The sequence below is a fragment of the Lampris incognitus genome, chromosome 2 (assembly GCF_029633865.1).
Source record: "Lampris incognitus isolate fLamInc1 chromosome 2, fLamInc1.hap2, whole genome shotgun sequence".
Classification (NCBI taxonomy): domain Eukaryota; kingdom Metazoa; phylum Chordata; class Actinopteri; order Lampriformes; family Lampridae; genus Lampris; species Lampris incognitus.
Window position 1 is genome coordinate 12,110,194 of NC_079212.1, and position 142,472 is coordinate 12,252,665.

A 142,472-nucleotide genomic window follows, 5' to 3' on the forward strand; every position below is an offset into this window, starting at 1 on the left:
CTTTTGTGACCTCTTGGATGAGTCGTCGCTGCGCTCTTGGGGTAATTTTGGTCAGCTGGCCACTCCTGGGAAGGTTCACCACTGTCCCATGTTTTCGCCATTTGTGGATAATGGCTCTCACTGTGGTTCGCTGGAGTCCCAAAGCTTTAGAAATGGCTTTATAACCTTTTCCAGACTGATAGATTTCAATTACTTTGTTTCTCATTTGTTCCTGAATTTCTTTGGATCGCAGCATGATATCTAGCTTTTGAGGATCTTTTGGTCTACTTCACTTTGTCAGGCAGGTCCTATTTAAGTGGTTTCTTGATTGAGAAGAGGTGTGGCAGTAATCAGGCCTGGGAATGGCTAGAGAAATTGAACTCAGCTTTCCAAAGATGTGATAAACCACACTTAATTTATGTTTTAACAGGGAGGGGGGGCAATCACTTTTTCACACAGGGCCATGTAGGTTTGGATTTTTCTTTTCCCTTAATAATAAAAACCTTCATTAAAAAACTGCATTTTGTGTTTACTTGTGTTATCTTTGTCTAATATTAAAATTTGTTTGATGATCTGAATCATTTAAATTTGACAAACATGCAAAAAAATAAGAAATCAGGAAGGGGGCAAACACTTTTTCACACCACTGTACATGTTTGAGTGAAAATGGTTTTGTACAGAATCCCGCTGATCACTATGTGTATACAAGAGAAAAATATAATGGAAAGGTAATCTTGGAATACTGTCCTACAGAGCAAATGATTGCTGATGTAATGACAAAGCCAGCCACCAAGCTAAAGCTAAAGAGGTTTGGTCAAGACATACATGTTTGGCACTTCGAAGTGCAAAGAGTGTGTTCTCATTGTCAAGGTAAAGAAGAAGCCTTATTTTGTTGTTTTGTTTTTCGCAGACACAGGAAGACACAGGGAGAACGCGCAAACTCCACACAGAGGATGACCCGGGACGACCCACCAAGGTTGGACTACCCCGGGGCTCGAACCCAGGACCTTCTTGCTGTGAGGCGACTGTGCTAACCACTGCGGCACCGTGCCACCCAATTTACAGAATACAACTTTGAAAGAGGGTAACAGAAATAAGATATATGAAGAATATGATGAGGACAATGCCAAGGGAACAGCCTAGGACCTGAGCCACGTAACCACCATCACCATGTAGACCTGACAGGAGGACAGATTACACATGCACACAGGGGACACTCATATCACACCATTCACATATGCGGGAGAAGAGACAAGAAAAAACATTATTCACATATCGGCGTGAGAGGATATAACATTGAAACAGGATATGGATTTATATATTTTAAAAAATGTCATGAGGAGGATGCCAAACAGTGTCCCGGTGGTGACCACTGTTACCATGGAGACCTGGGAGGAGGACAGACTACATGTGCACACAGGGGAGACTTACATCACACCATTCACATACACAGGAGAAGAGAGAGGAGAAGACATCATTCAGAGACAGAAAAGATGTGAGAGAAGAGAAGAGTTTGCAATAGTCAATCATCTATACTCTATAATCTTGTCGGCAGTACAGTGTTTTGTAAATTCAGTGAGACAGAAACCGACTTGCCATGCAGTACAGGTCATGATGTACTCAATTTAAAGGTAAGTAATTGTAGGTTAAGGCATAAAGATGATTTTTAGGTTTGGCTTTAAAGGACTGAACAGACTCTGATTGTCTGATGGCAGCAGGCAGGTTATTCCACAAGTACAGGGCCCAATAGGAAAAGGCCCTGCCACCAGCTGACTTCTTTTTAACTTTGGGTACACACAGGAGCACTGTATTTTGAAAATGGAGAGCTCGAGATGGAATGTCAGGTTTAAATAGATCAGACAGGTATGATGGGGCAAGCCCATTTAGGAATTATAAGTCAGCAGAAACACTTTGAAGTCTGATCTAACATGGATAGGAAGCCAATGAAGGGAGGCAAGAATTGGTGTAATATGGTCAAATTTTTTAGTTTTAGTTAGGATTCTAGCTGCAGCATTCTGAACCATCTGAAGACGAAGTACTAGCATGTGGCAGACCTGAAAACAGATCATTACAGTAGTCAAGTCTTGATAAAACAAATGCCTATATTAGAGTCGCTGTGTCAGCTATGGACAGGAAAGAGTGAATTTTAGCTATGTGATTTCTTTAATGTGCTTATCAAAGGAAAGGCTGGGATCAAATGTAACACCAAGATTTTTGGCTGTCACACTTTGTGAAATCACAGAGTTGTCAATTATTACTGTTACTTGATCAAATTGGTGTCTGTGTCTAGCAGGGCCAATGACCAGCATCTCGGTTTTATCTGAATTTAAAAGCAGGAAATTTAGTGACATCCAATTTTTCACAGCAGCCAAGCAGGCCTCTAAATTAGTCATTTGAGTATGATCATCAGCCCTTATAGGCACACACAGCTGAGTATCATCTGCATAGCAATGGAAATTTATTCCACGACTGCATATAATTTGGCCAAGAGATGAAATATAAAAAGAGAAAACTAGAGGGCCAAGAACCGAGCCGTGAGGTACACCATGTTTAACGTCAGCGAATTTCGACGTAATATTATTGTAGTAGACACAATTTGTTCTTCCAGATAAGTAGGACTTAAGCCAAGAGAGAGCTAAGCCAGAGAAACCAAAATTACAATTTATTCTGTCTAATAGTGCCCAGTGACTGCTGGGATAGGCTCCAGCATCCTCGCGACCCTGAGAGCAGGATATGCAGTTTGAATAATGGATGGATGGATAATACACTGCTCAAAAAAATATAGGGAACACATAAGCAATGCAATGTAGCTCCAAGTCAATCACACTTTTGAGATATCAACCTGTCCAGTTAGGAAGCAACACTGATTTGTGAATCAATTTCACCTAATTTCCACCAGGTGGAAATTAGACAATTTGCAAGACAACCCCTATAAAAGGAATGGATTTGCAGGTGGTGGCCACAGACCATTTGCCTGTCCTCATCTTTTCTGGCCGATCTTTGGTTAGTTTTTCATTTTGCTAGTGCCCTCACCACTAGAGGTGGCATGAGGCGGTATCTGCAACCTACAGAAGTTGCTCAGGTAGTGCAGCTCATCCAGGATGGCACATCAATGCGTGCTGTGGCAAGAAGATTTGATGTGTCTCCCAGCACAGTGTCCAGAGCATGGAGGAGGTACCAGGAGACAGGCCAGTACACCACGAGACATGGAGGGGGCCGCAGGAGGACAACAACCCCGCAGCAGGACCGCTATCTGGTCCTTTGTGCAAGGAGGAACAGGAGGAGCACTGCCGGAGCCCTACAAAACGACCTTCAACAGGCCACTAATGTGCAGGTTTCTGCTCAAACAGTGAGAAACAGAATGCATGAGGATGGTATGAGGGCCCGACGTCCACAATTGGGGCCTGTGCTCACAGCCCAACACCGTGCAGCCCAATTGACCTTTGCCAGAGAACATCTTGGTTGGCAAGATCGTTCACCACTCTAGTCAGAGCAGTTTCAGTGGAGTGACAGGCCCTAAAAGCCAATTGAAAGGGGTCATATAGATAAGTTTTTTTCTATATGGGTCGAAAGTTGTTGATACACAACTCTTTAGTGCTTAAGAAAAGACTGGAAGATTAGAGGCTGTTCAAGTTCAAGAATCAGATTATTTATTAATAAAGCTCTGGTAGACAGTGATCTGATATTTATGAAACCAAATTTAAGCATCTTGTTAAAGTGATCAGTCGTAGACAGAACTTAAAAGCTACCAAAAGATGAAATATTAATTGGAATTAGACACCTTGTGTTATTAGTTGACCATTTTGAAGACCTACGCTTTGAACGATGTGAGGTCACACTTTTGATAACATTAGATTTTTGGTTCCGTAGATTAGGTGCTTCGTTGCACATTTCCCCACCACCAGCGGTAGGAATGATAATTAGATTATTGTGTTGCACACGTTTAGGAGGGGAGGGTTTGGGAGCAATATAGCAGGGTAGGGAGACAGTCTCAATGTATAGACCAAGCGGTCAGTCTGATAATCTTTACCAGTGTTTCTCAACCGGGGGTCCGCGGACCCGTAGTGGTCAGTGGTGTAATTGCAAGGGGTCCGTGAAAATAAAATATCTTTAAAAAAAAGATCCTATGACATTTATAGAAATAGGATTATTTTACTCAAATGTGACTGAGACCTTTATCTACCTAAACTATAAAGGGCAACAGGACTTTTTTCTCTAATTACATCTGCTTCACAAGTGTAATTTATTGTATTTTAATAAGAGATCTCGCTCCCGTTTGCACTGTTAAAAGTTACCGCATAAAAATTCTGTTTTGTTACATATATCTGAAAGTTACTGAATACATATTCTGTTTTGTTAACTATATCTAAGTTACAACTGAAAGCTCTTATTTTTGCCCCAAAGAGTGAATAAATGCTATAATGCAATTTAAAATGCAGTTTCTACGCTTTCTATCAAATTGCAACCCCCCTCCCCCAAGATCAGGTGGAGGGGTCCTCAGGGTAGATCAAAAATACGCAGGGGGTCCAGGACCCCAAAAAGGTTGCGAACCACTGAGACAAATTGCCTTGACTAAACGTATTAACTAAACTAGTTGACGTCACATCCGCACTAGGTTTAAACCCAAGCAGGCTCTCTAATCACCCGCAACCTGCTCAACGATAAGTCCTGAGTGTCAAACTACACGCAGACGTCCGCTTTCAGCAGGCAAGGAAAGAAAGCGGGCGTGTTGTTTTTAACCCTGCCACACTGTGACGCCATTGCACCCAAACGAGGCGCAGACGGACCGCCACGCCTGTAGGCGGACCAGAAAAGTCGTAGCCAACATCATCATCGTCGTCGTCAGACGAGACATCGGATACGGACACAACAACACTGACAGATCCAGTCCGCGATTCTGTTCGCAGTCAGCTATGGATGTAGTCTGAAAAGGTGGATACAATAGCGCATCATAATATACCTCCAAGTTTTATCCTCATGAAGGAGCTCCGTCCTGGCTGAGTTTGGGAGATGGGAGTCCTCAACATTGCAGACCAGGTGGGATGAAAGAACGCGCTCCGTGTATATGTGTTGTGGCGTAGTCTATTTTCTGGGTAATAATCGCTCCTGTGCGCAGCGTACGCATCGCTCAACGGCTGCTATTAAACCTGCAAAAGCTCGTAGTCAGACGTAGTTCACCTCTGAGCGAGTGTGCACGAAGTGGTTCCACGGAACATCTATTTGCCGTCGACGATGTCGGCGTTGTGTACCCTGCAACAGGCCCTGGCCTGGCTCGGGTCGCAGGCGGCTCGACATTAGTCAGCTAGCGGCGAGGCAGGGGCCCCAACGTAGGCCGCAGCTGGGGCTCCGTCTATTTGCCGGACATAAACAAGGACCGTATTTATAATCGATAAGGGTACAAAATGTGAATTTGCTTCGGCATTATTTGGCGCGTATTCTTAATTTAACAGCCAGCCGTCGTTGAAAACTTAGAATTGTCGGGGTTTTTTTTTTTTGGTCAATGCAATGTAACCTTAGCCCAGGCCACAGCTAAGCTAGCGTTTCACGTAACATTAGCCTAGCGCTAAAAGACGTTTCCATCCCTGCAGCCTCCTCTGGTCCAGGCCATCTTCAATCGTAACGCTGAAGAAGTCCAATTATTATTGCACAAAAAAGAGGATGTCAATGCACTGGTATGTATTTGAACAGTTCCATTTGCTTACGTCTCTTGGCTAAAGTCGTCTGCTAGAGGAACTTGTCATTTTGGTTGAACATCGACATTGAAAGTTGCCTCTCGGTGATCCAGTATGTCTTCATACCATAGGACCAAGAGCGCCGTACGCCGCTTCATGCTGCTGCCTGTGTGGGTGACGTCCATATAATGGACCTCCTTATTGAATCAGGTGAGTGAGTTGCAAGCATTTTAACAGCTGGGTGTGAAAGATTCTGCCTCCAACGATTGATTTTAAAAAAAGAAAAAAAAGAGAGTAATGAACTGTATTTCTGTCGCCACCGCAACATTTTTCCCCCATCGGCAGTTCACTGTACAACAATAAGCACTAACGCTTGACGAGGCATCCCTTTATGATGCCACTTATCATGCATGATTTCTTTATCCGACAGGTGCCAGTGTCAATGCTAAAGACCATGTGTGGTTGACCCCATTGCACAGGGCGGCTGCCTCCCGGAATGAAGTAAGCTGTAAACATGGTTATGTTACTTGCAAGCCTAGTGTTTGCTCAACTAGATTATTTTACTGTGACAATTGTGTATTCATACCCAGTGGGTTATTGGCTCTATTTGGAATGATATGAAAAGGTGCACCAGAGGAAATGCTGCAACACCGCAGGTGTTAAGAACATTTCTTTAAACCTCATTCAATTGCATCTATCTCTCCAGAGAGCAGTGGGTCTGCTGCTGCGGCGTGGAGCAGAAGCAAATGCACGAGACAAGTTCTGGCAGACGCCACTACATGTGGCTGCTGCCAACCGTGCCTCGCGTTGTGCAGAGGCCCTGTTGACCCAACTGAGCAACCTGAACATGGCAGACCGCACTGGCAGGACTGCCTTGCACCATGCTGCTCAGAGTGGATTCCATGAGGTAATAAAGACGTGAATTCAATTTTCAAGTAAAACTTGCCTCACAATCTGTTTTGTATATGATTAACACTTCTTTAAAAAATGTTGTAGATGGTGAAGCTACTGCTGAACAAAGGGGCCAATCTGAGTGCCATCGATAAGAAGGAGAGGCAACCTATTCATTGTGCAGCATATTTAGGTAAGTAGTTTAAAGTATCAGCCAATTTTATATACCAAAAGATTGTTGTTTAAAGAAGATAGGGCTTTAAAGGCTTGGACATACTTTGGACATTCACAAACAGCTGCGAACTTATACCGGTTGTGCTGATGCGCTTCCTTTCGTACTACAATTGAGGGTCCACGTCAGTCTGGCATTCCATGCATGCGCATTTCCCAATCCACACTCCATTCCAGTTGGTGGCAGTAATGCACCATAACGTTTGCCAACCGCCACAAAAATTGAGAAAGAAGAAGCACATGTATTAGGAAAGAAAATGGCGACAGCAAGCATTTTCATCTCTCCAAAGCGTTTGCACACTTTCTCGCCATGCCATTTGGCTGTCTTTATATTCTTTCAAAGACGAATTATATAGATGTGGGTAAGGGCGGATCTCTTCGCACAACCTCTCCAAAACAAGCCTCCATTTTGTTATCTGGAGCGTGCGCATTCGGCGTGCTTGCTATGCATACAGTCCGTGCAGCCAAATTTTGGGCTGTGCGGGGATATCCGCATAGGGGTCTGCATGGACCCTCGCGTAAAATGGAGGATGACAACATTTTTGTCATGTGGAACCTTGCGAATGCGAAAGGTATGAATTGGCCTTTAGTGATTACAACGTAGGTCTTCTTTGGAGTGATGTTCTCATATAGGTAACACCCATCCTCTGTACTCTTTGCACAAGAGGTTTTAGATCCTTTGTGTGAATTGCCTTTTGGTCTGGAGTTTGACACTACCAGCAGTGGCTTTTCATGTACTAAGCTCTCTTTCTGTGCCATGATCCCTCAAACCCTTTTCTGCTCTCCCTCTGTTTAATTATAGATGAAATTGACACAGGGGGCTTAAATATGTTTTATGTTTTCAAGAAGAGATGCTTTCTAATGCCGTTAATACCAGTGTACTATCTCTTATCTTTCCTGTAGGGCATGTGGAGGTAGTGAAGTTGCTGGTGTCTCGCAGTGCTGACAAGAGCTGCAAGGACAAGCAAGGCTACACGCCTCTTCATGCTGCTGCTTCAAGTGGTCACATAGAAATTGTTAAGTACTTACTGAGGCTGGGGACAGAGGTGAGTGCTCACATAGTTGTTAAGAAAGGGGCATTGATATTTTGGAAGTTGAAGTAGGTTCCCTTGTTGTCTTTTTTTTTGTGTCTTCAAACAGTCGAGCTTGTGAATGATTTTAATTAATGATTCTTAACCATGAGCAAGGTACATAAGTTACAAGTTGCCACATTTCAATCTCTGTGCTCCGTATGATCTTGTATCTCATAATGTGCTTTTTGGATGTGCGCGTATTTGTCAGATCGATGAGCCAAATGGCTTTGGGAACACTGCGCTCCATGTGGCTTGTTACATGGGGCAAGAAGCTGTGGCTACTGAGCTGGTGAATCACGGGGCTAACGTCAACCAGCCCAACCGGAATGGCTTCACCCCTCTGCACCTGGCAGCTGTCTCCACCAATGGTGCCCTCTGTCTGGAGCTGCTGGTCAACAATGGGGCTGATGTCAACCAGCAGGTAATGGATAGACTGAACTGTCCCAAATGGATCTCATAAGAATCAGAGTTATGCTGGAGACTTGCTACTCTTCATGCAGGAAAAGTCAAATTTTTGCACTTGCCCATTTGATTCTGATTGTGATAATATGCTGTAGCTTTTGGTAAAAGGTTTGAATACAAACCTGTTGAAGTCTAAGGTCATTCTATTTCTCTTTTACCATCACAGTTCAAGACTATTCAGATATTTTTTTATTTGTAACCTTCCTACAGAGTAAAGAAGGGAAGAGCCCCCTGCACATGGCAGCCATTCATGGACGTTTCACACGCTCACAGATCCTTATCCAAAATGGTAACCATGAGTGCTTGTTCAACTGACCTGCAGTAATAATTATTACAGGCTTCTCTCTCTACTTAATTGCTTCTTGATTCACTTCCCCTTCCATATTTTATATCAGGTGGGGAGATTGATTGTGTGGATAAGTATGGCAATACCCCTCTCCACGTTGCTGCTAAGTACGGCCATGAGCTGCTGATCAGCACTCTGATGACCAACGGAGCAGACACGGCCAGGTAGAGGAAACAAGACCCAGAGTGCTGTAATTTATGAAACAAGTGGGGCAGCAAATAATTTAGAAATTTGAAATCTTATGCGTATTTTGCTTGATAGCAGTACAATTTATATTGATAAATATTTATTTGCTTTGAAAATATACATGGTTTTAGTAGAAATGCACCGATTGATCGATCAGTGACCAGAATCGTCAGATTTTAAGTTTGATCGGCTGTGACCGGACGGTCTGTCTGATACATCCGATTCTGTGCCAGTCAGATCTACACTCATGCGCCGCATGATGGTTCACGTAGCGCACCAAGCGGCACAGACAGTAAAGTCACAGTCATACACAACACATGTTAAAGCATGTCATCAAAAACTGTCGTTTACTTTGGTAAAGTTAAACACTCCAGAAAAAGTGGGATATACTGCAATTCATTTTCAATTAGATTTTATTTGTACAAAAAGGCACTGCTTTTTTTTTTAGGTTTGTGTGAGTGAGCGTGAGAGGGTCCTGTAACCTGGGATGTGTTCAGCCCTGGCAAAATGAGCAAGGCAAAACATTTATTTAAACAGAAACGGTGGTGCGTTGAACACCTTGTTGTGTTATGCAAGCGTTGCAACAATGGCAGCTGAGAAGACCATTCTTTGCATTCTTTTTGAAGAATTTTTCAGAGCTTGATGAAATCTGTTTAAATGGATGTTTACTGCTACAAAATACTTGCAACAAATATGTCTAATAATGTCTTCAATAGTTGCATACACCTAACTGCAGTGGACACATTAGTAAAGGACTTTAGTTGGATCCATTGTGCGCTCTGCCTTTTTAATACGGCAGGGTTTATATACACGTCGTTCCTAATTGGGTAACATCTCTGATACGCCCACCAAATGAGAAAATGTACCTCGAAGCCCATTGCACACATACGTATGTTGCACACCGTTTCGAGAAAACATGTTCAATCCGGAGACGCAGCAAAACGGTGCACACCGTTTTCAAATTTAACATCCCTAGTGCAGTTTTGGAGAAAACGTAAAAGTAAATGTCATTGTTTTATTATGAACATTTGAAATTTCCATTAAAGAAAAGTTACAAAAATGTTTGTTTGTGTATGCTGTCAATTATAGTTCTTGAAAAAAAAAGATTCGGCCAAAATCGGAATGGACAGGTCAGACTTTCAAAAAAATCGTAAATCAGACTCAGCCAAGAAAATTGCAATTGGTTCATCTCTAGCTTTTAGGTATTTACCTGGTTTCTAACATTTGGTTCACGCGATTTCTCTTTCCAGACGTGGGATCCATGGAATGTTCCCCTTGCACTTAGCTGTGCTCTACGGGTTTTCAGACTGTTGTCGCAAGTTACTCTCCTCAGGTATGTGTGACTGTGCACTGGATTTGTGCAAACACTTGAGTTCTTTAATCTCCAGTCTCTCGGATTATGTAGCTCTCAAAAATGGCCTTGTCACCAATCCGCTCCCCAAAAACAATCTCCCACAGGTCAGCTGTACAGTATAGTTTCATCGATGAGTAAGGAGCACATACTATCAGCTGGGTTTGACATAAACACCCCTGACAACTTTGGAAGGACCTGTCTACACGCTGCTGCCTCTGGAGGGTAAGTTCAAGAATCTTCTCTGGGACTGGACAACCAAACTGTTAAACAAGTGCCCAAGTACCTCATATAATCTCTGTGTCCTGGAACTGCCATTTGTTCTAACTCAAGGTTTCATTTCCCTTTTTATCTTTCTTTTACAGAAATGTTGAATGTCTGAACTTGCTCTTAAGTAGTGGTACCGACTTGAATAAGAGGGACAAAATGGGAAGGTGAGTTACGTCCTTCTCTATAGATGCAGACCAACAAATAACACTATCGTCTTTATTTTTCATTTGTCTGCTGTAGACCTACTGATGCTGTCGAGATGGCTAATCTGACCTGTTTTAAAATCCACTCCACCGTCGCTTGATAGTAATTGTCTGGAATTGAATTTGCATATGAAAGTGAATTTCCTCCCTCATTGCCCCCCCCCCCCAACGTAGGACGCCATTGCACTATGCGGCTGCTAATGGGAGGTACCAGTGCACTGTGACCCTGGTGAGCGCTGGCGCTGAGGTCAACGAGCCTGACCAGACAGGCTGTACTCCCTTGCACTACTCTGCCGCCTCACAAGCCTTCTGCAGGTTAGAGCATTTCATTTAACCCATCCTCTGTTCTCTCACTCTCAGGTGAACGCAAATACATACTTGCATACAAACAAGCAGATGCACCAAGTGTGGAAAATTAACAGCCACCACCACCTGGTACATTTTGTGTGCTGCGACTGGTAAAAACGAAAAGGATATTGTCAAACATCATGTGGTTTTTGCTGTCTCTTCTAAAAATCTTTTTGGCCAGGATAACAGTGAAACTGGATAGGGAATTTTTCAGATTCCTTGGCTAACACATCTGGGGAACAAAAGTTAATTTCTCACCCTTCTCTGTAATTTTTTGTAAATCCTTCTTTCCAGTTCTGTCTCTGTTGTGCATACACATACACACACTCTTAAACTAAACCTGTACACAATAACTTAATGAGTATACTTTACTCTGTTACTATTACAAAGCTGTCGGTTTTGCTGTCCTGAAAATAATATTATATTAATGTTTTAAAAAACTGGTAATGTAGAGGGGTAGTGCTCCTCTTGTGAGTCAGTTGGCCTCAACTATATATGATACATCACAGACAGTTGAATCAGTTCATCTGGACATAATATTTACTGTTCAACTGTTTGTGATTTTCTTACCTGGGTTATTGAGCATGCATAAATATATATATATATATATATATGATACAAGCATTACTAAGTACCCCCCCCCCCCGGTAAATGAGGATAGTTTTCAAGCTAGTTAAGAGAACTGAATTTGATCAAGTTAAAGACCAGGTGTAAATAAAGATAGCAATGATGGGCATACCGAACTTCACATGTTAGGTTTATCAAAGTGAAATGCTTCAGTATAGGGGGTTAATCTAGATGGGCATGCTTGGCTTGTAGTGTAAATGTGAACGTTACTACATGAAGGTGGGTATCATATAGCCATGTTTGAACCAGCAGACTACAACCTCAATCACATTCATGAAGATAGATTTAGTTATGTAAATTACCACTTATTTTATATTTGCCTTGATTTAATAGAGCACTCTGTTTAAAAAAAAAAAGGTAAGTGTAGTGCTTTCCGTGTAAAAGCAGTGTACTACCACTGTGAAACTGAGGTAAAGAGCGTGCAGTCAATTTTTCCCAAGCTGCTGCAAGTGCGAACTAACTAGCCGCCAATTTCGGTGATATAACTTTGCAGCATCATTTGCATTTGGCTGGTATACGGTGGCCGTGTTAACAGTAGTGGCACTTAGCATATCAAATTTAATCAGTGATTGATATCAAATACTGAGTGACCGCTGTGAAGAGTTTCAAACAAAAGTACTTTGCATGTTGGAAAAGGGGGACGTACTTAGCATTAGGGGATTTCTCCTTATTTTTTATGGAAGATTTTCTCTCATGGAGAGTAACAGTTGTAAATCTTAGTCTGAAATGTTAGTCGTCAGATGACGAGAAGTATTTGTTTCTTTTCCTCAGAGCTGATCGTCATTTTTCTGGAAGCCATCAGAATGATGAGGATGAGGCAAAGGAGTCTTACTTGTGAGTTTTTTTTTTTTTTTTTTTTTTACCCTTCTGATGCTGATCTATGTGATTCATGCATTAAAATTTTGGGTTGCAGGTATGCCTTGTTTTGCGTACGATGTACTTTGTAATGGATGTTTTGCAAATAGTACTATTATATGCGAAATAATACTATTTTTTAACAGCTGCTTGGAGCATCTATTGGACAATGGTGCTGACCCATCGATGGTCAACTCAAGGGGTTACAGTGCAGTCCACTATGCAGCTTACCATGGCAACAAACAGAACCTGGAGCTGGTATGTCGTCATTAATTATTTAAAAATCTTGTATTTCTTTTAACTTCAAGGCTGGCTTTTTAACAGTTAGCTGTCAATTTACACGGCTCTGCTTTTTTTGTGTTTCCTCAGCTCCTGGAGATGTCCTTCAATGCACTAGGAGACATAGAAAGTAGTATTCCAGTCAGTCCACTACACCTTGCTGTAAGTTCCTTATATTTATTCCTCAAGTTTCATGTGCAATGTGTGTCTTTTCTAGGGTTGGGTATTGTTAAGATTTTAATGGTACTACTACTCTCACCAATACTGCTTATCGATCCTGTATTTTAATTGTACTCTTGTCTGTTCTTTTTGTTATCTTTTTAAGAGAAAAAATAAAACAAATGAAGACCAGAATTAACATTTTATTTTCTCATATCTGAACAGAGCGTTACTTTTAATCATTAACCCATGTTTGTATAATTTAGTTAGCTCTGTGGGCTCCAGGCTGCTAGCATACATAACATAGCTGAGGTGGATGGGGCAACGAGAGAAGAACTATGAGCTAGGCAGTCAAAAACTGTATTTCACCGCCTGTATTTTATGCACTTTCGCCAGATGCTTTGAAATATTGCTTGTGTTTCTGCTCTTACATGCAAAAGACTTGTTGCACTTGTGGCAACGAGCATTGTCAGCATCGACTCTAGTGAAGTTTAACCAGTCTTTTGACCATTTAGTTCTCTCCGCCATTGTCACTAAGAGCAGGCTCTCAGTGGATGTACTAGTAGCAGAACCGTTAATGTCGGAGCTTATCAATACTATGGTCTTTAATAATTTAGCAGCAGTGCCCTTTTAATATCGGGTTTCGGTACCCATCTCTAATCTTCTCGTTTTTCTGCAATTCTGAACTATGGCCAGGATAGTGACTGCTACCCTCTGTTTCTTCCTAGGCCGATAAAGGCCACTGGCAGGCACTGCGTGTGCTGACGGAAACCGCAGCCTATGTGGATGTGCAGGATGCTGCAGGGCGCTCTGTGCTCTACTTGGCTGCCCAGAGAGGCTATGTCCGTTGTGTGGAGGTCCTTCTGGCTCAGGGGGCCTCATGTCTCCTCAATGATAACCGCCTCATGTGGACCCCTATTCATGTTGCAGGTATCCTGTTGTCTGTCATATGTCTCAAAGCATAACGTTGCTTTCAGAATATCAACCACTTGAATAATAGCCATTGTATAATTTGGCCAATGAAAACGTAAATCATCTGTATGGTATGAGATTGTGTTGAATTTATTTTTTTCTTCTTTTTCTTTAATCTCTTACTAGCTGCCAATGGTCACACAGACTGCCTGCTCATGATGATTGAGAATGGGGAGGATGGAGATCTCACCAATGTCACAGACACATTTGGACAGTAAGTGGTTCTCTTCATGTCAATGCATGGGATTTGCTCTCAAAAAAGCAATTTTTTACATTTGAATAACTTTTTATTTCCTGAAAATTTTCACTTTCGAGAAAAAAACATGGATTTTTTTTAAGTGCTTACACTCCTGGATCCCCTTAGGACTCCTCTGATGCTAGCTGTTTTGGGTGGTCATACTGACTGTGTCCACCTACTGCTGGAGAAGGGTGCCTTGCCAGATTCCAAGGACAAGAGGGGCAGCACAGCTCTGCACAGAGGGGTGAGCCACTCCCTTTTACAATGGAGGCACCCTCAGGATTTTTCTGGCTGGGCCACAAAAGAGCTTCGCATAAATCTTTTACAAATTCCTTTGTATAAGATATTCTTTTTATATGAAGTGATTTATTATTATGACGTTGGCTTAAAAGGGCAGTCTCATACCCGTTGCAGTCCAGGAGCAGAATAAGCTTATATTCTTCAATCATAAATATTTCAAGCAACTAATAGTAATGAGTGCAAAGCTCAAATTAGCATTTCCTGCCCTAAACTTCAATTCAGGCAAAATATTCCTGTGTTCCTTGAATGTTAATTTATATCAAAATGTAAAGGAATGACTCATAAATATAAACTTGAACAATAACTGATTACATCAACGCCACCACCATAATTTAGTGTCATAATTAGTAGCCGAGTTTGGCATGAAGGAAGACGTCTGCTTTTTTTAATCACACTGTTTTGTCTTTTTTTTTTTTAGGCGGTGTTTGGCCGCACAGACTGTGTGTCTGTCCTGCTGGAGCACAAAGCTTCTGCACTGTGTCGGGACACCCAGGGTAGCACACCGCTCCATTACGCTGCATCCAGAGGTCATGCTGAGATACTAGCCAGTCTGGTCCAGGCCGCCATGGCCAGTGACCCCTTAGATAAACTGCTGGACAACAAACAATACACCCCATTACACTGGGCCGCTTACAAAGGTTTGCTCATACTTTGCCTTAAAACCAGTAGCTCTTCCCGAATAAAGTGTATGCTGCATTTGATTAATGCGAAGTTGCTGTCTGTTCTCAGGGCATGAAGACTGTTTGGAGGTTTTACTTGAACATAAAACATTTCCCCACGAAGAGGGAAACCCTTTCACCCCACTGCACTGTGCTCTGTGAGTAGCCTGAGATCACCACAGGTTCTCATTTTTTGACCCTTTGTGTTAAAAGAGCAACTTGCATCACAATGGTACTCTCAAAAGCATTTTGTACAAAGTGGAAATATCAGACCTTTGTCTTTAACAAGCTCAAACCTCCTTATTGTAGGATAAATGGTCATAGCGGTGCTGCAGAGAGGCTGCTGGAATCGGCAGGGGTCCATATGATTAACACCAGAGATGCCAAAGGAAGGTGAGCTTACAGTACACAGGCAGTTCTTCACTCTATTCACCAACAGCCCCATATTTCCTTGAAATCTTACATAATTAGACAGCTTTAGACATAGCAAGATGTCATTTTTGCTCATAACCCTCAGCTATTATCTACTCTTTTTGGCAGGAAGATTCAATTTAGTTTTAGTCTTAATCCTCCCCTGAAATTAGTTTTAGTCTTGTTTTAGTCATTAATTTTACCACAGTTTTAGTCAGTGGAACTCAGTTTTAGTCTAGTTTTAGTCACAGATATTTTAATAACAATTTAGTTAGAAGGCACAACTTTTCTTCCACATTGAGAGACAGACGAGCACTAACAATTGTCAATAGTACTGTCAATGCTGGTTCTTTGCAAGAGGGCAGTGGCTGATATTAACTAACTAGCTTATAAAACCTGGCTAAACTGAGAGATGAAGTTAGCACTTCCAAAGCAAGAGCAGTCACTATGACATGTAATTCTACATTTTCCCACTGTTGTCAAATCAGTCAACATACACTTGACATTGGACATTTTCCTTGGCAGACACTTCAGGATGGTGTGTCTTCAGTTGACTTTTCAAATTGGTTCGTTTTTTTTTTTACACTTGACATTGGACATTTCCCTTGGCAGACACTTCAGGATGGTGTGTCTTCAGGTGTCTTTTCAAATTGTTTGTTTTTGGTTTGTTTTTTTTGTTGCCCATCTTGAATCCATAAGGCACTCCATCCTCATTGGGAACTATACATTCACTCTTTCTTTCGATTTGAATGTAAGAGAAATGTGTCCACAGATCATCTCTCCTCTTTCTTCCCACCTGACTGGCCGCTGGTGAAGATGAGGCGCTCATTATTTGAGAGACCAGCTAATAGTTTCATTCAGCTTTTTAAGCTAGCTGGATTTATTAGGAGGCTCTGACAAGGTTAGCTTGTTCACATTGGTTATACTGGAACCTGTCATTTACGCAGACATGCAGCGAAGCTGAGCAGGGGGGGGGATCATCAAATGACAACGATGCATGGAGGCAGTGAGAATTTGTACTTGCACTTGCAGATTTATGCATTTAAATGATTGGTTGAAAAGGAAAACAACCAATGCTCTGAGATGGCTATTGTGATCTAGGTTGTCTGCCCGAGCAGAGCCAGCTATTTCGTCTCATCTCAACTCTTCAGGCATAATGAATACAGTTCTCTTTCATAGCATTCGTTTCGATGTCTCACTATGGGATACGCCCCCTCGCGTATTCACAGAAGCACTTGTACCATTACGCCAGCCCTAATTGGCTGGCAGTCATGTCGTCTGCGTCAGGGCCCTGCGCCTTATATATATGACTGAGGCAGCGTCACTTGTCATTCAGTCACCTCTTCTCGCTTCAGAAGCAGGCTACTCTCACCCGTATCTAAGCTGACTAGCTAAACTGTCCTCTAAGATACCAGTACAACTGCTTTCACCATAGGTAGGTTTTTTACTCTGGCCTGTCCCCAAACAGTGGAGTATTTCTACTTCTACAAGCTAGCTAACACATTAACTTGGCTACTCCGAGCAAGCTAACGATACCGGGAACCTGCGGTCACCTCACTGCTTGCCCACCGTTGGAGCTAGCTAACGAGATTATCACTCCAGATAATTATTTTCCCTTTAGCACGCCAGCTAAATGGATACAGCTGCCAACCTGCTTCCCACCTTAGAGCAAGGTGATTCCACCTGCCTGTGCACCTGCGGAAACAAAATTTTGAGTAAAGACAGGCAACAGGTCTTCTCCACATGTCTTGAGCTGGAACACACCCGAGCCGCTGTCAACAACCCCGGCTCGTGTGCTCACTGTACTCGCTTCGTGGCTAAGAGCCTCTGCCAAAGACTATCCTGCCAGGCTAGCCTCTCAGATAAGGACCCTCACCAGTCCCACCCCCAAGGAACCCCAGCTCAGTGTGGTTGAGGAGGATACTGCCAAACCGGAGGTTCAATGCTGGGGCTCGACGCTTGACTTACTGAACCCACTAGCTGAGCCGAGCTCCTGCCCAGTGTTTGCCAAACCCAGCAGCGGGATCCGTCACCACCCGTCTGTACACCCCATCTCCAGCAGGGTTGCGGTTTTCAGGTCCACCCAGCCTGTTCAGCTGGGCTCGGCGACATGAGGCAAGAGAATCAGAGAGCAAAGATTTTCTGGTGTCGGAAGAGGACAACGAGGCTAGTTCTTCCTTCGTTCCCCCGGCACAGACTCCCAGTTCTCCATGCCTGTCCACTGCTAAAGGTGAGGGTGAGGCTGCACAGTCTCCGCGTAGCACTGACATGCACGACGTATGTAAACGCGCAGTGGAGAGACTGGGAATCCCGTGGCCCGCTGTTGTTGCGGAGGCTCCCCGGCCCCGCTACGAAGGGAAGAAATTACCCCAGGCCAAGCAGACTGCGAGACAGCTTTTCCCAGTGTTCCCCAAGGTCCTGAAAGAAGTCACCGTTTCATGGAAAGAAAATCCATACTCCAGCAAGACCCTCATTCAAGGGGTGTCTTCCTTGGATTTTGAAGGGATGGGTAAGCATGCCATGGCCCGCATGCCGCCCATGGAGCTGCTGGTGGCAGCCCACCTCCACCCACAGTTGTCAGTTATATCATCCAGACCACCCACCCTCCCCGCCAAAGCAGACCGCTTCCAGTCCACCATGACTGAGCGAGCTTACAAGGCAGCAGCCCTGATAGTGAGAGCACTCAATATCACCTCCATGTTGTCTGCCTACCAAGCGGAGTTTCGACAACATGACCGAGGTACCCAACGCTACTGCATGGGATGAGATTACCACGATTGCGGATATCTGTCTGTTTGTCCAGCACTGGGCTGTCCAGCCCGCAGGGAAGTGTATGTCGATGTTGGTGCTGCAGGAGAGGGCAAGATGGCGCAATCTGACAAACTTGTTGGATAAAGAGAAGGACGACATCTTGGACGTCCCAGTTGTTCCTGATGGCATATTTGGCTCCGCTCTCGCTTCCATGCAAACGGGATGCGAGGCAAAGAAAAAAGAAGACGAAGCCTTACAGTTTTGTCTCCCGCGGAAAGCTCCAGCAGCGGTGCAGCCACTCTCCAGGCAGACTTTCGCCCAGGTGGCCTTCAGAAGTGGCCCCCCTGCTTTCTCCATCCCTAAACAACCCAAGGGTCGGGTACCTGTTTCAGCCCCCGTCGGACCCCCCGATGCCAAAACTACTTGGACTAAGAAGCCCTTCAACCCCACCCAGACTGGTCAGCCAGCCCCGGCTCCTACTCAGCAGGCCAGGCAGAGGAAGAAGGCGTCTTAGCAGTCTACCCCACTGCTACCGGATGTGCCAGCCATCCCCTGTTCCCTGGCAGTCCAGCGTTCCAGTGTGTCCAGGGAGGAATCCCCCAGTGCCAACCCTGTCTCTCGGCGGTGTGCGAGCCCAGAGCTGAGTTCGTGCATCCCAGCCAAGAGGAGACGAGACTCAGTTTAAATGTGGGATTGTTCAAAGCCACATTCAAGTCTCATAAGCACTCCCACACACACTGTGAGAATAAATGTTTGTTCACTGACACATCCAGGCACACAGCCGAGGGCACAGTATTGCATTTTTTCAACGGAGGAAAAAAAAAAGAAAACACAAAGTTGCAAAACATAGTGTTTCCTCCTATAATACCACCAGAGGGAGCCCATGCCCTTCCTGGGGTGAAACAGCCCAGGGCAGCTATCCCTAGTCTATCAATCGCACATGTGCAATAGCACCCGGGTGTACCAACTACTGTTAGCCGCTAAGGGGCAGCATTGTACAGTTTTTTTGTTTTTTGTTTTGTTTTTGAAAATCCCCCCCCCCCCTTTTCTCCCAATTGTACTTGGCCAATTACCCCACTCTTCTGAGCAGTCCCAGTCGTTGCTCCACTCCCTCTGCCGATGCAGGGAGGGATGCGGACTACCACATGCTTCCTCCGATACATGTGGCGTCGCCAGCTGCTTCTTTTCAGGAAGGCGTTTCACCAGAGGGACGTAGCGTGTGGGAGGATCACGCTATTCCCCCCCAGTTCCCCCCTCTCCCTGAATAGGTGCCCCGACAGACCAGAGGAAGCGCTAGTGCACCAGGACATATACCGACATCCACCTTCCCACCCGCATACACAGCCGATTGTGTCTGTAGGGACGCCCAACCGAGCTGGAGGTAACACGGGGATTTGAACCGGCGATCCTCGTGTTGGTAGGCAACGGAATAGACCGCTATGCTACCCGCACGCCTAGCAACGTCGTACAGTTAAAAGAGGTGCTCAGAGATTGTGTAGAACAGACAGTGCTTCACTCTCTTCTATTTTCACAGTTAGAGTTGGAAAATATGCATGGCGTCACAATGGGTGTTGAAGACACTAGCCAGGGGCTACAGACTTCAGCAGGAGGCTGTTACGCGCATGGGCATTTGTGAATTGTGTTGGCACACCTGGCCGAGCTGGGATTTGTGGTGAACAGGGAAAAGTGTGTTAACACCAGACAGGACATAGGTTTTTCTGGGTCTTGCGTCAAATTTGCTCACCCACACCGCCCTTGTCAGCTGAGAGAGTGGACACGTTCAGGTCCACTCTGGCACATTTTGTCATAATGAAACCGTTCACATACGGTCTGTGTCTCAGGTTATTGGGACTGATGGCATCAGTGCTCTTGGTGTTAAGGCTGGGTAGGCTGTACATGAGAGATTTCCAGCATTGGGTGGCTTCTCTCAGACTGGACCCCGTGCGCCACAGACCCCGCAGGGTTACCGTGTCTGCGTCATGCGCTTCGCCCTTGGAAACAGCTGTCTCTCCTGACGGAGGGTGTGCGTATGGGTACGATATTTGCCAGAAAAGTAGTGACAACGGATGCCAGCCTGTCGGGCTTGGGCGGTGTTTTCGAAGGCAGTGCAATAAATGGGGTATAGAGCACACATCTCCAGCACACCCATATAAGCTACTTGGAGCTTCTAGCAGTGTTTCTAATGCTAAAACATTTTCTGCTGTTTCTCGAGGAATATCATGTGCTGGTGAGGATGGACAGTACGACCACAGTGGCCTATATCAACCGCCAGGGAGTTCTGCACTCCCAACAGCTGCACATAGTGGCATGCAAATTGATATTGTGGAGCGATGCGCATCTCCTCTCTGTAAGAGTGACGCACGTTCCCGGGATTCAGAATTTGGGTGCAGACCTCTTGTCGAGAGGAAATCCTCTTTACGCAGAATGGAAACTGCATCCGGCTGTAGTGGATCAGATTTGGACACGGTTCGGCCACGCAGCAATGGACCTGTTTGCATCGGGGGAGAACTCGCAGTGCCCACTGTTTTTCTCCCTGCACGACCAGAGTGCACCGCTGGGAGTGGATGCGTTCGCTCACCAGTGGCCGCGCATTCCACTTTATGCGTTTTCCCAACTGGCCTTGATTCCCCGACATTGTTCAGGGTGCGGTAGAATCGTCATTCCCTGATTTTGATCGCTCCTCACTGGCCGTCCATGCATTGGCTGGCGGAAGTGAAGCAGCTCCTCTGTGGTTGCCCATGGCCCCTCCCGCTGCACAGAGACCTCCTCTCTCAGGCACATGGGCAGATCTCCCCCCCCCCCCCACTCAGAGCAGAGTGGTTTAATTTAAGACATACTGGACTATCACAGTGTGATTAATATGATTCAGAATGCCAGCGCATCATCCATCAGGTCCCGTTATGACTAAGTGGAGAGTGTTTGAGGAATGGTGTGCTAGTGCACAGGAAATTCCCTTTCAATGTTCGGTTGGTGCAATTTTGTCCTTTCTACAGGACCTGATTGACAAGAAGAGGGCATTTTCTACTGTCAAGGTTTACTTTGCTGCTATTTCTGCTTGCCATGTTGGTTTTGATGGTAAACCGGCAGGCCAGCATCCCCTTGTTTCTCGGTTTATGAAGGGTGCACGGAGACAGTTACCCAGCTCTAATCCTATGACACCCTACTGGGATTTGACTGTAGTTCTGGAGGCCCTCACCAGTCATCCCTTTGAGCCACTGAAACACATAGACATAGAAATGTCTCTTAAGGTGGCTTTGTTGTTGGCTATGGCTAAGCATATGAGTGATATTCACGCTCTGTCTGTGCATCCTGCTTGTATGCGGTTCACCCCTGGGAACCTTGGGGGTGACCTTGATACCTAATCCTGCTTTTATCCCTAAAGTGGTCAATCCATGCTTGCCAGGGGACCTGACAGCTTTTCAGCCGCCTCCTCACATCCCTGCGGAGCAGCAGTGGCTGCATATGTTGTGCCCAGTTTGCGCTTTACACACTTATGTGGCGAGAACAAGGGCCTTCAGGAAAGGGGATCAGTTGTTTGTGTCCTGGGCTAAGCCCCACAGGGGCAAGCCCATCACCAAACAAAGACTTTCTTACTGGATAGTGGATGCTATCGCGCTGGCTTACTCCAGCTCAGGCCTTCAGGTTCCAGCTGGGTTGCGGGCACACTATCGGGTTGCGGGTACACACACTAGAGGTCTCACAACCTCTGGGGTCCTGTTTAGGGGGGTCTCTAGCCAGGATATCTCTGCTGCAGCTAGCTGGTCATCGCTCCTCACATTTGCAAGGTTTTATAAGTTGAATGTTACATCTTCAGGCCTTGTTCGTGCTGTCCTGAGTGTGGGTTTGTCAGTGGACCTACCTCATTCATCTACACACTTCTTTGTGTGTGTGTGTGTGTGTGGGGGGGGGGGTTAGTCATTGAGATAAGATTGTCTGCAATACGGGAGTCTCCATATCCCATTGTGAGACATCAAAATTAATGCTATGAAAGAATAGCATGAGTGAGACCTATCACCAGACCGCCCTTCTTGCTGCTGGGGTAAAGCGAGAAGAGGTGTGCTTGTTTTGAATGACGAGTGACGCTGCATCAGTCATATAAAAGGCGCAGGGCCCTGACACAGACATCATGACTGCCAGCCAGTCAGGGCTGGCATAATGGTACAAGTGCTTCTGTGAATACGCGAGAGAGGATATCCCATAGTGAGACATCTCACTCATGCTACTCAGAGAACTGGTGTTATGGAAGTAACCTAAAGATTTAGTTGTTTAGTTGTCAATATTTTTCATTTACGCTGTCGTTACAATTTAGTTATGAAATAAAAGGTTGTCCATGAATACTTAGTCAAAATTTTTGTTGACAAAATTAACACTGCTCTGTAAGGCCATTTTTTTGATCCAGGTGTAGTGCCTAACATGCATCATTTACCACGTGCTATTTTTTTCAGTGCATTTGCTGCTGAACAATTACATTCCCCTATAGGGATGAATAGAGTTTCTTATCTAGCTATTGCCTGTGAAGCTTAAGTCCTGTCCTCATAAGTTGCTGGACTGTCTTCCTGTGCCTGTAGGACCCCGCTTCATGCTGCTGCATTTGCCGAGGATGTGGCTGGGCTTCAGCTGGTGCTTCGCCACGGAGCAGAGATCAATGCAGTGGACAAAACTGGATGCTCTGCACTGATGGTTGCTGCTGACAAGGGACAGAGCGGCACTGTGGGTATGTGCAAGATGATATGTTGTGTACCTCTTTAAACGATAAATTGGTGACAGTTGCTGTGGTTACCCTCGTCATGTCAATGCAACCCTGAGGCTGTTTCTAAAGTCTAGACTTTAAATTAACACATCGCCACATGTCCTTACTTTGCATCCTAACATGGCCTGAAAATTGCATTTTTATATGTTCTGTGGTTGTGTTCATTTCATTCAGTGTCTACAATATGTTTTTCCACTTTCCCTCTCTACTTTGTTTAAATGTGGACTGCCCAATTTCTGTCCCTGCTACATTCATTTCTAATTACATTGGAAGCCCGATAACATCCATATTTGATTTCAAAAGCAATGTGAGCAAAATTAAAGTTTTGCATGTCTGAATTTATCTACATTTGTATTCTAGCATAATGGGAAGGTAAAGGTGCATTGAAATAATGTCAGGGTGGCTAACCATGTGCCACAGAGAGCCATGTGTATGCAGGTTTTCATTTCAGCTGGACTCCACACCAGGTGATTTCACTGATTAGCAACTCTTCAACCAAAGAGGAAGAATGTATCAGTGAAATCACCTGGTGTGGAGTCGGGTTGGAATGAAAACCTGCATACACATGGCTCTCCATGGCACATGGTTAGCCACCACTGTACTATTACTTTCGGCTGCTCCCGTTAGGGGTCGCCACAGCGGATCATCTGTTTCCATTTCTTCCTGTCTTCTGCGTCTTCCTCTGTCACACCAGCCACCTGCATGTCTTCCCTCACCACATCCATAAACCTCCTCTTTGGCCTTCCTCTTCTCTTCTTCCCTGGCAGCTCCATATTCAGCATCCTTCTCCCAATATACTCAGCATCTCTCCTCCACACATGTCCAAGCCATCTCAATCTTGCTTCTCTTGCTTTGTCTCCAAACCGTCCAACCTGAGCGGTCCCTCTAATGTAATCGTTCCTAATCCTGTCCTTCTTCGTTACTCCCAGTGAAAACCTTAGCATCTTCAACTCTGCCACCTCCAGCTCCGCCTCCTGTCTTTTCGTCAGTGCCACTGTCTCCAAACCATATAGCATAGCTGGTCTCACAACCATCTTGTAAACTTTCCCTTTAACTCTTGCTGGTACCCTTCTGTCACAAATCACTCCTGACACACTTCTCCACCCACTCCAACCTGCCTGCACTCTCTTTTTCACCTCTCTACTGCACTCCCCGTTACTTTGGACAGTTGACCCCAAGTATTTAAACTCAAATGCCTGTGTCACCTCCACTCCTTGCATCCTGAACATTCCACTGTCCTCTCTCTCATTCACGCATAGGTATTCCGTCTTGCTCCTACTGACTTTCATTCCTTTTCTCTCCAGTGCATACCTCCACCTCTCCAGGCTCTCCTCAACCTGCACCCTACTCTCACTACAGATTACAATGTCATCCGCGAACATCATCGTCCATGGAGACTCCTGCCTGATCTTGTCCGTCAACCTGTCCATCACCATTGCAAACAAGAAAGGGCTCAGAGCCGATCCTTGATGTAATCCCACCTCCACCTTGAACCCATCTGTCATTCCAACCGCACACCTCACCATTGTCACACTTCCCTCATACGCATCCTGCACCACTCCTACATACTTCTCTGCAGCTCCTGACCTCCTCATACAATACCACACCTCCTCTCTCGGCACTCTGTCATAAGCTTTCTCTAAATCTACAAAGACACAATGCAACTCTTTCTGGGCTTCTCTATACTTCTCAATCAACATTCTCAAAGCAAACATCGCATCTGTGGTGCTCTTTCGTGGCATGAACCCATACTGCTGCTCGCTGATCGTCACCTCTCCTCTTAACCTAGCTTCTATTACTCTTTCCCAAATCTTCATGCTGTGGCTGATCAACTTTATACCTCTGTAGTTGTTACAGTTCTGCACATCGCCCTTGTTCTTGAAAATCGGTACCAGTATGCTTCTTCTCCACTCCTCAGGCATCCTCTCACTTTCCAGGATTGTGTTAAACAATCTAGTTAAAAACTCTACTGCCATCTCTCCTAAACATCTCTATGCCTCCACAGGTATGTCATCAGGACCAACTGCCTTTCCACTCTTCATCCTCTTCATAGCTGCCCTCACTTCCTCCTTGCTAATCCGCTGAACTTCTTGATTCACTATCCCTACATCATCCAACCTTCTCTCTCTCTCATTTTCTTCATTCATCAGCCCCTCAAAGTATTCCTTCCACCTTCTTAGCACACTCTCCTCGCTTGTCAGCACATTTCCATCTCTATCCTTGATCGCCCTAACTTGCTGCACATCCTTTGCAGCTTGGTCCCTCTGTCTAGCCAATCGGTACAAGTCCTTTTCTCCTTCCTTAGTGTCTAATCTGTCATACAACTCACCATGCGCCTTTTCCTTTGCCTTTGCCACCTCTCTCTTTGCTTTACGCTGCATCTCCTTGTACTCCTGTCTACTTTCTTCATCTCTCTTACTATCCCACTTCTTCTTTGCCAACCTTTTCCTCTGTATAATTTGCTGTACTTCCTCATTCCACCACCAAGTCTCCTTGTCTTCCTTCCTCTGTCCTGATGACACACCAAGTACCTTCCTAGCTGTCTCCCTCACTATTTCTGCAGTGGTTGTCCAGCCATCTGGCAACTCTTCACTACCACCCAGTGCCTGTCTTAACTCCTGCCTGAACTGCACACAACAGTCTTCCTTCTTCAACTTCCACCATTTGATCTTCGGCTTTGTCTTCACTCGCTTCCTCTTCTTGGTCTCCAAAGTCATCCTACAGACCACCATCCGATGCTGCCTAGCTACGTTCCCCCCTGTCACCACCTTGCAGTCTCCAATCCCTTTTAGATGGCGCCTTCTACATAAGATATAGTCCACCTGTGTGCACTTTCCTCCACTCTTGTATGTCACCGTGTTCCTCCCTCTTCTTGAAATATGTATTCACCACAGCCATTTCCATCCTTTTCACAAAATCAACCACCATCTGTCCTTCCACATTTCTCTTCTTGACTCCATACCTTCCCATCACCTCCTCATCACCTCTGTTCCCTTCACCAACATGTCCATTGAAGTCCTCTCCAATCACCCCTCTCTCCTCCTTGGGTACCCTCTCCACCATGTCGTCCAACTCACTCCAGAATTCTTCTTTTTCATCCATCTCACACCCAACTTGTGGGGCATATGCACTGATAACATTCAGCAATAAACCTTCAATTTCCAGCTTCATACTCATCACTCTGTCTGACATTCTCTTCACCTCCAGCATGCTCTTGACATACTCTTCCTTCAGAATTACCCCTACCCCATTACTCCTCCCATTCGCACCATGGTAGAAGAGTTTGAACCCACCTCCGATACTCCTGGCCTTACTCCCCTTCCACCTGGTCTCTTGCACACACAGTATGCCTACCTTTCTTCTTTCCATCATGTCAGCCAGCTCTCTCCCTTTACCAGTCATAGTGCCAACATTCAAAGTTCCAACTCTCACCTCCACATGCCTACCCTTCCTCTTCTCTAGCTGCCTCTGGACAGGCTTTCCCCCTCTCCTTCTCCTTCGCCCAACAGTAGCATAGTTTCCACCGGCACCCTGCTGGTTAACAGTACCGGTGGCGGTCGTTGGTAACCCGGGCCTCGACCGATCCAGTATGTAAGTCATATTTATGATCCGCATATTTGATTTGGCAAAGATTTTACGCCGGATGCCCTTCCTGACGCAACCCTCCCCATTTGTCCGGGCTTGGGACCGGCACTAAGGATGCACTAGCTTGTGCATCCTCAGTGGCTGGGTTGTTAGCCACCACTGTAATAAGTGTAATTATAGCATATGACAGAACCAGACGTATTTTAGGAACAAGTGCCCTTAAGTTGAAAATTTTAAGGGCACAGTCAAATCATACTTTTGTGTGTTGTAATGTCATCGCAACACCGTGACATTAAATTCAGATACTCACAAACATGTTCTCATGACATTTCAAGATAAACAACAATAGACTAGTGGAAAGGGACATTAGACAATTAAATGCATAAAAAATATTCCCAGTTTATTTTAGATAGATCAGAAACAACAAATGTTTTTATATGGCCCAACCAATAAGCTTTTTCAGTGCAGACTATTTTGGTGGGCCATCATTTGTAAAGTGATGTTGAATGTTTGGATTAAGATAAGTTCCCAGCATCCGCTGAGGTCTTTCCAAAGGAAGGCCCTTTGGTATTGATTCTGATCAAGTCCTCTGTAGTGCAAATCTGTGCTTAGGAATCCCCCCTCTATGTGTGGCAGTTATGAAAAGAATCAGAATAATCTCAACAAGGTGCAGTGTATGCTGGAAAATGGTAATCTAAGACTATTAGAACAATTCCACCTGGGTAAACAGAGGGTTGCAAAAAGAGATAAAATCTCACCTTATAATCACGACAGTATGGCTCTTTGGTAAGCAGTGTCTGCAACAAGCTGCTGTATGACTTGTCATGGAATATTTCTTACAAAGGCCTTAAAGGACCACAGTGCAGGATTTAGTTACATCTAGTGGTGATGTTGCAGATTGCAACCAACTGAATACCCCTACACTCGCCCCTCCCTTCCAAGCGTGTAGGAGAACATAGAGTGGCCTTCAGGTGCTGGTAGCTACTTCCAAAATGATGTCACCGCCTACGACCACATCGAGTAGCCATAATATGTCAAGTGATAAGGTTCCTTTAGATAGATTTAGAAATTGTTCTTCATTTCCAGCTGGTATGTTTGCGACAGCGCCGCTAAATTCAAGCTGTTACTTTCACTGTAAAAATGTGAAAGGCCTTCTCTGAAGACAGTGTTTGGTTTGTCCATTCTGGGCTACTGTAGAAACATGGTAGTGCAACATGGCAGGCTCCATGGAGAGGACCCACTCCCTATGTAGATACGAAGGGCTCATGCTGAAATAACGAAAACACAAAGATTTGTAGTTTCAAGTGATTTACGCCAATGAAAACATAGTTATGAATATTATATTGCATTTCTGCCAATAGATCCCCCTAAATCCTACACACATTTACCATTTATCCTACACTTTGGTCCTTTAAGACTGTCACTCTTCCCAAACCACTTCTGTCTGGCATCCTTATCGAGAAGTGCATGCATAATGTGGAGGATTTACTTACACGTGACGCTATAGAAGTATCTGCTGTCCTGCAGGGCAAGTCACTGGTTTTCCATCCCCCATGAAGGGCACACAAACAATTTCACATTCTTTGTTGGAGACATTTTGTATCTCCATGGATTGGAATAGACGGTGTGCAGCTTGAACTTTGTCAGCTGATGTGTCCCTGGTGCTTTTGGCAATTTACCCAATCATTTCTACTCATCTTGTGTCATTTTCATAAGTCAGGTTGGTGTCAGCACTATTTTTCTGGTGATGAGTGGTCCAAATTTAGTATAATGTATCTCTTACTTGGTGACCAGACAAGCAGTGTTGAATTTAAATTTTCAGCTGTTGGTGTGCTGCTCCATTTGTAAGCCTCATCTGTCTGTTGACAGTGGACTGTAAGGTTCTGGGATGAGAAGGCTGCGATTTATTGATGAAATCAAGACATCTCTTCAGTTGCAGGTTGCCGGCCACAAACTGTGTGGCCTACAGCTTCTTTCTCTGCCTGCTTGAAATATTTGCACATTATTTTTTTCCTAATTATATTCTAGCTACGCGGAGTCCTTCAGCCACATGTTGCTGAATTCGCATTTTTTGACAGTAACTTTTGCTGTATCATCAGCTTCTCTACCTGCCCCTGTCTCCTCTGTCGGAATCCTAGACTGACTACTGAGCTTGCTGATTTACTTGCCAGAGAGTCTTGGGTGAAGGGGTCTCATCTATCCCGTCTCTCTTTTCACTTTTATTTGATTTTTCTGGTGTGTTGCGGTGAAAAATATTCTTTTAAAGCTGCAGTAGGTAACATTGACTGTTCCAATCCAAATCATTCCACCTCTCTCTCTGCTGCCTGGTATCACTGTACTAAGTCCCTCCCACCAAATGACCTCCGCGTCGCTCTTCAGCCTCTTAAACTCCTGTACAACCAGGAAATTTTAAAGCGATACTCGTGAAATTTGTATCTATCCATGTAAAAAAAAAAATTTTTTTTTTTAGCAAATCTCTTAGTTACACTAATATTGTTCATGTGAAGCAGCCATTTTGAGTTGGTCTTGTTGATTTTTAGGGCTACAACCACAGGCGGTGCAGGAATTGATCGCATATACATGCATCTGCATTTGTTGAACAGTCAATAGGAGTGCTCTCTCTCTGAAATGACCCGCAATTGGCTAAAATCTTCCATCCCGGTCTAGATTTTTTTAAAATCCTGAATACAGAGCCAAAAGGAGGTGAAGAAGTCAGGTTTTCTCTCAGACCACTTGGAATTAAGATATGCTGAAAGGTTATTATGGAATTTTTGCCCAATGACGCCATTTAAAAAAATACAACTACGTACCCCAGCTTTAAGTTTTTCATTAGAAAATTAGTGCACTGGCAACAAAACAAAACAGTAACTAGAGTCAAGAGTCATGTCATCAGGCAACACAGGTACATGCGTGGTATGAATTGTGCAGCCAGGCAATTCCGGTGAAGCCGTGGTTAATTTGTGTGTCTGTGTGTGTGTGTGTGACAGAAAGAGAGACATGGTTAATCTTTAATTAAACTAAGTTCGGGGTGTCCGGGTGGTGTGGCAGTCTATTCCGTTGCCTACCAACACGGGGATTGTCGGTTTGAATCCCCGTGTTACCGCCAGCTTGGTCGGGCACCCCTACAGACACAATCGGCCGTGTCTGCGGGTGGGAAGCCGGATGTGGATGTGTGCAGGGCTCGAAATTAACTTTTTTCCTCAGTGTCCCACAACTGTCCCGAATTCTACTTTGTATTGTCCCAGATATAACCAACAGTGTCCCAAATTTTAATTCTTGTCGTCGTCCCCCAATTATGCAGAATACATATAATTTGATCCTTTTTTGTCACTTAATCATCACACCATGGACTCTGGTCCACCATATAAGTTTAAAATACTTATTCTTTTATTAAACATATGAATATTAGTTTTGGGAGTTTCGGGAGTCGGCAGTCGTTTCGGGAGTCGGCAGTATTGGGGCTTGCATCAGGGGGCTGTTTATTCAACCACCTCAGCATTTCTTTCTTCTTCTTCTTTTAACTGTCGTTGATGATGGTCTATCGCTCTGGCTCTATGAATGTTGCATTGGCGTGTGTCAAGCAGCAGCCACTGGCAGAGTGGATGACGTAGATGCATTCTATGATTTGCACGAACAGGCGATTGACTGCCCTGTCGTGAGGTGCCACAAGAATGTAAGCCTTCTGTAGTTTCGCCATTCACACGTTTTTATTAAATTATTCAAACGACAAAGTAACGCCTAGATACTCATAATTAATGACTTTGCAAATAACACCTATTTTGAAGTTTACTTTGACATTTTTTTTCACTGTCCCGGAATTGTCCCAGACAAAATATATTTTGTGTCCCAGTAGGATTTTTTATGGTCCCCGGGACATCAGGACATCATTAATTTCGAGCCCTGGGTGTGTGTCCTGGTCACTGCATTAGCGCCTCCTCTGTTTTGTCAGGGCGCCCCGTTCGGGGGGGGGGGGGTTGGGGGAATGGCGTGATCCTCCCGCACACTGCTTCCCCCCGGCGAAACTCCTCACTGTCAGGTGAAAAGAAGCGGCTGGCGACTCCATGTGTATCAGAAGAAGCATGTGGTAGTCTGCAGCCCTACCCAGCTCGGAGCAGCTGTGGTGTGTACTAGTTGAACTAAATTTATGGAGTTGGTGATAAATCTAGACTTGCAGATAAATTTATTCTTGAGCTACATGTAGTTGTGTCTGATCTTTTACAGCCATACTTCTTCATCGGGCCAAGGCTGACCTGACACTGCTGGATGACAACAGGAACACTGCCCTGCACTTGGCCTGCAGCAAGGTAAACAGGAGCTTGCCTTGCAAGATCCAGTGGAATGCACTGAACAATACCATAATACTGACTTAGAGGGTTTGTATTCATGTTGCCGTGTTCTTTCACTGTCCCTCAGGCCCATGAGATGTGTGCCCTGCTGATCTTGGGGGAGATCCATAATCCAACTCTCATAAATGCCACCAACAGTGCACTGCAAATGTGAGAACTTAAAATCATATTTGACTTGCTGCCAAAGAAAGGAAAAGTTTTATTTCTTCAACATCTTTCATGTATTTACCCAGATAAAGGAATATCAGAATTGCAGATTTGCTGGTGAAGTTATTTTTCCATCTCTGATGTCAAATTACCCTTCTATCTTCCAGGCCCCTCCATCTTGCAGCACGTAATGGCTTGGCCACAGTGGTGCAGGCTCTGCTGAGTAGAGGAGCCACTGTGCTGGCTGTGGATGAGGAAGGTGAGGCACGTTTAAGAGCTCTCTGCTGTGTTAGTCTACCCAGGGAAGGGAGTATGGTACAGTGGTGGAATGCAGAATTTGTGAAGGTTTATGATGTCAATTTTCATTGACATATTGAGCTCAAGCTGGTTTTTGTTTTTCTTAAGGCCACACCCCAGCCCTGGCCTGCGCCCCCAACAAGGATGTGGCTGACTGCCTGGCTCTGATCCTGTCTACCATGAAGCCTTTCCCCATGGACCCTTCTTCCTGCTCCTGCTCCTCCCCTACTGTCTCCCCCTCCCCGGGTCTCAACCTGTTGAAGCACTGCGGCATCACTGCTGCCTGCACCTCCCTTCCCAACGGCGGCCTCCACAATGGCTACGTCAAAGACCGCCACGGCGCAGCTGTCGGCCTGGACAGCTGTCTGTCTGAGTGAGGCCTTCTGCCCCACTCAGTCAGCTGCTATCATCTTCATCACCACCAGGGGCGACTCCCTTTAACATGGCCCCAGAGGACCAGGAGAGCACCCACCCACATGTCTGTTCTCCATGTATGTATGTATGTATGTATGTATGTATGTATGTATGTATGTATGTGTTTGCGTGTCAGTTTGTGTGTGTGTGTGTGTGCGTGCGTGAGTGTATTTGGTCTTCTCTTGAGGTGCAGTCAAACCTAATATGCAATTAGATCCCATCCCTCCATCTCCTAGTAGTGTTCAGTACTAATAGACTGATTTGCTCTACAAGGTCACTTGAATGAAGTATGGCTTCCAAGATGGATGCTGGCAATCTGGCCATCCCTAACTCATTGAACCCTTTAAAATCATGTTGACGTAACCATATAACTGACAGCTAATAGCATGGAGACCTCTGTATCCTCGTCCATCTTTCTGCCCATATCATCCAGTATTTAAAGTCATATCATGTTTGATCAGTTGTGGTGACCTTGTAGAGGAATGCACAGCCTTCCCAAAAGAATGATCAAAGAAGTTTTTTTTTTTTTTTTAGTCCTTTTAGCCTAGATTTTTATGAAGGAACCATACAAGGGAAAAATCTAAATTTTGCTTAAGAGTGCAATGCTAATGTACTACAGTACAATCCTAAATTTGGAAAAGGGTCACAAAGATATTATTTCCGTAGTGTACTTTACCTGTACAGCTTAGAATGGTTTTGGCATTTTCACGAAAAAAAAAAAAATTGGCAATGCTGCTGAATATGTTTAAGCGCGTCTCCTTGCGAAGGAGGGCCACGTTTCCGTTGGCGTTTCAACATCAATTGTTCTCAATGCCAACTTGATGTTTTAAAGATAAGTGTTTTGTTAAGCTAGAATGTTTCTAAGGATATAAGTTTTGACCAAAGTTGATCAACACTACTATGGCTATAAATTATTTATTTGAGATGAACTGTACTGTATAGAGAAAGACAATAGATCTCGATATACCTCGTCGACTCGTTTAGCAGCTGCTTCATCTTCACCCAGGGTCCGTAGGCCTAATGTTCTCTCTCTCTCTCTCGGCAGAGCTAGAGAACCATTGTAGGGTAGTGACTGACTGAGGCCTTGTTTATTTCTAGATGAAGGCTTTACTAGTAATATCTGCCAACAACACCTCATTAAAGCATCATATATCTGAGCACATAAATGAACAAGCCATTTCAATTTATTTCCCATCTCTTTACTTAACAGTGTTTTTGCTAAAAGTTTTCATGATTGGAATGGCCTCAACATTAAAAGAGAGCAATCAGGTTTTTTTTCTTTTTCTTTTTTCCCCCCATTGCTTTTAATACCTAAATTTGCTCGGTTCTTTGTGTTTTTGGTGTTTTACCGGCCATCAGCATTCTGGGTATAACAAGCTCTTAATTAGAAAGTATTTGTCGGAGCTGGTAAATTAGTCTTAACCCTCTAGTAATTTGTATCTCGACTTATCGGCTATCCGGTCAGCTCTGCGAAGTTTGAAACTATAGAGCTTTTTTTTCTCTCTCGTTTGTTTTGCTTTCGGTAATTTTCAAGCTTTTTTTGGGGGGGGGGCTTTTTCCAACGCTATTAAATAGACAATCACTGTCACAAGGGCTTTTGTTTCCCTGGAATGTTTTAGTTTTTTTTTTTTTTTAACTCGTCCTTATTTCATGAAAAATTAACTAAAGACTAAAAGAATGGCTCTGTGTGTGCTGGGCATTTTACTGTCAGTGTCAACACAAATGCACTGGATTGCCTTTCTCGGCATCTCATGAAATGCCTTCTGACCCATGCCTTCTGTAACACATCATTTCAGTTGTAATTCTTCACGGCAGAGCATCACAAGCCCTGAGACTGATTATCTTCCCACTCATCTGATAGCTTAGCGACAGCATCAAACACAGTTAAACCAGAGTATCTGATGACAAGGAAAAAAAAATTTTTTTTGACCGGCAAACTACCCTCTGTCCTGGCATCGTGAATGTCCAGGGACAATTTTACTACCCTTTTAGAAACAAATAGGGCTAAGAGGAAATGTAGAAGGAACTTTGCTTTGGCCAATAGCTGTTGTTTAGATTTCAGGAATAGCAAAAATCCAAATAATCGTGCTTTTTGCGTTCCTTTTGTCGTCTCTACATCCTATGTCTGGTACTAAGCATACTAAAGATGATTGTATTGGACCACTAAAGCTTTTTATTATGTGACTTAAAACTAGACATTACTATGCCATTCTGTTTTTTTTCTCTTTTTTTTTCCCATCTACTGTTGGTTAAATTACACTGATACAGATCATGTTCCATTTACATAACTTCATATCGTCTTGGAAAGAAATGGCACAATTATTATTAGCATTAGTTGAAATTTGACTGGATGAGAGAGGAGGACCTAGACTAGGCTATGCCATTATATACCCTTGCATGCTCTTGTATTTCAATGGATGTTCTTAACATTAACTTCATTTCAGAGCAGTGAATTCGCTGATTGTTTCGTATGTAGAGAAGTTCAAAATCAACCTCCGTCACTGACTGAAATGAAATAGAACCAACTGATTCCCCCCAAACCTTTGTTCACTTGGTTAAAATGAACCGAGGGACAACGGGAGATAGTGGTTTTTTTTTTTTCTTCTTCTGTTTATTAAGAAGTACATTTTTGGTAGCCTCAGGATCTATGTTGAAGCAGCGTGCAAAGCTCAATCAAATTTTAAATGGGAAAATTACACTTACACTCGTTTTTGATGGGTTGGTCCACGTTTTATAGTTTTGTTCATTTTTTTTTTTTTTTCCCCCGACCCAAATCCCACAGCACTTAATTAGATAGTCAAGGACGCACTTTAGTACATTCAGGTTCTAAGTGTGCAAAATTGAGCAAAAGCAATGTATGTACATATGTTTACATGCATGTGTTCTGCTGCCATATATAGGAAAGGAGGGTTGCGTGAGATAAGCAAAGGCTGCCACAAAATTGTATTCGGACAATACATCATCGACGAGAAAAAAAAAGTTATGGAAGCACTTGAAAACAGTGTCCAGCGCCCGGACTTTTTGCATTAACAATTTCTGGGTAGCCGATCCAATTAAGTCACCTCTCATTACCTGAGAACCAAGTTATTTCACCAGTCACGCAAAACCTCAGGCGCTTCTCAAAAATACGGTCTGCATACTCCCTCTGCCATGTGTAGGTGCTATTGTGAGACCAGTCAGTTTGGGCGCGGTTCTTTCTCTTGTTCATGCCCTTACTTGATCGCCGGTGGAGCCGTTACCCCCCTGCAAATATACAAATTGTAACTAAACCTTTTGTTTTTCACAGTATTCTTGTACATGCTTTATCTGTGGGTATGTGAGTGAATGAGTGTGCGTTTGTCTACCAGTAGTAGACAGGATTTGTGCATGGAGCCAGATCACAATTTTGATGTAAAAACGGATCAAACAAATGGAGCATATACAGTATATCTGGAGTCAGAAGTTAAAGCAATGAAAGGTCCAATTGTAGCAATAGAGAATGTGTGTAATAGTGTGCAGCACAAATATTGCACTGCCATCCATTTAGGCCATTTCAGTAAATCATAGCAAAGATGCCAATGGAAGATTTAAATGCGGGTTAGATGTGTGAATCTTTGGTCACAAATAAGGCCTAAATTGCCAAAATTTGTTAAGGGGGAAACCCCCTTAGTAAAGCAGCAATGGATCTTATGCATTTGTTCAAGCAGTTTACAGTCTGACCTTCAAATCTGAGCCATGAATTTACTGACTGAAATGAATGTAGGGTCAATTTAGAGCAGGACAATTTGCTTTCTCCTGACTTTTAACTATTGCTCTTCATTTGTATTGCGTAGTTGTAACTATACAGGTAGCATGAAATAACTACATATTAGTTGTGTATTAGTCTTCCTGCGATGAGGGTCCTGGTAGGTTTTTGGCATTTTTGTTGGAGTATAGGCCTACTATTGTGTAGTAATAACCCCCCCCCCCCCGGTCTGTGTGGAACGTAGCCTACAAGGTAAAATGAAGACAAAAGGTCAGAATCTTTATAACGCTCATGTTCATCCATTCCACTAAGATTGCCTTACAGTGCGTGAAACAAGACAATAAAAGGACTACAGTAGATAACATCACACATAATCGTAAATAGCCTATATTTGACAAAAATGCACCTAAGCTACACCCATTTAGTGCCATAGAAACCTTTATTTGCCTTTAGACATAATTCATATTAAGTTGGTTAGTAACCTTTTCAAATAGGATTATCTTTTTGTTAAAGGCTGCATGTCTTCGCCAGTAATAGTCTAAAAATGTGTCTTTAAAAAAAAATCGAATATGTAGAAAATGTTTGCATGAAGTAGTTGTCAATAAATGCAAGAATTTAGTTCAAATTTGGTGTTGGTACAAATCTCTTTTGTAATTGGATAATTGGACACTTGAATATATTCAGTCCTTTTGGTATTGGCAAATCCCTAGGTTGTGTGTTTATATAACAAGTTTATTATGTGTGTTTTAGCGGGGGGAGGGAAACGTTTTAGATGTCCACGAGCATGGTGTATGTGGAATTGATTTGCCTCAATGGATGTCTTGGTTTTTACTTGAAGTAATGCTCATATATGGCAAATTTCAATTCAACTCTTTGATCCACTGTTGAGCCTTTTGCCTTAAAAGCTGAAAAGGAAATGATATCTGGCAGTACCTGATAAGTTGCATCACCGACAGAGTCATGCTACTTAGTGTGGATTGCTTAACTTTTGGCTGATCTTACTCTCGCAGACATCCGTGGGTGTCAGGAAGCACACAAATCAATTGAGGTAGCACACAACTGAAGGTTGCCACGGTGCAGAGATTGTTCTGAGCGGTTAGGATATTGCCATATTTGCCACTGTGAATGAATTATTCAGAATTTACTGATAATCAGCTTTGGCTCTTCTATTACCGGGAGCCAAATAACACTGGGATACGAGTGGTGTACCTCAAAAGTATAACGAGAGAGAGAGAGAGAGAGAGAGGGAATGGTTTGGAGGATATTTGTACGGCCACGCTAACAGCTTAAGATTCAGAATCTGTTGATCTGTTTCATCATGGGTAGTGTAAAACTCTGCTTAAACCAGCCTAAACCAGAAATGTATCTAACACAGAAGTGGTAGATTAGTGTGGGCAGATGTCTAATGTTTCCTACCTTACAAAGGAGCAGCAAAATGCACCTTGTACTTTTATTGGACCTGCGCTTTTACCTCATCAGTGATCTTTTGTGTGATGACGCTGACATTGATCCTCTGTGATATTATTTTTTGTTTTTTTTTTGTTTTTTTTCTGATGTAGTTGAGATTACTATCATCTAATTTGTGTCTGTGTGCGAGATAGTGGATTTTGTTACGTACATGCATGTCGATCCTATACATGCACCCCCTTGTGTAGTGCAGAAAAGCATAGTCATCCTATTTCCACATTGGAGTGTTTGTCTATGATACACAGCAAACGAGTGCGTAATCCGGTGCGAGTTGTGTGATTTAGGGTACAGTACGATCTAAGGTGGGAGTCGACAGTAGCTGTGTAACTTTGTAACAATGTGACCTCTACAAGTTAAATCAATACGCTACACTGTACGACTTAAAGCTAGTTTGAAACGCCTCCCCCCCAACTGGAACCTTAATTGTCAAACCCATCCCCAACCCCACCCCACCAATAGGACCTGTGTTATTACCCAGCACAGTGGTGGCATGGTGCCTTTAACTTGTTATTACCGAAAGGTACGGTCTTCCATTTGTACTCCCCGGAAGCCTTATAATGGTTAAAAAACAAAAAAACAACAAAAAAAATATATGTAATAAGCGTACAGAAGGCTCTCACACTCCCCAAGTGATATCGAACAGAAAAACCTAAATAATTCCCCTGTGTCGTCGTATGCATTTCTGACGTGTTTCTAGCGGTTGTGTTTCCCCTCGGGCAAGCGCAACCGACGGAAAAACAACTCCTGATGCGACTCCGGGCACACCAAACATTTCGACGGGTGGGGGAACGGTAGAGTCTGAAAGCACAATTCCAAAGATGGCACCTCGAGGCTAAGACAGCTCGCCCAACGTAGGAGAACAGAGGGAGAAAATGGAAGGCACACGTGCACGGGAGAAACACCGGACTCAAGAGTGCAAAAAACAAAACAAAAAAAAACAAAACAAAACAAAAAAAAACATTAAAAAAAGTTTGGTAGTCAGTAACACATTAACTGTAGAAAGACAGTTGTCTCCATTTGCAGAGTGTAGAAAATCTGATTGTTCCTCAACTTTTTCGGTAGTCGTCAACCGTAGGTTATTTCACAATGCGGTCCTTAATTGTGAAACGGTATGGTACAATGCATACAAGACGAAGTGATTACATTTAGGCAACTTGTCTGTCGTGATTGTGATGCAAGTTGATTGTTGAGATTGTTTTGTGTTCTTAGGGTAGAATGATTTAAAATAGGATTGCAGTAGTAGCTGTGTGCAGTGTTAATAACAGTGTGATAATACTTTAGAAGTGGTGTAACATTTGTCGTCTTATTATGGCATTAGGGCATGAATCATCTTCTCTCACGCTGACCTCGTTTTGAAATAGAGAATAGATAAAAAGATAAACGTGCAATAACCTTTTGTTTATCATTGCTTCCTCAATTGAAAACATTTACCCTTTTTTGTTAACACCAAAAGTCACTCTTCTATGGCAAGTGGGGGATTTGAAAATGGCCTTCTTGTTTTTATTTAGAGAAGGGGCATTTGATCGCGGAGTGTGTGATATTACATTCTTAAAACTGTGATTAATATACGACTTTAAACGCTGCCTGCTCAGAGAATGGACCGTGCACACGTTAACTGATAGATTTAGATAGGTGTGGTTTTTTTTTTCACCCCTTTTGTTGTGGGCTTTGTTTTTGGGGGGGCTTTTTTCCCCCCTCATGGATGGGCTTTGATGATATTGTATTTTGGACTTAGACCTAATTCCTTGAATCTGGTTTATAGTTAGACATGTTCATTTGCATGAGTAGACGTATATGCACCCTCTTCTTCCTTGAATGAAACGTTTTCTCCGAACAATATCTAGACCTGCTGTCAGTGAAGTATGCGGATAAAAGGAATTATGAAATGCCTTATATATTTTTTTTTCTTCAATGTTAAGCATTAAGGGTTCCAACGTGTCCCTCCCTTTTCAGCGTGTAGCCTAAAGCGTGTACAGCTAAATCTCATCAGATTTCTATCTACTGTATAGCCTGTGTTCTCAGAATTTACTTGGAGGTCCTGTGATTGTGGTTTTAGAGTAACATTCCCCTTGAAAGTGCCGTTTGTTTTCACCAGCAGAGGATGTGTCTGGGGAGGGGGGGGGGGGTATTTACAAGAAGTTACAAAAAAACAAAAAACCCCAAAAAAAACCAAAACATGTAAACTCCCCAATATGGTAAATCCATTGACCTGAATGACACGAGGTCCTTGTGAAGGTGAACTAAGGCAGCAATCTTCTGGTAGCGCACCTTATCGACTTGCTCTTTCTGTGAGCCCACAATGGAAGTAGTCTCTCGCGAAGCTTGATTACTCTAATAAAGCAGAGCCATATCAGAGAAAGTATTCCCATTAGGAGCCCCCTTGAATGTGCTATATAGGAAACGCCTACTGTAGGAAAGGATGTATACTGCATGTTATGTGACTTTTTTTTTTTTTGCCGTGTCAGTCCCCCTTCCTCCCTTTTGTTTTTTTTTTTTTGTTTTTTTTTTTTTGTTACTATAACATTCACTCAGCTTTACTGTAGATGTTGCCCCCTTATTGCGACTCAATAGCTATTAACAATCCTATTATGACTGGACTGAATCAGGCATCGATCTGCCGCTGAGGCAGCCTTACTTAATTGCAGATTTGAGAGAAAATGTTTAAAAAATATATATATATAAATATATATTGAAAAAAAAGGAACTGATTAACGGTCACTTGTTTTCCTTGGGGTGACTTATCGGGGGAAATAAAAAGGAGCCCTTGTCATGACTGGAAGGGCTCTGGATCAGGGCATGTGGTGAGTTACAATCAAATAGTTTTACAGTGCACCTTCACACACACACACACACACACACACACACACACACACACACACACACACACACACACAAAAAAGAAGTTCGGCTCGTCCACCCAACATTCCAGAGTTGTCGTCGTTGCTGTTTTGTTTTTCTTTCCTATCCTGGCCTGTTGGTTAAAGAAGTCTCTTATGCTTTGCTGGTGAATGGAGTGGGCATGTGTGTGTCAATGACAGGGTTCCCTATTTAGCCTAACGCCGATTACCTCACTTACAAATCTGCAAATGTACTATTCTACTGTGTGTAAAGGAGTCAATGCCATCACCAGCATCATGATTTCTAGACCTGGAAAGACAACAGAACTAATGATCTTGCTCCATTATTAAGACTAGCCAATTGAAAACACAACCAGTGTAGGATTACAGACTAAAGACAGGATTCAAAATTTTGTGAGGCCGCACGCGCCCTTGTGAGATTTCTTCAACATATAATATGCACCAAAGTAACCATTCCAGTCAACTTATTAGGATCAGAATTTTTACTAAAAACTTTTGCAGAACGGCATAATTTGGTTCAATCCCCCTCGTATCTCAGAGTAGGCCAAAACGATCTAATTTCCAAATTGAACTAATATATTTCTTATGGGCTATTGCTTTGTGAGAACTCCAAACCTATAGAAAGTGACTGGGATAGCAACTCTGGTGCTTCCATAGTTTCAGAAGTCCAAGTCAAACCTGATGCACAACGGAATTATTTAAGTGAACGATCATGTCGGCATCACTTGCTGTTTTCAGTAGCATTTCTCCTACCTCCTTGTTTTGCATCCTTGAGTATTGTCTCCACCTGTTTTAACATAGATCTATCCACCGTACAATGATACAGATTTATCATAAGCAATGGTAGTAATACAAGTGTGCTTGATTGTGCGGTATGTGTATATGTCTGTTTGACGTGGAAAATAAAAAATATTTATGAGAAGCATTTATACAACAAAATACCACTGGAATGTGAAGCCAGACAATGTTACGATGCAGATTATGATCGTCTATCCCCCTTTAACATTCAATTGTGCATTGCCAGAAGAAACATCCTCTCAAAATTAATAACCACATATTGGCTTTCTAACAGTCATCTCTATTATTTTTTTCTTATGCACACATATATACACACACACATGCGTGTGTGTGTGTATGTCACACATACACATTTCCCTGTAAAGCCCTATAGTATATTTCAATGTTTACAGCTTCATGTTTTCTGGGTCAGCCATTGCCCCCATAGCTGGACTCACTACTACAGGTTGTCATGAGGAAGATGTGAGGTAGATGTGTCATTCAACACGGGGGAGTTTTGAGCCCCTCAAGCCGTATGCCTTCAAATTCATCTGTTCAGTCCAAACCAAATTCTGCTACAAAGGTGTCTGTCTCTCTCCACACTGCCCCATTACTCTACAGCCGATTTAATTACAAGGGGGTACAGGACAAGGTGAAAGGTTTGAGGTTTTCTGACCAGGGGGCCCCATGCCTACTCTAGGACAGGACCAGCCCACTCCCCTTCACCCACTATCTCACTTAAACCTCAAGCCATTCATTTCTTTTTTTTCGACAATGCAATCCTGAAAGCACTTTGCCTTGTTATTCCTTTTGTGTGAACATGTGAATGATGATTTGTTACAAAATGTTAAATATGTATAAGATCATTCACTGTTTTGGAAAAACCTGCATCTGTCTTTCTGACGTTAAAAGAAAAAAAAGAATTTAGTGACATTAAACCTGAATCTATTTTATAAAATGTTTGCTGCAGCCAATTGGTCTTGTCATTCAGTATTGTGGCTTAGGGTTGTTTGTGTTCAATAAAGTGCTATTGCTAAATATTCACTGTGTTTTGAGTCTTTTCTTGCCATCTCCTCGTTACACCCTTAGATTTCTCTTATTCCAATTACATTTTAATTATTTTTATTCTGTATTGCACTAATTGTAGGGTAGTTGAGAAAAATGTCAAGTACTATGGTTGGACTTTGACCAATAAAACAATAATTTAAATATTTCAGCTTCAGAAAGCAATTTACATCTTCTGTCTGGTTAAGTCCTTATCTCAGGAGATGCATGTGGAAACACTACATTCACCCTTTGAGAAGAACCACTGGGCACTTGGCAACCCAACGATTAGTTTGGATCTGGCTAAGCAAACTCTTGCATCATGGGACCTGCTTGGCTGGTAGGGCAGTTGTTTGCTGACATTCAGTGTTGATGAATTACAATTTTCCGACTTACGTATTTGAAGCCTGTTACTAAGCATGATATCTCTGATGATAACTCTAATAGTGACCGCAGCTTGTGAAGTATCTGATTCCTTTGTTTGCCCCCCCCCCTTTTCCTTCCCAATTGTACCTCGCCAATTACCCCACTCTTCCAAGCTGTCCCGGTCGCTGCTCCACCCCCTCTGCCGATCCGGGGAGGGCTGCAGACTACCTACCACATGCCTCCTCCAATACATGTGGAGTCACCAGCCGCTTCTTTTCACCTGACAGTGAGGAGTTTCACCGGGGGGGGGGGGGGGGTAGCGCGTGGGAGGATCACGCTATTCCCCCCCAGTTCCCCTCCTCCCCGAACAGGTGCCCTGACCGACCAGAGGAGGCGCTAGTGCAGCGACCAGGACACATACCCACACCCGGCTTCCCACCCGCAGACACGGGCCAATTGTGTCCGTAGGGGACGCCCGACCAAGCCGGAGGTAACAGGGATTCGAACCAGCGAGCTCCATGTTGGCAGGCAACGGAATAGACTGCCGCACTATCCGGACCCCTGTGTGCTGTTTTAATATACCAAGGGTGTGACCTGGTGAGTCACTCATTTCAGACACTATAACGTAACATGAAATTGTTAAAGGCGATATTAATGTTTAGAATTCTACGAATGTGAACTTGGTGCAAATAATAGATAATTTCACTGAACGTGTAAAGTAATATAAGGTTCATATCTGAAATAGTGGGTCCTTATGCTATTCATACCATTAGTATTCACATTGAAGCATAATGCGCTGAAAAATATCCTCAACTTTTAATTTGGGTACAGAAACACAATACACAAATATGCAACTGTTTGGTCATAATACACACCAGCCGATCCTCAAGTGTGACGCGGTCCACTAAAAGCGGCAGTTATGAGAGAATATGTTGAACGCTGCAAACGAGGCGTCATAACGTCTTTATACGTTATGATTCATTCAAAGAGGAAGAAAATGCAGAGCCAACGCGCTTAGTGGGTTACCCTTGCACGCACCACAACCAACAGCAACACAATAAAAGCGTGGACACCATCAACATGCAAGTTTCCTGTGCCCTTGTCAGGGCAGCCGTGGCGGAAGTGCTGTGCAGGTGGGGGCGCTCCCTCAGCTCCCTGGGCCGGAGGAGCAGAGGCGACATGAGAAACATCGCTGCACAGATCCAATACAACCAACATGGCTCGTAGCGACGGATTCGCCCTGCACTGCTCCGTGACATTACTCTTACGATGCTGCCACTTGTTATTCAGCCAGTGGTGATGGATACCTCGTCATGTGTATTCAAGCGTCCCTCCTGTTAGGCCGTATTGCTGCTGCTCACTTCCTGGATCTTGGCCAAGTACGTCTTTTCCTTCCCCTTCACCTGCTGTTGACACATTGCGCAACGCAGCAGCGCAGTTCCGGTCCGAGAAACACATTTCACACAACTAACCTGGACTTCCACGTTCGTTTAAATGGTCAAACGTGTCATGGTAAAAAGACGCGTCTTTATAATATTTGCTGGCAATGCTACCATGTGTGTCAGTGTTGTAGTCGAGTCACTAAACCTCGAGTCCGAGTCGAGTCGAGTCCTGCAACACTGGTGAAGGGTTGACTTACCACTGTTGTAGTCGAGTCGAGTCCCGAGTCCGAGTCCTGGACTCGAGTACTGCAACACGGGTGAAGGGTTGACTTACCACTGTTGTAGTCGAGTCCCGAGTCCTGGACTCGAGTACTAAAACACGGGTGAAGGGTTGACTTACCAGTGTTGTAGTCGAGTCACTAAACCTCGAGTCCGACTCGAGTCGAGTACTGCAACACTGGTGAAGGGTTGACTTACCACTGTTGTAGTCGAGTCCGAGTCCTGGACTCGAGTACTAAAACACGGGTGAAGGGTTGACTTACCAGTGTTGTAGTCGAGTCACTAAACCTCGAGTCCGAGTCGAGTCGAGTCCTGCAACACTGGTGAAGGGTTGACTTACCAGTGTTGTAGTCGAGTCGAGTCTCGAGTCCCGAGTCCTGGACTCGAGTACTAAAACACGGGTGAAGGGTTGACTTACCAGTGTTGTAGTCGAGTCACTAAACCTCGAGTCCGAGTCGAGTCGAGTCCTGCAACACTGGTGAAGGGTTGACTTACCACTGTTGTAGTCGAGTCGAGTCCCGAGTCCGAGTCCTGGACTCGTACTAAAACACGGGTGAAGGGTTGACTTACCAGTGTTGTAGTCGAGTCACTAAACCTCGAGTCCGAGTCGAGTCGAGTCCTGCAACACTGGTGAAGGGTTGACTTACCAGTGTTGTAGTCGAGTCTCGAGTCCCGAGTCCCGAGTCCTGGACTCGAGTACTAAAACACGGGTGAAGGGTTGACTTACCAGTGTTGTAGTCGAGTCACTAAACCTCGAGTCCGAGTCGAGTCGAGTACTGCAACACTGGTGAAGGGTTGACTTACCACTGTTGTAGTCGAGTTGAGTCTCGAGTCCCGAGTCCTGGACTCGAGTACTAAACCACGTTGACTTGCCAGTGTTGTAGTCGAGTCACTAAACCTCGAGTCCGAGTCGAGTCGAGTACTGCAACACTGTTGAAGGGTTGACTTACCACTGTTGTAGTCGATTCGAGTCCGAGTCCTGGACTCGAGTACTAAAACACTGGTAAGTCAACCCTTGAAAGCTTTTCCTCATGAAAAGGTCTTTTCTACCAGACTTGGGCCAGCTATGGTGGAGATTTATAGACAGCAACATTTGCACTGTAACATCCCAAGTGACCAATGGGCATACTCTTTATTTTTTTCCAAATACCTCGAATGGAAATCCGGAACGCTGCCCCTCTGTTTGAAGGGGATACGGTACTTCCTGACAGACCCGGCGCCAGACGCAAATTCACGGGCGGGCATTACATTTTTTTTCAGGTACAAATGAAATCAATCTCATGGCATAACATTAATTATCATTCAAATGACCACGTGTTAAGATTTGATTTGTTATTGGATCAGATAAAGCCGAAACGGAGCCTATGGACAACAGCCATTGCGCAGAACCGGAGGATAAAACAACGAGGAAAAAATGGGTTAACGTAGGCCGACCCCTTGAGCCATATGAAAGCATCCTAGAAGCAGCCTAAGCATGGATTTTATAGGCCCCTATGTATTTAAACAATTTAATCGTCATTATAGCCTATAGCTATAGGCTTACCTTTTTAATGCATTTTAGAAGTTTTTGGCATGTATTATTTTAAGAGTCTCTCACATTTTTTTCCTTTCCACAATGCTTATACAAAGGCCTAGCCTGCATAAAAGACAAGCCTACTCACCATTAGTAGAGCGGTAGGCGACCAAGTGCTGCAGAATGAAATCTACTCAAAACGCTGTCCTTCCACTCCTCCCTGAATTTTTTTGGTTAGGTCCTTTTCAAATGCCAACTTAATTAAATTGGCCTTTCGTCGATGAAGCATGCTGGTCTGTAAGAAGGTTCCTAAGTGTGGGAAAAGAGTTCTCACAGAGTGCCGTGCTTGCACCAAAAGTCAAGGCTTTTTTTTTGCGCCGTCATCACGCTTGGCATCGCTTCGAGAGGGTTCTGGAAGTGTTTTAGAACTTTTTTCATTGTCCATTTAACCCCTGTCAGTTGGAAATGAGTTCTTCATTTGCACACTTAGGAATTGGCGAGCCAGTGCATATTCTGAATCAACAATGGGTGTATTAGTTAGGTCCAGTAAAGCTTTCACCTTGGACACATCCAAGGAAGTAGAATCCTCCGGGTCCAGAGATTTGAGCGCATCCATCAGCATACAGTTGCCTTCCCCAAAACGCTCCTTCATTTCCCCATAAACTGCATCAGTACAACTGAAATATATCATGCGCAGCTCAGTTTCGTTGTTGGGATCTTCGTGTATCATTCCTTCCTCAACTACATACATAGCAAAGGATGTGTTTAGTGTCTTATCTGTTGCATCCCTGCAGCTGGAAGTGTCACAAATTCCGTCTCAGAGCCAGGCGCGGATCTACGGGGTGGCAAGGGGTGGCAGCTGCCATAGTCTTGCCACCCCTGTTGCCACCCCATCTATAAATCAGATAATATGTTTTTAAAGTATATTTTATGTACATGCATGGTGAAGGTCAATGAGACCCGCACCAAACTCATCTCAAACAGTAGAGAACAAAATACATTCGATGAAATCCGAGTTTTTAATAATAATACGTTTAGAATAATGTCCATTGCCCCCCTCCTTGAACCTCATGCCACCCCTTTGCCACCCCAGGAAAAAATCTCTAGATCCGCCACTGCTCAGAGCGCAGGTTTTCAATACACGTACATGCTGAATTTACAAGTCGCATTCCTGTTAACAGATCCATATCCTCTGCCTGTAGCATTGTGTTAGGGAGGGGGGTCGAGATATGACAGGATTTTGGGCACCATCTCAGCGATGAACCTAAAGCTGGGTTCAGACATGGCCTGTAGTAAACCTGCTGCTTCAACTCGCACATCTGCTCCATAGGCTGTCGTGCCGTTGAGTTCTTGGAACAGTGTGGCTAGGTCATCAAATGACCTTAAAATAACAGGGACCGTGCCAAAATGACCAGTCCAGCGTTGATCTAAGAGGCGCTTCAATGTCTCTCCCTTATAGAGAATGGCAACTGAAGGTTTTCTGCAGAATTCGTAGAGCATGTTACACATAGTGAAAAAGTCCACCAAGGCTTACTCTGCTGCCAAAGCATGGGTGACCACCAAATGCAGTTGGTGATTGAAACAGTGGACATATGGTATGTCTCGGGGCAGTTTTTGTTGGAGAAGTTTTTGCACCCCTCCATGTTTACCGGACATCAGGGAGGCGCCGTCATACACCTGACTGATGATTTTTCCGGGACTCAGTCCTGCTTTTGTTACCTCTTCAATGATCGTGTCAGTCAGTGTAGCTGCACCCCCCTGGTCAGCTGTGGCAACTGTCTAAAGACGTTCAGTTGGCTCATACCGTTCATTCACAAAAAGCACAATTATCGAAATATCCCCTCTTCCTGTAGGGTCTCGAGTTCCCTCCACTTTTATCGTATAAAACGACTCGCCCGCCTCTTTCACAATGTGTTCCGTGACCAAAGTACTCATAATTTCTATTAAACTGTTCTGAATGTCATGGCTAGTGTATCTACCGTTGTGTGGAACGGACTGTGCTATCCTGGCAAACACAGGCTCTTTCCTTAGAATTGTAGCAAATTCGAGGGGCAGCCACAGGAACTGCCGCGGCCGAGACACGAACCCGTATCGCCCGCACCGCGGGAGACATCGCTAACCGCTCGACTAAAGGGTCAGACCCGTCAGCTAGCGGCCAACGTGTCTACTTATGAATGCACGTTACAGGGTATATGCAAATAAGGACAAGAATAAGCCACAGCCATCTTCAGACATACTGTCAAAAGCGTCACTGACTGTCACCTCTAAAAGGTAGCTGGTTTACTGCAAGGAACTTGACGACATCGACTACAGATGACAAGTAGTATCTGTTGCGTTGCAACTGTTATGCATTAACTAAAGTTGTAATTTCTGCACCGGTCCGAATCTCCTTGTCCCTCCACATAGCTTCACAAAGCTGGTGTTCTTCTGACGCTGAATGTTTATTGAGTCCTTCCCCAGTCTCCACTGTGTGCTTCCAGTCGCAAAATCCACTCATGGTAAACGTGGAGAGTACAGCAGAGGAGGGTGCTTGAAATTTCCTGCATGGGTAGCAGAATGCAGCGTCTGCCTGAACAGAGTATTCCAGCCAGTCTCTGCTTCCATACCAGGCGTTGCTGAACGACCTTCTCGTGCCTGAGAAAAGACGTGCAGGAAGGTTTTTCCAAGACCACTTGACTGGGTTTCTCAACGCCGAGATCCCCTGGTTCGACCGCCTGTGAAGACCCTTGCCTGGCATAATGGTCTCGGCTAGCATCGCTGAGGGGGCAGTGTGGTTCAACCTCTTCCGAACTACACCCCGGGGCTTTCGCCTACGTTGCCCCCCTCTTCTACTAACCTTGGTGGTCGTTGATTAACGAAACGCCGTACATCCATATCATTCGCACTACATGTTTACAAATGACCTAAGCAGCTAAGATTTGTCGACCAAAGTCTTCCCGCCCATTTGATGTCCGACTCTTAGCGCAACACGATCATTTCCGTTTAAACCGGATCATGTCTGACCAACCAATCAAATCCATTTAAAAAAAATTTTTTATTCATGAGTTATGTATATTCAAAACGATGACTTTTAATTATAGTAGCCTATGGATAAAAAAAAGTGTACAAACTACATAAGACTAGCGGTCGGTAGGAAGTGGGACTGGTGACAGGCTCGTCCGCCCAGGGTGGGCACTACTGGATCCGAGGGCGGACCCGGCCCCCTAAAGCCCGCCCATAACGCCGGCACTGCTTCCCGACCGATCATCGCCTCATACGTCATAAATTAAGTGGTGAACATTTACCGTGCCATCACATGCCGGGACATACTGAATTGAAAGTCTCAGTCAGCCTCGTCCAGCAATTACGGGACCACCCTGCAGAGCAGCCTCACTGTCACGGCTGCGATGCCTATGAAAGCCAGCCAAGGGCACAATAATGAGTGGGAGAGGGGACCTGCTCCCAGCTGGTGAGGCACAATGATCCAAACCAGTACCAGGAAGCTCCCGGTCGCAGAGCTGGACGCGAAACAGCTCCCAAAGTAGTTTTTTTTTTAAATAGATGTATTCACTTTGTTTGGATTCTACCCAACTTTGAGTTAAACACACTCTAAAGAGTTATTCTTTATATTACTTAAAACTGATGTCTTGAAACTATATAACCATGGAAGACTCGTGTACTCTTGTCCCACATTCCCAGTGCATGGAATATCTACATATTTCAGTAGCGCATCTGGCGGAGAACTCGGGATGACGCACTGAACTGGCCGAGCTTCACCCCCCTCCGATGTTTGGAGAGGAAACGGTCGCGTTATCCGGTTTTACTGGGTCGACGCCGTATGAGGGACAGTTTTCTGGCCCAATTAAAAGCTCCTGCTCGTCGCGGTGCCGCCCCCCCCCTCCGTGCTGACCGCGTAGCACCCAGACGGCGAAGCGTAGGATGTAGCCCGGCCGAGACGTGGCTAGCAAGCTACTTGCGTTTACGCACCTGAAAAGAGGGGGGGAAATCGTGACTGGGGTCTCTTTAGCTATAAATCTGGGTAAGTCCGCCAATCAGTTAAGACGCCGTGCTCCAACTTTAGCGTTTGGAAACAGGTGATTAGTGGTTTAACAAAGCCAGACTGAACTCTGTCTGGTTAGCTTAATTGCTAACACCCTCTGAAAATCATATGTGGACGGTGTTAGCTCAGAGGGTTAGCCACTTAGCTAGCTAGCTTAGGTTAACCAACGTTGGCCATGTTAGATGGTTTGGTAGTTTAAACATATATATATACCTTTGGAAATTGAACAAAAAAAATGTACCTGCGTAAAATGACTACGGGGTTGCGTTCGGTTTCCCGAACACAAGCCCCCCGAGTTAGTGCGGATGATAACGTTTAGACGATGTGGTGAGAGTGTATGTTGCATGTTAGTTTAGGTTGCCTGCATACCACGCTGAGTGCGATGAGAGAGAGAAAAATGATGTCGAGGGTCGGAGTGACCACCTCCACACTGATGTGTGCTGCTTCCCGTGGAAATAGGTCATCTAGCAGTCAGCTGGGACCACATGCAAACCATGCTGCCACACCTCACAACACATTATTATTATTAGTATTAACACCTTATTACGAATTCAGTATCTGTCCAATGAAGCTGGGACGTTGCTTTGACATTTTAGATGCTTGCGTCAGATCTGCTGCCAATGAGTAAAGCTTGCGTCGTTTATGGCACTTTTTTTTTTTTTACTATGGACTAGCATTGATTAGATTTAATTTTTAACAGAGGTAAGAAGTGATCGCTACAAATTGTCTTTCTGTTTTCTGCTTGGGTGGGTTATTCTAAAAATTATTCTGTATTAGTGGTAATGAGGGTACTCTGAATAATTTAGTCCTCCTGGGTTAGATATTTCTAATCTGGTTTATAAAACATAGGCTGCACTCTGACAGGATAGGAGTACCATGTCAATCTTACATGTTCTGTGATGATAAGCTTTTTACTTAAATGCTAACCTCTGTCAACGCAACGTGTCTTTATAATTCGTTATTGTTTCTGGGCTATAGTAATAGTGAAATCTAGTACACTTCTACACTTACTAATCTGTGTCAATACTAATTTCATTTCAGTCATTTTTAGCGGGGATTACCTGCATATTGGCACTGTCTGGTTGTCGGCCACATGTAACCTGTCGGCATCAAGTCTGAATGGAAGCATTGACGGCCATTTGTGAGTGAAATAGCATCATCAAAGTTTGTGTGAAAGCTTGTTTTCATAGCTACATGAAAGTGACTGAAAACTTACCTTGCCATGTATTCCTCAGATTGCGGGTCCCAGTAATGTACCATGGGGTACGACGTCACCAGGTTCCAAGGAGAGGTGGATGAAGACTTGCTGTGCCCCATTTGTAGTGGGGTGCTAGAAGAACCAGTACAGGTAAGTCTCTTCCTGAGACATCATTGATGCTTTATGTAACACTATCCTTAGACCTATGTAACCGAATTTTCTTGAGTGTTTACTTTGTTTCATTTGTCTCTTTTCTTTCATTTGCATTTCACCCACAGGCTCCACACTGTGAACATGCTTTCTGCAATGCCTGCATCACACAGTGGTTTGCTCAGCAGCAGATTTGCCCTGTGGACCGCACAGTGGTGACGCTTGCCCATCTTCGGCCTGTGCCCCGCATCATGCGCAACATGCTCTCCAAGCTGCAAATCAGCTGTGACAATGCAGGTTTTGGTTGTACAGCTACACTGCGACTTGACCAACTACAGTCACACCTGAAGGACTGTGAGCACAATCCCAAAAGGCCTGTGAACTGTGAGGAGGGTTGTGGGTGAGTGACTTTCGCATCTCCCCAAGGGCAAGCCAGGGACAGCATAGTTTATATGGATACTGTCGGGCTCCATTGACGATGAGCGTTGATGTTAAGTTACAGCCAGAGAATGCCAAAGATCAGGAAAACCTGGAAAAGTCTGTGCATTTGATATCCAAGCTTATGAAAGAGGAAATATTTTTAAACGTTTTAGAAATCTAAAATTAATTCCCCATGTCACCTTTCAACATGAGAAAAATATGAAACAATTTAAATATTCTCTGACAAATATTGATTCCACAAAGTGCACGTTATTATAGAATATCCATGAAATTTCATTAGCAAACAGCATGTAGCCTGTACTCATACAGTAACATTTAACTGTAAAACAAATCATTATTTGAGAATTATATTGCCCTTTAATTATATTGTAATATGTATCCCCCTCTATTTTGTCCTTTTCGAAATAAGGGTCTACGATTATAAATTGTCAATAAAAATTATTTGTCCCCCTTTTCACTTATCCTTTTTCTCCATTCTTTCCCTTTTTGGCAGGCTAGAGATGCCCAAAGATGAGATGCCCAACCACAACTGCATCAAGCACTTGCGTAGTGTGGTACAGCAGCAGCAAAGCAGGATTTCAGAGCTCGAAAAAAATGTAGCGGAGCATAAGCACCAATTGGGAGAACAAGTGAGACATATTAAACGTATCAGCAGCATATTATTTGACAGACTTAAGGCGAGCATGCACTTCTTGACAGGCTAGCTGGGTTCGGTGTGTGCTGGATTTTACTTGTAGAAATCTTAAAAAAAAAAATCTTGTTTGCAAAGAACAAAATATAGGTGGACTATGTGTGCAGCGACAGTCAAGACCACATCTCTCTGCCACAAAACACACCTTTAGATACTGACTAGTGAATTTTCTATCAATAATGATATATTACATTAAATGATACACACAGTATTGTGTGAGGTATTTGACACCTGAGGTATTTGGGCCAATAAACTTCAGTGTCTCAGAAAACGTATGCAATGAACTGCAGTATTATCAAATGTCACAGAGCAGATATGACGTGATTGTATGATTCAGTATTTGTTGAAAATCCAAGAAAACTGAGCCATGTACAATGCTAGATCCAAAGAAATAGTCATAATATGTTCTAACATCTAAAATCAGGGGTGAAGTATTCCTGAATTGTAGATTCTACTTGTAGACACAAGTCAGGGCTAACTCTTAAAGATACAATCTGTAATGGCCTGTGATGCCAAAGCTATGAGGAGTGCTGCGACAACACAAGGACTCTACTGACAAGAAAAATGACATATTACCATTGGGCCTACATTGTAAATTTGAGGAATTGAAAGTTATGCAAAGTGATGCTGTTTTTCTCGTTCTCAAAAGGAATGAAGTAAGCAATGTTTACGAAGTCAGCAGAAGTGGGGCCAACAGTCGCTGTGTGCATCATTTGTAGATTGTACTTTTGAGCCTTAAAAGGCAATGTGTATACAGCTCCTGATGTTTGTCCTTTTTCTCTCACAGAAACGGGATATCCAGCTGCTAAAAGCCTACATGAGAGCGATCCGCAGTGCTAACCCCAACCTGCAGAACCTTGAAGAAAGCATCGAGTACAATGAGATCCTGGAGTAAGTTCGTGTTTTTCTTCCCTCCCATATTCATGACCGATCAAAGGTACCCCTCCTTCTCTCTTTTTTTGTTTTATTCATTTATTTTGTTGTATTAATCATATAGCTGGTAATGTTTGGGATTTCAGATATCTTGTGGTATCCACCTGCTCCCTCCCCCCATACTTTGTTAACAGGTGGGTCAACTCAATGCAGCCTGCCAGAGTGACACGCTGGGGCGGCATGATCTCCACTCCGGACGCCGTTCTCCAGGCAGTCATCAAGCGCTCCCTCATCGACAGCGGCTGTCCTCTGTCGATCGTCAACGACCTGATCGAGAATGCCCACGAGCGAAATTGGCCGCAGGGCCTGGCCACACTGGAGACCCGGCAGATGAACAGGCGCTACTATGAGAACTACGTTGCTAAGCGCATCCCAGGCAAGCAGGCGGTGGTGGTGATGGCATGTGAGAATCAGCACATGGGAGAGGACATGATCCTGGAGCCGGGTCTGGTTATGATTTTCGCACACGGCGTAGAAGAGATCTTATAACCTTACAGCTGGTCGAACTGTATCAGAGACAAATGGGGACGTTTTGCTCAGAGGGGTGTGATGAATGGTTATCTATTCATAATGAAACCTCGCTATAAATCTGGCTCAATAAAAATGAGACCCTAGTCTTATAACAAGTGGTCACTCACATACTTGTTACTTATGCCTTAAAGTAAGGACATATACTAAATGAACCTGGCAAATGGGAAGTCAGTTTGACTGATGATATCAAAGAAATATGGTGAGATGAAATGTTTACAAGGCTTATAGCTTGATATATAGTGCTTTACACGATCTGCAATCTGATTGTTCTGCTTCATGTACTTTATATAGTAACACCCTTGACCCTCAATTTAATGTCCTCAATTGTACAAATGCTTGTAAATAGAAATATTATATTGAATTTTAAACATATTATCCTTATTCTTATGTAATTTGACTGTGATTTCTTTTCTTGGCTTTTTGTTTCCCTTTTTATTTCGTCGACTTGTCACTGTCTCAATTGATGTTCACTTTTTTTATTTGCTTGCTCGCTTTAGTTTGTTTCTTGTGAATATTTAATGAGACGTCTCACTTCAGACAGTCCAAACTTATGTGCCATTTGTTTTATTTATTGTGTTGCCTTTTACATGAACAGGCTTGAAAGATGTCATCATGTTGTTGTATCTAAATGTTCTTTCTCAGTGCGTTCGAAGGTCCTTGTAGAAGAAAAAATTGATTTTGTGGAGGGTTAAGTTTTTTTGTATTTTGGTTGCCTCGGTTGTATATAGTCAGAATGTAGGGTCCCGTTGAAAGTGTTAAAATGAAGTTTAACATTTCGACTTTCACAAAGTGAGATACATTTTATTTCACATATCACAATTGTTCACATCTGTGCTTCCTTGATCCTTTCTTGATCTTTTTTGTGAGAATTTAAATAGATTCATTTTCTGATTCGGTAAACATCTGCTCACTGACATGTCTCTCCAAACATAAGTGTGATGTTGTTGAGATATTGGGAGTGTCCGTTGGCGCTTTCAGGATCAGAAAGAGTTAAATTATCAGGCGCACACACACACACACACACAACACTTGCAAGGCAGACAGTACTTAAGAAGTCCATTTCAGTGTCCTCATGGAGCGTAAACAGACTGGGTTTGGATTGAGGCCTCTGGTTTCCCCCCTTGTCGGTGTTTTTGTTTTATGTCCGTTATCTTATGTGCTGTGCTGTACAGAAGAAGTAATAAAATCTTGAATCTTATTCCACAAGGGTGTACTTCCCTGGTTAATTACAAAATGACTTGCTTTTGGAGAAATGTGTAGTTCCTTGTTTTTGCCACATCATGTCACTAGTGATCTGCAGGGCGTTTCATGTCTGAGGGCCACAGCGGCCAAACACATAATGCAAAGCTTTCAGTGGTGAGGAAAGGCACGTCTCTTTTTTTCTATTTCTTTTCCAGGACCAGATCAGCAGCAGCACTTATGATTAAGTGGATTACAATATCGACCCCGAAATGAGCTCTGAATTACAAAGAGAGCAAGTTCCACCACTTATTCATAGGTCTCTCTCTCTCTCTCTCTCCCTCTCCCACTATACCCCAGACTCCCAATGTTTTCATAGTTCTGGTATCCGCCCTATTGTGGAGCCTAAACCCCAACCATTGTGCTTAGTGGAATGCAAAACCACTGCTGCACCAAACGGCACGTCTGACGTTGTTGATCGAGTGTGTCTCTGTGTGGCTGTGGCTCTTCAGCGAGTCTCTTGTTTTGGTTTCCTTCCACGCCGCTTCTGTTACCTTTATAAACCTGGCGCTCGCCGGCGTCATTGGCCTCTTAAGATACGTCGCACGTTTACAGTTAAAATCCATGTTTTCTGATACTTCATCAACCATTATTATGATGATGATGAGGAGGAGGAGGAGACGAGGTCGTATCATCCCCACTGCTTGCATACCCGTTGTACGTAGCACCCACATGTGGAAAAGGTCATTCAAAGTGGCTTAGCACCTTTTTTTCCTCCTTGCAAACGGCCTGTCTGTCTGCCTGTCTGTCTGTCGGCCTGTCTGTCGGTCTGTCTGTCTGTCGGCCTGTCTGTCGGCCTGTCTGTCGGTCTGTCTGTCTGCCTGTCTGTCTGTCTGTCGGCCTGTCTGTCGGTCTGCATGTGTACGTACTCAAATGCATGTTATACTTCCTGTTGTTTCTCTGCTTTTATGTGTGTGTGTGTGTGTGTGTGTGTGTGTGTGTGTGTGTGTGTGTGTGTGTGTGTGTGTGCGTGTGTGTGCGTGTGTGTGCGTGTGTGTGTTTTGATTAATTTAAAAGAAGAAGAAGAAGAAGAAAAACGAGTAAACACAGAGACAGTCGCGCTAACGCGGGAAACCCTACTAGCGAGGGCTGCGCTATCACGTCGGTCAAAGTGCACGCAGAGATGCCTGAGTTAGGCGGCGCTTTCACGGTGCGGGAGCGACAGTCCGACTGAGTCGGGCGTGGGAGTAAGTCAGCCTCGCCTTCGCTGATACGGGGGGGTTTGTTTTTTTTTCGTTTTTCTTTTTTTCTTCTTCTCTTTTCTTTCCTCGCAGTTCGTCCGCAGACTGGGTCGGGCTGCGGGATTTGTTGTAAAGTGACAGTCCCGTCCCCCCCCCCCACTCCCTCCTCTCCCTCCCTCCCTCCCCTCCGCCGGCGCGGAAAACACGGGAATTGTTCCAGTTGTTGGTCGGCACCGTGACTACTTGGAGGAGACCGGACGGAGCCGCGCCGTGAAAGGTAACGACCCTCAGGCCGGGCGGAGCCGCGCTGTGAAGGTAACGACCCTCAGACCGGGCGGCCCCGCTGCGCTCGCGCCGGTCCAACTTTAGCGCCCGTTGCCGTTGTCGCATATCAGCCGTCGAACGGCGGTGTAACCATAACGATAATAACGGTGAGCAGCCTGTTGTTTCGGCAGTTTGACATCTGGGGGGGGGGGGGGGTTTCCGAGAAGACTCGTCCCGATCGCCGTTTATAGCGCTTTAACTGTGCGAGCCAGGGAGAGGGGGGGGGGTTTGCTTGCGCGGAGGATCCTGCGGACTTACACCTGACGCTGACGCCGGAGTAACTCGCCAAGACACGCGGGGGGGGGGGGGGTGCGTGCCGCTTTTAATTAGCTAACGCTGGGCACTTTTGACGGATCATCTCGTGTTTTTCGTCCGGCGTCGAGTCGTGTAACGTCAGCTTCCCCTCGTCGTCCGATCTCTGTTTTTACGCGTTCGTGTGCCTTGTTTTAAGGCAAAGCTGCGGTTCGCGTGGTGAGGGAAGCCGGCCGGCCCTCTTGCGGGTCATTCGGGCGGCTCAGGACGGCACACGGGTCACGGTGCTGGGGAGCAGCGCCGGGGGGGGGGGGGGTTCGCCTGCAGCGGAGCAGCTTCGGGATGGCGAATAGCCAAGGACTTGGCTGCGAGACGACACGAGGATGTCGTGGCGAATTCGGGGGACAACTCAAGGGTCAGACCCGCGAGCCAGCGGCCAGCGTGTCCGCTAATCCGTGCACGTTACAATATCGTTATGCTGCAGCGTCACTGCCCGTTCACGTGCACACGTCCCAACGACAGTAGGAACAAATCACGCCAAGTATGACAACTTGCACACACACGCATATTTTATCTTATCTGACAATGCATTTTTGGAAAGGTGTTGATGCATGTTACCGGTCCATTAACCAAGCAAGTAAATTGTAAAATAAATGCTTTTGTTAATTTCTCTCATTTGAGAAGTGCTACCAACAATATTTTCTTTTGCACTCGTCAAACAGTAAATAGTAGTAAGATCTCCACATTGGGAGCGAGCTGATAGTGGGCACAGGCAGGCATTGCCGAGACTGTCAGTGTTTTCTCATAGATAACCCCATTACTGTGATTTCACCACAGTCCACATAATCAACGCTTAAAAGAAAAATAATAACCACAAAAAGCCTTGATGCTTATCTATGAATGAATTGTCACTATCAGAACCACTGTACGTCCTGATGAATGCATACCTCTGCAAACCAAAGCGGTGGCCCAGGGGTCAGCACTGTTGCCTCACAGCAAGAAGGTCCTGGGTGCGAACCCCAGGCCCTCCCGGGTCCTTTCTGTGTGGAGTTTGCATATTCTCCCCGGGTCTGCGTGGGTTTCCTCCCACCATGAAATACATGCACGTTAGAGTTCATATTCCTGTCTGTGCCGCTGCCCGAGGCACGGCAAGAAGAACTGGAGTTGGTCCCTGGGTGCTGCACAGCGGCTGCCCACTGCTTCTAGCTACAGTGTCTGCTGGGATGGGGCAAATGCAGAGGATGAATTTCGTTGTATGCTTGTTTACAATGACAAATAAAGCGTCTTTCTTTCTGTCTTTCTTCTGATAAGGTGACTATCTCTGGTGGAAGAGGCTCAAAGCTGGGAAGTCTCAGCACCATGGCCACTGTGTCTCTTGATGCGAGTGGGCTTTCAGCCACAGGCGATCGGTGCTGATGTGGGGGTCAAATGGTCCGTTGTTGATGTTTACCTCTTGGTATAGTAGAGGCTGCAGCTGAACTATCTAACCCATTCAGTGGTCCGAGTAATGTAGCAGAATTTAAAGCCTGTCTTCAGTTGGTATGGCGGAGGTTAAATGCACCCAAATTCAGTTCACCCACCTTTTCATGTGCACACTATTTACCCAAGTTTTTTTCCACGCCGACATATATCTTCATCGTATAAGTTCCCCATTTACTTCAAAGCAAATAGCATCAAATTAACGTATGTTATAGAGAATAGTGCATTTCGATGGGACAATACACAAATTGATGATTTTCTGACAATATTGCCGATATTGGTAAGTCGGCTGCCTTGAGACGATCACTGACTGAAGATCATGATCGTCTCTACACACCTTTGCATTTATCACTACATCGCTGGCTCTGTGCCATATATGGCGTGGTAGAATAGAGAGTGGGTGTCTGACTTGTAATGTCTCATATACTTGTTTTTTTTCCTGTCTCTCATCGGAGGATATGTAGAACATGGCGTTACATCAAACTGTGCACTTGGCGCCTTAGTAATGAGTATGTAGCTAAGCTCTGTGTTTTCCTTTTGTGGTTGATAAACCGACTTAGGATACGTGTGGGTTGATTGTAGATGCCGCACCCCGTTGCCATGTCGGTAGAGTTGTGTGCAATTTGCTTAAGTGCAGCTCAACTTTAAACCGACTTTGCCATACCATATCATAAAAACCCACTACCCCACACACACACACACACACACACTAAGAGGATTAGCATCACATACATCAAACATAATGGCACACCTTGTGCCTTGGTATTCCTGGCACTGAAGGTACCGCCTGTAGTAATGACTTAATAATTGTCACTTGTGTCCTTTTGCGCTATTTGATGGATTTATTCACATTATTCTGCGCCGTTATCAGTTTCAGTTGTGCACTGGATGAGCGGTGATGTGCAAAACGACCACCCTGATGTGTGGAGACGTGGCTGTCGAACGAGAATTCGTTCCCGGCACAAGTCTAGGCCAGTTTGAGGCGTCGTGTTTGATGCAGCGCCGAATTCGTCAGGGCTGCCTCCACACAAACACGGTTACGTAAGTCACATTCAAGTCAGAACTTAGAGTGATGACGGGCAGTGCTGACTTTCAAGCCAGAAAACAAGCAAAGCTGTCCCCCCCCATGAATACCGCCACTCACGCTGTTGTGGCTCTCCCCCAGTTCCTCCCGTTACAGCCGCGACTGACGGACTTCCCTCGCGCCTCTCACGTTCCCCTGCGGCGACACCTCGCCCTGAGACCCGCGCGACAGTTGCTCGCTCACTTACACGGATTGGTCTTCGGGGGGGATTACCTGACACTGAATTTCAGGAGAAGACGTCGACGCGGCGTGGAGGATCCCTCCTGGTTTTGGAGCTTCCAGCTCGGCCCGAGAAGTGACCCCGGCTGCAAACGTTCCATTTATAGCGAGGGAGTCTTCCCTCGTTCATGCGATGAGTCACGGTAGCGTCTGCATGTAGAATGCAATTTGGAGCGCGGCCTCTGGCTTAGAAGGCCGAATTATGTGGCTCACACTGTGCGGTAGGAGGCGGACGTGCAAGGGGGAAGACTCACTCACAGACACCAGCCCCGGGCTCCCACCTTCCCCCGAGCTGCCTCCCCCACACACCACCACCGCTGCCGCCACCATCATCACCCCTCCTCCTACCTGTTAGTCACCCGTGGCACCACGGCTCTGAGAGAGAGCAGCTGATGGAGGGGAAACACTTTCCATAGCAACCATCGTGCGTGTCCTTCCCCTTCGCCTCAGCTAGCCTGATGTAATCAGCACAGAATTCAGTGAGGGTGATCGGTGTGGTTTCGTTTGGGGGAGAGAAACCCCCCCCAAAAAAAACAAAAAAAAACCAAAGCCAACTCTACACACAACATAGCGTCAGACGTAGGCTACTCACCCTTTGCTTAAAGAACCTTACCCATGTTTTCCAACCACAACGGGAAGGAGTCGAAAGGCTTGCACCCTTGCAAGTGTTACAAAACAGCAGATTTCCTTGACACGAGGCGTGGGCGCTGTGACAGATTGCGCAAACATCGGCCTGCATGGAAAAGGTCATCCCCAACTATACCTTGAGACAACTCGTGTACAGCAAAGTGCCTCGTGGCTTAGGATCAGTTGGTGATTTGGAACAATGACATTTTGCAGAAATTACTACAGGCGTGCTACTTGTTGATTGTAGATGATGTCAGGCAGAGCCTTAAGTAAAGCCTTTAAGTCGCCGCTATAAACTTTCTCAAGAAATCGTGCCTGTGAAGCATTCAGCTGGCTTTGGGTTTATCAATTGCACATCTGTTTCTGGTCTACGTGCGGGGAGAAATTTCTCATTTGCTTCAATCAGATGATTCCTCAGCTATTTATTCGGGGGTGGATTTTGACGATTGTGCCATGGCTCGAAATTGTAAACTCTTCTTCTCATTGTTTTGAATGACGTACTTGTCTGCTTCCTACGGAAATCTGAAAAGCCTCGTACTAAACGAAACCACTCTAAATAACAGGGCAGTTTTCTGAACATAATGCGGCCCCACCTTCGCCTGCATTCAAATTCCACTTGTCCTTGCACAACCCCAACGAAACAACAAAGGTTTGAGTAATGATTAAAAAAAAAACCAGGCCGTTACATAGGAAAACAAAGTACCACATCATGTTAAGATGTCTCCTTGTATTGCAAAAAAAAAAAAAAAAAAAAATCACCGTTATGATGAGGAAGAGCACCTCTTTGTGCTTCATACCTTTTTCCCTGCAGTGCGTTGGCAGAAGTCACCTGAAAACTAATCACATCAAACCACATATCTTGCATAACTCTATGTGCACGTAATGTCACTGGGACCGTAGCCAGCAGCAGTTTGTCTCGTGGCCTGCTTAAGTTTAAGTAACCACACAGACGTCCCACAATCAGATTACGAGCCTCTCGAGATGCTTTCTTCAGTTGCCTGAACTGGCCATTTTAACCTGCGGCCTGTTTTGTTGTCGACAAACCCTGCGTGTGAAGAGCAGAGACGGCCGTGATAGCTGCAGAGGTGTACATACATCCTTTTCCTTTTCTCCATCTAGTCCACCCTGCCGTGAAGGCCTCTCTGCTGCACCGGGTCATCTCACGGGTCGTGATGCCTGCTCTGCATGTGAACATTAAGCATGCAAATAATTATCTTATCAGGAAGTGAAGAATCAGATTACTCGGATAGGCTTGAGAACGCAGACCAGACAATAGTGATGGTGCTCGGTCGGCGGGAAGAAAGAGGACATCCCACATAGGTTAGCGTGCTGCTTTTTTTGGGGAGGGGGGGGATAAAACGGCGAGACAAACGACACGAGGCGGTAACCTAGAAAGGTTTTCAAAAATGTGGATTCGGTGCAAACGGGCCTTTCGTAAGCCATCGTGTGTTTATTTATAGTGCGCCATGTCCGGAGCCGGTTGAGCTATTTTGGGTTTAAAACGGGCGTAGAACAGTTGGAGATTAGCGGTGGATTCCTTTTGGAGGACCGTGTTGCGATCGTGTCGGTCGCTCCCTCATAAGTGTCATTTTGCCGTGGACTCTCCCCCGTTTCCACATGAGGCACCTGCATAAACAACACTGCTAGGCAACGCTGCTGAGCTTTTTGAGGGAATTAAATGGGGGGGGGCAGCGTGACCCTTTCAGAGCCCAGACGCAGCATGTGGAGCCAAGAGCGGCTGTTATGTCGGATTATTTTATCGCTTTTGTCGCCGCTAACTTCTCTCCTTGAGACCCTTTGATTTGGATTTGGATTTTTGTTCCGTCACAGCTAGTGTGGTATACCGTCACTGGACCGGGAGACGTCATAAAACCAGTGGACTGCAATGATCAGTACCACGGAAGTAGATGGAAGTTATCGTTTCCATTTGGAAAATTTAAATTATTGTGAATTTAAAATTTTTTTTTCTTTTAATTCTCATTAAATTTCTCATGTTTTTGTGGCACAGTGCTTAGCGCGGTCGCCTCACAGCAAGAAGGTTCTGGGTTCGGGCCCCGGGGTCGTCCAACCTTGGGGGTCATCCCGGGTCGTCCTCTGTGTGGAGTTTGCATGTTCTCCCCGTGTCTGTGTGGGTTTCCTCCGGGGGCTCCGGTTTCCTCCCACACTCCAAAGACAAGTAGGTCAGGGGAATCGACCGTACTAAATTGTCCTTGTGTGTGTATATGTGTGTGTGTGTATGTGTGTGTTGGTCCTGTGATGGACTGGCGGCCTGTCCAGGGTGTCTCCCCGCCTGCTGCCCAGTGACTGCTGGGATAGGCTCCAGCATCCCCATGACCCTGAGTAAGGATAAGCGGTTTGGATAATGACTGAATGAATGAATGAAATGTGTGTGTTGTATTTGTACAAGGAATTCAACTACAAGTCGCCATGCCAAGCTCGAGGCAATACCCTAGTACTGTAACTTAGTTTTATTGCTACTGCTTTACAAACGCTCCCCTTCACTAATTCCCCTCCGTCAAATGTAACGTTACACAAACACGTCATAAATCCTGCTCTCAACAAGACAACCTGCGCTTAATAAAACCGATCTGGGTTAACAGCTTGGAACTAATGTTCGCCGAAAAGGATTTCTGGGTACAGCATCTCTGGAGACCAAAGTATTTTGGGTGTCGTTGGCCTGACATCAATTTTACTTGACTTTGCACCAGGCCCCAGTTTTGAGTCGCCAGTGAACTTATTGCCACCAGCGATGAGAAGGAGCGTGAAACAGCACACGAAAATGTTCACGTTTTACATTTGCATTTTACAGCACGAGACATTTATCCATACCGTCATTAGTCCACACCACCGGTTTCTAAAAGAGGACTGTGAGATTCTTAAAATGGGCCCCTGGAGGGCGTCCGGGTGGCGTGGCGGGCCATTCCGTTGCCTACCAACATGGGGATCAGCAGTTCGAATCCCCCCGTCCGGCTGGGTCGGGTGTCCCTAGAGACACAATTGGCCGTGTCTGCGGGTGGGAAGCCGGATGTGGGTATGTGGTCCTGGTTGCTGCACTAGCGCCTCCTCTGATTGGTTGGTCGTGGCGCCTGTTCGTTGGGGGGGGAAGGGGAACTGAGGGGAATAGCATGACTCTCCCATGTGCTACGTCCCCCTGGTGAAACTCCTCACTGTCAGGTGAAAAGAAGCGACTGGTGACTCCACATGTATCGGAGGAGGCATGTGGTAGTACACAACATCCATTGCACGTTGTCCGTCTTGGGAGAGAGATGCCTCCTCTGTTGCTCTCCCTGAGGTTTCTTCCTATTTTTTCTCCCTGTTCACTGCTTCTTCTTTTTTTTAAGGGAGTTGTTCCTTATCCGATGAGAGGGTCTAAGGACAGGATGTTGTCTTGCTGTAAAGCCCCCTGAGGCAAATTTGTAATTTGTGGTATTGGGCTATACAAATAAAATGGACTTGACTAGTCTGCAGCCCTCCCCAAGTCGGCAGAGGGGGTGGAGCAGCGACCCGGACGGCTCAGAAGAGTGGGGTAATTGCCCGGATACAATTGGGGAGTATAAAAAAAAAGGGGGGGGCTCCGATATTGGGCTACACAAATAAAATGGGCTTGACTCGATACTACACGGAACAACGTAGCGATAATCTGCCTAGTTACCTCTCGTAAAGGCAACGCTCATCACTGAGGTCACGTGAAGGTCAGTGTTATTTTTAGGCAAACGTGTGAAGAAAGTCGGCAGCCTCGGTTTTTTGGGAGGCTTTCGCCCCGTAGTTGTTGACTTGCTGCTGTTTTGACAGATGCAAGGAAGCAAAACACTGCGATTCTCCGTATTTCTTACATCCGAGCGTGTTCGCTTGTAGCCATGTTTTTTTGTTTTGTTTTGTGCGTGTGTGTGTGTGTGTGTGTGTGTGTTTCTAAAGCAGCAGAGTAATCCGCCTCCCCTTCTCTCTCTCTCCCTTTGCTCCCATTTCTATCTCACTCTTCGTCCCGCCTGCTCGCAGGCAGGCTGTTAGTGCAGAAGCAGGCACCATGTCCACCCCCACAGACCCAGAGGTTAAGGAGCTGAACCCCGTCGACTTCATCCAGCTGCAGCAGTACATTGAATGTGAGTACAGACAGGCAGGCAGGCATGCGGGCGGGCGGTTTCTCTGCGCTTTTAGCCCCCCCCCCGCTCTCTCTCTCCACTTCCACCCACACACACACTCATTTACCCTCGCTCGTATCTAGAGGAGTCAGTAGTCTCACATTTTATGTAAACCGTAGTTTTCCCGTAGTTGTTTCTGCCAGACCTACAGCTATAGTGTCTTGATAAGTGTAGCAGAAATTTTGTCCTTGAATCAAAATATAAAATACTAGTGATTTAACTGTGCATAGATTAAGTATACATTTGTCGCAAATCCTAATTTGCCTGTTCTAGTTTGTGTGTGTGTGAGAGCACACATGTTATGTCTTTAAAAGTAAAGTGCATGCAAACTGGAGCTGATGCCATGGTGTGCACAAATGAACACATATTCCTGTGTGACCCCCTGTGTCTGTCCTCCCAGACTGTAGCGTGAAGGTGAAGGATGTGCTGAGGGAGTTTAATGCAGATGGCAGTCTGGCCCAACACAGACACGGAGAGGTGAGGGGACATTTTGTCCACACGATGCTTTCCAAATTCACCCGGGACATGTGATCAAAATGGTGCATAACATAGCGAATTGCAACCCGCAGTGGAGCGCGGTAGGGGGACACGAAGATGTGACGTTGGGGAGTCATTCGTTTTTATCCAAGTGATCACGTCGATTAAAGAAAATTACTAACGAATGAGATTATTAACCTGTCAAAGGGGAATTTTCTTCTTCGCATCCGTGTGAAGCTGCAAATGCAAATTTCTCCTTTAATTTTGCCCACACAGCAAGGCCCTCCGGAGCAGGGTGCTGGCTGCCCTCGTGCCGAGTAAGCACAAATGTGGACGAGATAAGATAGTCTTTCCAATACTGTAGATCAGCAGCCGACATCGCCCTGTCGTTTGTGCAGGAGCCAGTCATAGGAGTAATTTACAGATATGGTCATTTGGATGTGCGATTTTGTGCTGCAGATGGAAGGAAGTAGTAATACTTGTGACTGGGAAAATGATGAAGGTGGGATTCCCCATCTGCAACTGTTATTAATATTCAATCTGGGCTTCCGAGTCGTATATTAGCTGTAACTACAGTAGGTGATAATGTGTGCATACTAATTCCACGACACTCTTGTTTTTCCTTCCCCTTTTCCTTTTCTCCAGTCTTTTTTTTTTTTCCACATTGCCTTGAGGTCTGACCATTTTGCAGCAACATTATTTATTACTGGAGCAGCTTAGTAGGTTACTGGGCAGGGAAATGGAATAATGTCAACAAGAAATGGGTTTGTGGTTCACCATTATCAAGGGAATAATGCCTGTTAGCCCCAAGAAATGGAAATATGAAGTCATAAGCGATCGACTCAATTATTTAGGGAGTAGCTTGCTTTCTGTCGCACACTGAACGTTTGTCATCTTACGTAAGCCTTTAATGAGCACATTTGCGAGCCGCGGAGGGCGAATTGACACGACAGCGCACACAAACAGTAATTGTAAACAGCTCGCTTTTCCGCTTCGCTCATCCTTTCCAGTGCATCAATGAAGAGGGCTTCCGTCTCTTCCTGAAGACCTATTTAGAAGTGGAAGACTTCCCTGTGGATCTCTGCCAGCGGCTATTTCGCTCCTTCCAGAACTCCGAGCTGGCCCAAGAGGACACTGCCAGTGAGCTAAACAAGACTGACTCTTTCTTAGTCATCAGTATGCCCTGTGTCGAGTCACAGCTTAGCTTATTTGCCTTATATTCCTCCATCACTGCTCACAAACTTACTAACTAGCATGTACAGTACTTTGTACACAGATGTAGTAAACGCAGTATTCACAACCCCGTCACACACACGTCTCCCTTTGCAGAAGAGGTCTTTCTGAAGGATGTTTCGTGTTACTTCTCTCTGCTGGAGGATGGCCAACCCAGGGACAAGTTGGAGTGTGAGTCCTGGTTGTGTTCTCTTTTTTTTCCTCCCTTTCTGCCACAGTTATTCCCCCTGAAGTAATTTTGAAGTGATGACTTTGTCTCCTCGTCTTTGTCTCCCTCCCTTTCAGTCGCTTTCAAGCTCTATGACAGGGACGGCAATGGAGTCCTTGACAGCTCCGTAAGTCACTGAATCATCCTTCCACCCGCTACAGCCAAACATCACTTGTGACATGAAGCAGTAGATAGACTTGCCATAGAGGTTCACCTAAAGCTATATTTTCCAACACATTTCCCTTGCATCTTCACAAGCTATGCACAGGACGTTGGTTACACTAACCATGCCACTAAAGTAAGTGCTTCTCGACTTTTCTGAACGAATAGGAGGTGGACAGGATTATCGCTCAAATGATGCATGCTGCAGATTACCTCGGCTGGGACGTGTCAGAACTCAGACCGGTAAGATCCAGGATACTGTGTACCTAAATGCAAGCTTCTTTGAAACAAACACAAACCTATAGATGTTGCACTCTCAACTGAGGGGAAATACTAAATGTAGATTTAGAGGTAACCTGCCACAGCCTGCCTCTGACGTAACGCCATCTGTTTGGCATAATGCACCCTGCAAGTATAACTTGCACGCTGCAAGCATAACTTGCAGAGTGCAAGTTATACTTGCAGCGTGCAATGAGATTACCTAACAGGCCATGTCTGTTTGGCAAAGGTACGCGATGTTTATGTCCTCTGGGAGGCTCTAAAGCTTCGTTACTCATTTTCTATTGATAGTAGAAATGATAAGCATCTGCATACAAGCCGAATCCCATATATATTCCCAGGCATGAGTAGTGTCTGAAAAGTTGGAATCCTATCGGGAGCCAGAATGTTGTGTGATATTTGGATGCTAGTTGCTGTCATTTCATCAGGTACTGAAGGACATGATGACAGCAATTGATGCTGACAGCAGCGGCACGGTATCTCTGGAGGAGTGGGTGGAGGGTGGCATGAACAACGTTCCTTTGCTGGTTTTACTGGGACTGAAGGTACAATCAAGTGCAAATTCTTCAGTCAGTTGTTTTTGTTTTTTGTTTTTTTAATGTAGTGTTGGCCCAACAAGTACAGTTCAGATACGTGGTTATTTCAGAGTAAGAATCAGAATCAGAATCTGTTTCATATGCCAAGCAAGTTTTCACATACCAGGAATTTCATTTGATGCTTTACTTGGACATGTTTTTTTTTCCAAAAGTAGTATAAAGATGCATGAAAGTTTTGTTTTCTCTATATTTCATATAAATAGATGATCAAGTGAATGTCTCTCATGCATATAAGTGGTAATAAAACAGGTTTGATGTAGTAAAATTTTATTTGTTTCTGTGTACAGCACATAGGCGCAGGTATGCCATGTTTACAAAAGCAGACACACTTCTAACTTTAGTATTTTTTTAAGAGGCGGCAGAAATAACTTGAACCACGCCAGTGAAACCCGGCCTTTGCATAGCTCTGTCCATTGCCTCCCTCTCTTAAAGGTCTTTTTGCAGACTCAGTGTTACAGGGGTGAGGTAATATCATCTTTCCTTTCATGCAAGCCCTGCACCATCAGAGTGGTTTGCTGTTTTCCATTAGCTCTGCATAATCTGCGTGCACATTTACAGTCATTACAGTCCCTCCCTTGCACGACACGGCACCCCGTAGGCTGATGCACTGATTATTTCATACGGTAAAGAACAATCAATAATCACAGATGCAATCAAGGGTTGACTCAAAATGGCTTTCCTGGCCGGCGTCTAGTAGTTGCAGGATGAGTTTTCGAATATTAGGAGAAAATTGAAACGTGTTCATGGGGTCTTATGGAAACTGTTTCACTTGTTCCCAAGACTGTGAAGTACAACTAGTTGTCTGTGGGACTGGCAGTGAGCTGGGTGGATCTGAAAACTATGAACCAGGCTCTGTGCCTGTGTCTCTCGCCTCTAGAACAATGTTAGGGACTTCCCCCTCAGGCTATTTTCAGCCACCAACGACCATCCGAGGTCCAGGGCTCATGCATTCAGCCCCCTCACAGTTGCTACGTGTTGAACTGGGGGCTACGCTCCATGACTCGTGCCATGACTAACAGGTCTGGTGCATCATGCTTCAAACCAGGGTCCGGGGGGGAAAAAAAAGAAGTAATTCCTGCCTGTAATCTGGATAAACGCACCGGACAGTATATGATCAGATTTAAGTAACCTTATAGTGAATGCTGCCATACAGTGCATCTGGAGAGCTATATATCCTCAGAAATCTCATTAAGCCAGTATTAGCGGAGAGTGGGTGTTAAAACCAGGCCTTTGTCGCAGCGTCTGTATGAGAGGGTTCATGAAATGAGATGCAAATTTTAAGAACTATGGTAAAAGAGAGGCGTTATTGACCTCCCGCAAGCCTTGTTAGAAGCGCAGAAGTACACCACAGTCTATTACGGTGACTTCATAGGCGATGATCTGTTACCAGTGCAAAGAATGCCTACAAAAACTCGTAACGCTCATCTGTCTTGATACAACTCACAAACGTGCGTCAGTAGCAAAGCCCCTAAACCATTAACCGCCTATCATGCTCGGTGTCGCCTCCTTCGGCGATGCATCAACATCTTACTTCTCATCTGCCTACAGATGACGCAGAAAGATGGGCAGCACCTTTGGAGGATGAAGCATTTCAACAAGCCCGTTTACTGCAATGTGTGTCAGTGCATGCTGCTGGGGCTGAGGAAGCAGGGGCTGTGCTGTACTTGTGAGTACGCGTTTGCACCAGAAGAGGGCAATACAACCATCACATTTGTCATCAGGCTGGCTGGAAAATGAATTTATTCAAAGTAATGATTAAAAATGAAATGAAAGTAATCTCCCCAGTAATATTATGTGAACTCATACCTTAATATTGCCGGATTATTTTTCCTTTTTAAAATGACCCTGCAATGTTAAGCAGGATTGTATGTATGTATATATAGATATAGATGTTGATAGACAGACAGACAGACAGACAGACAGACATATACATACATACATACATACATACATACATACATACATACATACATACATACATACATACATACATACATACATACATACATACATACACATACATACATACATACATACATACATACACACACACATACATACATACATACATACATACATACATACATACATACATACATACATACATACATACATACATTTATATAGATAGATAGATAGATAGATAGATAGATAGATAGATAGATAGATAGACAGACAGACAGACAGACAGACAGACAGGCAGGCAGGCAGGCAGGCAGGCAGACAGACAGACAGACAGACAGACAGATAGATAGACCTGCAAGCCTCAACATTGACACAGCAATTTGACATTCACATTCAGTTCAACATCACATGACAGCTGCTTTATGTGTGCTGTCTCTCAGGTTGTAAATACACAGTTCACGGCCGCTGTGCAAACAGGAACCCTGACCCCTGCACCAAGACCTATGTCAAGTCCAGGAAAGAAACAGGGGTATGGCGGCAACACCCTGGCAAATTTGCTGTTCACAGCCAACTCAGTTGGAGTTCACTTTAAAGCATGTGCGCCATTAGGTGGACTTTGTAATGTAAAATATGTCTCGTATATTTCAGGTTCCAGCACATGACTGGGTGAGTGGGAACTGTGACTCTAAGTGTGATAAGTGCCAGAAGAAGATTAAGAGCTACCAGGGCTTAACCGGCAAACACTGCGTATGGTGCCACAGTATGGTAGGGAGGAACTTCACTTCGTTTGGCAGAACTTTAGGAAATGTGATTTTCTGTACTTTCTGTACAGGACCACCATTCTGTCTATGTATGTGCCTTTGTTGTCGTTCATGTTTTATTTTCATTCACTGAAATCGGTGGTTGAGCCGTAAATTCACCTGCATGTGATGTGTCTCTCTGCCACCGGGCTGTAGTGTCATGATGAGTGTGCAGCCCAGGAGCCAACAGAGTGTACCTGCGGACCCCTCAGAGACCACATCCTCCCTCCATGGGCAATATACCCTGTGATAAAAGTAGGGGATGAAGACTCGTTTCAGCGTCTGGAAGTTTTACTGAGTTTGCGCTTCTGAACTCGGTGATGTGAAAGATTTCTGTTTTGCTCCCCGAAGGAGAGGCCAAACCACATGAAGGACGGGGGCGCCGGCCCGACAGAGGACAGCGAGCTCAATACCACACCTGACGGCCAGGTGCTTCAGGTACTGTCCAGTCCAATTAAAGACGGTTAGTTCGGGTCATCTGTTATTAATGATAAGCTGACGTATTGCAGCAGGCTGTATGGGGGCAGCTGGTTGGTCGGGGAGAATGTGACCATATTTAGGTTTGCTTTGATACGACGGTATTTGTCAAGAGGGAGAAAAAAAACACCTGTTTATTGTTCGACAGATTTGCCCTGTGCCAAACACGCATCCTCTTCTGGTGTTTGTCAACCCTAAAAGTGGGGGAAAACAGGGAGAAAGGTGAGTTAAAAGATGAACGCACTGATGGGAAAATAGACGTGCGATATAGGAACTTTTTTTTTTCGGTCTAATTTTGTCATCTTGTTTATTTCAGAGTCCTGCGCAAATTTCAGTATTTGCTGAATCCACGGCAGGTATACAACCTTCTGAATGGCGGACCAGGGCCAGGGTATTTAAAACTTTAATTATTATGTATTTAATCCCCCCCCCAAACAGCAACGAGCATATTAATAGTATAACACCCTTAAACACCACCTGTTATGTCCCTATCATAACGAAGTCATAATTTCCATCTCTGTTTCCAACGCGAACGTCTTGGGTCCAGATTGAGTTTCTTCAGAAACCTACAGGATTACAGGATTTTGGTGTGCGGGGGCGATGGCACGGTGGGGTGGATTCTTGATGCAATAGGTGAGTAAGATGGAGTAAATGTGATGAAAGACACACAAGTATCCTTGCCATGTGTTAAGAAAATAAAAAGAAGAATCCCCTGTGACGCATTTCCTTTATCCTTGCCCGCCTTCCTTGTCTTACAATCAGACAAAGCCAACCTTGTGGTGCGGCCACCTGTAGCTGTGCTTCCTCTAGGCACAGGAAATGATCTTGCACGATGTCTCCGATGGGGAGGAGGTGAGAAAAGAATGCAAGTTGCAGTTTTCTCGGTTTTATGTCTTTGACAGTGGAACTTTTTTTCTTTTTCTTTTTTTTTGTCCTTTCTGTCTGTTTTCAGTACCGTCGTGTGGAAATATGCGCATATGGCCTAGTGATATATGGCTCTAACGGACGGAGCAGGGTCCCTAAGAAAACTGGTGCCAGCTCAACTATTTGGCCTCGCATATTAACCACACGCCAATCACAATTCCCCCTGCTAAAGGAAACGGTGTTTCGCTGGAGGAAATCAGTTCGTGCTGTTTGTCAATGCCTGTGCTGCAGCTGCTGCATTGATTGCTTAGCTGCTGCACACCAACATCCACCCCACCTGCCACCTGTCTGGATCCGCCTCTGCTTAACTGCATGGGGGGATTATAGCGCCACGTTCTTGAAAAATGTATGCACTTAAGATGCAATCTGCACACACAGGGCAATGCATTATCCATTCAATGTCAGATGATAGTCATGTTGCCATCCTAATTTGATAAAATACACTTTTTCAAATATGGGAACGACCCTGACTGAACCTATCAGGCCTCGATAGCGAAGCCATAATACGCAGAGCTCTAACCATAACTCAGGATCCCACTCACCCCCCCCAACCCATTCTTCACAATGGTCACAAGTACAGATCCCTCACCTGCAGACGGGCCGCTTTAAAAGGAGCTGTACCTTCTGCCGTTGAAGTTCTGAACTCACTGAACCTCTGAACCCTTGTGTTAATGGATTGTTGTCTCCCTGTCCTCTATGTGTGTCATGTGGTATATATAGTATGTGTACATGTAGTCACTGTATGTCAGGCTCTGTATCTCTTTACCAGTCTGTCTAGTTTTGGCAGCAGCAGAACACAAGTGATCAGTCTGACTTGGATCTGTTCTGATCATCGTAACTAAAGTCTGTGTTTTGTTCTTCTTCTATATAGGATATGATGGTATGGATCTGAGTCGTATCCTTAAAGATTTGGAGGGGAGCTCCCAGGTGCTCATGGACCGCTGGAGTATTCAGGTTATCACAGATGAGAATCAGGAGAAGGGCGACCTTGTGCCATATGAGATCATCAACAACTACTTCTCAATTGGAGTTGTGAGTTCATATGAATTAAGGTTGAACAGAATAAAACATCCCCTTTCATTTAAACTCCAGTTTTACCTAAATAACAGTTTAAAAAAAACCCCACCAGTTTTATCTTACCTACACTTTTTGGATACTGCCGTGTGTTGACAGGATGCCTCCATTGCCCACCGATTTCACACGATGAGGGAGAAACATCCCCAGAAATTCAATAGCAGGTAAGAGCATATGTTTTGGGCCGGGGGGGGGGGGGTTGGGATTTTCTGGGATCTTGCAGAAATGTGACTCTTAAAAGTGCCATCTCACTTTTTCCCCATTTTAGAGCACATGCTCCCTCTGTAGGAATTTTCATGAATGTTCAGCCAATGACAGTAACTGCTCTGAAAACCTGTAGTCACTGTGACTCTGGTTATTTTTAGCTGGCACAGTCTAGTGACCATGCTTTCAGTGTGTATGTACAGGACTTTATGAACAAAAGCAAGTAGACTCAGGTAATGCTATTTCATTTTGGACTCTATCGTCATGCTTTGCGAGATGTATTTCTGCCTGTTTGCAACCACAGATATTCAGAGCTCACAAACGGCCTGACACCAGGTAGTTTGGTTAGAGACCCATGGCAGTTAACGTCGGAGGCTGACTGCCCCTGAACCTTTGTAGAAAGAGCACTAAGTGCTGCAATGGCAGACAGTTTTCTGGAAGTGAAACTTTGCCCTAAACATAAAAGAACCGTTTCTTGACTCCAGAATGAAGAACAAGCTGTGGTATTTTGAATTTGCAACTTCGGAAACCATCTCTGCTTCCTGCAAGAAACTGAACGAGTTCTTAACAATTGAGGTGAGAGCGCAGCCCCCACAATTTCAAGGAATCGTAACCATTCGCTTTGCATTCCTTCTTCGACTGGAAATAACAGATTTGTTCCAGTTTAATGTGGTGTTTCCCTCTCTTGGCCTGTTGCTCTGCTCTTCTTAGTGCTGCGGCACTCCTCTAGATTTGAGTGGCCTGTCTCTGGAGGGGGTTGCTGTCCTAAACATTCCCAGCATGCATGGCGGCTCCAACCTATGGGGGGAGACCAAAAAATGCGACACAAAGGGCTTGATGGGTCAAGAAGAGCCTGACGTGATTGTGGACTCTGAAATTCTGAAAGTTACCTCTCAAGGTATCTTGTTTTGACTTTAACTAAACTGCAGTGTAAAGTTAGAGAAAGGTATATGTGAGATCACTGAACTGGTCTATCTTTAGTTGGTGATTTGCTTAAATCAAACATCATATAATCTCAAACATGTTTATTATCCCCATAAAGTAAAATACCATGAAGTACTCAGCTATATAAGCTGAGTACTTCATGCAATGTATAAACTGGAAATATTGGTATAATAGCAATATTTCCAGTTTATACATTGCATGATTCATCTGCTTCTGCATCGATAGTCCCCCTTGAGTCTTGATGCAGACTATGAAAAACTGTCAGATGTTGATTTTAGTACTCATTTTGGTCTTGGTTGGGAAAACAGAATTTCTATGCCTGATATTCAGTATCTCCATGGATTCTTGCCAGATCTCAGTGACCGTCGGTTAGAGGTGGTCGGCCTTGAAGGGGCCATGGAGATGGGACAGATATATACAGGCCTCAAGAGTGCAGTCAGGCTAGCAAAAACATCCCAGATTACCATCAGGTGAGGAATACTCCCCATGGGCCTGTACCTACTTGTCATTGTCCTGTGTATGAGATGTAAAAGCTTGCCAGTTGCTCACTGTTGACTTTGAGCACCAGCTAATGATGATCCTTAGCAAGTCTTAACATAACAATAATCATGTAATTATGTATGCTAGTACTTCTGTTGACATTCTAATTGCACAAGGGTACATTCGCAATGTGAATGACTTTTGAATCCGTTGTCTTCTTCTTCTTTTTTTTTAACTTTCCTTCCTTCTACAACTTTTTCAGGACAAAAAAAGCTTTACCAATGCAGATAGATGGAGAGCCTTGGATGCAGCCACCCTGCACGGTAAATCCGACACCAACACAAATTAAGACTCAGATATTTCCATTTGCGTGACCAGATCTTTATTGTAGGACAGACTGTCACCGGTAAAATTCATTATGATATCTGTTCTTGTGTTTATTTGACATTTTGCTCTTGATTTTTTTTTTATCTCCTCAGATTCACATTACACACAAGAATCAGGCCAGTATGCTGATGGCTCCACAGGCCAAGTCATCTGGTTTTTTCAACTACAAATAAAACTCAGCAGGAGTTACAACGGTGACTGGCATACACTTGCTTATTGTATATTTGATTAAGGACTGAAACACTTTTGGTCTGTAAAATTCTGTTTGAATGTGTATGTTGCAAAGGAAAAAAAAGAAGCAAACTGCATTGCAGCATAGCCCGAGCATGCACAAGTGAGTTCTGAAGATGCATCACAAACCATTGAAGCATGGCGTTCTATTTATGAATACAGAGTTCACTGTAGGTGTGGCCTTTAGAGGACACACTTGTGTTTGCATTGTGGCATGAATGGTTTTGAGCAAATTTACTCGACGCTATCATCAACGCTGAACACATGTTGCTCCATCTGCCCCGGTGCACGACAGTTTATGAAGCATTGCCAGTTGTTACTATCACTCTGTGAATGTAATGCGACGAGGAGAACCTTCAGTGAGCTTTGTGTGCCTTTGTGTGTCTCCTACTGTTGGGACATAGTCACCAGGAACCGGTTAGTAGGATCCCAATGTCCGAACGGGTGACTTACCTTGTAGTATTAAGGTATTCATGTGGCTATAAAGCTTTAAGTCTGCGAGGCCAACTGTATGTACTTGTGAATTTATAAATTTGAACAAACTAGAAAACTTTTGAGTTTCAGTCATGATTTTCTGTAGATAAGAATTCCATTTTACGACTGTAGTTGAGACGACCTTATTTTCGATCTTTGTTTTCAGATATTTCAGACTATACTTGAAAAGGTGCCAGGGAACAGTAAAAAGGCAAGGTTATTATAGCCTTGCAGATGATGCTGGATGTTAACGCGTAGGCTCGCTGTACACTGCCGTGCGGGTGCACGTGTTTAGAGAGGCCTCTCAGTGCTGCTGCTGTTCTTAAATTGTCATATCTGGAAAAGTGACACGGTCTCACATCGTATTTATAATTTGTGGTCGTTTGGGTTTGAAATAATGGATTTCAAGTAGTTTACAAAATGCTTTGGTCCTTATTTATATGTTTTTAGCGGTCATATCATTTCAATAGATCTTGAATGTTAGAGTAATGCTTCAAAACTACATATGGTGTAAAGACTTAAATAAACTATCAGCGTTTGGCATGCTTGTCTCTGCATACTGTAAAGGACATAAATCATAAATAGGTGATATTCTTTGAATTTCACTTGCTGACTAACCAATGTTCTAATTAATTTGTGGCTTTATGCAATGACATATATATATATATATATATATATATATATATATATATATATATATAAACAATTATATATATAAAAACAATTATATATATATATACACACTCACTGGCCACTTTATTAGGCACACCTGTCCAACTGCTCGTTAACGCAAATTTCTAATCAGCCAATCACATGGCAGCAACTCAATGCATTTAGGCATGTAGACATGGTCAAGACGATCTGCTGCAGTTCAAACCGAGCATCAGAATGGGGAAGAAAGGTGATTTAAGTGACTTTGAACGTGGCATGGTTGTTGGTGCCAGACGGGCTGGTCTGAGTATTTCAGAAACTGCTGATCTACTGGGATTTTCACGCACAACCATCTCTAGGGTTTACAGAGAACGGTCCGAAAAAGAGAAAATATCCAGTGAGCGGCAGTTCTGTGGGCGAAAATACCTTGTTGATGCCAGAGGTCAGAGGAGAATGGCCAGACTGGTTCGAGCTGACAGAAAGGCAACAGTAACTCAAATAACCACTCATTACAACCGAGGTATGCAGAAGAGCATCTCTGAACGCACAACACGTCGAACCTTGAGGCAGATGGGCTACAGCAGCAGAAGACCACACCGGGTGCCACTCCTGTCAGCTAAGAACAGGAAACTGAGGCTACAATTCGCACAGGCTCACCAAAATTGGACAACAGAAGATTGGAAAAACGTTGCCTGGTCTGATGAGTCTCGATTTCTGCTGCGACATTCGGATGGTAGGGTCAGAATTTGGCGTCAACAACATGAAAGCATGGATCCATCCTGCCTTGTATCAATGGTTCAGGCTGGTGGTGGTGGTGTAATGGTGTAGGGGATATTTTCTTGGCACACTTTGGGCCCCTTAGTACCAATTGAGCATCATGTCAACGCCACAGCCTACCTGAGTATTGTTGCTGACCATGTCCATCCCTTTATGACCACAGTGTTCCCATCTTCTGATGGCTACTTCCAGCAGGATAACGCGCCATGTCATAAAGCTCGAATCATCTCAGACTGGTTTCTTGAACATGACAATGAGTTCACTGTACTCAAATGGCCTCCACAGTCACCAGATCTCAATCCAATAGAGCACCTTTGGGATGTGGTGGACCGGGAGATTCGCATCATGGATGTGCAGCCGACAAATCTGCAGCAACTGGGTGATGCTATCATGTCAATATGGACCAAACTCTCTGAGGAATGTTTCCAGTACCTTGTTGAATCTATGCCATGAAGGATTAAGGCAGTTCTGAAGGCAAAAGGGGGTCCAACCCGGTACTAGCAAGGTGTACCTAATAAAGTGGCCAGTGAGTGTATATAAACAATTATATATAAACAATTATATATATATAATCTTACGAAGAGAAGTGACATTCCTCATATTGCCGTCCATGTTTTGTGTTTTAAAAGCGCATGGAGTTCTGGGGGGCTACTTTTTAAGAAGTCTACAGGTATTTTTTCCCTATATAGAGAGGATGTCAATTCTTTCATCCTCTTACTGATAGTTGGTTTTTCCAGGCCTTTCCAAAGTACAATAATTGTGTGTTTGACTTGAAGACAACAGAAATAAATCAGATTTCTTTTTTTTTTCACCTAGTAAACATTATGTAGGACACAGAGGGAGCTCATAAGAAACAATATGTGAAACCCTTTCTTTCACAAATGTGTGATAACAAAACATTCCCATTTACGATATGCCCTTATTTTTTCCTTATCTTTCATTTCACTTAACGCCCTGATTTGGGATACACGGACTGAAATTATATAGCTGAGAAGGTGTCACATAATTTCTCATTCATTTGTAGAGGCTGAATCTTCGTTAGCCGTAGGAGTTGACGTTTCAGACTCCGCAGCTAATTACCACTCTCGACCACAAGAGGGCGCCGTTCGCCTGTTCGACGCCACAGATGGCCGCGAAACGATCCGAGCCCCAAACTTTTCCTAGCGGCTTTCACTTCGCTCGGGCTCGTATTTATTTTTTTTTTGTGACCCGTCTCAAAAGGCTATCCACCATACATCTCATTAACACAATTAGCGAAATTATTTCTCCGCACCAAATTTCGTGGCATTATCGGAAGCACGTGAACCCCCCCCCCTGCCCTCCAAGTCTATAATTGTCTGAATATCGGCTGGAGAATTGATCCGAATGACGAGTCGTGTTGTCGTGTGATCGTCGGGACAGACGGCGGGGTCGTCCGCGCACACGTCAAACTGTATAATGGCTTTCAAATGTGGCTCGCTCCTCCGAGTCCCCGCCCCCGCCCCGCGCTCTTTATTCACAAGAAGTCACATTGTAGCCGGCAGCACGCTGGCGACCACAAGCCTTGGGAGCATCTCCGCCGCGCACGTATCCGGGCGCAGGGTTTGTGTTTTTATATATATATATAAACTGTTGCTTATTCTCTCCAGCAACGTCCGAGGCAAACATGACATTCAGGAGACTCAAAAAGGTCAATTCAGACGACCCGGGGAGCGGACCGTCAACACGGGACGGGGACATTTATCATTTTCCTTCATCCAAATCGGACAGTTGCAGGACTGCGGAGTCGCCGTCAAACGCCTCGGACGTGTACAACTACAAGACGCTGGCTTACTCCGGCGGGACGTTGCCCAGAAACTTCAAAAGGGTAAGGATGGGGGGAGAGGATGGGGGTAAAGGGGGGGGTAAAGCAGTTTTCACCTCTTTGTTGTATGAAACCAGAAAGTCGAATTTTAAAGTTTTGAGCTTACGTTCCGCGTCGGGTTGCGCGCGCGCTGCATCGTGCTGCGGGATGCGGAGGTCGTCTCAGCCGCGGCTGCCGTGAGGTCACAAGGTGGGGAGAACTGGCCCGGCTTTACTCACCCATCAGTCCGGAGAGTTGGGCTCGGTGCCGTCACACAGGGTATCGCCATCAGAGAGGCTCGATTTAAGTCGACTTGAATTGGAACACGTACTTTTCCGAACCAGTATCTGAGCACACCGCGGTGGCTACTCCTCTCCCAATCGATCGTTGTATCGGTTCATCAGACTTCATGTATACGGCACGTGCAGTGCACTGCTTTATATGAAAAGGGGGGGGGGGAGAAGGTAATGATAAATCAAGGAAACAGACGGGCAAAATGAAGAAGTGTCCCGTTAGTTCCGCCAGGGTACTCGGGGCTGTCTCACTACAGGTCGCGCAAAAAAATGTTTTCACCTCTTACTTGACATGTCTCGTGCCCTCCGGGTGACCACCAGTAGCCCAAAGAGGGTGAATGTGGGACCACCCACCCAGTGTGCGATGCACTGACGTGCCCTTACCGAGAAAATAGCAAATGTTACAACTATCCTCCGGTGTTGTTGCAGAGGGCTGTCTGAAGTTTGCGTGGCTAAGTCCTGTTTATTATTTCTACGACTACGTCCCCTCTTGGAGTAGATGGCCAGTCTTGGTTCTGGACCAACTATAAACACACAAAACAGCTCACCTGTTTTGCACCACTGATGTATACAGAAACAGATAAACTACAGGTATTCCCTTCTGCAGTGTGTCCTGTAACAGTGCATTGTACACAGGAGCAGGAACCCTCCCCCCATCCATACACAAACACACACACACACACACACACACACACACACACACACACACACACACACACACACACACACACACACACGTGTCACACACACACACACACACACACACACACACACACACACACACACACCCCACTGCTGGTCTCTCGGGGCATTAAAGAATAAATGCACTCATTGAGAAGGGCTTGGGACAATTCTGTAAGTGTTGGGGAAAATAAAGAAAGCAACATTTTACTACCAGTGGAAACTGTGGCACAAAGCCGGCTTTCATAGGGCCAACATTAAAGAGCGTGGCGGTAGAACAGAGGTGAATTGATTGTAGGTGGTTTTAGTGCAGCCTAACGGATGCGATATGGTTTTTATTTACTTTGTGAAAGCAGGGCGTGGATCCAGACCCAACTGTGGGCTCGGGTTTTCCCTCAATGCGATAATTGTGGCAGAAGGCCAAATATTGACCCAGTCTGGTCCGTTTATGGGGTGACATGTAACACGCACAGTGTCTGAAACGGATCATCTGAAATAGCAGAAAAGCAGCGCTTTTGTGTTTGACTGCGTCAGCAGTGTCCCGAGCCAGCCAGCTTGGCGTTAAGGTGAGGCTAAATATAGTAGATGCTTCGAAACTCCTCTCTCGTGTTGTGACGGTGCATTGGGTAAACACAGAGCAGCCACACATGCATAACTGGTTTTAACACTTGTGTTTCCGTGCCACAATTGTGGCTTGGAGGCTTGAAAAGACACGCGCGCACGCTGGCTACAAGAGTTGAAGGACTGGAAGTAGTCCAAACGTAGGTGGAGTGGAGGTTAAAGGGGAAACCCCTCATGTGGCTGTGGCACAAATCCCAACCGGTTGTATACATCATGTCTTGTTTTGTTTTCTTTGTACAGGGCAGCGGACTGCAGAAATGGAAACCACTGACTCAATCACCAGAACCAGAGAGGTACATCCCCCACCTCCACACACATTTACCCCATCTCCAGGTTCTTCCCTTTTTCGTCTTTTTTTTTCTTTTTGGCGTTGTCTTCCCCTAACCAGAAGATCCAAATGGTCTTTATTCAAATTCGTAGTTCGGTCTCAAAATCGGCTCTCTTGTTTCAGAAGGACAGTAAATGGTGACGGCCATGAAAAGGTTCTTTCATGTAACCTTTTGTGGACAACAATGCGCCGGTCCCTTTTTCAAGTTGCTGAATTTTTTTTTTTTAATCTTAAGTCTTGCTATGTCGGATATCCACGAAGTTGTTCATTAATTTGCATTCGCTGACATTTTTAGTCAGATGCCAATCTTGGTATCCCTTAATTCAGTCCAAAAAGACCCTTGTCCAGTTGTGCGTTTTGTTATGACGTACACGCCGGCTCGGGCCCAAGTAGAGCACTTGTCCAGTCCCAAGTCAATGGAGATGCCTTGCTGTGTGATTTACATAAGGCCACAGATTGGAGAAAGGTTTACATTGTGTCCTTAAAGTGCAGCTTTTCCATCTCTTCCTTCGAGGTCTTGCACTGTGGATTTTATACATTTTATTTTGTTTTTCTGTTTTTTGTATTTGAAGAGCCTGATTGAAACAATCTGAGCATCTCTTTAAATGATCCTCACCAGGCTAAATGATGGACCCACTGTTTCATTCCACATATTTTACGCTGTTGTGACCGTAAGCGTCCAGACTTCAAGGCTATTTCATACATACAGCGAATCCCAGAGCAGATAACCCTGAAGGGTTTATCGTTCCAGAGAATTTGCAGAGAACCTCGTCATTGTTTTGTGCCATTTAAACCGTACGATGATCAGTTTTCATCCATCGAGACCCAGACAGCCTGGTTGGGGTCGGGGGGGGGGGGGGGACAAGGCAGAGCATAGTTTTTTTTTACACCACAAACAAACTCTTTAATATATTTTTTCTTGTTTTTAATTTCAGGAAGGCGGTCATCCTGGAGAAGCAGGATGGGGAAGCGTTTGGCTTTGAGATCCAGGTAAGAGGATAGCGATGAGGGGGCGAGTGGGGTTGTTGAGGGCTTCTCGGTGCCATTGGCCAAGGATTCCCCCCCGTCTACTACATTAAGTTTACCGGAGATTACAGTCGGTGATCAAAACATGTCAACCCCGTCCCGATACTCTACTTCCTAATCTAAGCACGTGCCCGCTCCACTTGTGTCAGAGGTCGAGTATTTGGTCGACGGTTAATCCCATGATTTCAGAGAAGAGAGGATGGTTTTCTCCCAGTTTCTATTTCAGAAGCGGTGTGGTTTTCTCACACGCTCTCCATGGAATTACCTGCTTTACTCCCGACCCCTCAAGGGGGAGTCTCAGCAGACGGAAGTTTTGCACATTTGAACTCAATATCTCTCCCATCTCTCACATTACTCGTGTCTCCCCGAAGCAGTGCCTCACAATGTCTGCAGTGTTGTGCAGCTGTTGGTGCATGCCATTCCTCAGATATTCTTTGATATTCAGACTGGATTGCGCGCAGCTGATTATGTTTGATTTATCGGCGGTTTATAGTGAAGAATTTGCCTTTTTCAACCGCTGTCTAATAATTAGAGCAATGGGGCTCAGCTGTATGCCATGGCAGGCCAAGAGTATGCAGCTTTTCTTTCCAATCCACAACAGGCGACTTCCCTGTTTTCCTAATGAAGGTGTGCTAATCATCGAGATCAGCTGGGGTGGAGTCCAGATGGAAAGAAAACCTACATACCCTCGGCCCTCCATGGCACATGGTTGAGTACTTCTGAATTAGAAGGACGTTATGATGGTTGGGTCAGTCAGTGTTATCATAAAGAATGATTCTCCTGGATGGGGTCCCTCCATCTTTCTACCCTGCTGGTTCCTTCAGGAAGTGACATCACAAGGCCAAAGTCTGGTAGTCTAGCAGTGGTCACCAACCCCCCCCCCTGGAAGAGCTACCGTCCCGCTGGTTTTCACTCCAACTCTAACTTAACACATCTGATTCATGTCTGTGAATGTTCTCATTCATCCAGGTCATGGTTATCCAAAGGAGTCGAATCGAGTGCAACTGGACTTGGTATATATCCGTGAAACTTGGTATATATCCGTTTCATGGATATATACCAAGTCCAGTTGCACTCGATTCAATTCCTTTGGACACATCTGATTCAATTAATCAAAGGTAAGAGGGTAATTAGTAGAATCAGGTTTGTTAAATCAGAGTTGGAGTGAAAACCGGCAGGGTGGTGGCTGTCCAGGAGAAGGGTTGGTGACCGCTGGGAGATAGCTAGCTAGCTAAAGAATCCCGTGTTTCAGACTCACAGGCTTTATACATATAATAGTGTTGAAAAATCACATGAAAACTTGAAGAAAAAAAAAACCACACACTCATGCATAAAAACAGAACGCTCTACAGGCACATATGTTAAAGTGCTATGAACTATCGGGAGCTTTTCCCTCTTTCAGTTTGTCTTCCCTAATATGAATGGCCCTGTCTAAATTTCTCTGGTGTCACTTCTGTTCTGTCAGCACTGACATGGAGATAATGTGAGGATCCAATATGTAAATACCAAACCTGCAGTTCAAGTGTAATTTGCATGTTGTGTTACTCTGAGAGCCCCGAGCGGGAAGGTTACATTGAAACGGTGGTTAAGTACAGATGGATCTGAATTCTATTAAATTGCCCTGAACAATTTAAGATATTCAGTTTTACTAACTGAATGATCACTTCAAGACATCCAGGGAATGAGAAGTAGGCCTTGTGTGCGTGTGTGTGTGTGTGTGTGTGTACACACAGACATGGATATTCCCACCGTTTTGTCACAGTCCTTTGGGTTGTTTTGCGGGAGACATTTTAACCCGTAAGTCAAACACCTCTCACGGATGTTCTGACAATGTTGGCTGATGTATTTGTGGTAACAGAAGGAAGTCTTATCTATAATTTGCATTGACCAAGCCTTCCTCGGAGAGACAGTGTCATCAGAAAAGGAAGTGCTTGCAAATCATAGTTGCGTAGCAACTGTAAAGACAGCACAAATGGCCAGGAAAGCACCACAACTTTGACCTTTACATTTACAGTTAAATGCCAAATATGTTCCCTAAACTCACTGTCTCTCTGTCATTTTGCAATATGTGTCTGTCCTCATGGGATGGGGTCGAGCCTGAACTTTTTTAATGGGTGGGGGGAATGACGCGTGTTATAGGCAAATGGCTTTTTGATCTCCCTGTCACCTTTTTTGGGTGGTCAGGAATTAGGAACACTTTGTCATTTCATTTCATGTACTTGCATACATGAAATGAAATGAAATATCGCCCCCCCCCCCCCCAGTCCACAGCAGTGCAACACAAAGACAAAAACACATATCTAAAAACTACAAGAACACATATCAAACTATAAAAAAAAAAATCACTCTCTGCGAGAACGGATGCCAGGACGACTGTTGGAACTGCCGGTCTGCGTGGGCTAGCAGTTAGCTTAGCCTGCCTCGCTTCCGCGTCCTGTCAAACCGCCCTCGGTGTTTCCTCTTTGGGCGCAGCTCCGGGCAGGGCCGTGGTCCCTGGGCCCACAGGACGCAGCAGACCGAGCTCTCCCAGCTGATCCAACGCCAGCTCTCCCAGCTATCAAATGAAGACGTGGACAGACGTGGACAAAGACACTGCATGGATGGTACTGGGTGAGGCCGGCGAAAACGTGAATTCGCGCCGGCATCTTCCCATCAGGTGTGTGTCTTCCTCAAGTTCGGGTCCTCTACCAGAGGCCTGGGAGTTTGAGGGTTCTGTGCAGTATCTCAGCTGTTCCTAGGACCTCACTCTTCTGGACAGAGACCTCAGATGTTGTTCCTGGAATCTGCTGGAGCCACTCTCCCAGTTTGGGGGTCACAGCTCCTAGTGCTCCTATTACCACTGGGACTACTGTGGAGTTCACCTTCCACATCCGATCTAGTTCGTCCTTCAGCCCTTGGTATCTCTCTACCTTCTCATGCTCTTTCTTCCCGATGTTTCTGTCGCTCGGGACTGCTACATCCATCACTACTGCTGTCTTCTGCTCCTTGTTGACCACCACAACATCTGGTTGGTTAGCCAGCCCCTGCTTGTCAGACTGGAACTTGGAAGTCCCACAGGATCTTTTTGAACCTATTTAGGATTTTAGGCAAGATCGAAAGAAAAATCTCACATAATTCACATTCAAAAATCCTTATTAACATAAGGATTCTTATGAGCGTTCCCATTAACATAGGGACTTTCGCAAAGGCTGCTATTTAGTTTTTCAGTAGAAATGCTCTGCATGTTTGTGGTAACTATTTGAATATCAACTTCTGCCTTCCTTCCACCGATATTCGTTATAAACTAAAGTCGTTGCATTGTATGTCATCATGACTTCCTCTGTTTATCAGTGTACGTCAGTTCAGGGGTTTATCAAGGCCGTATTGTATTGCTACAAATTTCTTCGGCTGCTATTCATTAGGAACTGGGAAGTGCGACTAATTATTTTTCAGTTTCTATTCTTACATAAACTAAGCTTCTGGTCAATGTGCTTTATCTCCTCCAGACATATGGGTTGCATCACCAGGACCAGAACTCAGTGGAGATGTGCACATTTGTGTATAAGGTGCACGATGACAGCCCGGCCCAGCTCGCGGGCCTCAAAGTTGGTAAGTGGTAAAACTATCTACTTATTCAGTATTGCTTGACCTGCTTTTTGTTTATCTCTCTTTCAACTGTATCTGAGACTGAAATAACCAAGACACGCCTGGAAAAAGAGGAAATGCAGATGATGGTTTTGCCGTAGTCTCTTTTGCGCAGAACAACAGGGGTGTTGACCGCAAATGGGGCCCCGACTTTCAGCCTGCTTTCTAGAAAAGTAAAAAAAAAAACGAAACACGTTGTGTCTATTAATTTTGGAGTCAACAAACGCGTCACGAAAGGGCAGTTTCAGCCAACACGTGCGTGTCAACCTCCCCCTTACCAGTAGGTGAGTCATGGGATGTGTAATACAACAACAGTCTCAAATGTCATATTCGACAGCATCAATGTGTTTTGTTGGCAAACGTGGTTCCATTTGCATTTCCTCTTCTGCTTCAGAAAAAGCCCAGGGGGGTGTCCAGGTGGCGCGGCTGTCTATTCCGTTGCCTACCAACAGGGGGATCGCCGGTTCAAATCCCCGTGTTACCTTCGGCTTCAGGCGTCCCAACAGACACAATTGGCCGTGTCTGCGGGTGGGAAGCCAGGTGTGGGTGTGTGTCCTGGTCGCTGCACTAGCGCCTCCTCTGGTCGGTCGGGGTGCCCGTTCAAGGGGGAGGGGGAACTGGGGGGGAATAGCCTGATCCTCCCACACGCTATGTCCCCCTGGTGAAACTCCTCACTGTCAGGTGAAAAGAAGCGGCTGGTGACTCCACATGTATGGGAGGAGGCATGTGGTAGTCTGCAGCCCTCCCTGGCTCGGCAGAGGAGGCGCAGCGACCAGGACGGCTCGGAAGAGCGGGGTAACTGGCCAAATAAAATTGACAATAGGGGAGAAGAAGAGGGAAAAATTAAAAAAAAGAAAAAACCTCAGGTAAAAGTAGCTTGTGTTTACACCGGTAGGTCCAGTCATACTTCTTCACGTCAAGTCAGTGTTGAAAGTCATTATCCCAGAAGTAATAGTGACCATGAATTGGGAGAAAATGTAAAAAAGTTTGCGATATTTTTTACTTTATTGGACAACGTAGGTGAAATGAAAAGGCTTTGTTATGGTGGAGGAACTTTTCCCCCGCTACAACAACTCCATACAAGGGGCTGTGACGTAGGGCCAGTGTTACGGTTGTGGGTTAAATTTCTTGTTGAAGGGCCGTTGGACAATGGCGTCTTGACCTAGCTGGTCTTTCAGTGGGGATTCACGCACATGATCCTGGTCACAAGCTACTCCCCGTGAACAATCTCCGCGCTTACGTGTCGAAATGGGAGGGCGCTTTGGAGTCAAGGCCACCGCCTCCTTCCTCCATCTAGCCTGCATATGTCACTTCAGTTTCACTTCCTACATTCCTCACATGCCCGGTTTATTGTTCCCTCTGTGTTGTCGCTTAGAATTGGATGACCTCACCATACAAAGGAGATTATGTGGTGCTTGAAAGAGAAAGGCATTGTGTTTGAGAATCACAATACATCAGCCCTCAACACACCCTAAAGCGTATGTGTGTATGTGTGTGTATGTGTGTGTATGTATATATATCGATATAATGCTGTAATAACAGTTAAAGGCTCTCTAAAGCTCTTCTTCTAGAGGGGGATATGGAGTGTACAATAGGGCTTTCAGAGCTCAAAGTTGGCTTGCTTATATGCCACGACTGCACATGACTTAAAACATTTGTACCCCATATGGGCTCAGGAATCGACAATTGGTCGGCCCGCGATGTGCTTGGAATCAAACCAATTGCAGTTGGCCGCAGCTAAAATAACGCTACAATGGAATGACCTTCATCTTGATGAACACACATGTTTCGTGTGCACAGGGGACACCATTGCAAGCGTGAACGAGACCACGGTCGACGGATTTCAGCACAAAGATATTGTGCAGCTCATCAGGGCCTGTGGTAACACAATTCGGTAAGCAGATTCCCAGGAAAATGTGCTTGTTTGTTTTTTTTTTCTAATTAATGAAAACAACATTGAAAGAGGCTTATCGAGTTGATTTACAATCAACCAAGAGCCTCTGCCTTTCGCCCTCACTGCACAAAAGCTCGATATTTCAGCTGTGGATGTGGTGACGGCACAGGTTGTTAGAAATGATGATGAATGTTGGTGCAAGTCATCAGGGCCAACAGCCAGCTTACCGAGCAATGATTTGAAGCAATCCAAGAGAAGCTTACTTTTTAAAATGAGATGGGGAAACTTTACTTTTTCTAGTTAGAAAGTTGTTTTTTTTTTTTTAGTGACACTTCCACTGCTAAACTTATACCACAAAGTAATTAGGCTTGCTTCCAATACCTCGATAACAAAATACCAATTGGATGAGGCGCCCGGGTAGCGTAGCGGTCTGCTCCGTTGCCTACCAACACGGGGATCGCCGGTTCGAATCCCCGTGTTACCTCCGGCTTGGTCGGGCATCCCTACAGACACAATCGGTCGTGTCTGCGGGTTGGAAGCCGGATGTGGGTATGTGTCCTGGTCGCTGCACGAGCGCCTCCACTGGTCGGTCGGAGCACCTGTTCGGGGAGGGGAGGGGGAACTGGGGGAGAATAGCGGGATCCTCCCACGTGCTACATCCCCCTGGTGAAACTCCTCACTGTCAGGTGAAAAGAAGCGGCTGGCGACTCCACATGTATCGGAGGAGGTGTGTGGTAGTCTGCAGCCCTCCCCGGATCGGCAGAGGGGGTGGAGCAGCGGCCAGGACAGCTTGGAAGAGTGGGGTAATTGGCCGGATACAATTGGGGGGCCCCCCCCCCAAAAAAAACTCCCGGCTACTTTACAATTAAGATGTCCCATAGAAGACTAACTGAGATCTACCTATGGGACACTTAGAGCAGTGTTTCCCAACCCAGTCCTCAAGTTCCCCCTATCCTGCAGATTTTCATTGTAACCCTGCATAGGTAGCCCTGCTTGTACTTATTCAACCAATCATCCCATAGCACTTAATTATGCAAGGTGTGCAAAAATCTGACATAATTCATTGCTGAATGGTTGAATAACTACAAACAGGTACCTATTCAGGGTTGCAAAGAAAATCTGCAGGATAGGGGGTCCTTAACACAGTACAAAACCTGAGTGTTAATTTAACTCTGAGAGTGTACAAATGGATCCTTTTGGGTCCACTTTTACACTCTCAGAGTTAAATTAACACTCAGGAAGTTAAATTTACACTCTCAGAGTTAAATTAACACTCAGGAAGTTAAATTAACACTCAGGATTTTACTGTGTAGGACTGGGTTGGGAAACACTGACTTAGAGTAATAGCTCTTACCATGACACGCGTTCTTGACTATGATTGCTATTTCAAAAACACACTCTTGTAAGTCGCTTTGAATAAAAGCGTCGGCTAAATGAGAAAATGTAAAATTTTGTGAGTTATTAATGAGCCCATCATTTTAAGAAATGCATGACTCAAACATTGAATTGCTTTATTTAGGTTGCTTGATATATGTTCACCAACCGTCAGAGGGGTATCTTGCACACTTCGGTTAGAGGTAGGCGGCCGGCAGATTTAGTTTGCTGAGTGGGTGTTCAATTGGCCCCAGATTTCTTTCCTCGCGCTCACTCTCTGATTGTAGAAGATGAAAAGGACAATTTGCGAGGCCCCGTTTGCGAGCTTTGAATGCCTCCGCACGAAACTGTGAGGTTATCCACATCAAAGTAGTGGTGTATGCATAGACTGTATTGCCCCACATCATCAAATTATATTTGCCACCTGCAAAATTAAAACCCGGGCTTATTAACAAACTGTTCAAGTGAAACCCGGCTCCATAAAGTAGTCAACCCGCTACTCCTGTGATAGAAAAGACTCGCCGCACTCGAGGGGGGAAATTGTATATGTTCTTTATCTGTTTCCCCACTCGTAAAATGTTGAGACTAGACCCGTTTCCCTTGGGGTCTTGTGAAAAGACCCCGTCATATGGGGACACTTGTTTCCTTTGCTCTTTAACTGGCTGCCTTTGGTGTTCCCTCTTATAGTTTTTATTAGTGCCTCGTTGTGACGCTTATTAATTCAATTACTCTCTGGTTTTCCACTTCAGGCTAGAGACGGTTTACAGCGACTCCATCCGAAAAGCGGAGCTTGAAGCCCGGCTGCAGTATCTCAAGGTAATTTCCCCTCTTTTTACAGACAGAAATTATACCTTGGTGCCGCTGCAGAGGTTTCAGCTGTAATTAGTTTATTGCCGCCACTCTTGAGCGGGCCTAAATGTGCTCCCAACAGCACTTCAACCTCAGACAGGAAAAAAAGAAAGAAAAAAAAGAGCTCTCCCACCATGTTTCATGCTAGATATAGACACCAATCCCACTCCCCACCTGTTTGTCCCAACTGCCCCACCTGTCACACCAGTAATGGCTGCAGTTCCCCCAGCTTGCATGCTGATCGCTGCGTGTGCATGGAGAATAAGAGCAGACATAGCCACATTCTTACACATGGCTGTTTAAACGCTTCTAGGGGAAGTGTCTCAAGTGAGCTCGCTTTCCTCAAGATTACAACAGCTGTCCCCAGTATAATCCTCCAATACCAAATGTCCTGCAGCTTTTGGTGCCTATGTGTTTATTTGTACTAGTGAACATGTAGACAATTAAATACAGGGAATTAAACCGCCGTTGATCACACCACATTTGACACAGTTGAGATTTTTTTTAAAAAAAGGTTCCTGGTGTAATCTGTTCAATAGTATTACAGCTCTGTAAGCAATTAACAAATACAACTTTAATATATATGATTTATTCATGTTAATGGGTCATGCTGTGCTTTTCTTCCTGCAAGCATTTAAAACGCCTGTTGCATTTCTTTCCTAGCAAACCCTGCATGAAAAGTGGGATGAATATAGATCGTTGATGATGCAGGAACAGAGGCTTGTTCATGGTAGGTCTTTTATGGTCTCATTTGAATTTATAAGGGCTAATCTTTCAAAGTTAGCATCTGCACACAGACAGATGCCGCCATGAAAAGGCCATTCTTGAGGCTAATCATGCATATTCATGGCACCCGTCTCTGCTCATCCATTTTGTAAACTATCACGCATGTGATCTTAATGTGGACAGTTATGTTTTTGTTTTTTTAAGGGGAAACAATCACGATTTATTGACATTATCTCTATGTTGTAGGGATAAACCACTCCACTGGCAGCCAAAATACTGAGCAGTCTTTTGTGTGTTTCTGAAACACCATCAAAACTGTGTCTGCCAGTGACACCACTAGTGGACCATATGTGAATGTGAAAACTTACTTCCTGGTTTGCCAGTGCATTTTCCAGTACAACTGTATGTAGCGCTGATATTGACATTTCCTTATACAACGCAGCCTATTGGCAAACCAGGACATATCCCGATCTAGGAAGCTAAGCAGGGTCTGGTTAATACTTGGATGGGAGACCGCTGGGAATACCAGGTGCTGTAAGATTTAACCTGTGACGGTATCTCCCCGCCTGCCGCCCAATGACTGCTGGGATAGGCTCCAGCATCCCTGAGGGCAGGATAAGCGGTTCGGATGATGGATGGATGGATGAATAGCCCGCTAGTGACGTCACTGGTGTACAAGTTTCCATACAATTTTTGGCAACGTTTCAGAGATGCACAGAAGACCGCTCAGTATTACGGCTGCTAGTGAAATGTTGTCCCTGCGACATGTTCAGAGAGATAATGTTGAAAATAAATCCACGCTAGGCCACCTTTCTAACACAGCCTGTTTGTTTGCTTGTTTGTTATAGGCATAGTAATGAGTGACGCTGCGGTGTACGAGTCCCTGGAGTCAGCGGGAGTGTATGGGAGTCTGGGTGCTCCCAGCCCCGCCGCCCTGAGAGCCCTCCACTGCACCGGCAGCACCAGCAGCAGCGCCAGCTATCTCAGCACAGCCACCGAGGACGACCCGCTCTACCAGACCTGCCTCTACCAGGCGGACCGCAACATCGAATCGGATGGCGCTGAGAAAAACCAGCAGAGAGAAGAGCAGCTATCGCAGAGGCCGCACCGCCTTCGTCCAGCAAGCGAGTTCTTTACAAGTGCCAAGACCCACTTGACCCGCAGCGCCAGCACACGCAGCTACTTGAGGGGCTCTTCCTCGTCCTCATCGACGACGGCTGCGGGAGAGAAGCAAGGAGGATTCAACTCGCTCCAGCGAAAGCCCAAACAGAAGAGCTTCCGCAGGCGCCTCCTCAAATTCATCCCTGGCTTGAACCGACCGCTGGAAGAGGAGGAGAGTAAGCTCTGAGAGCCGGACTAGAGTTGCGCACCCAAAAATAAAGTGAAAAAGACCCAAAGACTGAGATTAACGGGGGACGTCCTAGCGGGCTGGCCAAAGAATACAGTGTAAACGGCACCAAAGAGTGAATTGAATGAGACCAAAGCGAAATAGCCCTACAGTTGCACCTCTCCGTATTTAAATGTCTAAACACGCCCCTTTGGCTAGTGATTTGTTTAGCATCTGTACAGGACTTTTTTTTTTTTTTTTTTTTGCTGTTTAAATTATTTATTTATTTTTTCTGATTTATGTACAGTATGAAGGATATTTCAGTTTTTACTGCATGTACCAAGTTTGATTCTGTTCAACAAATGACCCCCTTAGGATAATGATTGTACAAGACAACATTTTGTATGGCACAAATTTGTTCCCTTTGTACTTTTGGGTGTCTGTTTGATCCAGTTTTGTCTTGCCAAAGTTACAGAGCCTAAAAATAAATATGTGGCTTTTCAACATGATTTGCTGATTATTTTATGCAGCGTTTGCAAGAATGGCCGTCTTGTTCCACAAACCACAGCTGTTTGTCGGACTTTTTGCCAACAACTTAGCACACAGAGACTGAGGTTGTACACAATCTGTTTGTAATTTCCACAGTGGAGAAGTCTCCCGTTCCATGTGATATTCTTAAATATAGTGTCCTTTTATTTACATCCATAACTCTTAATCTCCTCCAAAACCCTTTGTCCCTGGGGCTGGAGGGTAGCGGGGAGGCTGTGGATGTTTTAAGGCCTCTATGGTTTGAGGCGTCCAGAATGGAGGCTGTTGTATTGAGTCTGACAGTTTATTGTTGAGAGAATGCTCAGGAATGTGCTGGAGAAAGGCATGACCCGAAATTCCAAAAACAGGCCGCCTTTCAGTTCTTCTTGCTGATCCCTCCAGTTCCTCACTCCCATATTCCCATGGTGGACTCAGCTAGCCAAAGGGGTAAATGGGGGTTGGCGGAGGAGTGTGTGTGTGTGTGTGTGTGGGGAGGGGGGGGGGTTTGCTTCAGTCTCTTTTCATTCCAGGGTCACAGCTGACCCATGAGGTCAGGGTGGTCACGCTCTCCACTCCCGTTCTGCGCCAAGATCCCTTCTGTTCCCTGCCACTCACTCGCAGTTGCGTCAGGAGCGTTGTCGGTGGTACGCGGTGGTATTTGCGCCGTTCGGGCCGTGCCCACTTCAGCCTTACTTCTGCCGTTGTGGGCAGATTAGGAGGAGGCGCGGGATGGGAATGGAAGCTGACGTGAGGGATTATTATGCTAGTTTGCTGGCACTCAAGACACGGCTTTAGAGCGAGCAGGCCTCTTCTAAAGTCTGAATGGGTAAGGATGGGGTTTACACAAGAGGACAGTGACCCAAAAACAATGCGTGAAAGAGCTATTTAGTGGACGGTCAAAACAAAAGAGTTGGCAGTCGGTAATTAACACAGTAGGAGGGCCGAGTCTGGGTTTGCTCGCTGAGCTGAACTGCAAATGTTTGGTCATGGCTACTGTTAAAACACTGCTGTTGATTTAAAGCCTAAGTGGTGAATTTGTTCTGTCTGCTCGCCACAAGCTTCGATCCAGACACACTTGGCCCGCAATGAACTGCAAATGGAGGTCAGTTTCTGCCTCATGACACGTTCATCAAATGTTATTTTAATTTTTAAGATGTTAAATTTACCCATTACAATCGCTGCATTGTACCACGCCGAATGAAAAAAAAAAAGAGAGAGAAAGATCTGTGCCGAGTTTAAAAGGGTCTGTGTTTTACCGCTGGGACCGGTTTCACAAAGACAGACCTTGACTGTGGCTTATAACAAATAGTCAGACTTTCAGATAGACATCTAAAGTCATCCGCTGCACAAAGCAGTTTAGTTATCGCCGGTCTTAAACAGGACTATAGTACAATGAATTCTGGGCAAATTAAGGCTTTTTTCAAACTTAAAGAAAAAAGAAGAAGGCCGACTGACCGGGTGACCACATCCAGCCACTCGGCTCCGTTTACCCCAGCAGAAATGTTGTCTTTTGGAAGAATTCAACAATTACGAGGACATTTTACTGGGAAAATTCAGCAAAGAGTGTAACAATGAAAAAACAAAAAAAGTGATGTGGAAAAGAAATTGCTGCGACAGTAAACAGTGGTAACCCCAGCGTTGACTGGAGCATCAGAGACGTTCAAATATGATTTTAAAAAAAGAACAACAACATGGTACAAGATGCGAAGAAATGAATGTTTAAACCCAGACAGCAAAATTGCTGTGGCTCGGACCCGTCCCACACTGACACTTTCCTCATACCGCGTGGAATGATGGCAAGTGGGCGGTCTGCTCCTGTTTACCAGATCTGGGCCAGAACCAAGCCATAGCAATGCCGCATGTGCCACATATTTGCCAAAGGTGGCCCATATTTGTTTTGTGATGTCTGGGCCATATTCACCATTTACCACACGGGCCACTTCAGGGTCACATCCAGATCACATGTTGCCGAGAGCAACGCATCTTTGCCAAAAAAAGGCCCACATTTGATTTGCCATGTTTGGGCCACATTTGCTATTATACATGTGGGCCACTTCAGGCTCACATCCATTTTGTCAGGGCCAGAAGAAGGCCGTCAGTGCCGCATCACTGCCTGAAGTGGCCCACATCCGGATGCTATGTGGGGAAGAAAAAAATCCTAAAATGAGGAGGAGGACCACAGGGAAAGCGTACAGAAGTGGCGATGAAGATGAAGGTGGGCAGTTGCCTCTTTTTTGGAGGATACACAGTGGATGGAAAAGTGGAGCATGTGGGGTTAACAGCGGTGCAGCCCCCCCCCCACACACACACACACATACACATACACCGCCCAGTGCTGATACTGGCAGAAGCCCACCTGCTCTCTCCATAACAACGTTAGCAAACCGAAAATTATGAGCCATGTTTTCCTCTTTTTTGTTGTTGTTGGGTGCCACTAGTTGGCAGGTGTCACTGCTTGTTACCATGGTAACATGGGTCTTAGACTTAAGTTAGCCTGAGGGTAAGGTGACTGATTTTTTTGGCTTAAAATTAATCAGTCTTTATTTTTGTGAAATGGGCTAACCTGCACAGTGGCGCAGTTGTTAGCGCGGTTGCCTCACAGCAAGAAGGCTCTGGGTTCGAGCTCCTGGGTAGTCCAACCTTGGGGGGTCGTTCCCGGGTCGTCCTTTGCGTGGAGTTTGCATGTTCTCCTCGTGTCTGTGTGGGTGTTCCAGTTTCCTCCCACAGTCCAAAGACATGTAGGTCAGGTGAATCGGCCGTACTACATTGCCCCTAGGTATGAATGTGTGCGTGTGTGTGTGTGTGTGTGTGTGTGTGTGTGTGTGTGTGTGTGTGTGTGTGTCGGCCCTGTGTGATGGCCTGGCGGCCTGTCCAGGGTGTCTCCCCACCTACCACCCAATGACTGCTGGGATAGACTCCAGCATCCCCGCGACCCTGAGAGCAGGATAAACGGTTCGGATAATGGATGGACGGCTAATGGATGGATAGTGGATGGATGGCTAATGGATGGATGGATGGATAGTGGATAGCGGACGGGTCTAACCTGGGTCAGACTAATCTACGAGCAACATTTAAGACTGGCTTAACACTACAGACCAGTCTAAAACATCATTGTAAAACCGGGCCCCCGATGCTGAGTCCACCAGATGGAGGAGGATTTGCGGCCGCTGAGCTTGTCCTTTTCACAGGCTGTCGATAACAAGAAGTGGGCAGAGAAAGAGGAAGTGGAAGAGGACGCGGTGCTCCGTCTGCGCTGCGGCTGCTGAGACTCGGCTGCTTCCTCAAGCCGGGTTACAGTTAGGCGTGTCACGCTTCGTGCCGAACTGTAGGTGCCTCCGCTCGGAGAGGGCGGATGCGCGCTCAGACACCGGGCAGATGTTTCTCGAGACAGCAGGCCGGTTGGCTCGGGCCCTCAGCGCTGCTCTCGCGCGGTGACGCGCTTGGGCGAGTTCACGTTGCGCTTTCCGAGTCGAGCAGGATCTCGCGCTCAGTACGTATAGTTGGTCCCGTTTCGACCGAGAGTAAAACAACGCGAAACCAAAGAGTAACCGCGCAGTTTGGTGTGGGCGGCTGGCATCGTGTGCTGTCGCTTTCTCATAGTGTGTCTTGAGAGATTACGCGGTCCACAGAGGCGCCGGATGCGGGTGCAGAATGTACCGGAAATCCACGACAAAGATAAAATAAATGAAACTGAAAACTCGCTAAAAAGTTAGGATCGCGCGCGCGGCGCGTGAGAGAGGGAGAGAGGGGGAGAGAGAGAGAGATAAAGGGAGAGAGAGAGATAGAGGGAGAGAGAGATAGAGGGGGGGAGAGAGAGAGGGAGAGATAGAGATAGAGGGAGAGAGAGAGATAGAGGGAGAGATAGAGGGAGAGAGAGAGATAGAGGGAGAGATAGAGGGAGAGAGAGAGAGAGATAGAGATAGAGGGAGAGATAGAGGGAGAGAGAGAGATAGAGGGGGAGATAGAGGGAGAGGGATAGAGGGAGAGGGAGAAAGAGAGAGAGGGAGGGAGAGAGAGGGGGAGATAGAGGGAGAGATAGAGAGAGAGATTAAAAGGAAAAAAAGAATGCAAGTCACAGAATACAACACAAGTGTAGCAATAGAAAGGACACCTGTCCCGAGATGTAACAGGTGGGCATGGAAAGAAGGGTGTGTGTGTGTGTGTGTGTGTGTGTGTGTGTGTGTGTGTGTGTATATCTTGGGGTTGGCGTCATAAATTGCAAATGGAAACTTTGTGTGGCTGAAAGTGCCGAAGCTCAGATAGTCTCATAATAATTTGTATTTATAGTTTGGTTAAAAAACAAAAACAACAAGTCACAGTTTAGTACGTGGCCACCAAGAAGAAACGGAAGCAGCCGACACACACGAGCGAGCCGCGAGCCAGACGGAAGAGGCGCGGCTGCGTCGTCCTCCTCCTCGGTGATCTCACGCTTGACCGAATGCAACGTGATGGACTCCATCCCTGTGATGGACGGGTGACGCGTGTTTCGCCACGGGGGAGCAGGCCAATGAAACAGTACATGCGGGATAAAATAAAGCCTTTCTCTGAGCAGAAACTGCTGCCCTTCATAAACTCCTTCATTATAATTTACACCCCCCCCCGTGTCTCACTCTCTCCCCCTCTCTCTCTTTCTCGTGCTCAAACACGCGCACGCGCACGCGCGCGCCCTGCTAAAAGGAGTGACAGGTGTGAGCGTGTGTCTGTTAATGAATATTCTCCTATTTCCTTATGCTGGCCCGACAGCTGCAACAGACTAATCTCTGTAATTGCTGGTGTATGACTGAACTCATTCTTTTGCTTTTTCTCCGGTATCAAGACGTGTCAGAGGACATCGCGCAGAGAGGCGCTCCCGTCTGCTGGGCTGGTGTGGAAGCCTGCATACGGGCTTCTTGTGACTCGACGGTTTGCAAACCTCTGCTCTCTCCCCGCATTTACCCGCTCGACCGTCTAACAAAGCAAACACTGAAGCGGTACAGGCGATGACGTCACATCTTGAAAAACAATATCATTAAACCGAAGTTTGTGTTTGCCCCTTATTGCTTTATTTGGTGAGACTGAGGTCATCTCTTAGGACGGGTTGAGACGCACGTGCGCAGCGGGTTGATGGCGTCCCTCTCGCACAGCGCGGCTTTATGGCCTTTGCACACTGATGGGGATCCGGGGGCCAACGTCCGAAACAGTCGACAACAACAGGTCGGTGGCGTGTTCTATGACACAGCAGGCATTCGTTTAAGGACTCATCGCGTTTTCTTTTTATATCTCTTATAAATCCATATAAATTGTTACCCTGTTGTAATGTTATAGCCTTCTCTCACTGAGATGTGCGGCTATTTTTTTTAACATGGCGATGCTGGTCACGTGGCTCGGGTCCTGCGCTGTTCGGGTGGGGTCCGGGCACAGCTTGGCATCCTGCTCATCATATTCTTCATACATTTTTATAATTCCACTGTGATTCTGTTATCCTCTTTCAATGTTGTATTGTGTAAGTTGTGTACACACATCTATTGCACGTTGTGCGTCTTGCGAGAGAGACCCCTCCTTGTCGCTCTCCCTGAGGTTTCTTCCTCTTTTTTCTCCCTGTTTAAGGGTTTTTGTTTTTTTTGGGGGGGGGGGTTGTTCCTTATCCGATGAGAGGGTCTAAGGACAGGATGTTGTGTTGCTGTTAAGCCCACTGAGGCAAATGTGTAATGTGTGATATTGTGTGATATTGGGCTGTGCAGATAGACTTGACTTGACTCGACTTGATATTAGGCCTGAGAGGTCAGCTACCGGACATGTGATCAGCTGCTGTTGAGGGACTGTTATATAATACCCACCCAGCAGTTGACTAAGGCCGGAAATGACGCGGGGGGGGTTCTATCTTTGACTGGACACAATTTGAAAACCTTCTCACATAAACTGCCACAACCAGATGGCCTCGTGTGCTTTATTCCAGGAAGCCGTCTTAAATCCCCCAAATGTGTCAGAAATGTCGGGTGTTTTACGCCACCGGCGTCAACTACAGCGTGGAAACAAACAAGTACGCTGGGATCTAATCTGACAGCCATGCAAGAGCGGAAAAAGACAAAAAAGGGAAGGGCGACTTCCTGCTGTCCCCCCCAAGAAAGGAAGTGGTGGTTGTGTGTGTGTGTGTGTGTGGGGGGGGGGGGTCACGCTGTTCACTGTGACGTTAGACGATTTTTTCCCCGGAATAAACAGAAGAAGAAGAAAAAACACACCGTCGTGCCGAACGAGGACGCTCGAGCGAACCACGCTGCGTCGCTCTCCCGCCATTTTCAGCCCCAAACCCGCGAATATGGCGTGGAAACAGGCGCGTCTGGCTGGGCCCAGAAGTATGCTCCCAGTTGCAGCCAGCCCCGGTGTTTATCCGCCAGGAGAAAGGATGTTGACTCACCGGGGGTTTTCAAGAGCCAGCACCCGGAGAGGAAAGAGGATGAAGCCCAGAGATATTGTGCTGCGTTCCTGAAAAACATTTTCGATGAACTGAAACTCCCGAGTGTTCTCGACTGAGCGTGCTTGAATATAAACTGTATACGTGAGACGGCCGCAGGTAGAAAACTGCCGCCATTCGCTTTTTTAAAAGATGTAGGCCCTCTGCCACAGAACACCGGAGGCTGGTGGTGTTATGAATCGTAGGTTCAAAGAACTCCTGCTTCTAGTAGGAATAGAGTCCATCATTCCATCATCCAAACCACTTATCCTGCTCTCAGGGTGGCGGGGACACTGCAGCCTATCCCAGCAGTCACTGGGCGGCAGGCGGGGGAGACACCCTGGACAGGCCGCCAGTCCATCACAGGTCCAACACACACACACACACACACACACACACACACACACTCACACACACACACCTAGGGGCAATTAAGTATGGCCGATTCACCTGACCTGCTTGTATATGATATTCATAAAATAGGTGTGCCGCGTGTGTTGTCCACGACCAGGTCCTGTTTCACCGTATACCCGGGTGTTGACCATATTCATTAATGAAAGGGATAACTGAGTCATCCATGGTGATGACGATATTATTCACGTCATGACGAGAAGTACATACGTCATTTGAGTCAGAGCGAGAGGAGACGCTCCACAGACGCTGAAAACTCAAAAAAAGCTGAACGAAACGAGACTCTGGGGGGGGGGGGGTTGGAAGCTCACACATCTGTCTGGTGGCAATGTGTGTGGTTATACTGCTGTCACTATATTTTCCGTTGGGTGTCAGATCTCATGATAGCTGTCTCATAGCACGTATGGTGGTCTATCATCTCATCAAGTGGAAATCCTTCTACTTTCGGGTTTATAGTCATATCAAGATGAGACATTTCACCAGCCACCCCAGATAGCATCCGGATGTGGGCCACTTCAGGCAATGATACGGCACTGATGGCCCACTTCTGACCCTGACAAAATGGATGTGAGCCTGAAGTGGCCCACATGTATAACAGCAAATATGGCCAAAATATGCCAAATCAATTAATCAATCAATCAAGTTGCATTTTATACAGCGCTTTTCTAGCTGCAACAGCCGCTCAATGTGGGCCTTTTTTGGCAAAGATGCGGCGCTCTCAGCAACGTGTAATGTGGATGTGACCCTGAAGTGGCCCGTGCGGTAAATGGTGAATATGGCCCAAATATCACAAAACGAATATGGGCCACCTTTGGCAAATATGTGGCACATGCGGCATTGCTGTGGCTCGGTTCTGGCCCAGATCTGGCAAACAGGAGCGGACCGCCCGAGTGCCATCATTCCACGCGGTATGTGGGCCGGATGAAAGTGCCGGGGGTGGGACGGGTCCGGGCCACGGCAGTTTTGCGATCTGGGAGTACTGCCGAGTACTGACCGCGCTGGCCTATCTATCCGTTTTGAATAAGAAGTGGTACCTCAAACCACCTGTGCCGGTGATGTGGATATTCATCTGTTTACCATACCTCTCTCGGTGTGGTGCGACAGCGGGTTCACTGAACTGAGATTTAACAGCAAACAGATGGCGACCGTCCCCTGCACGTGGGATACAACCGGGGAGACTCGGTGTGCTTTGAACCGAGGACAGGACCTGACCGGAAAGGCGTCATCCTTACCCAGACCTTTACCTGTCGTTGCTATAGACGACGTTCATATCCCCACTCTCTGCAAATTCACCCGATCCCGTTTAATGGTGACAGGCGAAACGCTGAGTTGCCCGGGGGTTTGACTTGCATTAACACAATCAGCTCTGGCACCCTCTGTGAAGTTTCCTCCGTACTCTTTAAACGCTGGCTTTTGACCTTGAGCAGGTCCAGGAAACTTTGAGACAATAACACTGCTATTTCATCCGTGAGCTGTATCTGGAAAAACAAGAGGAAATTCATCGTGGAGAGAGAGAGAGAGAAAAAAAAGAGAAAAAACTAAAAGATGAAACGGGGCCAAAGACAGCCAAGAGCCAACATGTGTGCATGTGTGTGTGAGTCACCGATGGCCATTGTCCCAGAGCTGGATAGAAATCAGAAAAGAGAAAAAAGCATGCCACCAGTCCACCATGACAGACAGCAATGAATGCCCTGCAGAAGATGCCAGAGAAAGGGGAGGTGAGGTGGTGGTGGGGGGGGGTGTGTGTGCTGGAGGAGATCCACTCCCTCCCCTTTCCCGGCTCGACCGAGCGTTTGGGCCTCTCATAACACTTCCTGACTCTTTTCCTGTGGGACCTTGGGAAAATGGCCAGTTGAGAAATCCTCTCCCCCGCCCTGGTCCACACCTCCTCTGCTGGCGGACAGCGGCCATCGGCGCGAGCCACAGCGACCTCGCTCGACACGGACGCCGGGCGAAGGAGCGCCGAGCTTGAGGTGTGCTCTCCAGCGACGCGTGTCCGAAATAAAGATGCTGCCTGACCTCTCCGAAACAGAGGGGGGGGGGGGGGTTTGGACGCCAAGTTTGTGCCCTTGACCGCTGCACGCGCAGGGATTGTTTGGCCTTGTTGTCCATCACGTGGCCCCCCCATTTTGCAAAACACGTACATGCCGCGTGTGTGTACTAGCCAGACATGCCGTACTTCAGAAATGTAGACGTGATTACGAAAGGACACCGCCGTCAAGAAGAGGTTGCTGAACGCCTAGGCCTTGAGAATGTCATGTCACGAGGCGTAGATATCCATAATTCAAACCCGTAATCCTCCAGTGGGCCACAGTGACATCAACGAATCCAATTCTAAGGCAGCCACTTCTGGACCCCTTACACGGGCTACACAGGCCCAGTGTGTGGCCCCTGTGTATGTGGGCAGCGGATGACGGAGGAATGTGCGAGTGGGACGTCTCGATGGGGGGGGGGGGGTGTTCTTGTGAACCACAAAACAATGACAGAAGAGATTTTGTGTTCACGAGTCACAACCGAGCAGCTCGAAGACAGAGGGCATTGTACGAGACGCGCCATGATGAAACGCCTGTGACGAGCGTGCGGCCGGGCCTGGCCCCGTCTCCGTCTGTGTAACAAGGCCGCGGAGGGAATAATGCTCAGGCTGTCTGTTCCAGCCTCATGTATTCGTTATACGGGGAGGCATGGCCGGTGTTAATGGTGTGTCCCCCTTCGAGTTCGACCGAGCTGCAGTTTAGGTAACAGGTTGGTCGTGACCAATATGTTCAACGCCTTTGAAATCAGAGCCAGAATCGGGCTTTATTGGCCAACTAAACTTCCACATATATGAAGAAGTTGACTTTGGGTGTCGGAGCTCACGGCGTGCTTTATACGCAGTGATACATATACACAAACCTACATAAATACACACACACATACATACACCGATCAGCCAAAACATTAAAACCGCTGACAGGTAAGTGAATAACATTGCTTATCTCATTACGATGGCAGCTGTCAAGGGGCGGGATGTATTAGGCAGCAAGGGAACTGTCAGTTCTTGAAGTGGATGTGTTGGAAGGAAAAATGGGCAAGCGTAAGGATCTGAGCGGCTTTGACAAGGGCCAACTTGTGATGGCTAGACGAATGGGTCAGAGCACCTCCAAAACGGCAGGTCTTGTGGGGTGTTCCCGGTATGCAGTGGTCAGTACCTACCAAAAGTGGTCCAAGGAAGGACAACCGGTGAACTGGCAACAGGGTCATGGGTGCCCAAGGTTCATCGATGCGCACGGGGAGGGAAGGCTAGCCCGCCTGGTCCGACCCACAGAAGAGCTGCTGTGGCTCAAATTGCTGAAAAAGTGAATGCTGGTTAAGATAGACAGGTGTCACAACACACAGTGCATCGCACCCTGCTGTGTAGGTGCTGACCGCTCAGAGGGCCCATGATGACCCCTGTCCACCGCTGAACACGCCTACTACAATGGGCACGTGAGCGTCAGAACTGGACCATGGAGCAATGGAAGAAGGTGGCCTGGTCTGATGAATCGTGTAGATGGCTCGGTGCGTGTGCATCATTTACCTGAGGAAGAGATGGCACCAGGATGCACTATGGGAAGAAGGCAAGCCGGCGGAGGCAGCGTGATGCTCTGGGCAATCTTCTGCTGGGAAACCTTGGGTCCTGGCATTCATGTGGATGTTACTTTGACATGTACCACCTACCTTAACATCGTTGCAGACCAGGTACACCCCTTCATGGCAATGGTATTCCCTGATGGCAGTGGCCTCTTTCAGCGGGATAATGCACCCTGCTGGACTGCAAAAAAAATCTTCAGGAATGTTTTGAGGAACATGACAAAGAGTTCAAGGTGTTGTCTTGGACTCCACGTTCCCCAGATCTCAATCTGATCGATTATCTGTGGGATGTGCTGAAAAAACAAGTCTGATCCATGGAGGCCCCACCTCGTAACTTACAGGACTTAAAGGATCTGCTGCTAATGTCTTGGTGCCAGATACCACAGGACACCTTCAGAGGTCTTGTGGAGCCCATGCCTCTACGGGTCAGGGCTGTATTGGTGGCGCAAGGGGGACCTACACGATATTAGGCAGGTGGTTTTAATGTTTTGGCTGATCGCTGTATGTTCCCATAATGTGCCTACAGCAGCAATACGGAGCACCGCAGGGTGAAGTTGAATATAAATTAACGATAAATGAACACTTATGTACATTTTATGAACAGACGTACGGATTATGTACATAAATAATTATGTGCAAGTTTTGCTACGCTTACATTTCCAGTGTGTCCCATCTGCCTGGTTAGTGAGAAATCATTCAGCCATGCTTCAATGCTGCCCTCTAGTGTTACCCCAGCGCACAAACCTTTGAGTCAGGCGGGCGCGAGCGCTACTGCGACGTACGAAGTGAGATTCAGCGAGGTTATGGAATATAATGCAGACCTGCCTATAGATATAACGTAGATCTGCCTATAGGTATAATGTAGATCTGCCTATATGTATAATCTGCCTATAGATATACCTATATATAATGTAGACATATCTACAGGTATAATGTAGATCTGCCTATAGATATAATGTAAATCTGCCTATATATAATGTAGATCTGCCTATAGATATAATGTAGATCTACCTATAGATATAATGTAGATCTGCCTATATGTATAATGTAGATCTGCCTATAGGTATGATGTAGATCTGCCTATAGGTATAATGTAGATCTGCCTATATGTATAATGTAGATCTGCCTATAGGTATAATATAGATCTGCCTATAGGTATAATGTAGATCTGCCTATAGGTATAATATAGATCTGCCTATAGGTATAATATAGATCTGCCTATAGGAAAAGACAGCTATTCTTTAAAGGACTGGAAAACATCGTTATTTGCTGCGAGTGGCAATTTTGATTTTAGACGTCCGAACTGTTATGTCGTCGCGTTATTTTGCCACAGATCTAAAATAACGTCGAGCTGATATTTTTTCATCAGGCTTAGGGTCATGTTTTTACACCTCAAACGAGTACAAATGTGTGAACTATCAGAGTGGATACATGGGGACTATTAGCGCCCGTGATTGAGTAACGGGTCTCATACTAATTGCTCCTGACAGATTCTCGCGACCCCCCCTCCCCGCTGAATTTGAACCGATCCGCCTGAAATCCAACACGTGGCGTGTCGGCGTTAACAACCCATCCTGTCAAACCATTAATGGCAGCTTTAATTTGGAGATTATCTTTCCACTTTCAGGGTATTATTTCTATTTGCTAAAGCTCCAGCTCTACACCTCCCGGAGCTGTAATAGATCCGAGAGTTAGGGTTACTCACCCAATCAGCGAGACTGTCAGATCAATATTTCACCTTTCACTGACAGCGCGAGCCCCGATATTACACACAGAACCTCTCACACGGATAAGGGTGTGTGTGTGTGTGTGTGTGTGTGTGTGTGTGTGTGTGTGTGTGTGTGTGTGTGTGTGTGTGTGTGTGTGTGTGTGTGTGTGTGTGTGTGTGATGAATCGCCACCTTGCCGTGGTGGAGAAGCTTGCGTGGCTCCTGGTAGGGTCAGCCGAGGCGGATGGGTGAAGGCGGATGGGTCAAGGGGGAGGTTCCAGACGAAGCGCGATCCAACAAAGACCTCAACGGCGGAAGTGGCGGAAGTCAATGCCAGTGAAGGCGGGTGAAGGCTGCAACAGACGGTGGTCCCCAATCGTCTGGGTTCTCCATGCCATTGGACTCTGGCCACCCCCCTGCCAAGGACCGCGTGGTGGCTGCAGGCGCATCAGCCTCTCCACGTTAAAAGCTGTCACGCGCAGGCGTCCTCCCGCAAGGGGGCCCACGAGGGCGAGGCAAATGTGTAATTTTTGATACTGGGCTTTACAAATACAATTGTCTTGACTTGACCCAGAAGGAGGACAGCCATTATGACTTCTCCATGGACTGTCACCTTGTTGTGGTGGAGAACCTTGCGTGGTCCTGAGATCCCGAGAGCAATGCCGTCTGCACCTATGGTAGGGTCACCCATGGCGGTAAGGTCAAGGGAGAGGTCCCTGACAAAGAGCAGTCCAACCAAGACCTCAATGGTGGAACGGGGGGGGGGGACGATGGCTGACTTTAGGGAAGCATCACAACGGGAAACAACGCCCGGGAAGGCAGGTGAAGCAGAAATGGGCCCCCGGTCGTCTTGGACTCCATGCCGCTGGATCCTGACCCAGATCTGCCAAGGACCATGTGGTGGCTGTCTGTGCACCAGTCTCCCCACATTAAACAAAGTAATACACAGGCGTCCTCCAAAGAGGACAGACATACTCGCTTCGAGTGACCGCCGATGATGATGATGATGATGATGATGATGATGATGATGTGTGTGTGTGTGTGTGTAGTGTGTGTAGTGTATGAGCACATACTTTTGTATGTGTCCAGAGCTCAGTGCTGACCCTTCTGTGTGAGGTGTGCAGGTCCTGGTGCCGGTCTCCTCCAGCCACAACCATCTCTGAAACACGGAGTGTAAGGTGTGTGGGTGTGGGTGTGGGTGGGTGCTCTGTGGTGGTGTGGTGGTGTGACCAGGGGGTCTCCCTGGAGCTGTCTCCAGACTCCAGCCCCACCTGACCGTGAACTGGACTGAATGAGTTGGGATGCATTGATTAAAAACAAACAAACAAAATAAACAAAACAAACAATAATGTGCACTCCCTTTAAGAACCATCATATTTGGTCATCATTTTACTTTCATAATTTGATCCGAGGCCAGCAGCACCAAAGCTAAAGTCAACTGAAGTCCAAATGGGATGTACAGAGACAGGTATACGTACTAAGCTTTTGTGAAAGGTGGTCCGTGTGTGGTGATCTTGAAAAGAGCGATGAGCGATGAAGGACAGGTCTGTGCTGTGACTTTAAAAAGTCCAAGTCGGCATCGAGTCCTTCGTTATCAGCCAGACGGGATTTGGATAGTTTGCTTTTTGGTTCCATCACATTAACTTGGTGTTGGAGCTGTGTATCCAAGGCAACGGGAAGAAGAACTGGAGTTGGTCCCCATGCAGGTGCTGCAGCTGCCCGCTGCTCCTGTACAACAGGATGGGTTCAATGCAGAGAACACATTCACTGCAACCTGTACAATGACCAAACAAACAAACAAACAAATGAATAAAGTGGCTTTCCTTTTCTCTCTATGCGCCGCCTTCACATTGTTTTGCTCTTCTTTCATGTAAGCCATTCCCTCGTCAGTATTCGTTTCACAGCATGGGCATCTTTAGATGGTAAGTCAAAAATGTCAAAGGGGTGTACAAAGCTGTTAACTGACCCCGTGTCAAAGGGCATCATTGGCATGCAAAGTGGAGGGTTACTGGACACTGGAGAAGAGCACAGGATCGACAGTTGTATATTTCTATAGGGTCCAGCTTTTCCCCTATAGAAGAAAACAACCACGCACAATGGTTGAATATCACCAATGGGAAGAAGACACATTGGTCATAAAGTGTTGTGATTTAGCACCGAGACACCGATCAGTGCCCAATAGGTGCCGACACCCCCCCCCCTCTTCGTCTCCTGAACCCCCATTTCCAACATGGGCACATTTGTCTTGTCTGAGAAACTCAATGCAAACATTTTTGTAATCTCGTGAATAAGAGTAATGAGGCTGCAGACATGAAATTGTTGTTGTTGTTGTTGTTGTTTTTCCCCCCAAATGTTATTTCACTTTATATTTGATAATCAAAGTTTGAGTGTTGTAAAAAAAAAGGCCCACAGTTGATCAACTCACTTATATTGGTATGATTAATAATAATACGTAAGTCATGCAAGTCATGCCTAAACATCACTAGAAGCATCATTTAACTGCCTAATGCGGCTCAGGAGAGAATAATGACTGGAAAGGGTTCATACTTGGTCTCATCACTAAATAAACGGGGGGAAACAATCAGTTTTGAGAGAGGACACAAATGAGGGGAAAAGGCACTGATGAGTCCCCCCCCCCCACTTGGGACAGCATTACAGCAAAAAGTTGCATTCTGCTGGTTCTAAAGCTTTACAGAGGAAGGGACTTGGTTGACAAGACGTTTACTTATCTTTATATTCTGGGGCAAAAGTGTGAGACTGCAAGATTTCTCTCCCCACACTGTCACACAACCTTTCTGATGTGTGTTTTTTTCTTTTAAATGAGACATGGAGCACCATGTGTCCATGCAAAACCCCAAATGTTGGCTCCACGTGGAAGCCCAAACCCGAAATTTACAACGAGGCGGATGACATTAGTCCTAAACGAGGAGCTCCAGCTTGTCTCCAACACCTTTCCATGCGTCTGGCAAGTAAACCGTCCAAACCAGAGGTTCGATTCAAATGTTGGTGACGAGTATAAGCTCTGGCCGGCTGCCTCCCCGGCCATCTGACTTCAAAACCGCAGTTTATTCTGGTCATATGAGCACATGTCTCGCACTTCCATACTGCGCCACCAGGTGGAGTATGTACAGTAGACGGCCCATAGTCCCCGTGGCACAAATTTGAGAACCTTGTGTGGACGGGATGGAATGGGGATAGGATGACGCGCGCGCGCGTGTGTGTGTGTGCGCGGGTGGGCGGGTGGGTGGGTGTGTGCCGGGGGGGGAGGGGCTCTTCTACTTAATACCTTTACTTAAGACAATTGTTATCTAATTGCTCTAAGATGCTCACCAACATGTTCCAAAAATGTTTTATTTTCTTATTTTATTTCATTTTTTATTTTTTGTTTGTTTGCAGGGACTCTGCTAAGACATTAGCCGAGTGGAACAAAAACACAACTTCTGAGTGTGAAAATGAAAACGAAGCCTGTGAATAGTCAGACGGTTGTAATTTATGTGATCTATTTTTAAAGCGTCTCTCTTGTATTTGCTTGTGATTACTCTTTTCATCGGAGCCAGGAAAGTGGAACCTGATAAGGACAGTAGTAACTTAAGCCTCCTCAGGGAATGTGGGAGTGATTGAAAGCTCTCGAGCACCGGCTCAAATTTCAGTCAAGGAAAAAAAAAAAGCAAGAAAACAAGGTGCAAGAGCTCGTCACGTTTTGCTCTTGAAATGTGTCAGCCTCGGTAACGGTGGGAATCCGAACACAAACTTCATTTATAGCCCCAAAGTCCCACATATAGTCCAAAGACAAGTGCTGCGATGACGTCAATGGGTTATTCCTGAGCGTCTGAGTGCAAAATACATCTTAGAGTGAACAATTACTGCTTTTGAACGTTGCATTTTCTGCAGAATTTCCACTGCTTCCATGACAAAATCTAAATATGGTTGATGCTTTATCTTGGCAAGGCTTATCGAGATTACAGAGAGTCTGCTTATCTGACTGAACCACTTTTATGTGTGGTGAACCAAGCGGTCACCAGTCTTTATACAGCAGTGTGCTTTCACTAATTTTACGGTTAGCTTGCAAAACTTGACATTAGCCCCTGAGCTGAGGGGATCCTGGTAAAACTGAACGCCGGCGCATTTCAGGGTATTCCGGGGTATTGGTTTGGAGAGAAGAACCACCAGATTCTCTACAAGGACAAACAGCTGTTCAACACAAATATAGCACTCTGAAAGGCAACAGGTGGTGGGTGGAGCTTTGACCACATGTACACATGTGATAATACATAACATGAACACGTGTGTGTGCGTGTGTGCGTGTGTGTGTGAGGGGGGGGGGCGAGGGAGACAAAGAGAAATACATTTTAACAACTGGAAGAATAGATTATAGCTTAGAATAGATTTCCCCCCTTTGCATTCACATACACTTCCCTCTCTTGCCAGCATTCATGCATTGCACATGCAACATTATACAAAACATGGAGACCAACCATAAAGGGAGGGCCAATAACTGCCCAGAAGCCTTTACTGCAAATCTTATTTTTGGGGCGAGGGGTTCAACCCTCTGTCGTTCTGCAAACTACCTCTTCTTCGCTTTGAGTCCACAAAGAAAGGAGATCCAGTGCGGGATAATCCTGCTATTACGTCACATGTGCAAAGTCATTCACAGGCTCATCTTCGATGGAAAGGACAGTGGTGTCTGCTCGAGACTAGAAGTGGTGTCTTAGAAGCCAGAATACAAGATCTATTCCTTCTTCCTCTCGTGGTTAACATGTAACCAGGAATCAGGGGAAACTCTATTGTCATTTCTTTCACGTACTTGCGTCCGCAAAAGAAACGAAGTTTCATTCCTCCCAGCCCACAACAGTGCAACACAAAAGACAAAAACACACGTCCAGATTTCCCAAAAACGACACCACCAAAAACATAGTGTAACGTGCACGGATAAATAGACACTCGCTAGCCCTTGGCTAACGGGTTGGAGCCTGGTTAAGGTTGTTACCCGTGGTGCGGGAGATCCGGGTTCGCGTCCCGACTGCGGCGGTTCCCGGGCTGCCCCCCCGAATTCGCTACAATACAAAAACAAAGAACAAATCAAAAACACATAAACAGTTAACAACAGTCCACTCAGTGCGACACAGTCCAAAAAATATTCCACTGTCCAGAGAATGAACGTCAGCCAGGATGACTGTCGGAACCGCCGGTCTGCATGGGTTAGCAGTTCGCTTAGCCTGCCACGCTTCCGTATCCTGTCAGACTGCCCTCGGTGTTTCCTCTTCGGGCGCAGGGCCGTGGTCCTTGGGCCCACCGGACGCAGAAGACCAGGCTCCCTCAGCCGATCCAACGCTAGCTCTCCCAGCCAGAAACCTTCGACACACCTCCCTCACACTCTACACGACAACACAAATGCAGGCACAGACAAAAACACGTCCGGGTAGCGTGGCGGTCTATTCTGTTACCTACCAACATGGGGATCCCGGTTCGAATCCCTGTGTTACCTCCGGCTTGGTCGGGCGTCCTACAGACACAATTGGCCGTGTCTGCGGGTGGGAAGCCGGATGTGGGTATATGTCCTGGTCGCTACGCTAGCGCCTCCTCTGGTCAGTCGGGGCGCCTGTTCAGGGGGGAGGGGGAACTGGGGGAATAGTGTGACCCTCCTACACACTACATCCCCCTGGCGAAACTCCTCACTGTCAGGTGAAAAGAAGCGACTGGCGACTCCACATGTATTGGAGGAAGCATGTGGTAGTCTGCAGCCCTCCCCGGATCGGCAGAGGGGGTGGAGCAGTGACCAGGATGGCTCGGAAGAGTGGGGTAATTGGCCGGATACAATTGGGGAGAAAAGGGGGAGGGGAAACAAAACACTGCACAGTTCACGCTAGGCGAGGCCGCTGCCAGACCGCCTCGGTTTTTCCTCTCGGGCGCAGCTTCGGGCAGGGCCATGGTCCCTGGGCCCACAGGTCGCAGTAGACCAGGCTCTCTCAGCCAGCCGATCCAACGCTAGCTCTCCCAGCCATTAAATGAAAAAAAAAATCGACGATCAAAATAAAAACTTCACACGATGACACAAACTTAGACGCAGACGTGGACAAAGACACTGCATAGCCAGTACTGGGTGAGGCCGTCGCAAACGTGAGTTCGCGCCGGCATCTTCCCACTCCGGAAGAATGTGTAACCCTACCTGTTTACGAGAGAAGGGAAAAAGCAATAACTACGAGGACCACATTGCCTTCCTCATCCATAAATAGTTTACTTCTGCCAGTATGATAGGAAATTCACAACATCCACTTCCACCATTTCAGTTCGACAAGTGGTCTCCAGCCTTTTAGTGTGACCTGCAGGCAGGATCTGTAATGAGAATGCAAACTCAAACCTATGTCACCTACTTCCCCCTATGCAATAGCTTGTGAATAGCTCTTCCTCACATTAGGGGTCATGATGTTATGAATGCCATTCGGAAGCATGTAATTAGTAAGCCCCTGGCAGCTCAGTTACACTTTGAGAAGATCCAAGTGGGAAGAATTATTGATACTTGAAAGTTTGGAATGTATGACCTGAGAGTAGGACTGAGGCGGTATATACCGATCAGCCAAAACATTAAAAGCACTGACAGGTAAGTGAAAAATATTGATTATCTCATTACAATGGCACCTGTCAAGGGGTGGGATATATTAGGCAGCAAGTGAAAAGTCAGTTCTTGAAGCTGATGAGTTAGAAGCAGAAAAAATGGGGACTTGTAAGGATCTGAGCAACTTTGACAAGAGCCAACTTGTGATGGCTAGACGACTGGGTCAGAGCATCTCCAAAACGACAGGTTTTGTGGGGTGTTCCTGGTATGCTGTGGTCAGTACCTACCAGAAGTGGTCCAAGGAGGGACAACTGGTGAACCGGCGACAGGGTCACGGGCGGCCAAGGCTCATTGATGCATGTCGGGAGCAAAGGCTAACCTGTCTGGTCCGACCCAAAGAAGAGCTACTGTGGCTCAAATTGCTGAAAAAGTTAATGCTGGCTATGATAGACAGGTGTCAGAACACACAGTGCATCACAGCTTGCTGCGTATGAGACTGTAGCCACAGACCGGTCAGAGTGGCCATGATGACCCCTATCCACTGCCGAGAGCACCTTCAATGGGCATGTGAGCGTCAGAACTGGACCATGGAGCAATGGAAGAAGGTGGCCTGGTCTGATGAATCATGTTTTCTTTTGCATCATGTGGACGGTCAGGTGCATGTGTGTCATCCACCTGGGGAAGAGACGGCACCAGGATGGGAAGAAGGCAAGGGGGCAGAGGCAGTATGATGCTCTGGGCATTGTTCTGCTGGGAAACCTTGGGTCCTGGCATTCATGTGGATGTTACTTTGACACGTACCACCTACCTTAACATCGTTGCAGACCAAGTACACCTTTCTTGGCAACGGTATTCCCTGATGGCAGTGGCCTCTTTCAGCAGGATAATGCGCTCTGCTGCACTGCAAAAATTGTCCAGGAAGGGTTTGAGGAACATGACAAAGAGTTCAAGGTGTTGCCTTGGCCTCCAAGTTCCCCAGATCTCAATCCAATCGAGCATCTATGGGATGTGCTGGAAAAACAAGTCCGATCCATGGAGGCCCCACCTCGTAACTTACAGGACTTAAAGGATCTGCTGCTAATGTCTTGGTGCCAGATACCAGAGGACACCTTCAGAGGTCTTGTGGAGTCCATGCCTCTTCGGGTCAGAGCTGTTTTTGCAGCACGACGTGGACCTACACAACATTAGGCAGGTGGTTTTAATGTTTTGACTGATCGGTGTATGTTTGCCAAAGTGATCCAGCCCTGTGTAACAGAGCTTCTCTAGATTTACCTTGTTACCTCTTTTGACCGGGCCTTTCGACCAGGCTTCACCTATAACGAGAGGAATTGTAGTCTACAGAGACTCCATGAGCTGAGGTGTTTTAAACTGCTGCCACTCAACTGCCCTCAATCTACACACTAGCTAGGACAGACAACTGTGTGCCTCAAACAGATCCGGCTACCTCTTATCCGAAATAAAATAATCCCGTTGAAGAGCGCACACCCAAAAATGGCAATCTACGACAAAATCGATACAGACATTTTCCGACCCCTTGTTGTCAACATACGTCTAATCATCTTTTACAAATTATCATTAGAGGTGCACAGTCGAGGTTAATGATAAAGAATAAAGATAACCGATGTCTGATTTTTTTTTCATATCTCCTATAAAGTAACGTAGCAGAAGACTGGTGGTTCAGTTAACAACTTAGTCTACTCGGACCCTCGATATGGAGCATGTAAAGACGTCCACTTCAGCGTGCGCCCTCAAACACTTGTCTTGGTCAACCGAGTTTTCGATTAAAACAACCTTTTATCCTGTGACCCGCAACACTTTCTACGTGATCGTTTCTATTCCATACTAATCACGTTTTATTTTCTACACCCATCTATCTGTTGTGATAAACTATTTTATTATCTCGTGTGCTCTTAAATGTAACGTCTCCCCCCCCCCCGTCTTTTTACTGTACCGTATCCGTTTTATTGTATCGTGTTCTTTTTTGTTTTTGTGCTTGTGACTCTTTTATTAGCCGCTTCCTTCCCATGTAAAACCGAGCTGAGCCGCGTTTCGCGTACGAGCGTATCCTCTACCTATATAAACAAAGTTTATTATCATTACCTCTTTCCACTCTCTAACAGCTGTTCGCTCGCACAATATCCAGCCATTTTGCATATCCCGGCATGTGTGCGTACGTGTGCGTGGACGCGCCTCTGTGTGTGTGTGTGTGTGTGTGCGTGGGTGCGCGTTTCTGTGCAGGGGAGACAATGCTGCGGTTCTTTCACGTCAACGGAATCCCACGAGTGCGTCATCCGGCGACTATTTTCTGAACGCGCGTCGCGATTGGCCGCGACTGGAAAGCTCCCCACCTCTGTGCTGCCATGTATGGAAACCTCTTCTGACGTCATGGGCACAATCCAGCCGGCGCTATAAACGTCCTCCCCCGAACAGGACAGAGGGACTGCTCGTCGGCCGACAGGACCAGAGATGAGTCGAGAGCTTTGCGGATCACAGACAGACTTTTAAAGATCTTTGTTGGAGAATAATAAAGAAACGGACGTGAACGGTAAGTAAACGAAACGAAAACAACAAAAGTGTCGTAAAGTCGCTGCGCTTTTCTGAGCGGCGACGTTATGAAGAAGAAGGAATGACTGATTATTGTTTTCTGCGCGTGTTATTTCTGCCAGGGTGCGAACGCCCGTTATGCTTAAAATGGGTACGACCAACGCTGTAACCCTAAAATTTGGTTAATTCATTTGATTTGAACGTAATTATCCTCCCAAAAAAAGGGGGGTGGGGGTGGGGGGGGCACTATTTCGTGCTACGGTGCAGGTTACAGGTGTTCCGCTCCTTATTTGTTTTGCCTGATAGATTATGAGCGGAAAAAAGTAAAAGAAAAGAAGACGCGTTTCAAAGGCTCGGCGTTTTACTGCGGTTTGACGACAAAATGTTACTAAAAGATTTTACTAAAAAAAAAAAATCTCCCGTTGGGGAAAAAAAAAAACCTTCAACCGTGGATTCTCTTGTTACTCTATCAGACTCGCATCCCACTCGCTCGCATCCCACTCGTTGGCACATTGCCCCCACTCGGAAAGATGACCCCCACACTTTCTAAGCATGTCTAGCACAAGTAAAGAAAGCTTTCTATGATTTCTCAGAGAAGAGACACTAATTTTAGCGCTACTCTCCTTTACTAACCCGAATAAACTCCCTTTGGTAAAACGGATGATATACTCGAAAGTAATCAAGAAGAAAAACTTTGCTGACTACCTTTTTCCTCTAATATCCAAGATTGTTCATTGCATCTTATTGACTTCATGCAGAAATGACCTGTGTCCACCCCCAGCATGGAACTCAGCCATATGAGAACACCATCTGCAGTTCAGAGCTTCAGAATGCGGACTTGATGTCTAGTTTGGCCATGGATATGAACAGCCCGCAGGACCATCTCTCCGCTCCATCCCTGCCCAGCATCGGTTCCCTGGTGGGCACTTACACAGGGGAATTTGACACTTATTCATGTCAGGTTACTGCAGCCTCTGCCCCTGCCCCCACCGGTTCATCATCCGGCCAGGAGTCCCCATTCAAGGTAGACGACTTCCAGGTTTACGGTTGCTACCCCGGCTCATTCACGCTGAGCTATCTGGATGAAGCCCTGTCCTCTGGTGGATCGGATTATTTTGGCAGTCCTGCCTCCGCGTCATCTCCCTCTGCCCTTGGCTTCCAGAGTCACTCAACATCTGCATGGGATTCAGCCTTTGGTCCCTACTCTCCCACAGCAGGATACTGGGCAGCTGATAAGACCTCAGCACCACACCCACCCTCTTTCTTCACCTTTGGCTCAGCGTCTGTGGAGGATATGTCTCCACTGGGCCAGTCCCAGTTAGCAGAGCAGGATCCCTTTACTTTGACCCAGCAGCATGCATTGCCCCTGACCTTTGCCCCCTTGGGACTGGAGCAAACGGGCACCTTGGATGGTGTTGATCAGCTAGAAGACAACCTATCACCCAAAACAAAAAGTCCCGGTGGAAATGAGGGACGCTGTGCTGTGTGTGGGGACAATGCCTCCTGTCAGCACTATGGGGTTCGCACCTGTGAGGGATGCAAAGGGTTTTTTAAGGTAATCAGATCTGTCCTGTCTGAGTATATTCCTATCTGCTCAGGAACAATTTAGATATGTATTTCGTAAAAAGAGAAAGAAGTAGAATTTGACTGAAGGTTATAGCTTAGAATCTCTAGTGGAGTAAAGCAAATTACTGATGAGCAACTTTTATGTTTGTATTTTCCAGCGTACGGTACAAAAGAATTCCAAGTATGTTTGCCTTGCCAACAAGGATTGTCCCGTGGACAAGCGGCGACGGAATCGGTGCCAGTTCTGCCGTTTCCAGAAGTGCCTTGCTGTGGGCATGGTGAAGGAGGGTAAGTTCTGTGAATATAATATACAAGATAAGCAAAGTCACACAAAACGGAGCAAACGATGACAGCAGTAGGAAGTTCGACATCAAAGCAGCAAGGACTGAGCCAAGTTAAATAGTGACTCAACAAAGCAAAGGCAGCTTCTTACTGAGTCTGTAACAGCTAAAATCCTTTTGAGGAGTTCCAATGAGGACAGAGCCAAAAACACACAGAAACATGCATACAGTAGATGCATTTTGTCTAATTTATTGTTGTCCTTGGGGATAGAAAATATTAAAATGAAAAATTGTTAATGTATTTTTCCATGACACATGCGAGATACATTCGATCAGGAACTAATGAAGTCAATTAGTGTAACTGCAACGAAATTCCTGAGGCAAAACTGGTGTTGACTGTCACTTCAAATACTCTTTTTCTCAGTTGTAAGAACAGACAGCCTTAAGGGGAGAAGAGGTCGTTTGCCTTCTAAGCCCAAGGTCATCCAGGACCAGATGACAACGGTATCTCCAGTGAGCATGATAGCTTCTCTTGTGAGAGCACATATCGACTCAAACCCGGGCCTTGGCAAACTGGATTACTCTAAAGTGAGAGCAAATGGAATATTTCCCCTTTTGGTTTGGTTTTTTTTTCTTGCGTTCTTTGATCTGTTGTAGGCAAGTAAATGAGAGTGATTAAATTTCATACCAAAAGAGACACCAAGCAGCTACCATACTAACAGATCAGAACTTATCTCATTTTCAGTACCAGGACACAGTTTCCAACCTGTCACAGAAAGAGGACGCTGATGACATCAAACAATTTTATGACCTCCTCACTGCCTCTTTGGAAGTTATCAGGAAATGGGCAACGAGCGTCCCAGGATTCTCTGAGTTCTGCCCAGAGGACCAGGACCTTCTGCTGGAATCTGCATTTGTCGAATTATTCATCCTGAGGCTTGCATACAGGTGAGAAATCTGTGCTGTGAAAGGTTTTTCTTGGATTTTCTGCCATGAATTTGACACGGTAACTTACCATAAATATTTGAGATGCTAATTTGATTCAAAAACACCTGGAAAGAATTCATGATGAGCAACATCTTATCACATATACCGGCCTCAAATGGCAAAGGACAGATAAGAAAATATGTTGTCTCATATACTCCAAAAGACCCTTAACATCATTTGGTACAAAGTGGCCTTTGGGGACACCAAATGTGCATTTTGGAGATCTGCCTCTGCTTATCCATAGTGAAATCAATGTACAGTTCTCATAGCTTGGTGCTATATAATCAAATTTGGGGAGGCCAATGGTGAGACTAATAGCAACAGCTCCACTGAGTCATAGGTTCAAGAGACAAAACCTAAGAATGTTATTTTCACTCAAATAATGATTTCTGATTTACGCAAAGCTAAAATTCAATTTACACTGTGTTCTGAGCATCTGAAACTCCATTTCAGTCATGCTTTGGTTAAATCTGACACTTCAGGGACAAACTACAAAAGGATCCCTTTTTTGAGAGACCACGATTATTCAACCCTGTTTTTCATTTTGAAGGTCCAATCCAGACACGGACAAGCTCATCTTCTGTAATGGTGCTGTGCTTCACAAGATGCAATGTGTCAGAGGTTTTGGAGACTGGATTGACTCCATCATGGAGTTTTCTCAAAGCCTCCATCGCATGAAGCTGGACGTTTCTTCCTTTTCCTGCCTCACGACTCTGGTCATGATCACTGGTGAGAGCTTTGGCAATGGATTATGTTGTGTTGCATGTGCCCCACCAATGCATCTGTCTTCACTTGCTAAGATTTCTCAAATATAAATCTGAACCAAACTCTAGCGTAGATTAACTGAAAACAAAAGTTACACCTTTCATAAAAACTTTGAAGACTTCTCAGAAATATTCTACCTACTGAGCAAGCAAAAACTGTGTTTGAAAGTGTGTTGCATTTAATACTGTGTTTTTTTTTATTCTTAAAATGTTCCTGAGTTTGGAGAGAAATAATCAAGCTTACGATAATGCCATAATCAGCTAAAGCTACCTCGGCTCTTACATGTATGTTCTCCTATATTCCTTTCTTAGACCGCCATGGTCTCAAAGAGCCCAAGCGTGTGGAGGACATGCAGAACCAACTTATCACCTGCCTTAAAGATCACGTCTCAGGCTGCGCGTCTGACTCTTTGCGGCCCAATTACTTGTCCAGACTACTTGGGAAGCTGCCTGAACTTAGGACACTATGCACACAGGGCTTCCAGCGAATTTTTTACCTCAAATTGGAAGATCTTGTTCCACCGCCACCCATAGTGGAAAAGATTTTCATGGACACACTTCCTTTTTGAGAGAGGGGGACTGATCCACTGTGAATCTGGAGCACATGCGAACAGGACAAAAGGACTGAACACTTATATCTCAAGTGGTACAAAAAAAGATACTGAAAGATGTCAAGAAGAATAAGATGCCTTAAGGACTATACAGCACCAGAGGAAGACTGCGGTTTCTAAATCATAAATCTCTGTAATAGTTCAATAGCCTCTTATTCATCTGAATGCTTTCCGGTCTCGAGAAAACGTCTCTGAGGATCTTGTATAAATGAGTGTAGGAGTGGTTATGAACATTATATAGTGGCAGTATTTCTAGTGTCCGATCAGATGTTCTGAAGAGGTGTTGAGAGAGAAAAGGTAACAGTCCAAGGTAACATGACATGATATCTGACATGATGTAATCATAATTGTCACTTTGTTTTTCCAAGAGATGTTGTATTCTATAGATAAAGAGAGTCAGGCCACGCCCTGGACCAAAAGGAGACTGTTTACATACCACAATATGGAATTTTAACCGCAAGTTTCTGATGAATAGGAAAGTTACAGAAGTTAAATGATTGCACTTTCAAAGCAGTTACAAATATAATCCAAATGATATTTGTGCCATTATCTCAAAGGGGGTATAATAGCAAAATGTTTTATTTTTGCAACAGAAATACCTTGCCATAGCTAGATAGTTGTTTCAGATTAGCTGTAGACTTGTAGGTACTGTAGATTGCCTTCGACAGTTAGAGGAAGCATTATGGTGATGTGTGTGACTTGAACATGTAATCTGCAATTAGGGAGAAATTAATTCAGGTGTTCCAGCGGTGTTTCTGTATATACATTTATACAAGGAATCTTTATGTCACCCACACGGGACTTTTCTGCCCCCCCCCCCCAAACAGCGCACTTGACTTAAAGCCATGAGACATTTAAAAATGTATGACATCTGTCACCCAAGGCTGGAGGTTGCTTTTTTTATTGCCACCGGATATTTTGGTGACAATAAAGTAGGCAAGGCTTATTTTGACAAACGTCATTTAAGTGTCATGAAAATACATGACAGATATCACAGAGCAGCTAATATGTACCATCCAGTTTTGAAGACAGTCTTACACACTGCTTTTATTTGTACATTATGTTCAATCTGTTTCAAATGTATTGGTGTTTTTACTGCATGAATTTGCATTTACACACTGATAAATTTTAACTTTTATCTTGGGCATTTCATTTTTACATGAGATAGAAATATGAAACATATATTGCAGCTTAGCATTAAATAAAATATGTTGAACTGCCCATCCCTACTGTTTCTGTGATTTTATTTCAATGTTTAGAAAAAGAACCATTTACTATCCGCTAGTTTATTTACGTTGAAATAGTATAAATTGTTTTAATGACTGGCATGCAGATGTTCTGATTTTCTATTTTATGTAGTGGCCTACGTAAGTTTGAAACACTATGTATTGAAAAGATGCCACTCGAACTTATGGCATGATGTAGTTTGGGATCCTAGATAGCGTCTGAATTTTAGTTTTGCAGAACCAGAAGAAAGTAGACATTTGTCAGCAAAGTGCTTGACATATGGGATCATTTGCGACAGCCTCAAAAAGTAATACAGGTCACAAGAGTTTCAAGTCTCTAATGCTGTCATTCTGACAACAGGTGCAAAAAGAAGGCTATAAGCCTGAGTCAAGTATGACTATTCTTTTTATTGTGGAAACCGAAATCAACAAATGGCACCAGATCAGTACATGCTGTTGAAAAAGGTTCACCCTCAGTTATGTGCTGGTCTCTTTTTAGAAAGCTACGGTATTCCCTCTCCGGTCTCAAGTAGCTTAGACTACTTCATCATTGTACACTGTGGCATCTTCACATGCATGGGGATATCAAAACGTGAACGTAGACTTGCATGCCTAGAGTGAATGCTATGGGAAAGCTGCTATAAGTCAAAGCTATAAAAGATTATTTATAGATTACACAGGTGCTACAGCTGATATATGAACAACGTATATATATATATGCATATGGGCGGCATGGCTCCGAGGTAGAACAGGTCGTCTAATAAACAGAAGGTCACTCGTTCTATCCCTGGCTCCTCCAGAGAGCGCGTTGAAGTGTCCTTGAGCAAGACACTAAACCCCTAACTGCTCCTGATGAGCAGGTTGGCACCTTGCATGACAGCCTCCGCCATCAGTGTGTGAATGTGTGTGTGAATGAGCGAATGTGCGGCATACCTTGTAAAGCACTTTGAGTGGTCAGTAGACTAAAAAAGCGCTATGTATATGAATGCAGTCCACTTACCAACATTGATATCAGTGACTTTACTCTTTACAAAGCCACTGGGTATCCATCATCAACTGTAATTTGCCCAAAACGCAATAAACATCCTGGAATAATCGTGTGGCAACAAGAGAGACCAAGTTTAGCTATATACCTCAAGTCACATCACTGTGAGAGAAATTTGTGAGTAACGGTGTTGAATCCAACTCAATTTATAACTCTGTGGCCTATTTTTCCTTAAATGATTTGTTCTGATGATATCCTATTAAGTTATAGCGGCGGCATTTACAGGCTAGCATTTGCAAATCAATACCTACAATATATGGATAAAAAAAACTACATGCTAATACGTCTTTGCCAATATGTGGTCAAGCAAAGCCCTCCTGGAGAACTCAAACCAATTCAGGGGGAATGAAGAAAGCTTGGGAGAAAGCTTCCCAAAATATTATTTCAAGATAAAAATTATTTATGCTGACAAACCCGGGCTGGGAGCTCTTTTTGGACAGTTTTGACTACTTTGCTAATCTGCACAACCCTGTGTGTCAGCCAAGGCAAGCGATGACAGGTTTTAGCTTTAGAGAAATAGGTTCAAGGGACAGTTGAGCACCATTGGTCAATCAGTGGTCTTCCCTCTGCAGCTGTAGCCATTCTGTGTGCACTGGAAGTGTGGCCATGTCATCCCTGTACTTGGCAACTGGTAAGTTGTCAATATATCTGTGCACCAATGTCACCAAGACAGATTCCTGTAAATTTGTTGTTCTTGGTATTAATAGAGATTCTGACATTTCAGTCCTTTGTCACAAGGCATTAAGAGGCCGACTGATAAAGCAGATACCCCATGTCAAGACCCATGGGCTGTAGCCATCGACAGTTCATCCTTATATGGTAACGCCACAAGATAACAAAACTTGTTTAATTCCTCCTCAATATAGTATCTGCAATGGGAAAGAGAAATGATCAGACAACAAAAATGATCTAATGGAGCTAGGAAATGTCTTATGTTCACGTAGAAACTGTCCAGCAAGAGTAACCAGAAGAAGCCACCATTGCTCTCATTTCAGTTTATTCGTGTTGCGAGGCCAACAGCTCAACAGCAACAATGGCATATGTACAACGTTTTTTTAATCATTCACATACCCATCCTGATCAGAGAATGAGAAGGGTAGAAACCCAATTGCAATTTTTTTTTTGAGAAGAGTAGGCAAATCTGATGATAATGAAGGATTTTAAGGGAGAACGACGGGTTTCGCGGGTCTGTTCCAGAGCCCCAGCCGTCGACCACACATTGTAGGTGTGAGCATATGAGAATGTTACAATTATAAAACAAGACTGGCAGGGAGGCTTCGGTTTCACTTGCAGGCGACAAGCCTTAGAAGTATGCCTGAAACATGTTTGCAGCCTGTCCAACCGCTAGCCTGGGCATGAGAAGCTTCGCAAGGGTCACATCTCAGTGCGACATAAGCTCGAAGCTGAGAGCAAACTTAAGTAGACCGGTCCTGTTTTGTGAAATGTCCGAAAGTCAGCAGCAACAGCAGCAGCAACAGCAGGTTACCCTTTGTATAGCTGAATGATATTGAAATATAGGTAAATATTATTCAAACATCATCGATCAATTGAACAGTCTCAAAGATAAAGCTAGGGTTCCTCTATCATCCGTTAGTGTGTGCTTTTTTTTTTTGACATGCATTTCTTAAATCTTTAGAGTAAAACTATCTAAAAATACTCCGACTGAATTTTTAAAATGACAAATTCAGAGATAGGGTTAGGGAGGAAGTCTCACCTGAGAACGATTATGTTTCTATCTTCTACAATGTAATCCCCCTGTCTTCCTTGTCTCAGCACTCTCTCAAGTCATACTAGTGTCCTGTACCAGACACTCACCCTGGTACTGGCAGTACCAAGACTATTTGATTTCATTTTATGTTCCTGTTTTTCAAAAATGCAGCCAGGCACTTGGCATTAGGCTACTAACCAAACAGCAAAAGGGTATGCATTACAACCAACCCTGCATTAATCGTTAAGATTGCATGATTATTTTAAAGGAAAAGAAAGAATGGACTGTCTTGGTCAGAATTATGCAACTGGGAGCAAACTCCAATGCCCCAATTACACACTTTTAAGAGATCTCTTTTATGTATTTTATTTACAGAGCCTGGCAACATGTCTTTCTGCCAGAGGTATTGGATGCAATGACATGGAGAGGTGGGTTTTACTGGGCAGGCGTTCTCATGGAAGGACATATAATACTTAGATCTACCAAGGAATAGTCTGGCCAGTCTGAATGCGACTTGTGCTTTAAGCGCAACACATTCTGTATAGTTAATAATGGATATACATCTGAACAGATTTGGTGCTTCATCAGAGATGGAAGTCATTGCTGATGAACTCCTCAAAGTTCAGACAAATGAACTCTTCAGAGTTTAGGCCCCTGCATGTACACAGTGTTCTAAGGAGTCATATTTGGTCTTTACAGATGGTGACATGGCAGCGGAGTAGTCATCTGAACACTTCCAATAATAGCAAGAATAAAAATAGACAGTCATCACATGAAATCAATAATGCCACTTAGATACTAGAGAGAGTGTTGGTAGGCTTGCCTCACCCTTGGATAAGCATTACACTTGGCAGTCTGGGCTAATTTATATAGCTCCCACCTGAAACTTAAATAAATGCTTACTCAATGTAATTTCTACAATCAAAAATAGTGTGACGATAGATAATGAACGATGACATGCCAACTTAGATGCAAACATTGCTCAAATACTTTCGTAATGTAACCAGAGGAAGACCGAACCTGTTCAAGGGGCTGAAGTTTCAGAACAGACTAGAAATCGGACAGAAATATATGACCATCTAGGACAGGCTAGTCAGACTGTGGCTGGTTTTCCTGGCAACTTAAAAGTATTTTCAAAAATTGATGAGCACTGCCACCAAGTGGTCATATTATGACATGCAACGCCACGTCCTTCCAACGTGTTTCTGAAGTGAAACTACTGCAAGAGAGAGAGAGAGAGAGAGAGAGAGAGAGGGAGAGAGAGAGGGAGAGAGAGAGAGAGAGAGAGAGACTGCTTTACTGCTAAACATTTCAGCGAATCTCGTAGTTACACCAACACTGTTAATGAGAAGCACGTTTTTCACTTTTAGGTGATTTATGAATATCTACTACTACTACCACTACTTTCGGCTGCTCCCGTTAGGGGGCGCCACAGCGGATCATCCGTTTCCATTTCTTCCTGTCTTCTGCGTCTTCCTCTGTCACACCAGCCACCCGCATGTCCTCCCTCACCACATCCATAAACCTCCTCTTTGGCCTTCCTCTTCTCCTCTTCCCTGGCAGCTCCATATTCAGCATCCTTCTCCCAATATACCCAGCATCTCTCCTCCACACATGTCCAAGCCATCTCAATCTTGCCTCTCTTGCTTTGTCTCCAAACCGTCCAACCTGAGCGGTCCCTCTAATATAATCGTTCCTAATCCTGTCCTTCTTCGTTACTCCCAGTGAAAATCTTAGCATCTTCAACTCTGCCACCTCCAGCTCCACCTCCTGTCTTTTGGTCAGTGCCACTGTCTCCAAACCATACAACATAGCTGGTCTCACAACCATCTTGTAAACTTTCCCTTTAACTCTTGCTGGTACCCTTCTGTCGCAAATCACTCCTGACACACTTCTCCACCCACTCCACCCTGCCTGCACTCTCTTTTTCACCTCTCTACTGCACTCCCCGTTACTTTGGACAGTTGGCCCCAAGTATTTAAACTCAAATGCCTTTGTCACCTCCACTCCTTGCATCCTGACCATTCCACTGTCCTCTCTCTCATTCACGCATAGGTATTCCGTCTTGCTCCTACTGACTTTCATTCCTCTTCTCTCTAGTTCATACCTCCACCTCTCCAGGCTCTCCTCAACCTGCACCCTACTCTCGCTACAGATCACAATGTCAGGTGATTCATGAATATAAAGACCGCTATTTCTAAAGCACGTGCACTCAAGTCTGTCCACCTGTAACGCTCGAAGAGAATATTGTAACGTGCATGGATAATTAGACACGCTGGCCGCTGGCTTGTCAGTCTGACCCTTTAGTCGAGCGGTCAGCGATGTCTCCTGCGGTGCGGGCGATACAGGTTCGCTCCCCGGCCGCGGCAGTTCCTGTGATTGCGTTGTCCCCCAAATTCGCTCCAATATAATCAATCGCAGTTGAAAATCTACGCACGGAAGATTTTTATTTTTTGCATATACCTCAGTTACACCGACTTTATTCTTGTGAAGCGCTGTTTTACTAATGAGTGTGCTTATCACTTATGCAGATAAAGATAGCTTATTTTCATTTAGCCAAGGGAGACTAAGCCAACTGCAAACAGGACCTCGCCGAGTATTGCCAAGCAATCATGTGATCGAGTTGCCCCCCCCCCGCACCAAGTTTTGATTGACAGCCAGGAGGTCCGCCCCTTCCCTTTGCAGAGTTTCTCTGATTGGTTGGAAGAGAGAGGCTCGCTGTGAAACTTTAGAATGGGACGTCTCTGCACCGCTGCTGCACCGGTCGATCCCTCACAGCAGACAGAGAGTCCGTGTGTCCAAGTTAAGTCATGTTTCGGAGTGAAGAAAAAAATAAAATCCAACACACTGTAGCTATTGGTAGGTACAGAACGTCGAGATCCTGATCTCACTGCCAAAGAAATCAGTTCCTATAATCAGAATCTCCACTGGGCCCCCTCTTCCTTTTCTGACTGAGGCCCTCTTTGACAAACTCAAACATTTATTCTTTTTAATCCCATGAATAAAGTAAGCTTTTAAGAAACTTTGCATGGCAGATGTCCCCCTAGAAGCGTTAGACAGACTAGCACTGCTGTTTAAGATAAGATAAAGCTTCTGGTCCTGATGGTATCTGTGAAGTGTATTAAGAAGTTTGTTTACTGCACTATAATTGACAGAACTATCAATGAAAAGCGCAAAAAAAAAACTAGCTGAAAAAACTAAATTAATTCAACAAGTGCTTCATTTCAAAAGCAGGGTAGAATGTACCTCTTGCACACACATTCCTGAATAGAATTGAAATGATCCCATTTTCAAAGAAATCTGAACACTTCACAGATGTCTTGAATGTAAAACCAATACATAAGACAAAATGTAAACCAAAACTCCCTCAGACATCAATTTAAACTCAAACTCAAGACAATCTACAAATGTATTTGCCATCAACTAAAGGCTAAATGTACAAGTACAGAGTCGACAAACCACCCAACATCTGAAGCAGCTCAAGAGATAGACCTATGAGCCATCACAATAAGTAACTTCAAGGGTATGAAAAACCCAGAAAAACGTTTTTGTTTAACATAAAACATCAGATGGTACTGAATAGGACGACAAGCAGATAAAAGTCATCGTGTTTCTTGCAGAGTTTTTTGCAAATGTGATGACTTGACATTAATTAGGCCTGAGGGGTGCCATCTATACTGCTCAAAAAAATAAAGGGAACACCTAAAAACACAATATACACTACCGTTCAAAAGTTTGGGATCACCCAAACAATTTTGTGTTTTCCATGAAAAGTCACACTTATTCACCACCATATGTTGTGAAATGAATAGAAAATAGAGTCAAGACATTGACAAGGTTAGAAATAATGATTTGTATTTGAAATAAGATTTTTTTTACATCAAACTTTGCTTTCGTCAAAGAATCCTCCATTTGCAGCAATTACAGCATTGCAGACCTTTGGCATTCTAGCTGTTAATTTGTTGAGGTAATCTGGAGAAATTGCACCCCACGCTTCCAGAGGCAGCTCCCACAAGTTGGATTGGTTGGATGGGCACTTCTTGCGTACCATACGGTCAAGCTGCTCCCACAACAGCTCAATGGGGTTCAGATCTGGTGACTGCGCTGGCCGCTCCATTACCGATAGAATACCAGCTGCCTGCTTCTGCTCTAAATAGTTCTTGCACAATTTGGAGGTGTGTTTAGGGTCATTGTCCTGTTGTAGGATGAAATTGGCTCCAATCAAGCGCTGTCCACTGGGTATGGCATGGCGTTGCAAAATGGAGTGATAGCCTTCCTTATTCAGAATCCCTTTTACCCTGTACAAATCTCCCGCCTTACCAGCACCAAAGCAACCCCAGACCATCACATTACCTCCACCATGCTTAACAGATGGCGTCAGGCATTCTTCCAGCATCTTTTCATTTGTTCTGCGTCTCACAAACGTTCTTCTTTGTGATCCAAACACCTCAAACTTGGATTCATCCGTCCACAACACTTTTTTCCAGTCTTCCTCTGTCCAATGTCTGTGTTCTTTTGCCCATCTTAATCTTTTTCTTTTATTGGTCAGTCTCAGATATGGCTTTTTCTTTGCCACTCTGCCCTGAAGCCCAGAATCCCGCAGCCGCCTCTTCACTGTAGATGTTGACACTGGTGTTTTGCGGGTACTATTTAATGAAGATGCCAGTTGGGGACCTGTGAGGCGTCTGTTTCTCAAACTAGAGACTCTAATGTACTTATCTTCTTGCTCAGTTGTGCAACGCGGCCTCCCACTTCTTTTTCTACTCTGGTTAGAGCCTGTTTGTGCTGTCCTCTGAAGGGAGTAGTACACACCGGTGTAGGAAATCTTCAATTTCTTAGCAATTTCTCGCATGGAATAGTCTTCATTTCTAAGAACAAGAATAGACTGTCGAGTTTCAGATGAAAGTTCTCTTTTTCTGGCCATTTTGAGCATTTAATTGACCCCACAAATGTGATGCTCCAGAAACTCAATCTGCTCAAAGGAAGGTCAGTTTTGTAGCTTCTGTAACGAGCTAAACTGTTTTCAGATGTGTGAACATGATTGCACAAGGGTTTTCTAATCATCAATTAGCCTTCTGAGCCAATGAGCAAACACATTGTACCATTAGAACACTGGAGTGATAGTTGCTTGAAATGGGCCTCTATACACCTATGTAGATATTGCACCAAAAACCAGACATTTGCAGCTAGAATAGTCATTTACCACATTAGCAATGTATAGAGTGTATTTCTTTAAAGTTAAGACTAGTTTAAAGTTATCTTCATTGAAAAGTACAGTGCTTTTCCTTCAAAAATATGGACATTTCAATGTGATCCCAAACTTTTGAACGGTAGTGTAGACCTCGATGAATGAAATATTTCAGCTGAAAATCTTTATTTATTAGACAGAGGAATGTGTTTAGAGCAAAATAACCTAAGAATGATCAATGGAAATCAAAATCATTAGCCCATTAAGGTCTGGATTCAGAATCATACTCAAAATCAAAGTGGAAAATGAGAACATAGGCTGATCCAACTTCTGTGGAAATTCTTCAAGACGATTCAAAATGAGGCTCAGTAGTGTGTGTGGCCTCCACGTGCCTGTATGCACTCCCTACAACGTCTGGGCATGCTCCTGATGAGACGACGGATGGTCTCCTGAGGGATCTCCTCCCAGACCTGGATCAGGGCATCGGTCAACTCCTGGACAGTCTGTGGTGTGACATCGCGTTGGCGGATGGTACGAGACATGATGTCCCAGAGGTGCTCGATTGGATTCAGGTCTGGGGAACGTGCAGGCCAGTCCATAGCATCAATGCCCTCGACATACAGAAACTGCTGACACACTCTGGCCATATGAGGACGAGCATTGTCATGCATGAGCAGGAACCCAGGGCCCACTGCACCAGCATATGGTCTGACAATGGGTCTGAGGATCTCATCCCGGTACCTAATGGCAGTCATGGTACCTCTGGCTAGCACGTAGAGGTCTGTGCGGCCCTCCAAGGATATGCCTCCCCAGACCATCACTGACCCACCGCCAAACCGGTCATGCTGGAGGATGTTGCAGGCAGCAGAACATTCTCCACAGCGTCTCCAGACTCTCTCACATCTGTCACATGTGTTCAGTGTGAACCTGCTCTCATCTGTGAAGAGCAAGGGCGCCAATGGCGAATCTGCCAACCAAGATGTTCTCTGGCAAAGGTCAATCGGGCTGCACGGTGTTGGGCTGTGAGCACAGGCCCCAATTGTGGACGTCGGGCCCTCATACCATCCTCATGCATTCTGTTTCTCACTGTTTGAGCAGAAACCTGCACATTAGTGGCCTGTTGAAGGTCGTTTTGTAGGGCTCCGGCAGTGCTCCTCCTATTCCTCCTTGCACAAAGGACCAGATAGCGGTCCTGCTGCGGGGTTGTTGTCCTCCTGCAGCCCCCTCCACGTCTCCTGGTGTACTGGCCTGTCTCCTGGTACCTCCTCCATGCTCTGGACACTGTGCTGGGAGACACATCAAATCTTCTTGCCACAGCACGCATTGATGTGCCATCCTGGATGAGCTGCACTACTTGAGCAACTTCTGTAGGTTGCAGATACCGCCTCATGCCACCTCTAGTGGTGAGGGCACTAGCAAAATGAAAAACTAACCAAAGATCGGCCAAACAAGATGAGGACAGGCAAATGGTCTGTGGCCACCACCTGCAAATCCATTCCTTTTATAGGGGTTGTCTTGCAAATTGTCTAATTTCCACCTGGTGGAAATTAGACAATTTACCAACAGGTGAAATTGAGTCACAAATCAGTGTTGCTTCCTAACTGGACAGGTTGATATCTCAAAAGTATGATTGACTTGGAGCTACATTGCATTGCTTATGTGTTCCCTTTACTTTTTTGAGCAGTGTATATGAGACCTCATGGAATTTACTCCTAAGAGACCGTGCTCTTGCACAACAGCTGCCACCAAGATCCAAGAAAATCTTCTGTATTACCTCAAATGTGTATTTGAGGTTCTTTGGATATTCCATATTGATAGCATACAGGAGACCAAACAAGTATGCAAACGCAGATGGGAGGTCTTTAATATCCTGCAGAACCACAGTCTCTTCCGCAGTGGCGCCCCCAGAAATCTTTCACAGTGGCCAAATGGGGCCACTGATAATCTTGGGGTGGCACACCAAAACCAAAAGCCATGACTGAATTTCGGGAATTCTATGATGCTGCTGTAGTATACTGTATAGCACATGTGTCAATAACAAGGCCCGCGGGCCAAACACGGCCCTCTGCAATATTTAATCCGGTACCTCCTGTCAATCCTGGTCATCAGCTGAATGTGGCCCGAGAGCTTGTGTCTGTGACAATGCAACGCTGAAACACAAGAGGGCGCTGCCGCACTTCGCCTTTTTCCCATAGTAACAGAAATGCTGAGTAGCATGTTCCTGCAGTAGCATCGCCTACATCACCCAAGTAACATTACCTGAACGTATGCTTTGCAAAGGAGATCGAAAGCTAGCTAGCATAAACAAACGATGACGAAAAAACGAAAAGTAGAAAAAGAGTATCGACAGTTTCAAGAGAGGTGGGAAGCTGAATACCTGTTTTGTGAATTAAAACAAAAGCCAGTGTGTCTCGTATGTCAAGAGTCGCTGGCAGTGTTCAAAGAGTACAACATCCGCAGACACTTCGAAACAAAGCATGGCGAGCAATACGCTAACATGGACATGGAGCAACAGCTGCAGAAAGCCAAAGACTTGAAACGCAACCTTCAACATCAGCAAAGCATGTTCACTCTCATCAGTAGTGAAAGTGAGGGTGCTGCCAAGGCAAGTTTTATTATTGCAGAGGCAATCGCAAAGGCTAGCAAGCCGTTTAGCGAGGGAGAGTTTATTAAAGACTGCCTTGAAAAAGTGTGCAACGTCGTGTGCCCTGACAAGAAGCAGGCATTTTCAAACATCAGCTTGTCCCAAAATACCGTGGCTAGTCGTGTTGATGAACTGGCCTCCGATGTAGAGAGCCAGCTAAAAACAAAAGCCAAGGACTTTGTTTCATACTCACTAGTGGTAGATGAGAGTACAGACAGGACGGACACAGCCCAGCTGTCCATATTCATCCGAGGGGTTGACACTCAGTTGTCCGTCACTGAGGAACTTTTAGATGTGAAACCGATTCACGGGACAACAACAGGACAGGACATTTTCACCCAAGTGGAGCAGAGCGTGAACAAAATGGAACTGCGCTGGAATAAACTTGTTGGACTGACAACGGATGGTGCACCGGCGATGTGCGGGGAAGTTCGTGGTTTGGTCGGTTTGACTCAAAAGGCGATGGGGCACACAGGAGAAAACTTGGTAGCCTACCACTGCATCATCTACCAGGAAGCCCTCTGCGGTAAGATGTTGGGCCTGGAACATGTCATGACTGTTGTGACTAACACCGTGAACTTTATTCGTGCAGTTTAGGGCTCTTTTAGAGGAGGAAAACTCTGTGCATGAGGATGTGCCCTATCACACGGAGGTGCGCTGGTTGAGTCCGAGGAAAGTGCTGAGGAGGTTTTACAACACCCGCGCTGAGATCGCTCGTTACATGGAAAGCAAACAGAAGGCCGTCCCCGAGCTTGAGGATGAAAAGTGGCTGAGTGACTTGGCGTTTATGTGTGACATCTGAATCTAAAACGCCAGGGAAGAAAGCAGCTGATCACCGAGATGCGGGACTCTGTGAAGGCATTTGAACTGAAACTGCGTCTGTGGGAGGGCCAGATGCGCAAAGGTAACTTGACCCCCTTTCCTACCTGTCAATCAATGAGCGCCACAGTCACCATTCCACTCCCGACCCAAGTGTATGCTGACCAACTGAACCCACTCAAAGCGGAATTCAGCAGGAGGTTTGCTGATTTTGAAACATAGAAATTCAACCTTGACCTGTTTGCAAATCCTTTCGCAATTGATGTCGACACTGCCCCTGAGCACCTGCAACTGGAACTCATTGAAGTGCAATGTAGCAGCGCTCTGAAGTCCCAGTACCAGTCAGTCGGGGCTGCTGAGTTTGCACCTCTCCTCCCTGAATCAATGCCAGAGCTCTGTCTTCATGCTGCACGCATCATGTCCATGTTCGGAAGCACTTACTCGTGCGAACAGATGTTCTCCATAATGAACCTGAACAAGACATCCCACAGATCCCGACTCACTGACCAGCATTTGGTCTCGGTATTGAAACTGGCCACAGCCAAGGACATTAAGCCTAGAATAGACGAGATCATCTCTAAGAAAAGGTGCAGTGTCTGGTAAGAGTTGAACTACAAAATTTCAGATAGGCCTTGTTGCACTGACTATTTTGCGTTATCACAGAAAACATAATTTGTTGTGTTGAAAGACACAGTAGTAGGCCTAATGGTTTTGTTTAATTGTGAAACTATTTTGTTAAAAACTGAACCTATTGTAGGCTAGACTGCTAATGTAGTTTGTTTAATTGTGCACTTGTCTTCTTCTCCTTTTATTTTTTACTATTCTTGTTATCATCTTTAAATACAACATTGTTTTTGCACTTGCCGCTATATTGACAGCACTTCCATCTTATTTTGCTGATATAAAGAATTACCCACAAATATGAAGGGGGAACAAACTGTATTTTTATTTTATTTAATCCACCTGCTAGCCTACTCATAAACATAATTGTTATGGTCCTGTCATCCATGTGCCCTCTCCATGCAGGTTCTCGCCAGTCATTTGTTTGGTTTGATTGTGTGAATAAACACGCCAGTTTTGCTGCATTGACGTTACCTCTGAGTCATATATGAATTGAATTGAATTGCCCTTTACTAATCCTCAGGTTGGGGAAATTTGAATGTCACACCGACAGGAAAATGAGAAGAAGCATACAGAGTATTGAGGTTTACTGTACAAAGAGACCAATCAAATACGAGCGATCAGCGTGACGTCACAACACAAACAACCTTCTTCCGGGTGGCTAGCTTGGCGGAGTGCAATGTTTACACAACACAGAAGGCAGAGTCGAAACGCGTCTGTAGCAAGGGGTGTCCCATGTGTGTATGAAATAACGAGCATAATAAAGTAATTTTGAGTGCAGACTAAATTAAACTGTTGTTTTTGTGTTCATTTTATCTTCAACTTGCTGTGAATAACGTGTGTAAACATCAATACAAAAGTTGGTTGGATTATGCTCTCTAACCTAGCTAACGTTATTTGTGTTGGAGCCTAGTCCAACAGTGGGACATTCAGCTCAAACCGGTCACGAGGCATAATATGCCTATGTCCCGTCTCGAGACACATCTCTCGAGACATTTGTCCACCTCTGGACGTTTTGCTCCTAACGGACATTTGCGACATTTTTGCATCGCCTAGCTGAATGAGAAGGTAAGGAGGTGTCCGCGACTAATTAATTAATAATTCTGTTGAAACAAAAATAAAGTAGTAGGCCTAGCTATAGAAAGCTGGGTGTTTCACGAACAACATTATACGTTGTTTTTATTAGTAATGACGCGATCGGGGATTTACGTTACTTTGACTGATGTAAAATGTAGCTAACGTTAGCTAGCTAGCCAGGCGGTGTTTGGGGGAACTCAACTGACGTCTGGGTAATGTAATGCCGGGCGCCGCAACAATGTATCTTGTACACCAATGTTTATTTTGGGGATAATAGGCGCAAGTGTTTGATTATTAGTGTAACCGGTTATTTTCTTGCCCGGTGCGGGATTCGATACGGGGTGTACTGCACCACAAGGCGACATCACTAACCGCTCGGCTAAAGGATCAGACCCGTTAGCTAGGGGCTAACGTGTCTTATTAGTAGTTTACATTAGGCTATAGCCTACCGCTTTTGTGAACCTCACCAGGTATCCATTTTCTACAAAGCCTATCCCACATAGCCTGAGTCTAGCCCACCACCAATCTCCCACTACACAACGGCAACAATGTTAATTTTTACCTGTAATAAAATGGCTCCCACAAATCCGGTCATGAATGGACGGTTTCCATCCTCCTCCCAGCTCAGCACAAGCAAGTCCTCCTGGCAATTTCACTAACTTTGTAACGTTAGCAGTGCTCTTCGTCCGTTTTACCCTCTGTACCCACAGACTTCGCTGGGTAGATTTAGATGTATCGGAAAAAGCCTAAAAACTTGTTTGCCGGGGTACATTTGGCACTACAGCCCCACACACAGCACGATTTCGGCATTTTGAAAATTAATTTGTCTGTTGTGGTGACCCACATCTAGATAACTAGACATTCACCCAAGAGGACAGTGTACCTTTAAGAGAAGAGGCGAGCGGTGAGTTAATGCACTTCCGCTTCCGGTTCAGAGTTCAGTGTCGTTGTCGAAGGTATGACATGCAAAGTTGGAGCTAGTAAACTACCTCGACTACGTCTACTCTCACGTCTCCTGTCTCGTTGTTTTCTAACTCCACACTGTTCAACTAGTGCTATCTAACCGTCATGTACGCTAGCTACTAGCACTACCCAGCTACTAGAATCCACCCGGAAGTAGCTTGGCTCTTTGTTTACAAACATTCTGATCTCACCTAAAAAACTTTCTGTGCTATATAAATAGCATATGGGTTGTAACCAGTGATTAAAGTGGGCCGGAGCTACCCGGATCCCGACACCGGCACTTCCCCTCCTCCCCCAAGTCAACCGGAGCTGAGATCCGGCACTCTGTAGACAGGAGTAATTTCAACCTTTTTGTCACAGTAAAATTTAAAACAAAAAACATGATGCAGCCAATTCCCAAGCATTACAAAATAAATCGCAAATAAAGTCGTTCTTCTATTTTTATACTACTTTACTTTTTCTAAAAGTTTGAACGATATCGCGTCCTCACGTGACCCGCACCTGCCTGCTGTGTGGCTTCACCAGACTTGACATCAAAAGAGACTGGCTTCACGCTCACGGCTCAGGGTCAGTTCACCGCACCAGGCAGACAAGACTCGAGAGAGCGTCAACCTGCTACCTGCACTATTATCTTGGATCGGGGGGGCATAAAGAGTGAGTATCTTCAGTGTATTTCCAATAGTTTTGTCTAGCTCTGCTGTGGTTTTCATTCAAGCAACTAACGTTAGCGAACGTAACGTTAGCTAGCTAGCTAACTAGCTATCTTCCACCCGGTAACGTTGCTAGCTAGTTGCTGACGTTGCTGGCTAGTTGTTTGAATGCTGCTAGGCAAGCTAACTATCGGTAGCGTCCGGTAACGTTACCGGTAGCTAGCTAGTTATGTTTGTCCAACCTTAGCTCTGGCCATGCAATATTTTCATGGCACTTTCAACTAATACAAAAGACTGATTAAAATGCATTTCAATTTTTAAATTGAACATGTAGCCAGTGATTTATTGAGCATGTAGTGTGTGTGTGTGTGTGTGTGTGTGTGTGTGTGTGTGTGTGTGTGTGTGTGTGCATGCATGTGCTCGTAGGGTTAATTTCCTGATTTGAGACGCAGTATTGAGGCCGACTATCACTCCCGCACTTTTGCCCACCTCTCTAATAGAGATCCCCCACTTACCAAATCCCACTTTAACCCCTGGTTGTAACCATAACGAGAATCACTGTAATGAATGTCATGGCCCCCGATTTTATTCACAACCCTCAGAATGGCCCTCAGTAAATTTGGATTTGAAACCCCTGGCATAGTAGGTGGCGATTATGCGCCTTAAACGTCAGTTGCTCATTTAAATATAACGCTAAATTACGTACAACTGCGTGCTGGGTAATGCGTGCGTGGCCTGCCTTGTCACCCATCTGGTGTTGATTAAGCGAGCGCACTTAATCGTGGAAAAGGCCGCGCTGCACGAGTGGGACAAATTCTTGCGACGAGTATTATTCCGTGACTATCTGCACCAAGGTAGGTTGGTTTATTCCGAGAGTATGCCGCGTTTACACCCGTCCGTTTGTACTCGACTGTAACGCGGGTGAACGCGAGTGGTCGTTGTCTTGTTTGGACTGTAACGTCAGTGAAGACGCGCACAAGTAGTTTGTGATGTACATGCAGACGGTCTGCGTCACACACAGAAGTGAGAGGCGACAGTTATTCGGGCAGTTGTCAGATCTGGGGTTCGCGTCTTTCTCTGTGAAGTCTTAACTTTTAATCTGAAACGAATTTCCAATTTATTGGCAGAACAATCTTAAAATGTCTTAATTCAGCTGGTCTGTATTTAAAAATATAGGATAAATAGCATGTACTGATGTGTCTTATGCTACGTTCAGACCAAAGGCGGCGAGAGAGTTGGCGTCGCTTTGTTCGCCCGTGTTTGGCCGCCAGCTCCGCCAGGTGTGTTCGAACAGAACGCGAATTCGCCGTGTTGACGTCACAACAAGCAGGCTAGTTACACCGACGCTGCTAGCAAGTTTGCTAGACCGCACACAACAAATACCACACATGAGCAGTTTGTGTTTACTTGTGATCATCATGGATGAGCGAAAGAGATCAGTTGTTGCGGCGGCTCTGCTTTATATCAACTTGCGCCGCCGAAACCGGCGTCAGCGTTCGGTTTGGGTTCATAGCATAAACCGGAGACGTGCCCAGCTTGGCGAATTTCACCGGCTCGTTCAGGAGTTGCGTTTGGACGGCGTCCGAAAAGAATTCTGGGCAGGGGGCGTGTCTTCTTTCCCAACGCGAAGGCGGGTTCTAACCCAACTTGAAGGTGATTGGCTATCGCCTGGCGAAATATTCGCCCGAGTTGGACATTTTTGAACTCCCGCGAAGGCGCGTTCGTCGCTCGATTCGCCCAATTCGCGCCGCCCGTAATTTCGCCGCGAATTATTCCGCCCATTCGCCTCCTCCCATTGACTTTGCATGCATTCGCGCCGCCCAAAAAAAATCGCGCCGCCTTTGGTCTGAACGTAGCATTTGGTTGGTTTACATTATTACGACAGCGACCCCACAGTAGTAAAAAAAGAAAAACCCCATATCCTGATTTCCTGTAAAACCATATCCTGATCCTACGACTACTTCCGGCTGCTCACGGGAGCAGCCGGACGTAGTCGTAGTAGAAACGGCTTCTCTGTGCTGAGCCTTTTATGGTTAGTTTAGCCAACCAATACATGGTACCAGGAGTAAACGGTTTTGGCGTCGGCAATAACAACAATGGATTGTATAAAACCACCTGATGCTCAAAGGCAATAGGATTGTGAGTCCTGCCTCACTGCGTAAAGAGACGCTGACCAGGGTGCACGAGGAGCATCTAGCGGCAGAGAAGTGTAAACGCAGGGCACGAGCGGCTCTCTCCTGGCCAAACGTGAATGAAGACATAGACGCAATGGTTGGCAACTGTGACACATGCTTTCAGTTTCATTACAAGCAAACCAAAGAGCCAGTGATTCTTTCTGAGATAACCTAAAAACCATGGGGAGAAGGTTGGGGCTGATCTCTTCTACTGCAATGGAAGGGAATATTTGTTAGCCACTGACAATGAATCAGACTTTATTTGTATAGCACTTTTCATACAAACAAAGTCAAACTACCTGTCAAATTGCCCAGAAATGGCTCTACTGTCAACGCCTTCAGCACAAAGTGTCATAGTTCATCTGTAGTCAATTTTTGCTAGACACGGCGTTCCTCAAGAGGTGGTTACAGACAACGGCCCACAGTTTTCTTGTCATGAATTTAAGCAGTTTGCAAAACATTATGGGAGTAGCCACACAACTTCCAGTCCACTTTACCCACAAGCAAACGGGAAGGCTGAAAAGGGGGTCCAGATCATAAAAAGACTCCTGAAGAAATGTGCACAGAGTGATACAGATCCCTACCTGGCCCGCTTAGCTTACAGATCCTCACCTCTCGAAAGTGGCTATTCCCCAGCTGAGATCCTTATGGGACAGAAGTTGCACGCTAGACTTCCAAAGCTGGACACTAACAACTGTGAGGCTGAGGTCCGGGTTCACATAAGGAGCCTAAAACACAAACAAAAACTCAGCTATGACAAGGGATCCAAGCCTCAACCAGAACTGGCAAAGCAGGATGTAGTGCACATAGAGAAGCCTGCTGCATGGAACCAGAAAGTGATGGTCCTGGAACAGGTGACACCACGATCATATGCTATGAGAACTGAAACTGTCCACACTTACCGGAGAAACGGGAAAAGCCTCTTGAAGACAGGAGAGACCTTTCAGCCAGACGGGAGTGATGATGTTCAGAAATTCTTAATGATGCCCTGGTTAGAGGCTCTGTCTCCAGGTCATCAGGAACCGTCGCTTGCCTCCTCTCCTGTGGCACTGGATTTTTGTTACCAAAAAAAGAGTGGGATGTTGTTTTTTTTTTTTTTCTTCTTTTTCTTTTAAAGCTTCCTATTACTAAGACTTTCGGGTGCTCCCATTAGGGGTCACCATAGCAGATCATCCATTTCTATTTCTTCCTGTCCTCTGCATCTTCCTCTGTCACACCAGCCACCTGCCTGTCTTCCCTCACCACATCCATAAACCTCCTCTTTGGCCTTCCACTTTTCCTCTTCCCTGTCAGCTCCATATTCAGGTTCCTTCTCCCAAGATACCCAGTATCTCTCCTCCACACATGACCAAGCCATCTCAATCTAGCCTCTCTTGCTTTGTTTGATTGGTTGATTATCTCCAAACCGTCCAACCTGAGCTGTCCCTCTAATATAATCATTCCTAATCCTGTCCTTCTTCGTCACTCCCAGTGAAAATCGTAGCATTTTCAACTCTGCCATCTCCAGCTCCGCCTCCTGTCTTTTCATCAGTGCCACTGTCTCCAAAACATGTAACATATCTGGTCTCACAACCATCTTGTAAACCTTCCCTTTAACTCTTGCTGGTAACCTCCTGTTGCAAATCACTCCTGACACGATTCTTCACCCACTCCACCCTGCCTGCACTCTCTTCTTCACCTCTCTTCTGCACTCCCCATTGCTTTGGACAGTTGACCCCAAGTATTTAATAATAATAATAATAAATCAATCTTATATATCGCTTTTCTAACACTCAGTCGCTTTAAACAGGGTGAAACAAGACAACAGATAAACACAGACAAACATACAGGGGTAGATGGGAAGGGGGCTACGAGCCTTCATCACCTCTACTCCTTGCATCCTCACCATTCCACTGTCTTCCCACTCCTGGCTGATCTGGTCTGTCAACTTGTCCACCATTGCAAACAAGAAAGGGCTCAGAGCTGATCCTTGATGTAATCCCACCTCCACCTTGAACCCATCTGTCATTCCAACCACACACCTCACCATTGTCACACTTCACTCATACATATCCTGCACCACTCCTATATACTTCTCTGCAACTCCCGACTTCCTCATACAATACCACACATCCTCTCTCGCCACCCTGGCATATGCTTTCTCTAAATCCACAAAGACACAATGTAACTCCTTCTGGCCTTCTCTATACTTCTCCATCAACATTCTCAAAGCAAACGTTGCATCTGTGGTGCTCTTTCGTGGCATGAAACCATACTGCTCCTTGCTAACCATCGCCTCTCCTCTTAAACTAGCTTCTATTACTCTTTCCCATATCTTCATGCTGTGGCTGATCAACTTTATACCTCTGTAGTTGCTACAGTTCTGCACATCGCCCTTATTCTTGAAAATCGGTACCAGTATACTTCTTCTCCATTCCTCAAGTATCCCCTCACGTTCCAAGATTGTGTTAAACAGTCTAGTTAAAAACTCCACTGCCATCTCTCCTAAACACCTCCATGCCTTCACAGGTATGTCATCAGGACCAACTGCCTTTCCACTCTTTTTTTCCCTTTCATTCATTGTTTTTTTTTTTTTTTTTTAGATTTAAAAAAAAAAGTTCATCTGTTCATTATATTGTCATCAATTTTTACATCTGAAAACTGGATGTTTTGAAGGAAGGGGGATGTACTGATATGTTGTACGGTAGTTTACATTATTACGACAATGACCCCCAGATTAGTAAAAAGCTATATCCTGGTTTACGGCAGTGCCAAGCAAAGCACGAATAAAGCATGCACCCCCCCCCTTTTCTGCCCAATTGTACTTGGCCAATCACCCTGCTCTCTGAGCCGTCCCGGTCGCTCCTCCACCCCCTCTGCCGATCCAGGGAGGGCTGCAGACTGCCATGTCTCGTCCGATACATGTGGAGTTTCCAGCTGCTCCTTTGTCACTTGACAGTGAGGAGTTTCGCCAGGGGGACATAGTGTGTGGGAGGATTACACTGTTTCCCCTCCTCCCTGAACAGGCGCCCCGACCAGAGAAGGCACCAGTGCAGCGAACAGGACACATGCACACATCCAATTTCTCACCTGGAGACACAGCCAATTGTGTCTGTAGGGACGCCCGACCAAGGCGGAGGTAACACTGTGATTCGATCAGGTGATTCCCATATTGGTAGGCAACGGAATAGACCGCTACATTACCCGGATGCCCCACAAATTCATTGTCATTCATCGACCCACGAATAAAGCATGTTAAATGGCTTCTCTGTGTTGAGTCATTTATGGATAGTTTAACCAACCAATACACAGCAACTCCTTGTATGTGGACCGTAGCGTTACGCTTTGCAATGTATATTCATTAGAAGAAAAATATGTTGTTAAGATGCACTGTGTTCAGTGACACTGAGATTAACATTACTTTCCTGTTCTTTTGTTTTCCAATTTTCTGTTTTCCAGGCTAGGGCTAAAATGTCAACCTTCATTGGCAATAACATCAGCCCTGAGAATTCTGGTCTTGCGAAAATGCAATATGGTGCAGAAGATGAAATGGGTAAATGCAGTATTCTCACAGATAGTCAGCAGAAAAGTGTGTGTGTGTGTGTGTGTGTGTGTGTGTGTGTGTGTGTGTGTGTGTGTGTGGTAGTAGTATTTAATTTTCTAAGACCTGAAAATTTTCAAAAATATTTTATTTAACAAAACGACTAATTCCACTGAAAACACTTAGGCATTATGGGCAGTTGGTCAAGTCTAATTGGATGAAATTAAATGACTTTTTTTTTACTCTCCCTATCCATAGATAATAAAGATTTTGACCCGAACAGACTGCTTCAGTGTCCATTTGATAGGAATCACCAGATTCGTGCCTGTCGCTTCCCCTACCATCTGCTAAAGTGCCGAAAGGTATTGGTAGTGATCCAAGTATAAATGATAGAAATACAACTCAAAAAAATGTGCTTATCTTGAATTAACATGCAGAGACATGCCTATGAAGGAATAATTGGCATTGGATTTCCTGCTGTTGTACGGATAGATGTAAATATGTGTTTTCATTTTTTTTTTTTACATTTCAATAATACATTTTATTTAATAGGCACCTTTCTAGACACCTAAGGCTGGTTACCATTAATGGACTGGTAACCAGTGTAAACTGAAAGGGAATGGGTGTGATGTAGGTACTGGAACTGGCATGTGTGAGGATTCAAGCGGATGAGTTTTGAACTATTTGTAGTTTAGTTGGGAGTTTGGAGGACAGGGTGGTCCTGAGAGTAAACCATTACAGTAGTCCAGTCCAGAGGTGACAAAAATGTGTATAAGGGTTTCAGCACTGGCATGGGAGAGTTATGTTTGGAGCTGGGAGATATGATGGAGATGAAAGAATGCACTGTGTGAGATGTTCTTTATGTGAGCTTCAAAGGATAGGGTGCTGTTGAGAATGATGTCATGGCTCTTGACATGTGAAGACAAAGAAACCAGGTAGCGATCAGTAAATATAGTCAGGTTGGGCAATTTGGACAGGGTGGTTTTGTGCCAGTGAGCATTGGCATTTAGTCTAAGAAAGTTATTTAACATCCAGGTGCTGATATCACAGGCAGCTAATGACGGAAACTGGGGCCGAAGGAACAGTGGGCGTGGATGATATGTACAGTTGGGTGTCATCAACATAGCAGTGACAATATTTATTGTGGTAACTGAAGATTCGGTTGAGGGGGATGAATTCATGGATGATGAATGCAAGTAGGCCAAGCACAGACCTCTGGGGCACACTCTCCGTGACTGCAGTGAGCATGGACTGATGGTGTTTAAACTGCACAAATAATCTCCCAGGGAGGTAAAGTGAGAGTTACGTTTGCACACTACCAGTGACCCCCCCCCCAACCCCCAAGGGGGAATAGGTGATCCAGGAGCAGTTTATGGGGAAATGGTTGGTGTCAAAAGCAGCAGTGGGATCGAGGAGGATGTTTAATAGTCCAGACTAAGAACCACGGAGAAGCTGTCCGTACTTTTGATGAGGGCAGTCATTGTGGTATGTTGTGAGCTAAATCCAGCCTGAAAAGTTTGAAGATTGTTAGAGCTGAGATGGGAGATCAGCTAGGTTGGACTTTTTGTGCAAGGGCACCAAGCTCCACGCCATAGGAAACAATGGAATTCAGAGCACAGGGGTGGTGTTATTGCAGCCTGTGCTGAGGGCAGTTCAGTGAGAATTGAGGTACCCCTAATCCCTAGTTTTTTTCCTGCAAGTTTTCAGCATGAATTGTATCCTGTGATGATACGAGAGGTTGCTAGACGCAACCGTATGAGTCATACACATGATGCACACTGAGAGGTGGCTTAATATGCATGGTGACCTGGAAATTTGCATACTCATAGCTAGGGGTGGAACTATATAGGATTTTATTCATGATAACAAAGAACTCAAGAAAAGTTGATCGTGGTGAATTTTCATTATTGGGATAATCGTACATTGGGATAATCGTGACAATCCTCACGAGTCACGAGTGACTTGAAAAAGCTGTCTCACTCTCTCTTTTTCTCTACACTGAATGCTTGGAGCTAATGTGCCGTAAACTGTTTACACTCGTGCTTGCGTTACTCACATCTACGGCTGACAGATCGGGTAGTGACAATGGTGAGTGAGTGTGTGTTTGTTTGGTGCAGAGTTTGGACTGTACTCTGTTTCCAATCAGAGATTTCTTTCCTCCTTTATTGCATCTGTCTTTACTGCATGATCAGGTAAGTATTTCTTCTGTTTGTTGGCTGATTGGCGACTGTCCTGCCATTTTTTGCTGGTTGTTTTGTACAGGAATGGCATCCTTCGAGACGCCACCTCCTTCCATCCGTCATGGGATCCAGATAGTTCCACCGGAGCCCAGTGTGACAAGTGTTAGGGTGGAGGAGGTTTTGTTGGCCGTAGGAGAGCAAGTTGTTATTGTGATTACCTGCTGGGTGTTGACAGTCTTTTGTCCTTGTTTGTTTTTCACTAAAACTCGGTTGAAACCTAGTATATGGATGGACCACGACTACATTTAGAAAGTGGTTGTTTTCACATGATGGTGTTTAAAAAGTGGCTGTTTTGACCGGTTCTGTGAACAGCAGCTGTACTGGACAGCAGTTTTCAAACCCTGATTATTTATACAGTTAAATAGCACAATTTTATATGAAATAATTACTTGGCTTCAATCACTGCTGCCATGACCACCGGAAAGTCTGGGCGTGACACCCCTTGTTCTGCCCTTGGGGCATTTGAGTTAAGATTTATTATTTGACCATGTAGCAATACTGCCATCTATTGGTCATTCTGTAGCACTTTAGGTCTTATATTACCCACGAAGCAGGCAGTACTTTGCAGAGGGCGGCTACACACAATGAACACACGTTTCTTCTCCGGATATTCTCCTTCTGTTTGGAGTTGAATTGCTTCGAAGCAATGCCTGTAAGTAATAGTTTATATGTTGTTTAATATGCCTACTGTTAGGATATATTATATACGCAACGAGTTTCTGTTGATTTGAATTGATTTAAGGATTGTTGGAAGTTTATGCTAACTTTCATTGCTTTATATGTGACTATCATACTGTTTGGCTGTAGCTCACGTGACCATAAGTTTAGCTACGGAATCTGTGCTGTTTAACCAGTAATATTCATGTATTATGAATGTATGTAATTACATGCTAAACAGACACTGTACACCATTATTGGCTCATGAGTAGTTTGCTATTTGTTTTGTTCCAGTTTCACTCCATTTTCACATGCTAATAAAGGAGCGAGAGGTTAATCCTTAGCCTTTGTGAAAGGAGTTTGGCTGCTGTTTAGTTTTGGTATCGGGCACCATAACGAGAACAGTACATCCCTTATAAATTTACTTGAGTTACCACCAACTCTCTGAAGACACTAATAATTTTCACTCTGAACTGCGTGTGGCTTTTAGCACTGGTGTTTGTCAATTGGACTTTTTTTTTTTAATGCAATGACGCATTTCACTGGTATCCACAAGCAGCATTATATTATGTTCATTAGTGAGCGAACCTCTGCGCTGATTCTCAGCCTAAAGGAAACTCCCACTTCCGTGTTTACAAGCCACATCATTGGTTGCCACTAGCTGGAACCGTCGTTGGTCACCTGATCCAGCAGCCCAATCGTGTCAAACTGATCACTCAGTCAGTCAGTCCAGGACATTCGCATTATAGGGCTGGACCCGCTGGCTGGTCCAGGCAAAAGATGTGAGTCCTATCAGTGGTGCAATAAAAACATTTGTTTCTTATTAAAAATGCGAGGTAAAATTCGGCCAGGATTACCGTGACAGGAAATTTTCATGTTGTCCCACTCTTACTCATGGCATATCCCAGCTTTGAACGGTCTCTTAACTTTACACTCAAATAGCCATTGGTATGAGTGTAAACTTTCATTTCATTGTGTGAAATCCCCTTATTAGATGTCCAGTTTGAGATTGTGCTTGCCAAAACATTGGAATAAGTGCCTTGTCACTTATCCACAATTGTTTAGTTACTGCGAAACTGATTCATACATTAAGTTTGACAGTGAAAATGAGTCTGTGTAAGATTTGCTGTTAAAGTCTTTAATCTGTCTCTCACTGGTTCAGAATCATCCAAAATTTGCCAGTGAGCTGAAGACCTGCCCATTTAATGCTTGCCACCTGGTGCCAGAGCATGAGCTAACACACCATATTGCCACCTGTTCCCACAAAAGATCTACCAGTGATGAAGGTTGTGGTAAGACCTTTATTTAATTTTTTTTCTAAATCTTTCCCCCATGTCCATCACATTCTGATTCATTTGAA

At 45.2% G+C, this 142,472-nt stretch overlaps 7 protein-coding genes and 1 pseudogene across 13 annotated transcripts in view; all 8 read left to right on the forward strand.

Annotated features, from left to right (window-relative positions):
* Nucleotides 1-4,840: 4,840 nt before the first annotated feature.
* Nucleotides 4,841-9,013, forward strand: ankrd52a (ankyrin repeat domain 52a). Its single transcript, XM_056272904.1, has 10 exons — nt 4,841-5,016; nt 5,568-5,651; nt 5,783-5,861; nt 6,082-6,152; nt 6,358-6,558; nt 6,648-6,735; nt 7,677-7,819; nt 8,055-8,267; nt 8,519-8,597; nt 8,704-9,013. The coding sequence occupies exons 1-10, from the start codon at nt 4,990-4,992 to the stop codon at nt 8,820-8,822; spliced, it is 1,104 nt and encodes a 367-aa protein (XP_056128879.1). The 5' UTR covers nt 4,841-4,989; the 3' UTR covers nt 8,823-9,013.
* A 4,829-nt stretch (nt 9,014-13,842) lies between these two features.
* LOC130106694 (serine/threonine-protein phosphatase 6 regulatory ankyrin repeat subunit C-like) lies at nt 13,843-32,939 on the forward strand. The gene is made up of 10 exons (XM_056272905.1): nt 13,843-13,862; nt 14,031-14,118; nt 14,861-15,080; nt 15,172-15,259; nt 15,411-15,494; nt 22,832-22,977; nt 30,820-30,902; nt 31,012-31,094; nt 31,259-31,350; nt 31,497-32,939. Exons 3-10 carry the CDS (start codon nt 15,008-15,010, stop codon nt 31,763-31,765), a joined length of 918 nt encoding a protein of 305 aa, XP_056128880.1. The 5' UTR covers nt 13,843-13,862; nt 14,031-14,118; nt 14,861-15,007; the 3' UTR covers nt 31,766-32,939.
* A 16,192-nt stretch (nt 32,940-49,131) lies between these two features.
* Nucleotides 49,132-54,380, forward strand: rnf41 (ring finger protein 41). The gene is made up of 7 exons (XM_056274465.1): nt 49,132-49,230; nt 50,293-50,392; nt 50,487-50,599; nt 50,728-50,999; nt 51,534-51,669; nt 52,519-52,622; nt 52,799-54,380. The coding sequence occupies exons 3-7, from the start codon at nt 50,510-50,512 to the stop codon at nt 53,151-53,153; spliced, it is 957 nt and encodes a 318-aa protein (XP_056130440.1). The 5' UTR covers nt 49,132-49,230; nt 50,293-50,392; nt 50,487-50,509; the 3' UTR covers nt 53,154-54,380.
* Nucleotides 54,381-55,476: 1,096 nt separating this feature from the next.
* On the forward strand, nt 55,477-74,671 carry dgkaa (diacylglycerol kinase, alpha a). 4 transcript variants are annotated; one of them, XM_056301968.1, is made up of 24 exons: nt 55,477-56,046; nt 63,597-63,700; nt 64,140-64,216; nt 65,227-65,356; nt 65,546-65,620; nt 65,735-65,784; nt 65,988-66,062; nt 66,509-66,643; nt 68,243-68,360; nt 69,040-69,128; nt 69,248-69,364; nt 69,556-69,654; nt 69,751-69,837; nt 70,025-70,098; nt 70,193-70,267; nt 70,424-70,509; nt 70,639-70,728; nt 71,672-71,832; nt 71,974-72,038; nt 72,564-72,654; nt 72,790-72,976; nt 73,376-73,493; nt 73,766-73,826; nt 73,983-74,671. In XM_056301968.1, the coding sequence occupies exons 2-24, from the start codon at nt 63,625-63,627 to the stop codon at nt 74,061-74,063; spliced, it is 2,217 nt and encodes a 738-aa protein (XP_056157943.1). In that variant the 5' UTR covers nt 55,477-56,046; nt 63,597-63,624; the 3' UTR covers nt 74,064-74,671. The 4 variants fall into 4 exon arrangements, with proteins under 4 accessions (XP_056157943.1, XP_056157949.1, XP_056157944.1 ...); XM_056301974.1 differs by having other exon boundaries at nt 66,527-66,643; XM_056301969.1 differs by having other exon boundaries at nt 55,477-55,892.
* Nucleotides 74,672-77,544: 2,873 nt separating this feature from the next.
* Nucleotides 77,545-91,085, forward strand: tamalin (trafficking regulator and scaffold protein tamalin). Of its 2 annotated transcripts, none has more exons than XM_056274813.1 (8): nt 77,545-77,869; nt 79,681-79,733; nt 80,704-80,758; nt 84,280-84,382; nt 86,219-86,312; nt 88,436-88,502; nt 89,199-89,265; nt 90,110-91,085. In XM_056274813.1, the coding sequence occupies exons 1-8, from the start codon at nt 77,669-77,671 to the stop codon at nt 90,607-90,609; spliced, it is 1,140 nt and encodes a 379-aa protein (XP_056130788.1). In that variant the 5' UTR covers nt 77,545-77,668; the 3' UTR covers nt 90,610-91,085. The 2 variants fall into 2 exon arrangements, with proteins under 2 accessions (XP_056130788.1, XP_056130789.1); XM_056274814.1 differs by having other exon boundaries at nt 77,792-77,869; nt 86,095-86,312.
* Nucleotides 91,086-112,263: 21,178 nt separating this feature from the next.
* nr4a1 (nuclear receptor subfamily 4, group A, member 1) lies at nt 112,264-117,826 on the forward strand. Of its 3 annotated transcripts, none has more exons than XM_056272976.1 (7): nt 112,264-112,372; nt 113,130-113,926; nt 114,096-114,225; nt 114,643-114,806; nt 114,964-115,166; nt 115,756-115,934; nt 116,282-117,825. In XM_056272976.1, exons 2-7 carry the CDS (start codon nt 113,132-113,134, stop codon nt 116,536-116,538), a joined length of 1,728 nt encoding a protein of 575 aa, XP_056128951.1. In that variant the 5' UTR covers nt 112,264-112,372; nt 113,130-113,131; the 3' UTR covers nt 116,539-117,825. The 3 variants fall into 3 exon arrangements, with proteins under 3 accessions (XP_056128951.1, XP_056128952.1, XP_056128953.1); XM_056272977.1 differs by having other exon boundaries at nt 112,278-112,372; nt 113,098-113,926; nt 116,282-117,826; XM_056272978.1 differs by having other exon boundaries at nt 112,283-112,372; nt 113,153-113,926; nt 116,282-117,826.
* Nucleotides 117,827-128,058: 10,232 nt separating this feature from the next.
* Nucleotides 128,059-129,813, forward strand: LOC130108366 (general transcription factor II-I repeat domain-containing protein 2-like; annotated as a pseudogene).
* A 2,698-nt stretch (nt 129,814-132,511) lies between these two features.
* The window catches only part of zgc:56699 (uncharacterized protein LOC405758 homolog), a 10,727-nt gene continuing 766 nt past the window's right edge, over nt 132,512-142,472 (forward strand). The window contains exons 1-4 of the mRNA XM_056275255.1: nt 132,512-132,525; nt 138,134-138,227; nt 138,474-138,577; nt 142,275-142,404. Of these exons, the coding sequence (XP_056131230.1) occupies nt 138,146-138,227; nt 138,474-138,577; nt 142,275-142,404 (316 nt within the window). The 5' untranslated portion in view covers nt 132,512-132,525; nt 138,134-138,145. The remainder of the gene's footprint in view (nt 132,526-138,133; nt 138,228-138,473; nt 138,578-142,274; nt 142,405-142,472) is intronic.

Coding starts and splice junctions, on each gene's coding strand:
- nr4a1 (XM_056272976.1), top strand. CDS start 113,132: ATGACCTGTGTCCACCCCCAGCATGGAACTCAGCCATATGAGAACACC. Junction 113,927..114,095: donor GATGCAAAGGGTTTTTTAAG/GTAATCAGATCT, acceptor TGTATTTTCCAG/CGTACGGTACAAAAGAATTC. Junction 115,167..115,755: donor ATCCTGAGGCTTGCATACAG/GTGAGAAATCTG, acceptor TTCATTTTGAAG/GTCCAATCCAGACACGGACA.
- tamalin (XM_056274813.1), top strand. CDS start 77,669: ATGACATTCAGGAGACTCAAAAAGGTCAATTCAGACGACCCGGGGAGC. Junction 80,759..84,279: donor CGTTTGGCTTTGAGATCCAG/GTAAGAGGATAG, acceptor TATCTCCTCCAG/ACATATGGGTTGCATCACCA. Junction 89,266..90,109: donor GGAACAGAGGCTTGTTCATG/GTAGGTCTTTTA, acceptor TGTTTGTTATAG/GCATAGTAATGAGTGACGCT.
- LOC130106694 (XM_056272905.1), top strand. CDS start 15,008: ATGGCCAGTGACCCCTTAGATAAACTGCTGGACAACAAACAATACACC. Junction 15,081..15,171: donor ACACTGGGCCGCTTACAAAG/GTTTGCTCATAC, acceptor GTCTGTTCTCAG/GGCATGAAGACTGTTTGGAG. Junction 15,260..15,410: donor ACCCCACTGCACTGTGCTCT/GTGAGTAGCCTG, acceptor TCCTTATTGTAG/GATAAATGGTCATAGCGGTG.
- ankrd52a (XM_056272904.1), top strand. CDS start 4,990: ATGGGAGTCCTCAACATTGCAGACCAG. Junction 5,652..5,782: donor AAGAGGATGTCAATGCACTG/GTATGTATTTGA, acceptor TTCATACCATAG/GACCAAGAGCGCCGTACGCC. Junction 8,598..8,703: donor ACAGATCCTTATCCAAAATG/GTAACCATGAGT, acceptor ATTTTATATCAG/GTGGGGAGATTGATTGTGTG.
- dgkaa (XM_056301968.1), top strand. CDS start 63,625: ATGTCCACCCCCACAGACCCAGAGGTTAAGGAGCTGAACCCCGTCGAC. Junction 72,039..72,563: donor CCCCAGAAATTCAATAGCAG/GTAAGAGCATAT, acceptor TCTTGACTCCAG/AATGAAGAACAAGCTGTGGT. Junction 73,827..73,982: donor GGATGCAGCCACCCTGCACG/GTAAATCCGACA, acceptor TTATCTCCTCAG/ATTCACATTACACACAAGAA.
- rnf41 (XM_056274465.1), top strand. CDS start 50,510: ATGGGGTACGACGTCACCAGGTTCCAAGGAGAGGTGGATGAAGACTTG. Junction 51,000..51,533: donor AACTGTGAGGAGGGTTGTGG/GTGAGTGACTTT, acceptor CCTTTTTGGCAG/GCTAGAGATGCCCAAAGATG. Junction 51,670..52,518: donor AGCACCAATTGGGAGAACAA/GTGAGACATATT, acceptor TTTCTCTCACAG/AAACGGGATATCCAGCTGCT.